The sequence below is a fragment of the Ammospiza nelsoni genome, chromosome 2 (assembly GCF_027579445.1).
Source record: "Ammospiza nelsoni isolate bAmmNel1 chromosome 2, bAmmNel1.pri, whole genome shotgun sequence".
Taxonomy (NCBI): Eukaryota; Metazoa; Chordata; class Aves; order Passeriformes; family Passerellidae; genus Ammospiza; species Ammospiza nelsoni.
The window spans coordinates 58,680,382-58,824,560 of record NC_080634.1 but is presented as its reverse complement, the minus strand read 5'-3'; positions in this window follow the sequence as shown (position 1 = coordinate 58,824,560).

Here is a 144,179-nt window from a genome sequence, read left to right as displayed (position 1 = left end):
CCCACTACAATAAATTATGGGAGAAAAGAGGCATACAGCAGCATTCCTTTTAGCAAGTGAGTTAAAGAGTGCACAGGCTAATGATGAACCACTTTCTATGGAGCCAATATCTGAGACTGAAAAAGCAGCCAGTCATTCCTTGTCTCTGCTGCAGTCTTGGAGGCTGTTATACGCAAACAGAAGCAGGGAACAAAAATCTCATTTAGGATGCAGCTAGCCTAAAACAGAAACCCATGAGAGACACTCTTGGATACAAGAGGCAGAAAAAGACAGCATCATGATGATGAAGACATTTCTACTCCTGCCTATTAAAGATTTAGTGCAAGAAGAGTTTATTGATGTGGAAACGTGGCCCCTGCCTTATTGTCCGAGCAGAGACTGGTTCTGCCAAGCATCTTCCTGTGTGCAGCTCTTTGCCACAGTTGCTAAAGCTATTGAGTCTTCTTTGTGTGGTCATGATTCTTCCCCAGAACCTGGAAGGACTGGAGTATTGAATTCTTATGGACTTATCTCAGTTCTCCTTTTTCTTCATCCCTGATTCAAACCCTACTACAGGCATACCATGAACTCACAAGCTTCCAATCCATGAAGGCAGGGAGAGGACCACAGTTAATTGTGGGAGGCAGACAATGATAACTGTAATGATACCTGTGTGCAGGACTCTGGGACCTTGCTGGAGCCAGAATAATCACGATGAAGGGCAAATCTGCCCTTGCCCACTGCAGCAGTATTTCTGGACTGAAAATGTGGAAGAGAAGCTGCTTTTTGAAATTTCACTCAGCTTGGCTAACAGCCCAATTCAGCAGACTTGGAAGATTTTCCATCATAATATTTCTCTGAAGTGAGCTGTAAGATTAAATGGCATAATGTGTGTTTGGCTCAAGAGATGAGAGTCTAAATTTTGAAGAATCTTTTCTTGTTTGTTATGGAACAAATCCCAAACTTATTTCTTAGAAGTCCAGGTACCCTGCTGATATGAGGCCCCATCTGAACATCTTGAGTATAGGGGGCAAGTTCTCTCCTGTGTGAATAATTGCTAACATTTCTAATCTCAGCTGTACCAATTACTGTGGCAGAAGTTATTTCACAATGGACAAGGCAGATCAACCTCCTGATCAGTCCTAGAAGGGCAGAGAGGACAAGGGGGATAAATATTGTGAAACTACTCCTTACTTACATGTCAGCCACCTGAGACTCCAGAAAAGGCTCCAGTGCTGAGAAAAATGAAGAGAAATAACCCAGGTATCTTGGGTTCTGATAGAAACACAGGAATGGGCAAGGTAGATTTTTTTGTACCCTATCCACTGTATATTTTTCTCCAGTTTGTGCAGTACGAAGTTACCAAGCACCTTGAGCAATAGACAATAGCACTAGACTGGTTTTGAAGCAGTAGCCATTTCTGATGTTCTTGATCCTGTCTTACCTCAACCAAATTGGTAGTAGTAGATTCAAGATTTTGAGTGATCAGTTTAATACGTATTCCACACTTCTGATAAGAAAACATTAAGGAGAAACTTGTAATCTGTGTATTTATGGTGGTTTTATTCTTCTTCCTGGGTAATGCCACTACCAGATTCAGCAACTCTGCAGACAATGCACAGAGATCTGAAGGATCTAGATGTTTCAGATCTACACACCAAGAGGTATTGTGTCAAACTTCAAGGCCTGAAAGCACCATCCCAAAATTTCAGAGCCATGAGACACGTACCAGAGGGTCTCAAATCTGAGGAAGGAGAAGGAGAGATTTCTAGGAGATGGCCAAAGAATGGAAATCCCATGGCTTTTCCTACTATGTGTTTAGGGGGCAACTGCAGCAGTTTGCATTTGTCGCAGAGCACCCCAAATGCACAGCACCTACAATGAAAAAACAGAACCTTTTCATGAGTTTTGAGAGACAGCGTTGGTTTTGGTGCTGTGCTGTAAAAGCTTGTGACCCTCATGCCTCTCAAAAGTCTACCTTGGATGCTGTGATGCTCTACCAGAGTTTTAGACTGGCTGTGGATGCTGTTAGAAGGCCCACTATGCAAAAGTGGATGCTTTTCTAAGGGATAGGGATAGTTGTAGTAGAATTCTCAAATTCTGAATATGCAGTTTCTACAAACCAGCTCAGTAAAATTTGAACTGTTTCCTGCTTCCTGCCTTGTTCATTGTGGGAAGCAGCATTTTAATTCTTATTTATTTTGTAGAGAGCAGAGATAACGATTTGAAATTGCTGTAGCATTTTTACTTTTGTTTGCAGATTGCAGATTTCATAGGTGTGGTTTGAGTTAGAGGAGATTTAAAATGTTCAGCTCTGAAGATTGATAATGAGCAAATGTTTTGTGGATGTTGTGGCTTGTGTTTTAAATTAGTGATCAGCTGTGATTAATCTGATTAGTCCTTTGGCTGGAGGAGTGTGAATTACCTTCCCGCAGGTATAGCTGCTTGGGAACTGAAATTGTGTTTTATGGACACAAGTTCAAAGTCCTCATGATGGGAGAATAAGTGCCAGCAAAAAATGAATAAAACTTGTGAAAACAAGAATATGAACTGTAAAATCACTACCAAAGAGAGTGTGTTTAAATACTGAAGTGAACAATCCCAGATAGTTTGGAGTGGAAATTTTGCTTTGTTTATAGAAAGCACAATATCTCCCATAAAAAAAAAAAGGAGGAGGATGGAGTAGCCAAAAATAGCTTTTCTTAGCCAAAAGCCAATCTGTCATGGCCTCTTGTTATTTGTTTAATGGTGTGCATTGCATTCTTCGTTGTCCACTATCAAGTATTAACTTTTAATTTTTTTCATCATACTGGATATAAACTGAGATGATACTATTTTCCAGTGGTGATGATGACAGAACTGTTCAAGCCTACCGCACTGGGAACTAGAGCTGGATTTTGAAGAATTCTCTGTGAGCTGGAATGGAAACCCTATGGTTTCATCAGTCTGTAGGAGGACATCTTAAAAGAGGCCAAACTCTACTCCATACTGATTAATAAAGAAATTACTCCTGAATGAAAACAAGCATGAGTACTTTTCCAAAAGAATATGGTGGTAGGATCAATATATGAAAGTCTTACATGGAAAATATTTTTACTGTGATCACAGAATTATTGGCAGAAAATGTGAAACATAGCAATGAAGTTGAAGGTCTCCAGTATCTCAGAAGAGACTGTTTTGTGCTTGAGAACATGCAGACAAGTCCAGGAAGAAAAATTCTTGGAACTAGAGGAAATCATGACACATACAGATTTTTCTGCTGTTTGAATAGAGGTGCCAACTCATTTGAATGCATATGCTCCCATCCATATTTTTATCACTTATTTGCATGCATAGGCACAGAGTTTCAGCTATGCATCTGTGTTTAAAAATGCACACAAGAGCCATGTATGACTGAGCATGTTTTTGTTAATATATATATATTATGCCAGCAAGTCAAATAGCAATAATATTTCTCCTGCTTGCTCATTCTTGGATGGCTCATTTACATATTTATGCAGCTCCTATTTTCTTTGTAAAATAAAGATCTATTAAATGATCTGCCTAGGCTTTCCCAAGGACACAAATCACTAAGCTTGTGATTTTTTTATTTTTGCAATTTGAGACATTCCTGAAAGTGAGGCTATGCAGTCATTCATTTGCTTTCAGCAAAAGCAGAGCAGATCAAGAATAAGCTCTTAATTGTGGTCAGCATTTATGTCAACACCATCCATAACAAAACAAAAATTGGTGAATATCAGCTTTTTTATATTTAAGATGTAGGGCTGACTTACTGTATTATCGTACTAAGTTGCTTAAGAGAAACAGAAATAGATTAGGATAGATTTTGGATTGGTGTGATTTGTTTATTAATTTTCTTTGAAACAACAGGCAGGTCATTGCTAAAGAAAAAAAAAAAGAAATGTAACTAATCAAAACAGACTGCAGCTTTCAATCAAAGTACGCTCACAGGATTCATTGCACAGTCACAGTCATGCAGTCGTGACCTATGTGCTCTTTCTATCTGCTTTGTGCTCAGCTACACTGTGCTTTATATAGATTGAAAGACCTACAGGGAAAGAGTTATAGCCTGGATTGTGGAGCAGCCTTTGTGGCGTGCCTCCAAAAGCAAAATGCATGTTTGCACCAACATCAGATTATGCCAAGAGGTGTAAATCCAGATCAGCTGTCAAAGGAAGGATGAACCCAAAATAGAAAATAAATTAGTGGCCTAGCATAAATCTTCCCACTTCAGCACTAGTGCTGGATAAAAATTCTGATGGGCAAAAAAGCTTTTCTGGGGAATCCTAGCATTTGAGCATGCACTTCGCAATCTGAAATGTTTTAGGGTTTCCTCCATTTTGAAAGAAGACATAACTGATTATTGCCCCGTGACTGGGGAACCAAGGATGGGATTTGCTCACACCCTAATAGCCCTCTTTAATGGAGAATTTTAGAGAAAGTCAGAGTTACACTAACCCTGAGTGAAAGGATCTCATGCTGCAGAGTGATGGAAAAAGGAGCAGTTAGTAGCTATGTCAAGGGAAATTCTGATTGCATGGAAATTGGGTTTTTTTCTTTCCCATTGAGGTCATTACTCAGCAAGGCAATGATATCTGCAGCCATGGAAATTTTAAATCTCAGCTAGACAAGGACTTCAGCTTCAGATCTGGCTTTGAAGTCAGCCCTGCTCTGAGTAGGGCTTTGGAGCTCCAGACTACATTAAATCATTCTGTCACTCTTTGACTTCAGACAGATGAAATACTGATATTTGCACTTTATTTAGTCACCAAGACCTCCTTTATAGTCAGGAGAGAAAAGCTGGGTGTGATTCATTTTCATACTATGCAATCTTCGTCTGACAGGTTGCAACACTGACTACAAAAGGTTTACCTAGCTCAGGTTTGTGCACCTACATGGCATCTAGATAAGACCAGATTTTATCTTCTGTGGAGATGTTTGGGCAGTGGGCATCCAGAACTCACAGGCTGCTTGACCTCTGAGGAACTTGATGGGATGTGGGAACCATGGAAGGCTTCAGCAGATGCTTGGTGAAACCCATATTCTCATTTATATATTCCAAATAGTTTTATTTCTATATCATTATAAATCTTGAAGGTCTCTGCAATGGTCCTTTTATTGAATGAATTCAACTAAAATAAATGTTCTAACAATTTGTGTGTGCTGGTGCATCCTTTGGGGAATTTCCAGTTTTATTCCAGTCTTATTCAAACAAAAGAAGCTTTAGAACAGAGTTGTCATTTTTACTTTAAATTTTATAATAAATTTTATTTTATTTGGAAACTTGCAGGGTCCAAATAAGGGTTGAATGCTGAAAATAGGTTTTTGAAGCTCTTTTATTCATATTGAATGAGAATATAGCTACACTACTCCTGTTGCACATCTGCAAGAAAGTGAAACTGAGAATAAGAAATATTTGCATCATAGTCCATTTATGAACCTGACTGATGAAGTAATAGCTAGTGCATCAGGGTCACCCTGCATTGTGCTGGTTGAAAAAAACACATTTGGAGATATATTTAAGTGCAGTGGAAGAAAAAGTAGAGTGTACCTAACAAATCCCATGCCAAAACTGTGACCTACAACTCTAAGCTCTGGAAGCTCCTCTAGAGGGGCTTTCTTATCAATGTGGTTGTGAAAAGTAAAGCAATTTTCTCAGCCAAGGGACACTGTGCCAAGAGGAGTCAGAGTCCTTTTGCTGCATTTCCTCCAAACTCCATTCTTACTCTGACAAATGGGGACTTGGCATTTGCCAAAACAAGGACAGTAACAGGCATTTTTTGTCAGCACATGGGAGCAAAGCCATTAAGTTTGGTTTTTTTCCTAGGAGGTACCAATATGTCTCCCGAAACTGTACACAGAGTTTTAATTAAGATGTGATGTTTAGTACCATCTTTCTGAGCCAGAACAGATGTTGCTCTCCAGCAAAAGGCTCTTCCAAGATGACTGGAGAATTCAGTGACATATGGGAATTAATGGGAATTTTGTGGTCAAATTTATCTCAGCATTGTTTTCCACAAGGATGTCTTGATTCCTGAGTGCAGTCTTTGGGGCTCTTTCACCACATAAGTCCAATGATATTACTAAAAGCAATAAAGCAATGACAAAACCACTTTCAAGGTGCTTAGAAACATTAGTGACTATAAATAACAACTAGGTAGTGAAAAAACATATTTATGCCACTAAGTGAACCCTCTTTCTCCTAGATGAAGAGACATTAACTTGCCCAAAGTGTGGGAACAATCTGGTGGGAGAAATGGGAATAGTCTTGACTAGTATTTGAGAGTGGGTGGATGCCAAGCCATGCACTTCCCACTGGTGGATGGGCTGAGAGCTCCATGAGAGGTCAAGGCACCAAGCTGTGCTGGGCTCTGTAATGTTTTCGCCCTAGATGGTGAGCCTGCACCAAAACCAGGCTCAGCCTGGCAGCCTCTGTGTTGGTAGGACCAGTGCCAGCTGTGATCTAAAAGCTGGGGATTGCTTCTGCCCAGTGCTGAGCCCCAGCTCCCCCATCCCAGCTGCCAGCAGGGCTCCCTGGTGTGCATTTGCCCTGGATGTGTGGGTTGGGATGTTCCAGAGCACAGGAAATACCGGCACACATGCACAACATACAGTGCATCCATGTCTTGGGAAGCCTGCTAAAATCAGGGAGAATTTGGCCTCTCCTCTGTATTGACTCCACACTGAAGAAGAGAACATTTTGTGGTACTAATAAGAACACAGCTAAGTTCCTTGGTCCTGAGGCAGACAAATGTCAAATGTGCACAACTAAAGGAGCACTTGCTTTGAAGGCAGATCAGCTGCAAAAAAAAATGAATTGGCTTTGCTTTCCATATCCTCCTACGCGTCCCCAGAATACTTGGTGTGGTTTGCAATTATGCCATCCTATTTCTGAGCATGTTTTCCTCTCTTTTGTACTGAAATAAAAAAAGTCCTCTTCATCAGGAGAAACAAGAGTCTTCATATGCTTCATGTGGGTAAAATCAAAACAGCAGGTATGACTGTTTTAGAGATACATGCATCTCTGTCACACGATAAAGAGGGGTTTTGTAAATAGCCCGGTGTTCCTGTATTGACATTTTCTCTGCAGGCAGCACTCCAGCTTTGTGCGGGCGCCTGGCACTTGCACACAGCTCTGCTCTGTTATGGAAAGCCAGGCATGCGTGAGCTGATCACTAGAGACAGGCAAGGAAAAGGGGGACCTCAGCAAAGATGAGTCACTTGGGGACAGGGAACACTGCATCTTTTGTGGAGTGGCGTTAAGAGGGAGAGGGGAGCGACAGTGATGCTTGCACGGCATCCCCATGGCCCCCCCCTGCTCCCCAAACCAGTGTCAGAAAAAGGCAGAAAAAGGGAGACCTGCTGGAGCACAACAAAACCGTGCAGCAGGAAAATGAAAGCCTTGGGGGGAAATATCACTCCCATGTATTTGTGGAATACAAGTCCCGGAGAGGAAGAGTGGGGGAAGTCACGCCGTTGCTGCTATGGAAACCAAATCCTCCCCATCACGGGGAGGAGATGTGCCAAGTCCTGGGCAGCCTGGCTGCTGCTCACATCATAAGCCAGACCCCCCCATTTCCCACCTCTTTGCTCTCTCCTAAGACCCTAACGGTTTTGAGGCTTTGTGTACAGAAATGAAGGGTTATGGAGCTGCAGTGGTGTTCAACCAACCGTCCTGGCAAAATATATTCAGGTCTTTCTTTGAGAAATGCCAGAGGCTTTCTAGTTATCTAGTTATTATTTGCCACTACAGGAATGTGCTGAGGTTTTTTGCTCCCCCCTTGACTCAGATTGAAAGGAGGATAAAAAAAAGGTTTAGAGGCATCACCTGTGATTCATGTCTGTCTCCATGGCTTTTTCCACTCCTGAGGCTGGATGAGAGATACTGGCTGGAGAATGAATTTTGGAGTGGGCTCCTGGGTGCCAGTAATGTAGCAGAGGAAAACATGGTTCCTACCCAGGTTATTTCTGATGCATCCATATCTGAGGAAATGACAACAGGATTTTACCAGTGAAGGCAAGGGGGAGTGAGAACCAAGGAAAAGAAAGCAAAAGAAAAATTGTGATAAAGACTGAACAGGCCTCTTGTTATCTTTTCTTGGTCTGTGCCTGTGCCAGGCTGCAGGGTATGAAGCGTGATTGCTCTCCAAGCCCTGGATAGAGAAATAACTTGCCATTTTACTTTTTTAAACAGCAGCTGTGCTCATGACAATGTGTGTTCATAGCAGTTTTGTATTCATCAGTTTTCTTATACCAGAGCCGGTGGTATGTTGCTGAGTGCGTTCCTGCAAATAGGAAAAGATGGCAGTCATATATATACTGCATTATCCTTACACAAGTCCTTCATTTCAGAGAAATCTCTTAAACAGGCTAATCTGCAAATATAAGTGAAGTAGAACCCATGGCATAAAATGATCATAGTTTAGACCCCTGTTTGGAAGGAATCTTGGTACCTGCTGGGATGACAACAAATATATGTGCTGAATTTCACAGGAGATGGAAGAACATTCTCTATAATAGGAATCCAAAAGTCAAGTACTGTGCGAGTGGCATAGGAAATTACTGGAAACTGGGAAGACACATCAGGGAGGTATGTCTACCTTATTCTTTTATTCTTTCCTTTGTATCCATAACTAACTGATGCTGGACAGCCTGAATGCAGATATTCTGGTAGTCTGACAGAGTTCCCTCGGTGAGGAGTAGTCCCATTGAGCCAAATAGCACCAGTTGTTAGCATATTATTGTGAATTACCAGCAAGTATTTACAGGATTTTGACTTTATTGAGGCTTACAGGATTTCTGCATTGTTGTAACTCTTTGAATATCAGGGAAGATAAGCCATGCTCATTGTGAATGCCAGCATCAACCCTGTCTCTGCTTGCTGCTACTGAAAGTTGCTGGGGGCACACCAGCCAGCTTGCAGTACATGCTGTAAGGCTGCAGCATATTTTAACCATGACTAAAGGAAAATAAAAAATAAAAAGAAAAATAGGAAAAAGGCATCTGAAAACAGAGAGACCTGGCTGAGTCCCAAGAGGAGGAGGAATTTCACTGGTCTAATGATCAGCATCTTCTTCAAAGACAGGAGCAAAAAGAATGTTAAGTATTTGTCCTATCTGCATTGTTCTCTGACAGGAGATTCACCCTCTGTTAGGAGCCCATTTTGGATACGGCAGAACTCCTGCAGGCCTCACTTCAATGATTTTCAGTGAAAGGTCAGAAGGAGGGAGGCACTGGTGCAGCTAATTCAGCAATTGTGCAGTACCAGCTCTTAGATTCTTGGGGTTTTATTCTGTATTAAAAATAAGATGCAGTTGTTTACTAGGGGATTGCTGAATGGCCTGTGTTCCCACGATACCTAGAGGAGGCTGACAATTATTCTCCCTGTGTTCTCCCTGGAGCTACTTTCTTTGCTGGCGGGGAGGAAATTGTTCATGTTTCATTTGCGCTGCCGTTGTTCCAGCTGCCAGAGCAGGAATGTTTGCCTGCCAGCCCGCATTGGTGGCAGCGGCTCTTCCTCAGACCTGCCATCTGTTAGCGTTATTCCTGATGTCATCTGCGTGATGGCAGCTCCTGGATGGATGTTCCCCTGTGCTAGGCACTGTTTCTCTGTGTCAGGAACAGCAGAGGGGCAAAACAGAGGCAGGTAGGGAGCTGGAGAGGGGCTATCTGTCACAATCCTCCTGGCAGGCTGGAACAGGGCCTTGAACTTCATTTTCCTGTTTCTGACTCCTCTTGGTCTCTTACTGAAATACCTCCTCAAGTATCCACTGTAAATAGCAGCTGCAGCACAACACAAGGGTCTGCAAGTCCCTGACTTAGAAAACATATAAACATCCTCATCCTGAATCCTTGTGTGATCTGGACAAATGAGGAAAAAAAACCAACGAAACAAAAAACCCAACAAAACGAAAAACAAAAGAACCTCAAACAAAGAAAGAAAACCAAAAAGAGGCCCCCCCCAAAAAAAAAGAAAAAAAAAAAAAAAGAGGAATTTTCCCTTCATTTCACTTGGTTCTTAGCCAATCTGTATTCTCTGTAACATGGGGTCTTCACTGCTCAGGAGAATATTTTTTTGTTGACTCCTTGGTTCCTGCAACAAACCCTTTTAGGCTGAGCTTAAGCCCCATCACGCTGAGCCCGTGTTCTGAGAAACGCAGCCCACTCCCGGCCGGCCAGCTCTTGGCAGCTCGGGCGGCTGAGGTCAGAAGCATCCTTGGAGCCCGGCTGCGCTGGAACCCCCGGCCCTAGCTAGCACCTGTCATTGTCCCTGAGCCTTCCTTTCCCGTTCCCTTTGTGTGGAGCCAGCAGGCTGCGGGCCGGCGGCAGCCCCGAGGAGCCTGCAGTGCCTGCAGTGCTGCAGTGCCGGGGCAGCCCCAGGAGCCTGCAGTGCTGCAGTGCCGGGGCAGCCCCAGGAGCCTGCAGTGCCTGCAGTGCCGGGGCAGCCCCAGGAGCCTGCAGTGCCTGCAGTGCCGGGGCAGCCCCAGGAGCCTGCAGTGCCGGCAGTGCCTGCAGTGTCGGGGCAGCCCCAGGAGCCGGCAGTGCTGCAGTGTCGGGGCAGCCCCAAGGAGCCTGCAGTGCTGCAGTGTCGGGGCAGCCCCAGGAGCCTGCAGTGCCGGCAGTGCCTGCAGTGCCGGTGCAGCCCCAGGAGCCTGCAGTGCTGCAGTGTCGGTGCAGCCCCAGGAGCCTGCAGTGCCTGCAGTGCCGGGGCAGCCCCAGGAGCCTGCAGTGCCTGCAGTGTCGGTGCAGCCCCAGGAGCCTGCAGTGCTGCAGTGCCGGTGCAGCCCCAGGAGCCTGCAGTGCTGCAGTGCCGGCCCCGCACCGCGCAGCGGCACCGTCCGCCCGGACACGGGGGCGCGACCGGCCGGGATCCGCACCGCGACCTGCTGGGAACAGCCGCAGGGCTGCTCTCAAAGGGAGGAAGGTGCCCCCCTGCCTCGGCCGGGCACGTAGGCTGCCAAAAAAGAGTATTTCTGCGAAATCTCAGCCCCCAAATCTCGGGGTTACCCGCACTAGTCTATCAAACAGCAGTGCTTGCATGACGGGTTTCTGTGAAGGGTGAATTGGTAACTAAAAATGCTGTTAAACCATCCAGGGTTGCATCCAAACACAGCAAGGAGTTTTTCATAATTTACAGCATTTGGATTGGTAGGAAGGGCTTGTTTGCTTTGGTTTTCCCCTCCTGTCTTGCTTTCAGTTTTGAGATTACATTTGTGCTTCCAGATGCTCATATGATGCAATATTAAAAAGTTTGACCAATGTTTTTCTTTTTTTTCCTTTTTTGTTTTTATGAAACTTAGCAGGAAAATTTTTCAACTTTAAATTAATCCAGTGTTTGTGTTTGCCATACTATGAACAATGTTCCTAGCAAGTGGTGTTATACAGGTCAATATCTAAATCATGTCTATTTTCACTTTCTGAAAATAATGAATTTTTTTTTTAACCTGGAAATCTGGATAGGATATTTAATGATTAGCTGTTATTTTTAAGCCAATTTAATAAGTCTTAAGGAGGATATAAAAATAAGCAGGCAAAAAAGAAACATTTCAAATCCTGTCAAACAGAAATCAGTTCTGCACTTTCCATTAATTCAGTTCCTTCAGGTTTTGACCGCACATCATCCCAGTAGCTCTCCCAGTCCTAATTTGAGCACTGCTGTGGCTGGTGTGGGACTACCTGGGGCTATGTAGGAAGCTCTGCCACGAGTCCCAGCCTCCACATCATGCAGACTAGGGACACATGCAGGATGCCACATCTCCTTTCTGGAGGAGACTGAGGTGACAAGGATGACTTCAGGGGTGCTCTACCATCTCACCCTGGTCATGATATGTGAGTCCTACTTCAGGAACTGGGAGTCTCCTACACTTAACAATTTCTGTGTGGCCAGTCTGTCTGCTTTGCCCGGCAGGGCCACTTCCCTCCTTCATCTTTCCCAGCCCAGAACTGAAATTTCTGTCTTTATTTATCTGTGTGTTTTGGAGTAGTCATTTGGACATGATTTGTTGCCATTTTGGAGATCAGGCTTGCTCCTGCAGCCTGATGTGTTTGCTCACCACTAGTGCATTTGGAAACAAAGGACTCTAAGAGCTTCAAGCAAGACAGTGTTTGCCAGCATTTAGATAATGAAATTGATTTAGTTTACATACATTTAGAGAAGATGCTTCTGTGGTTGACATCCTGTGGAATGTTTAGTTTTTGTTTGTCTGATGACTTAATGTATCACACACACACATACACAGAACCAGTAATCAAGAGCCTAAAGTCAGACACCAATGCCTGGAGGAGGGACTCAGCATCTGAGGAGACTCTCAAGTCCAGTTTCTCAAAGTTACACAGGGTACCTAAATCCCTACTGAAGTCAGTGTCCCTGTGTTATCTGTGTGGACCTTGCATGAAGTGCAATTGCAATGTTTTTATTGTCTTTGCTCTCTGTTTCAGCAAGTTCAAGGTAGACCACGCCAGGCTGGCCCCAGAAGTAAAGAGCTGAAAGGACACCCCATGGACATGTTTGGGAGTCCATGTCTGCACATCCCTGCTGTACAATAATGTCCATTGTTTCCTCTGTCTTTGGTGTTTTAAGAAAAAACCCAAACAAACCCACCCAAATAGAATGTGGCCTGCTTTCTCTCTCTTCTCAAGATCAGAGTCAAATTCTTGTAGTTCTGCCCTTCTTCTCTCAAAGGCCCTTTTCCCAAGACTCGTAGCACAACAAACAAAGCTTTTCTAAAGAAATACAGGCAGCAAAGTGTTCTTTTCCCAGTGCCATAATTTCACTGGCTTTGAATCCAGAAGAGCTACTCCTTGCCAAGCCTAAATGAGCTGTGTCAGCTTGGGTTTGGATGCTTGCCTTGGTCCCAGGCATTTTCTTCCACAGTAAACAGAGCACAGGTAAACAAAGCAGCTGCCAAGGGGAGCTACTGAGGGCTCTCCAAAATGTCCCGTCACCTCTTTGTGCAGGTTGCAGAGCCAGGTGGCCCATGGCAGCCAAGGCCAAGGCTGAGGTGATGGGGGCTGTGTTTGCACTTGGAAGAAGAGGCAGCCTCTCCTCCCACGGCCCTTCATGCCCCATGGAGCACGAAGGAGCAGCCATCCCCTACCACCCCTTTCTGTGGCAGGAACAGACCCAGCTGCAGTCCACTGTCAGAAAAGCCAAACGCAGCCTTGTCTAACTTTGATCAGCCTTGAACTTGACCTCTGAGTGGGGACATCCCCCTGTGATGCATCACACTGTCTCTGAAACAGCACTGTGCCTATCAACAACACTCATCTGCTGTGAATTGCTGGGTGGAGAATGAAAGCAGGGAAAGAAAAGTCAAAAGGATCTGCTGAGCAGCATAGATGCAGCTCCACAACACTTATTTTAGGGGAACAGCTGCCTTTTTCCCTGTGTGGGCTGAGCCATATAAACACAAGGACCAACTCTGTTGCATGCTGTGGTGCAGGTATGACAACAGCAACTGGCTGCAGAATTTTCACTTTACTTGGACCCCAGTGCAAGAGTTGGGGAGGGACAGCCAGCTGTGTTTACCCCAAGGCTCCCTGCCCTCCTCATGTTCCAGCTCTCTACAGGGAAACTGAGGGCTCACCTCCCACAACCAAGCAGCTTTCTGTGAATTGTGTCCATCCCTTCTGACCTCACAGTCAGCATTTTAAGGGCTTCTTCCCAGACAAAAATAGAGGGTGAGGGAATGACCTAGCTGTCTGTCCAAAATTACTTGGGAGAGTAAAAGCCCTTTGTGTGTACTGTGTTTTTTTAGGATATCTTTGCATTTGTGTTTCTATGATCACTGGAGGGGCCACTTGAGGCTGTATTAGGGACTATGCCAGCACTTCATGAAAAAGTTGGATGTGTCCTGAGGACCCTCCCAGGAGTTAATGACAAGTGATGCAAATTGATGAGAGCCTAGACAGTGTATCTAATAAAGCATACTGAAATGATCATTTGGCAGGGGTGTTATGTAAATAAAGTAAAACTTGGTTATTTCTGATTTCTGTGCAGTCATTTTTTCTTTCAGATATCACAACTGAGAAGGCAATTTGAGAGGGAGGAAGAGCTCATTTCTGCCACTGTGGCTGAAACCCAGCTGTAATAGCAGAAATGTTTTTCTGTCTTAAATTTTCGGGTTAGGACTTGCTATCTTCTCAAAATACAAATGCAAGTCATTGTGCTCACCTGGAATTGCAAAATCATGATAATTTTGGCTGAAAGTGACCTCACCAGGTCATCTAGTCCTGCCTGTTTCTCCAAGCAGCACCAAGCTATACCAGCTTGCTCAGGGTTATGTCCAGTCAAGTTCTGAGTATCTCCAAATGTGATACCTTTGGAGACAGCTCCTCTGGAGTTCTATGCCAATATTCTACCACCTGCAGAATCATCTTTTTTTTCCTGACACATAATCAGAACTAGCATGTTGCAGCATGCCTTCTTCCTAGTATTCTGCAGCTTTGAGAAGGAACTCCTCTCTATACCTTTCTCTTCAAGTGGTTGTAGTCAACTGTAGCAGTAATTTCCCCTCAACAAATCTCAGCCTTTTCTCATATGCTGAGTGCTCCAGCCCCCTGACCACCTTGGTTGTCCTTCTCTGGACTCCCCCTTGTACATCCCAAATTTGAGATATAACTGTAGGTGTAGTTTCACCAGTGTGTGAGCAAAGGGTAGCGCAGCAGACCCGCTGGCTATGCTTTTGTTGACAGATCCCAGTATGCAGCCATCTCTCTTTGTGGAAATGGCACACTGTTGGCTCGTATTAAACCTGCTCTCCACAGTATCACCCCAATCCTTCCCTGCAAAGTTGCTTTCTATCCAGCTGACAACCCAGCCCATACTGGGGCATGGAATGACTCTGTCCCAGATGCAGCACTTTGCCTTTTTTGAAGTTCATGGTTCTTGTCAGCTCGTATCTCCAGCCTGCTGTTTTCTTTCCAAACAATATTTCAACTCTCCCACTTATCAACTGTTCTCTCTAATTTGATATCATCCATGAATTTGCTGAGTGAGTTCTGTCCTATCATTTAAGTCATGGATGAAGACATTGAACAGATGGACACCATTGCTCCATGACCTGGATGCAGCCCATATTTCCTGCTGCTCATGACAGGCCTTTGAACCCAAAGGTCCAGCCAAATTTTACTGCAAATTACTGTCACTTTTGCAGTCAATGCCTGAACAACTAGCTGGAACTAACTTTTGGAGACTGAGTCCAAGATCTTTCAAAATCAACATCATCTCTTCTCCCATTGTCCCCTGAGCTGATCATCTGATCATAGAGGAAAACCAGGTAAGTGAGACATGATCTGTCCTCAGAAAATCCATGCTGGCTGATTCAGATCACCCTATTGTCCTCTGCGTGCCTGGAAATGTTCTCTGTTGTTGTTGTTATCTTATTGTATTTCATATTTCTGGAGTCCCATCTTAAAGTCCATACCTTCTTGCTGGTCCTATTATGCAGCTCCTCTCTGCAGCACAGTTCCTCATGGCTTCCATAGGGGCTCCTCCTGGGCTCTCGACCCAACCCCCCTTTTATCCCAGAGGCCTTCATGAGCTACAGCTGCTACCCAACCAAGGATCCCACAGCTGTAGCTCATCCAGAGCAACAGGACCCACCTATCTAATACATAGGACTCTCACTACATATATATATTCACAAGGACTCCTTTATAACAATACATATATTCAGGCCCCTACATTTCCCCCCATTTCTTTTAACAATTTCTCCATTACACAGTTACAATATCCATATCTGTCCCAGCTCTCAGGCTGCCACAGCTCTCGGCTGTCCTATCTTCCACTGTCCCAGCTCTCCGGCTGCCACAGCTCTCAGCTGTCCTATCTTCCACTGTCCCAGCTCTCCGGCTGCCACAGCTCTCGGCTGTCCGGGGGATTCCATACCTAATACATATATTCAGGCCCCTACATTTCCCCCCTTTTCTTTTAACAATTTCTCCATTACACAGTTACAATATCCATATCTGTCCCAGCTCTCAGGCTGCCACAGCTCTCGGCTGTCCGGGGGATTCCACACCTAATACATATATTCAGGCCCCTACACTCTGTGGCCTTTACAGGGACTGAAAGGTGAGAGGCATTGGCTTGTAGGGCAGAAGGTCTCACCTCTCACGGTCTTGCCTCTTCAAGAAGTCTCCTCCTTCTTGGTTTTCTTCAAGAACACATGTGTGACTTTGGCCTTTTTCAGTCATTGGGAATCTTGACTGATTACTGCAGCCTCTCAAGGACGACGGGGATTGCACTTGCAGTGACACTCACCACCTCTCTGAGCCCCATATTATTAATCACATCTTGTCCTATAGACTTATGCATGCCTGATTGATTTTGGTGATTACCTTTGTCAAAGGTTCTGCTGCCCCAACTTTGCCACATTCATTAATGCCATAGAATAAAACCAGAAACTGCTGCCTACCCACTCCAAACATTTTAGATATCTATCAGGAGCAAAAGTTTGATTGAAGACAGTAGTTGAGATTGTTTGAATTTTCCCTTCCCTTAACTGCTCTATGGTCCTGTCTCCATTTTTGTTAACTGATGTTCCTACTTTTTTTTTACCCCTAGCAAAACACAGAGAAAAAATTAAATGTCTCAGAATGTTGAACCTCTGTTTGAGTAAGGAGCCTCTCTGTCAGCTCCCCACTTTCTGTTGTGACATTCAGGTTCTCTGTCAAAGTGCCCACAACCATCACCGTCCTCTCGCCCTGAAGATCAAATAATTCTGATGACAGTAGGCTATCTTCAAATTACCATGTGATGATGACTGGAGACCAGGAGCAAATGGCTGCTGAAAACAAAGATATGCCTGGGAAAATCAATCTGTTGTGAGTTGTTAACAAACACATACACACACAAGACTACTTTGAACATTCAAAAAAATACATGCTACTTTCCTCAGAGTACAAGTGAGGTTGAACAGTTCTTAAATTCACAGAATAGGACTCAATAACACCATATGGTCTTGGCTAAAATTATTTTATATTGTAACAAAAGCAAAACCATCCCACAGAAAGCAAACCTTGAGCCAGTTATGTGAGTGCTGCTGAGGGATTGAGAGACCTGATTTTCTGACAGACCATAGGGCAAGTCACTTTGTCAAGATATCTTAGCTGTAAACTTTAATAGCTTTGAGAATTTGGACTTTAATTTCTTCACCTATTAACTTATGATGTTGGTAATAGCACCTCTGTGTTGTAAACTACCTGGATACTGTGCTACTGGTAATCGTATCAATATCACAGCATAAATTAAATAGAAATGGAATTGCTTTACTCCAGACTGCTTTACCACTGTCTAAATGCAACCCTTAAGTAGGTATTTTTGCTTATTTTTAATGCACTATTTCCTATTTTTAGGGTGGTTTTTTCCTTACGGTAACTATGGCCAGAAATGTCACACCTTAGAACTGGCTTCTTTAACTTTGAGGAAAATGGGACTTATCCTGCCACTTCCTAACTTTTTTTCACTGTAAGAACTACTCTGAGACTATCCTGTAGGATATGCTGTATTATCCTACTATCCATATAGGATAATACAGCATTTTAACACATGCCAGTGAAATATTATATTGTTTTATATCACAGCTCAATGTCCTGACTATACTTTACTATCAGGACCATAATGCTTTGTTTTGAAAATGAATTTCCAAAATTGTAGCTACAGTACTGTTGGCCATAGTTGGCTATTAGCCATAGCCATTGCTTGGCTTTTGAGCAGGATGGGAAGTGTGCAGGGAAGTAATTATTCCAAGTAAAAACTTTACTTTGTTGAAGAACAATTCCTATTGTAGAAGTGCATCTATTATTTCTACCATGCAATAATCACAGAATGCAAAAGGGATTGTGTGGGATAGATGGAGTAGGGAACCAGCAGTCAGAACTTCTGGCTTCTCTCCCTGGGTGTGACATCCCTCTCTTCAGCTCTAGCATGGGCAATGACTGTTTGCTTGTCTCCTTGGAGGGGTGTTTTTTGATTAGCTGTGGGTGATGTTCTTGCTGATCTGTGGAATCAGAGCTTGACAAAAAGCAGCCCTTTTTTTTTCTCTCTTTACCTGGGTCCTGTTTCAATCTTTGCAAAACTAAAGATCTGTCTTGCAGTGTGATTTGTGATCAAAAAAAGTGTGAACATTGCTTGATTAGACAAGTTGAAGAATTATTCCTGTTATTACAACATGGTTCAGAAGCCCCTCCCAAACCTAAATCCACTCCTAATATGGGGCTCCATGCTTCTGAGTGAAGAACACCAAGATTAATAAGGCATTCTAAAGTCTATTTTCTATTTTATATTCTCAGTTATTACTTCAGTGTAAACAGATTGCAGTGCTTTGCATGGGGAGGAGTGTGAGCTTCAAGAGCTGGTGAGCCATCAGAAAAGATAATTGGAGTTTCTGGCTGCAGAAACACACACAAACACACAAATCCCCACTGCAAACACAGTGCAGCCTGAGCTGCAGTTATGAGAGCCGTTGCTCCGTACTCATTTTCATTTCTAGCCAGTAAAATAATTCACTATGTCAATAGTACATGGGAGGCATGGATGCTAATTTACATTCCTTTGTAAAGGGTTTCAGATGATTATACTTCCCTCACAGCCAATCCTATGCTAATGAGAACTCTCTGATTCCAAAACACTGCCAGGATTAATGTTCATGGACTCTGCACCAGGGTAAATGACCTGTGGCATAGCTTTAATTAAGGAAGACAGACACATAATTAGAATAACAACAGCTTACTATCAATTTCTGCAGCAAGTCTCGGCCCCTGGGTGATACGTCATTTGTGTGCACTGCCTGCATGTGGGTGGACTACTACATGAAAGGCCCAAAAAAGAAAGCTTTGTCATTTCTAAATGGATATTACATAAGCTGCATCCTTTGTAGAATCCCTGAAGCAGCAGTTGCAGCTTATTATTGCAAGAAGAGGAACAGAAACTAGCGTTGCACAACAGAGACCAGTGAAGAGATTCATATGAACTGATCCCAGCACTTTTGGCCTGCCTTGATGAGCAGATATAGTAAAAGATATGGTGATATCTCAGTCTAACACCTGCAGCTCTCTGGAGAGAAGACTACACCTCAAAATATCTGGTTACCTGACCCCACTTCCCTCCTTCACACAGAGTACAGCGCATCTTGCAGTGACAGATCCCACCCTCAGGATTTTAGGCCGAGTTTTTACTTGTGAACTGTGGTGAGCAGGAACCTGCTTAGAAAAATAAGTCACCATTATCACTGTGCTTTGCAGATATAGCTTTGTATGAAGCTGATTGGCTCTAAACATGCTGGTGCTGTCAAATTTGTATATGGACCCTTCTCTGGCAGTGACTATCTTCCTGTTTTGGTGCTTGCATGGCACCATAGTCAGATATGCTTTTCGAACATTGCATGTGGACTCAAATTCTTTTGCAACATCAATTCTTTAAAACTGTGTTTTAGACCCCACAAGTCCCACATTTGGTACTGAAGCAGCTCCTCTCGTGACGTGACATGTCATGACTAAACCTCCTTCCAGTGTCTGTCCTAGTGACCCCAGACAGCTCTGCTGTTGTTCTGACCCTCACCTGGCTCAGGATATGCCTACTTCTCTGCCTTGACAGCCTGCCCAGCTATCCCATACAGTCACAAAGCAGAAGGAATCTCCAAGGGTCATCTAATCTTATCCCACAGCAGAATGCATAGTGATGGTACATGTCTAACGTCCTTGAAGAAATTATTATCTGTACTCTTTTTAGAGTCTATTGCACTGTTTCACTGTCCTTGGAATTAGAGAGCTTTTTCCTCGTGTTTCAGTGAAATCTTCATTGCTGCAAGTTAATTCTTGTCCTATCTAACACAAATACTGGAGGGAAGATTAATTCCTTTGTTTAGAGCAATCTTTCATGTGCTTGAAAAAGGTTACCCTGTCCCTTCACAAATGTTTGATCATTCTCATTGGTCTACTTGATGGCTCTAGAATTGATTAACATCTTTCCCAAAGTGGACTCTATCTGCTTTTGTCGCTTTTGACTTCATCTTTGAGTTTCCCTGGATTTTAGAATTTTTTTTTTTTGCCTATGCACACAGGAACTTGTAGACCTTACAGAAATAAAAAGGAATTTTGTTATAATTATATAACAGAAACAAGGACAAAAATAATTATAGAAGCCTCTTAGCTGTATAATGACACTTCAGTGAATAAGGTGATACAGAGATAAATGAAAGTAGTCAGCCTTTTCATATGATATCCAGATGAGTTACCTCACTGTCAAGTCTTTGAACCTTAAAAAAATAACATTTCAGAGATTTAGTTGCAACATGACACAAGACTGACTGGAGTTCTAATTAGTCTGGTGGACAAGAGACTTGTTCCTACAGAACAGGAAGCTAATTATTTTTGGTTATAATAAACTCTTCAGATTTCACTCGTAACATCTGCTCTTCAGCACTGGCACAAGCACAACACACAGACAATGAATAATTATATTAGCGCCACAATGTTACCAGAAGCGGGGTTTTATTCTAAAGTAAGGCTTCATTAGTCAACACTGTAATAAAGAACACAGAGTCAAGTGCAGTAAACTCAATTATGAGTTGTGTGACTGTGATTGCTTCATATAGAAATTCAGGGAGCCTGTAGTTGATTTTCCTGATCCTCTGTGATTTGGATAGTGTTTCTGCATGAGTAGGACAAATCTTTACTACAGAACCAGCCCAAATTCTCCATCTCTTCTTGTCTACCTAGCATGTAGAAACTGAAACTTTGCTACAATGTAGTGATGTAGGCTGACAAATAAGTTTTTTCTAAACAACATATTATTGTGTATGAGCTGCCCAGTATTTACTGCCTTGTGTCAGGGTGTGCCTCAGTTACTCCAAGGCACAATCAGCAATTTCTTGGTCTGAGAGAGTCTTGTGTGCAGTTATGGGTAAGAGAAGGCACCCAGAAGAGTACCACGGGTGATAGTGCCACCTCCTTGTTTGTACATATGTAATGGAAGTTAATATTAACTTACATGACTAGGCATGGATTACAGACAGAGCTCTGCTTTGACTTGGTTGAGTTCACCTCATTTCAGGCCACTTGGGTGGTGATAGTGTTGCTTTTTCTCTTGCAAAATGATAATTTCTCCAATGGTCACCTAGAGAGGACTCCTCGAGGAGTGGCTTCCAAAGGTTTGGACCAGCAGATTGCCGGTAACCTTCAAGCTTTGGATCTGTGGATCTGTGCCCCATACACTAAGAAGATAAACAATAGGCACTATTTCAATCTGCTCTGTTTGTGAGCCATCACCTCTAACCTTTTAGGACAAAAGTCTATGGAATGTGCCTCATACTCACATGCACAAATACTAGAGCATTGAGAGTAACAGAGCAAAGGCTGTTTGCCACAGCCAAGCTCACCCCTGCATCAGGCTGTATCAGATGTAAGTAGCTGCTCACCTGGTTAAGCAGAAGACAAAAACATGTCCACTGTTAATATGGGGAAGAATGTAAACACACCATTCACAGATCCTCACTTGGACAAGCACTCAAGGTTGTGCGCTTCTTCTTATACTGGAGCAAGCTGCCCTTCCCAAAATGAGGTTTGGGGTTTTCTTTACTGCAGTGTGTGTAGCTGCACCTCTCATCTCTTTGGGATTCCCCAGCTTTCATTTCTTTGCCTTCCTTGCTTTAGGCCATGTGCATGACTAACCTGTCCTTCCAGCTCAGAATTGTTAAACACAACCCCTCCCTGAAACCATCAGCTGCAGTCCTCAGACCTGCCAGGTCCTGTGTGTTTTAGCATGAAGCTCCCACCTGGCTCCCTCACCACCCACCTTTGCTTCATGCATTTCCAATGCAGAGTGGTGGTGTCTCTGCCACCCCGGGATGTGCCATGCTGGTGTCGGTATCGCTGCTCATGGGATCCTCTGATCTCCTGGCAGCTGGACTAGGAAAGGCAGCTTGCCCAGGCACTGTGCAGTGCCCCCATTGTTCCCTCTTCAAAGGAGCCCTCCTAGGGCGCATGTGATCCCCAGGAGCATTTGGAGCTCCTCATCATCCTGTGCTAGCAGGAGGAGATGGGCTGTGATGCCTTCTCAGCTTTCTGAAATTCAGATATATGACAAGTCACACTTTGAGGTGGGATTGGGTGGCAAGTTGATGGACAAGCACATTTAGGCACTTTGGTAGGCAGAGTTCACTGCCCCTGCAGCACTTGTAGACAGTGATAGCAATGCAGATGGAGGTTTGGGCAGGATATCTGAGTGTGAATCTCATTCATAGACACATGACCCTGCCAGCAGGCTCCTTTAGTGCTAATTTGTGGTGTGGGATAAATGATGTTCAGGGGGTAATTTAGAAGGTGCTGCTTGGTGAAAGAAGCTGTCTAATGAAGTAAAAAATTACCTTTACTGGGATACTTCTAGCAGATTGTATTTATTAGAGGTTCACTATGGGTCTGTGATATGCTTTACCTTGTGAGGATTAGAGAACAATTACTGCAGGTGAAAGACAGTACAAGTTCAATTTGTCTCAGCCTGCAGAAGTCTTTTACAATAGATAAGGTGAACAATGGCTTGGAAGTGCCTCTTTCCTTCCATTGACTATAATTTAGGAAGCAGAATCTGTTTGGCTCACATATGTATGCCAGAAGTTAATAAGCTAAATCCCATATTAAAAGCACAATAAGCAAACCTAAATCTAGGATATGGATGTTCCCTGTGTCTCCAGCTGCTGAATGAAGTGATCCTTGTGTTCTGTTTTATGAGTATAAATACAGATCCTTTTTCCAACATTGTTTTTTCAATCCGCTCTGAATTAGAGATCCATATCCCTTTATTTCTCCATCTCTGGCTTCCCCAGGCTGCCATGGAGCACTGTACCAGTGATCTGCTCTTCTTCCTTGTCTGTGATCTGTGAAAGCAGAAAGTCCCCACATGTGACAGTCACATTTCCCAAGCAAGTGACTCGCTCAGCCCCAAGCCAGCCAGGCAAAATTCTTGTTTTGCTCTGTTCCTCAGGAACTTGCTGTGAACAGGCAAAAACAAAGGGAAATGCCACGAGGCTACTACTCCCATGCCACAGAAAAGGCATCAAGGAAAACAGGTTCATGGCACCCATTTTGAAATACTCAAACTAAATGAAAAAGCCAAGTGTCATAGAAGTCTGGGTTGTTTGTATATCTCAGGGCCAGGACAGGGTCTATTTGTACACATCTGCCAAGGGTTTTCTGTTGGCCTCAGTTCCCAGGTCCCCATGGAAGCAATCCACTCATCCCAGCCCAAACTGATGTTAAACGTTACTGAATCGTGGCAGAAATGTCTCTACCCCATTTTGTCCTGGGGTGGATGGCCACCACAGGGGTTGAGAGGGGGAGAAAAAGCCCTTGAGCTTTTGCACTGCTCCTGCCACTGTCTCTTGCTCTCTGCCAGAGGAACAAAGCACTGAACTATTCTCACGTATACAAAGCGAAATGACTGACCTCCACCTCAATGATACACCTCCGTATTTCCCAAAGTTTGGCAATATGCTGTTTAGTCTGAATCAGGGAAGATTTTGGCCAAGCATAATTGCTTCACAGGATGCAGCAATGGCAGACAAGGAAAACACCTTATCAAAGGAGCGGGATAAGCTCTGCCAGTATAGATTGGATCGCCCTGATTTCACTGATTCACAACAGGATGAATTACCTATCACATCAGTAAGAAAATCACTTTCCCTTTCCCTGTAGAAGTAAATCTGATACTATGGTACACGTGTCAGGATTTGTGCTGAAATGGGACAGGAGAGGAATGTTGGACTTTGATTTGTGAATCAGCGTGGTGCCTTGTTTAAAACAGGCATTTTTTAGGAAACATACTGCTACATTTTCATCTACCCACAAACAGGAAAAAAATTAGAGCAAGAAAAAGAAGGATATCACAAAATCCATTGAGAGGAACATGCACAAAAAAAAAAAAAAAAAAAAAAAAAAAAAGAAAGCAACTGGAATTGATCCTTTTGATCCTTGTACCTATTTCCTAAGCATGACTATTCTGCTATTTCCCAAAGGCATCATTTCAACCATCCATCCAATCCAGAGAAATGTGATGGGAAGAATATAAATTTTTTTCCTACAAAGCTGGTGAAATGGAGTCACTTGGGCAGGTGGTTCTCAGGAGTAAAAGCCCCTGCAAAGTGGCAGCCAGCAGAAACCGATTTGAGGATGTGTGCTCTTGCCCTGAAATGGGCAAAATCCTTTCTTCCTCAGAAGAAGGCTCTCTTTATCTCAGTTGAGCTGGCCGTGATATAACTGATAAGGGAGTACCAAGCTGGAGATAAACTGGATGGAGGCTTCCTTAGTTTCTGTAACTACCAGGATATGTGAACATCCTTTGCCCCGCACTTCATCATGTAAAATAGTCTAAAGGACTCTGAAAACAGATAGGAACTCTGTCAAGCCAGAATGATGTTTTTTTCTCTTTCCTCCTTTCTGAAATAAATCTGTCCATACAGTAACAGGGCAACAAATAGACAGTCCTACTTTGTAAATCTGTTTTTTTTATTTTGTCTTCTCTTACAACATTGCATGAGAAACAATTGTGCTGCCATTCAGGATGGTAAGAGTGCTGCTGGGATTAGCTTTCACTCTAGCACGCTCCTGGTTTACCTCTTTCCTTGAAACAGGATACAGTGTCAAAATCATCTCTGTTTGAAGAACAAAGCACAGAGTGATAAGCAATTTATGTTACGAGTACTTTTGCAATGCTTTCTCATCCCAGTTCCCAGCATCCCCACATGACTCATTCCGCCTTCCTGCTGTGAGTGCTACTGGTCCTACATGTGAAATTAAACTCTGGAAAGCATTCACAGCAAGAGCAGTTTGCTCTTTGGGTTCAAGCTCTGCCTTCTGTTAGGAAGCATGCATTAATTGTTTGAAGGCTAACTGGTTTCACTTGCTAAACCTGCTCTTATTTATAAGCAAAGCTGCTCTTGCAAAATATGAATCATCAAAGCTCAGAGGCTGAAAGGGTAGATGGGGTTATCCTCTCCACTCCCTTGCCAGGACAAGCTCATACACAGCTGTCTGTTCTGTGTCTGGGGTAGCAAACATTTGAAGAAATAGGATATCCAGCATTTCTTTGGATACTTTTGGCTGAAGAAGCAAATGATGACTTCTGACACATTTCTCCTAATTCTTTCAGATCCTGTAGCATCTGTATACACAGAACTTAATATCATCCAAGAATAAATATGAAACTCACAAAGAGGAGGAAGCAAATGGCTCGAGCAGTAGCAGGTGCTGTGTTAGGTATAATAAAATTACTGAAAAAGTTATTTTTTCTGAAATCTACACTAACCTCTCATCCACTTAGCTCCCTCTCTCTGTTCCCTCTGCATCATTCACTGTAGTTTGTTACAATTAAATCAGAATTTTAGTTCCTGTGGTCTGTCCATGAACTTTTTTCTTTCTCTTAAATCAAATCTAACAGAGATCTCATTTTACTTGTGCTCTGATCATGTTCTTCTTTAAAAAAGACTGTCTCCATTTTTCGGTAGCACTAATGTGGGCTTCAATTTACTTTTTTCCTGCTCTGCTTTGGATGCACTGGATTCCCTCTCTTTCAAAACAGCTGATTTAATCTCTCCCCCTTCCCTGCTTGGGGCATCTGGGAGCAACTGGACTGACTTTATACTCCTCTTTGGTTTCATGCTTTTGCCTCATTTTCTGATGCTGGCTAGACAGACTGAGAGTGTCTTTTTTATTTTCTAGAGAGAGATCTTAGCATGGTGACAGCTTCAACGTTTGTGTGTGTTGTTGGTGTGATTTCTGATTTTTGTATTTTCCCCCCACTAGCTGTCAGTGTCAATCTTTTCCTTGTGCCAGAAATGTTCCTTTCCTCCTATGATTGTAGCTGTGATGTGTGTCATCATTTGCATACTGTTTAGGACTGTGTCACAGCTTCATTCTGGCTTGCTGTGAAACCTTAGTTATCCCATTTTGCTTTACAACTTCATTGAGCCAAGCTCCTATGCATAAATAGAGGTTTAAATACATGGCTCTATTTGGAGAAAACAAATGGCCTTAAGCATACCTTTAAATGTGCAGGTAGAAAAGCTCTGCAAAATCAAGACTATACACTGTAGTGACAATAAGTGATTTAAAACACATGGTCACAAGCCTCATTTCTATTTTTGCTCATAGCAACGCCCTTTCACAAGACAGGGTCACCACAAATTGGAATGTGCAATCCCTCATTCTAGCTTGAGCATAATCAGAAGGCTCAGAACAACAAAACCAACCTCAGACTTCCTGGGCAATAGGGAGGTACAAAGCAGCATTGGTGAGGCAGCACCAGGTGGAGTTTATTAAACTGTGACTTCTCACTGAGCTCTGGAGCAATCAAGTGCTCTTAGCAGGTTGACAGAGCCAGAGGGTTTTCTTTAACTGATTTTTTCCTGATTATTAAATCATAAATCTACTGACTGGGATCATAGAAAAGTGTACAAATTTCACCACAATGATTGCATCTTGGTTTGCAAGGGAAGGTCACCAATGGGTCTCACAGACAGAATTGCATTGCACAGGAATATCTGCTAATAAATGTAGGCTGAGAAAATTTTAAAGCAATTTACATTAAGAACAAAACCTGCCTACAGAAACACATGTATGCAGTAAATATATGCAAGCATATGTACAATTCTCATAATGCCTTGAGATGGCCAGTCTGTATCCTTTTGTTTAGGAGAACTGTAACTCATATTTTAAAAAGGATGATGTGTCCAATTTTGGCCATGCTGGATTCTAGAGCATCCTGCGGACATAGATGAATTAGTGTTTGATCTCATTCTGTTTTCTAGGTGACACTGGCAATCTGTGCTATGAATCCATGTGGTGCTTGGAGGGTCTCTCATTTCATTCATTTGCATTTCCCAGTAGCAGTTCTGGTTCAAGCTACAAACCTGCAGAGCAAACTGATTTGTAACCTAAAAAAATGCAGAACTGACAGCCCACAAAAGGGTCCCAGGAGGTGGTGAATATATTCTGAAGCCCTGAAATTAAAAGAAGAGCAAATAAATAAAATTAAAAAGCAAAAAAAAAAAATAGTATAAATGTTTAATTTATTTTAGTGCTGTCTTAAAATGGAGTTATGCTATGACTAAACCAAAACTCTTAGAATCAATTAGTTCCACAACAGGCTATACCATTTGTCTGCAACTTTTAAGGTTTGAAACACTGCCTGTATCCTGTAATGTACCGAAACAGAACCATGATATTAATTGGGAGATTGTGTATATGAACACACCTGGCCTGACCTTCCAGGTCCTCCCTCCTCTACAGAAGCAGCTAAAGGAGCTGCCTCAGGGGCTGGAGCCTGACCCAGCTGGCCGTGGTCACTTAGCTGTGCCCAGCCCTTGTACCAGTGCTCCAAGGGGCTCCCCATGTCTGCTCCTGGGATCTGCCCCCTCCTGCCAAGTGCTTCAAACTGCTCAGGTCCACAGTGCCAGTAATGTAGTACATCCTCATCCAATCACCAGGACAGATGGGAGTTTCAGCCCCTTGTTTGGCACTATTTGTTGTGACAATTTAATAAAACAATACTGTATTTTTATTTTTTTAATGCTTGTCTTAATGTAATGCTGAGCATAACTAAGAGAACCAAGACAGGAACTCAAATGAAAAGTTCAGAGGCTAAGAGTTGCTTTTAAGCCTTAGGAAATGCTGAAATGGAAACAAAGCAGGAATTGTCAGACATGTAGGAAATAATTTCTGCTTCTTATTCATTGAAGACATTGGAATTGTTCCAAAGAGGAGCCGGTCCATTAAACCTCCTAAGAGTGTCTGCACTGAGTCAAATCAAAAGCCCATCAAGACAATATCATGTCTTTAACAGTTATTGGTAGCAGCTACTGAAAAAGAATAAAAGAAAGAGGTCAGGGAAAGGGGATCTACCTAACCTCTAATAAAATCCATGCATTAGGGACTTCCAGACCTATTCTCCACCTTACCCTTTCAGGACCAATGTTCACAATCTTTTATTGACCTGTGAGTACTTTTGGTATTCCAAAAGTTTATGACGGTGAATTTATGGCAGTGAAAAATTTATGGCAGTGACTCTCCTTCCTGAATTATATTTTGTGTGAAAGAGTGTTCCTTTTAGTTTCCTTGAAATGTTCTGCCTGATCATTTAATTCAGTGTCCCCAGCTCCTCCCCTGCAGTGAGCAATTACACACTTTCTGACCTATCTGGAAAGCTGCAGGATTTTACATTCCATGTAATTTTCTTTTCCCTGCTGGAGAATCCCAGCCTATTTACTTTCCCCATAGACAGGGTAAGCTGGTCACCCCCTGGTCTCCACCTATGCCTTTCCTGTAGTTCTACTATAAGGCCCTCAAGAATATGAGAGGGTCCTGCCTCATCTGTAAAAAGTGCTTTCCACAGCAGTGCTGCCTTCTTCTAACATGGCTAATATTACAGACAGTGAGGAGGAAAGCACAGGCTGCAGAATTTCTGCAGGTTGAATTTATGCAAAGCGGTACATTTTCTGCATTGCACACTGGTAAAGAGATAATGTCACTCCACCAGTTCTAGCATCTATTTCTGGTTCCCACTGGCCATGCAGCAGCCCAGTGACATTGCATTGCCCAAGGCTGGACTGGGCAGGATTAACAGCAGGAGATACTTTAGTGAAAACCAAGCACCAGGAAAGCACTGATGTGTTTGGATTTGTTTTATAGCCTAAGATGCAAAGCAGGTAGGAATACCCTGGAGTGATTCCAGCTATACTGCACAGCGGCGCCCAAAGATATCAGCACTAAAGAGCCCTTTTATTTTCGGAGCCATGCCTCAGTAGTCAGGAGAACTTGTTCAGTGGGCCTGCAGCCAAAGGGCCCAACCGTCTGACTTTCCAAAGCTGATGTTTACTGTCTCTTGTATCACAAAGCTGCTGCCTGGAGAGCAGCTGGCTGGAGGTGTCTGGAACAATCCCAGCCACCGTTTCATAAGAAACTCTTTCTACGTCTCTGCTTCCCCACAAAGGCTCATATTTTATGATTGCTGGTGGGCAGGAGGCTGATGAAATGCATAGCTGATCTGAGAACATAAAAAGGCAACAGGCAAGATCTAAAAAATATACCAGTCGTGGTTAGGCCCTGTGAAATCAATAACACACATAGTCATTGTGCAAGGAGGAACAACAAACTCACTGCACCCTCCACCAGCTGGTTTCCTGTCTGTGGTGTAATGGGTGCGAGTCTGGGTGGTAAATTTACACTTTGCTAAAAGCCAGATTATAAATTTATTGTCCTCTCCTTTCGTCCCCCTCTTCTACGTGGTCTCCAGAGCTAAGACACTAATTGTACCAGATTCATTTTAACTACATATTTATTTTTAGAAAGCCTCAAATGTCACTTTCTTGTGCATGAGAACAAAGGTTTTTTTGAAACAGAATCCCCCCTTCAATCAGAAATGGGGTGAAATGCAGTAGTGTCAGCTTTGACACCTTGGAAATTGTGAACCCTGGTTCTCCCTTGGTGGTCCCTTTCAGTTTGGGTAGATGACTTCAGGAGTGGAACTGAATATGCTAGCACCGTTGTTCCCAGTCCCCATGCAGAAAAGTGGAATTTGAATCTCCCATGCTCTCCACCTGGCAGTCAAACTCCCTGGTAAAACGAAACTGAAAAACAATCCCTGTCACCATTACCCACATGCCTGCTACTGTCTCTATGTCACCTCCTTTGCCCGAGGCCAGGGGTCAGGGAATCCCCTGCAGTGCTGGAGACCTGCTATGTGGCCCTTTCACATCTGCTGATGGTCACAACCACTGTAGGTGCTTTAGAGTCCACCTTCACAGATCTGCCTGGGGATGAGTGCTGCAGCTGTCCCTTCTGTCCACAACATGTTGCTGACATTGCCCAGAGGTTGTGAGCGCTCAGGTGTATCTTGAGGCTGACCTGAAGGAAAGCAGATTGCAAGGGCAGTTTCAAAAATTGTGTTGTGAGTGAAAGGCCAGGTTGTGTTCCCCCGACTCTCCTCTGATGTTCACAGCCTATGCCAGCAAAAAATCAAAAAACATTGCTTAGGATCTGAGTCCAAGATATACAAAGGCCAGTTTACCCCAGCCAGTGTACTGAGGATGCTTTACCTTCCTATGGTTGGAATACTGAAATTCTCCCAAGCGACCAAGAGCCACAGATCACCACACACATCTCCTGAAGAGTCAACAGGAAGAGAGAGATAGGTGTCCCATTTGCTTTTCAACACATTGGGGTTTTGCAGATAAGAGACAGAGATGCTGGATTTTCTGGCTCATTTTCTTGACCGTGAAAGATGCAGAAGACCCAGCAGCCCTGCACCATCACAGGATGGAGATATTTATATGCAGTGTGCTCAGCTCAGAAAGGAGGTCTGAGCTGCCTGTGAGCCACCCTCACCTGCTGACCATCTTCCAGCAGATAAGAAATATATTTTAGTTTAAACAAGACCAGAGTCCCATTTTCTAGAAGAATTTCCTCAAAACTTTTCCAAATATGAGCAAATAGGTCAAATGAGGAAAACGCAAAGTTTTAGAAAAACTCCAACCTCCTCGGGCTACTTATTCAGCTACCTGAATATTGCAGTGCACTTCAATGGCAAGACAACTGTCTACAGGGCTGTTCCTTAGAGACAGCTATGGCAATGTTAATTTTGTAGGTTGTGGGGCAGCCTGTGTATGTGATTCATGACAGATCAGCTTATCTACTGAGAGCTTCTTTGAGAAGCTGGAAACCCATTCCAACTGATACATTCACTGGTGATGATAAATGTAAAGGGAAACCAAGTGCACTAATTTTTTTTTCCTTTTTGAGCAGTGTGTTTCACATAAAGGGACGTGAAGATGCTGTTTTGTAACCTGCTTTCCTCCCGAGGACAGAGAGTACAGTTGCATTTAGCTGAGTAAAGCATTGTCAGTGCACAGCCCAGAAGTCTCCAGCCACCCTGGCAAGCAGCCAGACAAAAAAGATTGCTCCATTTTCAGTCTCAAGTGTTATTGAAGTGTGACATATTAGAAAGAATGGTCTTGGATGGAAAATATACCTTGATCTATGACTCAGCTAACTGGATAACAGAAACCTCTCGCTCTGTCTTCTAATTTTTACAGTCTGGGAGAATCTCTGTTTCTGATAACATGGACCTCATCTCAGCAGTGAAATTGCTCTCTGAGCAGCCTTCCTAATTGCATCACATACAGCCTTCTGCTCCCTTTCACTGATAATCACCCAAGCACCTTGTGGCTAACAAGCAGATGCAGATTTTGCTTCTGTGGGAAGTGCCATTAAGGAAGTATTAACATACTTTGGCTTTCTGTTATATAATGAGGGGGTTTATCATCCTTTGTGTAAAGTTGACCATAGGCGCCTGCTTTTATTTTGTATTTCATTCCAGCCCACCCATCTGTTCTCCTTCTCTGCAGTGGAAGTAAAGAAGTAGGTTGGCATCTGATTAGCTAGGGCTTCACAGACAAGCACTGGCTCACCTCCAGTTCTAGGATTCTTGTTCCTGTGTACAACCTTCAGATGTGTTCAGTGCTATGCTATGCTATGCTCTGCTCTGTTCTGCTATGCCACACTGTGTTGTTCTGTTCTATTCTATTCTATTCTATTCTATTCTATTCTATTCTATTCTATTCTATTCTATTCTATTCTATTCTATTCTATTCTACTCTAATTTTATTGACCTTGTCTGGATTCCAGGTCAGGTGATGCATACTTCAGATGCTGTACATCAGCTATATCAGATGTCTGTAAATCAGGTACTCCATAAATGTGCCCACTATGGCAAAAAGCCTCTTCTTCTTTCCCACCACCTGACTAAGACCTCCTCTGGAGTGCTCCATGCCACTGAGGGGATGCAGGCTGAGTCCCTTCCAGCTGGTGTGCTGGTGATTCAGTGATTACAGGAGCAGCACCCATTGCCAACTGTTTTTGTGGATTAGATATGCAGGAATTGCCATGCCAGAACAGGCCACTGGTCCATCTAGTGGCTAATGTAAGGTTTTTTAGAGAAAGACATAAAAGGCTTACAATGAATCCAATTAGTCAATATTATACCAGTGGGGGATATTTCTCCCTGACCTCAGCTGGTTATCAGATTATGTACCCTGAAGCACGAGGATTGATAGTCCTTGTCATTTCAGTGCATCCAGAGCAGCTGCAGATGCTCTGCTTATTCCTATTTATGCTTAGGAACAAATTCAAGTCATATACAAGAATGTGCAACACCTCTACTGTTTCAGTGGTGCCAAAATAGCAGTGAATCAGATAAATTTATTGATTAAAGGCACATCTTTGAACATGGAAGAGTAATGTTAAGCTTTGATTTTTTTTTTTCCTACATGCTAGGAAATAAACCAGTTCCTACAGAAGAGTGTTGCTTTTACTGTGATATTCTTTAGCAGATTTTTTCAGTGTGGGCACAGCAATTTCAAAGAAAACAACAAAACCAAACAGCTGGCGTTTACCGAGGCAGACTTTACACAGGAGCAAGATCAATCTAAGGAAAGTAAACCTCAAGTGCCTTCTGTAATATTGATATGTACCTCAGATTTCAGTGGGTTTTAATGCATTTTTGATGAAGAAATGCTTTTTCAAAGCACAGCATGGCCCTTCAAAATATTGCCACAGTATTTTCTGCTGAATTCACCTGGCTCTAAAAGGTAACACAGTAGTGCTGAAGGTAGGTACAAAACCTCCCAAAATCCTGATATTTATTATGAATGTGACTTCCATTTGTGAGAAGGAAGCATTTATGTGAATGTCGGTGTGTGTTTGTGCATTTTTAGGTCTGACATCAACGTGGTCTGCTGTTTTGTATGAGAGGTTACTGAAAGCTGTACACAGGGACCAGTTTCTGATGAATTTAGCCAGTCCTCTTTGTGATGTTCAGGGTGACTCACTGGCTGGTGGGGAGAACATAATTCATCCTGCAGATTTCTTGTGGTTTTTACTATGATTATTGCTTTGAGTATTCACTGATTTACAGATTCATCTAGGGGCTTTTGGGAGAAGCACATGTACAACAGGTGTTGCTATTTTTGAAGAATTCCATTTGTGTAAGTTGCATAGTATGGTTTTGGCATTACTGACATACTGATTTTTTAAAAGGTAGAGAGGCAGCAAGAGAGGTGCTGTATGAATTAGAATATTAAGTGTTTGCTAAAGAAATTACCTCTTATGTAATTAATACTTAAACATTTGTTAATATCTGGTGAACACCTGCGCATACTATTCCTAAAAATAACATATAATTCCAGGAGAAACATTAGAGACTCATGTCTCTTTCCTATGATGTGGTACATTTGAAAATAAAACAGAAGTTTGGTGCTTGGAAGAATTCTGAAAGCTTTCCCAATTCATTATTTGCCCTTCTTTAATGCCTCTGGGTTCATTCCCTGATTTGTCATTGTGTTGCAATGCTTTTCTGCAGCTGTTCATGCAGGGTTTAAGCGACACATCGCATCCCAGGCCCCTTGCAGGGTTTCAGATGGCCAATTACACTTGTGCCAAGGGGATGCACAGAGGGAGTATTTTCATCAGCTGCCATCAGCACACAGGAGCAGAGTGTCCTCAGGATCCCCTTTCCTATGGGAGGAGGAGCAGAAGCTATTCCAGAGACCAGCACAGAGGCCAATCTTGTCCACTCAATCAATTTGAGCCCCCACCTCCCTCACTGGGGACCACCACCTTGGTCTCACCACCTGGTTTGTGTTGCCTCTCTGTGGAAAGCTGTGTGACAGAAAAGCTCAGGGTCTGGTGAGCACCTGGACTAGGACTTGTCTGGCACATGCCTCCAGATGAGGAGCTTGGAATTGTGCTCAGGTGCAGTAAGATAGGTACAACTGTAGAGTGTCTGAATTCAGCTCCTCTTCTGAATATCCATCTGTGGCAAAGTCTCTCCTTCTGCACTGCAAAGTAAGCTTAGAAGTTGGATTTAAAAAATAGTAACCCACCACAAAATACCTATGGGTAGAAGTAGGGCATTTTGGCTTGCAGGAGGTTTGGACACGCTTTCTACTGGTGTTATTCTGGGATAATAATCAATGTCTGGTTTGCCCTTCCAGACTATGACTCAGAAGCCTATCAGTCTACTCTAAAATTTGGATGAACAATCAAAATCTAGATTGAAAATCAAAGATGATGCAGGATGGCATCTATCTCCTCTTCACAGCATGCATCTTCATACGCTCTCTGAATATTCCAAAGTGTTTTGGCACTTATTATCCTGAAACGTTTGTTTCAGCTCTGGCAGTTAATGAAAACTCATCAAATGCAGTATTATACTGACATTTAGATGCATGCCTTCTCTATTAGTAGTTCTTCTCTATTCATTTCCATGAACATAAAAGTTGCAAAGTTGAGTCTTGGTTTCTGATTTATGTACTGCCTGTTCCTAGCACAAGGATTTTTGTAGAGGATGAACTGCAGCAAATAAATTCTGAGCAGACTGCCAGAACAGCTACTGAAGTGACCCCAGACAGAAATTTGTCCCACCATATCTGCTTAGAATTTTTGACTATTTACAAAGGAGTTGGCTGAAAAAGCCCTTTAGTTTGAGCATGTCTAGAGTTCAGTTTATTTTTTCCAGCTCAGGTCCTGCAGGACTCCTAAGGATTCCAGGCACCAGACAGCTGTGTTTAGCCTTGCCTGTTACAGTAACGTCAAGGAAACCTATCATAACTGGCAAGCCTTCTAAACACATGAGTGCTTATGGATTACAAAAGGAGAAAACGGGCAGATTAAAATAAACTGTTACCAGACAGAAAGACACCCACCCTCTTCCCCTATAACTTCTTTTAAAAAGCCCTGGGAATTTGCTTTGATCAGACTTTAAGGTGAGAGCAGATCTCCTGGAAGTTATCTTCAAGCTAACAAAATAGTGATAAGCAAGGGAGGAAATGGAGTCAAGATACGTCATGTTTGTTAAAAGACAAAAATCTGGTGATTGTGACAAACCCTGCTAAGATCTAGCAGAGAGGACATTGCAGAATGAGCCTCACTGGGACCTGAACAGGATTTCCATTCCTGCACTGCTGGTCTGTTTGTGTGGCTTTGGGATTTGAGCTTCTCTGGAGGACACACAGAGAGACTTAAAAATTCAGCCACCTCTGGCTGGCTTTCCCCTTGCTGGGATGGAGTCAAAGTATAGAATGCAAGTGAAAAACAAAGAAATGAGAAGCAAACTCCAAACCAACCAACCAAAAAACAACCCCACCCAACAAAAACCCACCCAAACCTCTCCCTCACTATTGGTCTCTATTGAGGAGTTGAGTCACTCAGTGATTTCAAAGCCAACACATGCTCATGTCCAGACTTCTTGAAACACCAGGAGAATGAGCTTCCTAAGGGAACATTTTATGTTATTATGGAAAAAAAATAATTTGGTCTGCTCAGTCAAAGCCACATTAGTATTCATCACTTTACCAGGCTGCTGTAAACCCATCCTCACTAGCCAGTGGACAGAGGGCTTGTGTTGAGCAGCTGGAAGAGCCTTATGAAATTGAGCCTTTAATTTTCATGGAAAGCTTCCAGGTTTAAAATGGAGTGAGTGAGATGAGAATTTTCAGTGAAAGAGCATGGTTCCATCAGCCTTCAGCCAACAAGAGATGGAAAGTCTCCCTGCCACAGCAGGAGCAGCCAGGTCTAAAAATGTTGCTAAGATGGGAGTCCCCACCATCCCTAAAAAGGTGTCCAGAGGAGATGGGATGCACCCTCTCTGTGGAGTACTTGTGCAAGAGAAGCACAAGTAATGTTTTTGACTCTTTGCTCAGTTTTGTATCCCTAAAATCTGTGTCTGGTTAAACAACTCAAGGAAAATGGCTCATTGCCTCTGCAGATGCCAAGGCTGTGGTGCAGATAAGCAGAGGACTCTACTGTGTTATTGGTCAGGGCTCCTCCACCCAGCAGTATTTAGAGTAAAGAAGCCCAACAGCACAAACAGGATTTGTGTGTGCAGTTATCTTGTTTGCCTGGATTTTTAATAGCAGCAAATTGCTTGACAGGACACTCAGAGGAAGGTGAAAACAGTCTTCCATCTGGAGTTTCTCTGCTGGTACAGGGTTTTAACCTGAGAGCCCAGAGTAACCTAAAGTCACATGGAGAAAAGGTCAGAAGTGGTTATGGCCATGAAAGAAACTGGGTGTTTGCAAGCTGCTCATCAGCAAGGACTTCTGCTTAGCACATGATTTCCACAGTGCAGTTTTGTTCCAGCTGTGATAGATATAATGCTTAGATAAGAACCACAAAGCACAGAGAGTAAAAGGATTTGCTATTCAAAGTTGTGGTGAACACACTAAGGACATGTCAGGATTTACCCTGGTGTACTCAGGGTAAAAAGGAGAGTAAATTCCAGGGAAAAGGAGTGTGCCTTGCACATCAACACAGAACATTTGTCTTTTATTTGCTGTTGACCTTTTCCTAAGACTGTTCTGAAACCATCTATAGTGTCAGGGAGACATTCCTGTAGCTAGTTTGCCATGTGTCCTGAGACGCACGATCCCTTTGGATGCAGTTGGTGTTCAGGGGATTACCTGGCCCTTTCAAAGCTTGATGTTCACTGGGTCTGACATCCCTCTGTAATTGTGAATTAATATGCTATTAGTCACTGCCAGTCTTGCTTTAAAATGTTTTCCTCAAATTCCATACAATATCTTGCAGCTTCTGGATCTTCAGATAAGGTGTAGAAGGGCATTTTAATGGTGTCATTTATGTACTCTTTGAATGTTACATCAGTCTTTGGCTTCATTTCCCCTGACTTGGCAGTAGGATTGTTTTGCTTTATTCCTGTTTTCTTCCAAGCCTTTACCAGGCACTGAGTCTGGGCTGTCAAGGAAGGTAGGAGAGGGAAATCACAGAGAATTGTCATAGTCCTTGGCATGCTGCACCTTGGCTCCATCACCACTTCGGAGCAGGAGTAAAAAGGCAGCACAAGCAGCACATGCACAAGAGGAAGCAGTGAAACAGGGCCCTTTGTTCAGCCAAGAACCACAGCTAAATTAGACAACAGTGCTCACTTTCCTTCCCAATCTGATGGCCTGCACAGACATCTCACAGCTCTTGGTTTTCCAGTTTTATGTTCCTCCTCACATTGCTGCTTCTTGCCCTTCAGACCTTCCTCTATCCCACCCCATCCCACCTCATCCCTGCCAACCAGCCCCAGGCAACTTACACAAGAGTTTTGGGGCCGATAGTTTCTCCCTGTCCAGGTGCAATGTGGCTGCTGTTCCCTCACCTTTCCTCGCCAGCCATCACACCCACATCCAACTGCAGCTAAGCAGTGCAGCACAAAGCCAGCAGATTTGCATACATCTGTGCAAACTTTCTGTGAGGTCTGAGTGGCTGAGTTTCACTTTGGGTTCCAGGCTGATGTGGAGCCAGACAGTGGTGGGCATCAGCAAATGTGCAGAAGGGATGTGTCTCGTTACTTCTGCTTGCCAGGCTGGGTATTCCACTGTTGGAAAATTCACTGTGTGCTTGTATTCAGAAGTTCCCTTTAGTGAGACTAAAATTATTGTCAAGACTTTGCTGCTTTTGGCACTGATACATGTGAGGGAAGTCTCTCGGATTGTTTAGTCTACAGAAGAAATACCAGTTTTGTACCAGTTTTCAAATAGGGTAAATATTGCAAACTAGGAAAAGGGCATGCTCTCCATGTCCTTGGACAATAAGGCAAAATGGAAGGGGCTGAAATTACCAATACAGAAATCTTGCTTGGGTACCAGGGAAAGCTTTCTCATGGTAAAGATGACAGTGCAGCCATGGAGCAGTTTATTAAAGAAAATTGTGTAGCTTTCATCAAGCTGCCAGAGCAGGAGGTGGCAAAAGTCCAGCACACAGATTAGATCGGTATCTGACTCTGCTGGAACAGGCAGATGGACCTGGTGACCTCTCAAGGTCTCTTCCAGGCCTGTTTTCTCTGACTTGTTTTCAATAAGCAGTACCAAGAAACTGCAATCAGCACAGTTTTGGAGGCTGTGTTAAGATGGGTAAGAGAGCACCTCTGCCTGGGGAACACAGAGAGTCAAGAGAGATGAGACAAAATGTGCCTGGGGGAGGAGGGAAGCAGAGAGAGGGAATCCAGGTTTCCTAAAGCTGCCTAGTGTAAAGGCAGTGGAGAGGAATCTTGCTTTTGGAGCCAACATCCACTGGTTGTCTGACCAGAGACAGGTCAGAAACTTTAAGCTTTTGTGTTGCCAGTGGGTCTGAAGTTTGGTGAATTTTATATTGCTTTCAAATACATTTCGTATTCTGCAATCTGTGTCAGAAGGCTACAAAACTTCACATTCTGCCTTTCAGAGACTCTGAAATATTTCAATTTCCTTATCAAATTCCCTGTCAAACAAGGTTTTGCTCAGATAGTCCCAGTGAGAGATTTCCAGGTGATGGTGTTCTGCAGAGGAGCCCAAGAGCTGAGGCAGAAATCAATCTGATTTGATGAAGTCATCAAATTCTCTCTGTCTTTCTTCCCTTTTCTCCATGGGTGATCAATTGGCTGCTCATCTGTGAGCTGAAATCCCACACCACTCAAGATACTGACTCACTGTGAAGAGGCTGCTGAAGAACCAGGCTGCAGCAGCAGCTGCAAAGCAACTGAGGCTGCTCCTTCAGCTTCCCCTGTGGAGATGAGAGCAATTAATAAATTAGGCAAAATAATATTTATATTAATAATTTGATCTTGATCTTTTAGTGCTCCCACTTGCTACCTGAGGGACTTCCACAGACCCAGCTGGAGCTGGCACTTGAGTTTGGAGCAAGGAAAGTGTCCAGCACTGGCCTGTGCTCAGAGGCAAGCACACCTATCCCTGGTCATTCCCTGACAGCAGGAGTGGCAGCTCCCAGAGTGATGTTATCTCCTGGAGATGGGGAATCTGCAGAGGGGGCTGGAAGGAAGTGTGAAGCAGAGTACCTGTCTTTGTTCTTTTAATTTCCACGTTCACCAGACAAGCAGTGCCACCCCTGAGCTCACCAGCAGAGAGTTTAAGGTAGCTCACACTGCTGGCTGCTTTGGAGAGCCTCAGCAGCATGGGCACTGGAGGCTGGAGCACATCACGCCAGGGGCTGCTCTGCTGGGCCAGCAGCAGCGGGGTGCAGGCAGGTCTCTGCTGGCAGGGCACAAGGAGCCCCTGCAGTCTGGCAGGTGGATGGGCTGTGCCAGCTTGACTGAGAGCCAGCAAACAAATCGGGCAGAGTCGAGGGTGTCTCCAGGCAGCTCAGCTCCTGCAGGTGTTGTTTTTATTTCCAACATCAGGGGAGCAACGCTGAGACCCTGCAGAGAGGCAGGGGAGAGGGCAGCTTGCCTTGTTCACTCTGATTTCTTGTGGAGACATCACAAGAGCTTTTTCCAGAACTGGATGCATTGCCTTCTGCAATGCAAAAGCCACCTAATTAAGGAGGCATAAAAAATTAAATTTTTACCCTATTTTTCTTTTTAGGAACTAATCTGACTCACTGTATTGACATGCATTCCTTACAGACCAGCTTATTTCTGTTTATCCAGTGCAGTGCACAGTCTTGCACTCTCTTCTGGCTGTGAAACCACAGCACCCAACTAGACTTTGGTGACTTCCCAATATCTCCACCAGCCTTCCTTCCTTCACAGGCTCACTGCTAGGAGCCCACTGCTCTTGGTCCAGCTGCTCTGCATTTATGTGGGGAAGTCCAGGACAGCTGTAACCTTCTCTTTCAGCAATGATTCATATTTCTGCTTTAGTGGGCAGTGGTGGCGTCTCTGGGGAGTGTCACAGTCTGCAGGAAGGCAAGGCATCCTCCAGTCTAGCTGCTGTTTGGGTATTTATTAGTGGCAATTATTAACAGGGAGAACTAAGGCCATCCTCTCCCCAGGGGGTCACTGGTGCTATTTAAAACAGCAGAACAACCAAACCAAACCAGGAGAAGAGTCTTAGGGATATCAGCTCTCAAACACAAAAACACAGCAATACTCAAACCTTTCAAATAACCTTCAGTTTCGTACATCAATGAAGATGTTTCAATGAAGAGCCACCCTTATAGAATTTCCCAAAGACCAAAAATCTCTGGTTACTTCCAGCATTAAAAGTTTTCTCTATGCTAAGGGGAGCTTGCAGATACAGCATCTTCAGGCTAAAAATTAATCTAGTTGGAAAGCCTTTAACCCACCATGAGCTGGAAGAAAAATTGGCTTCTGGGAAGCTGACAACAGGCTGTGCCCTAGAAGTTCCCAAAAGTAACTCTGTGCAGTTGACTGAAATGAGTCACCACAAAAGCCCGTGGGATTTGGAAATGGGAGCTGCTATCCGTAGAGTGAAACCTACATGTTTTGTGTAAATCTATCACCTCTGCTGCTCTCCTCAGCAAGGTCTTCACTGGAGTTCACTTCTGCATAGAACCCAGAGCCGATTGAATGTGGGCAGTCATGGCTACAGAAAATAAAGCGCTGAGTGCTTTGAATGGTTCCCACCTGAACACTGAGGGAAATGTGTGCAGCAGCCCGTGGGGTGAAACTGAACCCTGTGGCAGGTCTCAACAAACAGCATGTCAACCTGTAATTGCTTCAGACTGACCTGAACTGTGGCAGGGCTGTGCAGGGTAGCAGGGTCCCTGCAGATAAGCAGTGAGAGAGGGATGTTCATGTACAGCACCATCTGGCATAGCTGGAGCTGGCCCTAGCCATTTGTTACTCTGAAATAAACCCTAGGAAAATGTGGATCCCTCTGTGTTTCACTGATCTATCAGGAAAGATTGACAAACTAAGGGCATCTTGGCTAACAAAACAAAAAAATAGCCTCTGGGTCAATGGTGGGAGTGCTGAGGCCATTACTCTTGGATATAACTTCAGAAAGGTGGGGGGTTTTTTAAAGTGATGGAGGTAGCAATTTTCTTTTATTTTTTTATCCTTGTTACATGAATCTGAGAAATCATCTAAGCTTTAGCAACACCAATTTACAGATCCAGGCATTAATGATAATTATGATACAGTGATAGGAAAATTGAAGTTGTTGGGATGTGATCCAAATTCAGGCCTCCATGTAAGGCACAATCCACATTAATTGAGTCTAATTAAAGATGTTTACTTGGCTACAGAAGAAAGAGAAATTATAAGATGATAGTATTGACACAGATACTTCTAGAAGAAGCAGGGGGTAGGAATAGTTTAAGCTGGCATTCACTGCAGAGAAGGATCTGTTCTATCTCACCCTAAGTATTTGTCAGTGTTACTGCAGTGGTAATTTAGTCTTCTTGAGCAGTGTAAATAGAAGTTATTAAAATACAAAATGAATATTTATAAATAACATTTTCATAAACAGGCACAACGGATGCACATGCAAAAACTTGTTTGGGTGAAAACAAAGAGTAGCTGCAGCTGCTGGTACACGTGAGCAGCTGCTGGAATTTACCTTGAACACAAAAATGTTGATTTGCATAGTTAAATGTTGGCTTCAAGCAAGCACCTGGATTTGATGCAATTAATGGATCTGGTGGGTGCTGTTGCAATCACTCTAACACCCATGAGACATACCTACAAAGTAAATGAAAAGACTTAGTAGAGGGTTTTGTTCTGAGTAAGCCTTATGGCTTTATTTACCATCTCATTTTAAAGCTTTGCTGGCTTGTTTGGCCGTTTATCTAGGTCTTCAATAACCCACTGAATTCTGGATTCTTAGCTTTTTTGGTAATTAGGATTTGCAGTTCTAATTCCATTTATTTACAGGAACTAGGGTTTAAGGAGTGCTTGATGCAGGGTCTAATGAGGATAGAGAGGGTCAGCAGCCATATCATGTTGTTACTTCTTTGGGAAACACTGGGATTAAGGCAAGGCAGGACAGCCACATCTTCCACATCTTCCACTCTGATGCTTGCAGGAGACCTGACCAGCTGTTTATAAGTCTCAGGGTAGGAATAGAGTGTCTGACCAGGGACTGTGCTTCATCCTGGCCCTTCCCAAGCACCTAGATAGTTGGAATTAAACAAAGGCTTCATTTTTGTGATTTAAAGTGATGACTGTATGTGGAGGTGACAGACATGGAAAACACACACCAGGCTTTCTGAGGGAAGGACCTGGTTCTTCCTGCTACTTTGAGGCTCTGGAATGTGCTAGTTGAAATTAGTTTTCAAAAATCATGTTAAAGCACTGGATCCCCTCTTACAGCACATGGAAACCTTACTGCAGGTGGGCCTGTTAGCAGATCATATTCTGTAATTGCACCTGGATGGAAACCTGTCTGGAAAGCTCTTCAGAGTGGCTTTGACCACAGGGCCCATGGCCATGGGTCCTGGAGTGAAGTGCTGCAGCTGAGTGTTTGAAAATAAATTGCTACTGCTGCAATTATTATTGCTCCTTTATGGTTAAGACAGAGGTTCTCAGGCTCCACTTTGTGTCTGAGGAGAACAGACTTCAGCACAGAGACAAATACATCCTGGAAATATTGTCAAATCTATGCAGCTGCCTTGGAGTTCCAGTTTCTGTCCTGAATCTGTACCTAACTGTATCTCAGCACTTCATAGGCTCATAAAATGGCAGAATAATTCATACTGGAGGCTCAGAGCAGGCCAGGCAGGCACTGTTCCCCAGCTTCACAGCTCTGTGCTGAATGGCATCCAGCACTATCTCCTTGTGTTCCTGCCAAGAAGTCTCCTGGCAGCAGCAGCCAGGAGTGTCGGCCGCATCCAAACAAGTATCAACAGGATCTTGGTTTTCATAGTGTCTGTTTCAAAGCTAGATAACATCTTAACCCTTCAACTCATGTTGAAGTGATGTACATGTATGTGCAAGGGCTTTGTGTGGGGCCTCGAAGGACCCTGGAGCCTCCAGAGCAATGATGGAGGATGATGAGAGGTTGAAGGAACGCCCTGTGGCACTGTTCACAACTGCTCTGTAGTCTCCAGTCTCCATATCATAATGGGAGCACTCCACTAGCCCACATTCAACTCAGCCAGTGTAACCTTTAATTCACTGTAGCATGATGTAGCATGACAGTAACACCTACAGGCATTTAAAGGCTGGCAAGTGGCAGGGCAGTCTTTAATTTTACTTTACAGAATCATCATGTTAATGCCTGGCTCCTGGTGTTCACCACCTCTGCTTACAGACCTTTTTTACCAGGTTCCCCTTAGACATTCAGGCCAAAATCAATGTGAGTACTCCTTCTGTCCTCTCCCCTTCCCTCAGCACCTTCCAAGAGAAGAGTGGTTGACCTCTCAGCCTTCTGTGCCTGCCTGTGCCATTGAAGGTGTGACACTGCTGCAGCTTCCTTTGCGCACCAAGTCCTTGCTGCCTCCAAGTGCAGAGACTTCTCTGACAGCCACAGCAAGGGAGCCACAAAGCATGCTAGCTACACATCTTAAGCATGATGACTCAGCACTGCAGGTGTGAGGAATAGGAACCAGGAGAGTCTTCCCAGAGAGGTCAGGGAATTGGCTAGAACCTACTGTTGTAGTCCAGCAAAAAAGCAAAGTTCATCAGGAAGTATTAACTTCTGCAAAGCCAGAGGATTTGAGGCTGTGATGGAGTTCCATCATAGTTCCATCCAACAGAAAACATAGCTTTCTGTTTTCTTCATCTCTCTTATGATCCAGTAGATCCAAGACTATTTTCTCCCCTCTTTCTCTCAAAAGAAATAAAGGTTTATTTGCTCCGCTCAATTATCTTCATTGCTCATCATGCTTAATATTCCTATTTTGCCCCAGTCAGGAGACAAACAGTGTGGGAAATTTCTCAGAAGCAGCACTGAGCTTTAACAAGTTGTTCTCTGGAATGTGTACGAGAAGTTTTGAAGGACAAAAACTAGTAGTAGTAGTAGTGGTAGAAAGAGATGAAAAATAGTAATAAGAAAAATCTCAATCTCACAGAAATTATTTTTAAAATTCTTAAAACAAAGGGACCTTCTGAGGCACAAGGGAGCCAAGAGCTGAAAATGGATTGACATTTCTGTGTTTCTTTTTTGACATTGCTAGGGTTGATTAAGTGATAATGAGGCCAGAGAGAGCACCAAGAGTCACTGCTTCATCCTACTGCTTCACCCCCTCAGGACTTGTCACCATTGAATAAAGGACAGAAATGATGTTAGAAATGCCTGCAGTTTTGAGAATGTGTAAATTAAGAAGCTTTTTCATGCTTTATGGCTGATTCGAGGAAAATCAAATTTCCAGCTTAATTCCCACCCCCATCCCCAAAATTTAAGGGGATCGGGTTACATGCTCTTTACCAGTAGGATCTGCAATCCTCAGAGCTGGTGTGTGGACTTTAGTTGTGTTTACATTTCTGTAGACTTAATACAGGAGGTACACAAACATTGCCCACACACAGAGTGCAAAGTAAGGACAAATACCAGCTCTCCCCAAAGACAGACACTGAATAATCCAATAATAACTATTACATAAAGTATTTTTCAACCTCCCTCCTTCTCCACAGCTGAGATTTCCAGTCCTAGGGGGAATGCACATTTTAACTTTTTTTTGTTGTTGTTGTTCTGATTCAGTAAAATAATTTTTTTTTGTAAGTATGCCACAAAAATCTCCCTATCCCAAACCACTAAAGACATGTCCCTGACTGGAGAAGTATGTACTATAGGAAAGTTTTGAATATGCATTTGAAAATTCCCTAATTGATTGACTAGATTCCCAAGTGAATTTAATTATATCTCTTATTACTTAATTATAGATTCTTTCATGAGGTTTTTAATATATTCTAATTTTGTGAAGTTTTTTGTGCAAAACTATTTTTTATTTAGAATACAAATTATTCTGTAGTGAAAATATTATAACATGTTTAGAGTGTAAATAAACTATGACTGAATAATACCCCTTACATTCTAGAAGTTAGTGTCTCCCATTGATTTGCAAAGAAATTATTTATTGCACAGCTCAGGGAAAGATGAGCTCTGAGCACAGCACCTACAGGGATTTTAAGTTCTTATTTAATTAGAATATGACTTAGGTGCATGTATATGAATTATGTGAGTGTATCTCATAGCAGCCGTTTCCAATTTCCTACCATTCAATTGCTACCATTGCCCATACAGCTTAGATAATGTCATAAGATCCTAGGCAATTTTTATCCTGGCTTTTTCAGTTAAACTCTATGAAAAAAAAAAAAAATTAATTGGTTTTCTCTCTTTACCTTCTGGGAAAGAAGAACATGGAATGGCAAACAGGGCAGAGTATGGGCATGACCTAACTACAGGCCTGATAAAATTTGAGCAAAAGCTTGATGGAATTGGTTAATGTATTTACCTGACTCTATTTATTCCCATTCCTGGAAACATTCAAGGTCAGGTTGGATGGCGTTCTGAGCAACCTGGCCTACTGGAAGTCTCATTGCAGGGACATTGGACTAGAAGACCTTTAAAAGGTCCCTTCCAACCAAAACCATTTTATGATTCATTCTATTAAAAAGTGTGGTAAATTCACTACTCATTAAATTTACTTTTTTTTTTATTCATGGTTGATTATCAACCCTGTAGCACCTTGCATTCCAACACCAAAAGGTTAAGCTCATTTCCTGTTCCCCTTCTGAAATGACCATAGGCTAGTACTGAAGCCTTCCCATGTGTCTTGAATTGCAAGTTATCCCCAGGAGGAAACAGAGTTAATGCAGACCATATTTAAAGACTTTGTACCTACAGTGTACCTAACTATACAATACTTCTATTAGACCATGCCAAAAATTGTGAAGAGCCTGACTCCTCTTTATCCCTGGCTTCCCACTAATTTTGAATCATCAGTTTTCAATGACCAGCTTCAAGCTGGTCTCATTGCCCATGAACAGCTGGAGTAGAAATCACATGATTTCTGGTGGTCTGGGCCCAACAGTGAGTTTTCTTAGAGTTAGTGGGGAAACACAGGTACATCTGCAGTGCTTTGGTTCATCCTGTCCTGCCTGCATTCCCATTCCCTTGCTCTCAATATGTCTCGTTCCCTGAATTACAAGTGCAAAACACAGCAGGGTGGATGCTGCAGGTACATTCCTTCCAATGCAGAGGAGATGAGTTGTGTGGCCACTGCTGCCTGTATTGTTTGGAGTCCTTTTGCTTGAGAGGTTGTCTGATTCCATCTCTCATGCATCAGGCAGGACAAGAGCCTGTAAGTGCCCTGAATCCTGTTTTCTGCTGGATGGAGCCCCACCAGGCTAGCAGGGTTCCTCAGAGGCAAGGAGAGGCATGGCACCTTAGGAGCCTCCTAAAATGTTGTGTCTCAGCTACCAAATGGTATGCACAGCATCTGGTGCCACCGATTTCCTTCTTTAGCCATGCCAAGGACAGGGCTTGCAACTCAACAGGCCATCAGGAGGCATTTTCATTTAATTCCCCAGCTCTTTTCAGTTGTGCACTTGAGTGTTCAGCTGTTACCATGCTGAAATGTGAAAAACTTAGCCAAGAGGCACCTTCAGCTATAGGAGCTGTTGGCTCACTCCTGGGAGAGGCAGGACTGCATAATTTATCTCATGTTTCTTCTGTGTAAGAAGAGCATATTTTCAAAATCAGAACTCAAAATAGGTTTGTGGTGAGAGTGCTGAGATTCCTGAGATAGCTCTGTGCCAGTGCCCTGGCTGTCTGTCTGTCTGTCTGATAAACCCTGCTGAAGCTGCTCTTGGCACCCTCCGACCGCCTGGCAAGTGGGTATATTCCTCTCAATGGAGCGATTTTCCAGTACCAGAGCTGAACTGGAAAGTGAACCTGGAGGCACAACTCATTGGGCTAGCACCTGTGGAATGTGAAAGGAATCCAGACACTTAATTCCTGGGTAGCTCTCTGGAAAATCCCTGCCTTGCTGCTCTCAGTAGCTTTAGCATGCAAGCCTGAGCAGCTGGCATTGCCAATGGGCGGGCGCCTGAACAGCTGGGAGAGGGCACACTCATGGGACATTTCTCTTTGCAAATGCTTTGTCCCACAGCAGAGAGGCTGCTTCAGGTAGCTGCTATTTTCCTGGCAAATCTGTGATTAAGGCCAGTGATCTTAGTAATTATGAAAAAATAATAATGAAAAAGGAGACATATGTCTGATGAAATCCTCTGTAAAGAAAATCCTGGCCATTTTAGCAGGCATGAAATGCTGGGCTGAGATGACTCCTGTTGGTAGCCCACAAAGGAGGCAAAAGGCACACAGCTCTGTAAACATTTGTCCCTCTAACCTTGTCAAGTGAGACCCCTTCTACAACTCACAGGGATCCCCCAAAAGGTAGTGCACCCCACCTCATCATAGTGTCTAGGAGCAGCAGAGTGAACCAATCTCTACAGGGCCCTGTCTTAGGGGGGAACATGGCAGAGCCAACACCTGACTTAAACTGACGATATTTCAGTGAGAGGAACCCACCCTCCATTGTACATAAACATTTAGCTCACGTGGCTGAAGCATATGGACTGTTGTGTTTATAAGTTCAGTACTCACTATGCACCTAATAAGGCAGGTCTAGTTAAAATATACAGAGTAAAAAAGGGATATTTTTCCTTGTGTCACCACCCCTCTCCAGCATGACTGCAAACACCACAAATATCACTACATACAAGTAGCTCAAGTGGCCCCAAGATGTCTTGGATTTACTCTCACCTCCAGCTAGAGTATTAAATCAGCAGCTGTGCCTCTGAAGTGAAGGTCAGCCATCACTCAGAAAGTTCCTGATGGGGTGTCATTGGCTTCTAAATCAACAGCTTCCTTAAAGAAAAAAACTCTTTTTTAGGAACAAACAGCTCCCTTGTCAGCAGATCCCTGGCCAGCCCACAGGCAGATGCTAATGACTTCCAACAGGGAGAAGGGTCAAACTTAAAAATCCCATAAATCTCCTGAGCTAGATGAGACCAGTCTCATCATAGTTGAGAATGGTATCAACCATTAAGACCCTGAAATAGTGATTACTGTCATGTTTAGCACTGGTAATGAGAAATATCTGTTGAATCTGTTTACATTTCTTTGTATAAAGCATTCTTGTCAGTGTGCGTGTTGCAGGAAATTACTTACTCGGTGAGTAAATTGCAGTATGAGGTTGGAGTATGACTTCCCCAGGTGGGAATGCATTTTACCCTGACAAAGGTTAATGACTTGCTGGCAGTTCAGCCAGGTCATTATCAGCGATATCTGTTTGCTGCCAAGCTGGGAAAGGATGGCCCCTGCCCACCAAAAAAGCCATCAGCATCCTTAGACAGCTGAAGGCAGACACTAGCCTTGGGGCAGCAGTGTGGAAAATGTTCCCCGAATAAATTAATACCAATAATCCCGGGAGTGGAAGTGACTTAAAGAGAAGCCTGAGGTCCACAAGGAAGGGGAAGTAGAAGAACTGAGGTTTTCTGTCAGGAAAGAGTATTAAAGACATGAATCTTAGGTAAAAAGTAGGTCCTTAGATACGGCTCATTAGGTGAGAGTGAAAGAAGTTCTTGGAGCTGATTGGCTGATAAGCAAATAAGTGCTTGTGCTTTTGTCTTCTTCCCCCGTCTCCAGGTCCTTTCAGCGTGTTGTTTGCATTTAGGCTCTGTAAATAGGCACAAGTGTCTGCTATGTATTAAACTGGTGTTAAGGATGAGGAGAATGTGTCTGAGGCACCTGGCAAACAGCAAAGCTATTCCCTGTTGCATGGCTGTTGCAATCCTTAACCATATGCAGTGCCCCAGCTGTGTGCTGAGTTCATTTCTGTGGGCATTTAGCTGCAAAAAGAGGTGTTTTCCACACAACTGTGGGGTTGTATATTTAGGAACGAGGAGGAGGATCTACCTGGACTTTTCTAGCGACCTGTGTTAGCTGGGAAAGGATATAATGCTCCAGCAAAATAGTAGGAGAGTGTTCACATCCCCAGGGTTTTAGCAACAGGCACATGTTAACAGATAATATTGCATTTCAAGTAACAGGACTCCAATGAAATGAGTAAACTGGCGGAAGTTTAGGATCAGATGATTTTCTTTCCCTATAGGAATTTTACTTACAAGAATCCTGCATGTTGCCGTGGTTTAGCTCATCACGTGTATGTCAACATCTTTAAGGTTGGCATGATTTCCCAAGTCTGGAAGGATGTCTCTAAGTGAAGGGCTCTCATTTGCAGACATAAAGAGTGCATGCAGCTCTCAGGGAAATGCCTCTGAAAAAATTCAGCTGTTCATACCTGTACTGTGAGTTTGTCCATGCACACAGGACAGTGTTACAGTGATCCCAGCCAGCCAAAACTTCGAACTAATCCTAGTTCCTTTCCTGCTCTTTTGTCAGGGACACATCAGCACATATTGGTGAAGGTGTCCCACATGATGTGACCACTGACACCCAGGTGGTGGCTCTGGCTGGGATGGGGTTAACATTCCCCTGGGAATGCTGTGCCTTGCACTTGTACCCAGGAGGGAGCTGGTAACACACCACATGTTGAGCAGCACCCACACAGCACCAAAGCTGTCTTTTCAACACCCCCATGGGCTGGTAGAAATTCCATAGGAATATTCCATAGGAATATTCCATACCATATGGCATTGTGCTTAGCAATAAAAGGTAACAGAAAATGGGTTGGGGGGATGATTCATTGCTGAGGCATTTGTCTTCTGAAGCAGCCACTTTGCACACTGGATTCCTACTTCGCAGGAAGTGTCTGGATATTGCCTGATGATTGGAAGTAGAGCAAATGTGTCCTTTGCTTTTGCTTCTGCATGTAAGCTTTGCTTGCTTTTTTTTTTTTTTTTTTTCATTTTACTGCCTTTATCTTGCCCCATGAGTATTTTCATCTTATTTTCTCCTGGTGTCCTGCTGAGGAGGGGGAGTGAGAGAGCAGCAGGGTGTGCATTTGGCATCCAGGCAAGGTCAGCCCACCACACCAGCTATGGTACATTTGGTCCCAGATGACTGAGTGTGGTTTTTTGTCATATTCCCACATGACTAACTGGGAAAAGTCTGTGTTCAGAAAGACAACTTACAGTTCTTTAAAAATTAAAACAAATGTATGAGGGAGAGAGTACTTCCATCCCGTGTTCAGTGGAGCAAGACTGTCTCTATAGGATTGTATTACACACTGGCTTCTTCTCCTCATGACAAGATGAGTAGCCACTTGTGCTAGTAAGGCTGCCAGAGAAATGATGTGAGTGGGAGCCATCCTCTCCTGCAGACCTGTTCTTGTGACCCCATGGGACTTCTCGAGCACCCACCTATGCCCATGTGTATTTGCCCTGACCAAAAATATGAAGAACATAATGGGATTCATGTTCAGTTCAGTTAAACTGAAACGATATAAATCTAATACTGTCATTGGCAGTATTTAGCACAGTGACCTGAAAACCCAATCCAAATTAATCACTGTTTTACATGTTGTTTTGGATTTATTTTTTCATTTTATATATCAGCTTCTTCAAACCAGATGAATTGTTATGTGATTAAGGGACCTGCTCAGAGATAAGAGATGACAAATTTGCCAACGCCATAGATTGATGTGCAATTAACTGAGTAATTTTAGCACCTTAGTGCAGCAGGTCTTTTATTTAAAGAGATGATATTTTCCCCTTCCTTCTGTGGAGGGAGTTACATAGAATGCAGCAAACACCTGAAATGATCTTCAATGATTTCAGCTGCTATAAAACCCACACTATTAATGGAGCCTCAAAATTTTGTCCCAATGGAAGCAAGGACTTATTAAAAAATAACATTAAGGAGAGCATGTCCCAGGTTCTAAGATGTATTTAAGGCCTATATTAAAGACTCCATTAAATTCCTATTGATATTATTGGTGATTTTCCTTTTCACTCAGTGGGATTGACTCCATATACCTCATACTCTTTCAGCTATTATTCGCAGGCTGGAGGAGTTTCTGCTCTTTCCTCTTTGCCACAAATATGTAGCTGGAGCTTGTGAGATCCTTGGCTGCCTGGCAGGCCTTCAAAATAAGGCAGACAAACTGGAGGAGTGTGGCTTCTTTCTCACCTTTCTTATGTAGCCTTTCCTGTTTGTATTTCCATGGCAGAGCCACTGATGGTTACTGATTCTTTTCTCCAGTACAGCAGTCCTTGCAAACACTGAAAGCTGTCAGCTACCTCTGCCTGTGCATCTGCAGTGGTGAAACTCACCCTAAACTTTCTGGTGCCTCTTCCACTCCCTAGAGCTTTAGTGATTTGTGGGTGCTCATGGAGAGAAAAACACTAAACAGCGCTTTGAAGATATGGTTTCAAACTCATATCTCTAAAAAGTAACTGGCAGCAGAAACACTAAGGTAATTCAGCTCTGAACTCACTCCTCAGGTGTCTGCCTTGCTGTGGTGCAGTAGCCATTGTAACACGTACAGCCTTGGAGTGACTAAGTGGGTGTGAGAGTGTCTGTGGCTCCTGGGCACCTGTTGGTTTCACTGTCAGAACCAGAAAAGGCTTATTAACAGACATGATGCAGTCCATTTATTTTAGTCAAGGATTTTCAGCCATGCAATTTGATTTGCCTGTGGGTGACAGGTTATACTGGACAGTTCCTTATTCAGCCTCAGTTTTCTAATGCTGTAGATCACAACCTTATCTTGCTTGTTCCAGAGCCCTCCTCCCAGTTCACCCTCCTACACCAGCATACAGTTGCTTTATTTTTAGATAATTAACCTTTTCTTTTGCCAGCAGTAGATAAAGTGCAGGGCTTCATAACTGATGTGCTGTTGTCTCTGACTTCTCCACACCCCTGTGGAGGCTTTCAATCATCGTTAGAGCTGGAGTCTCAGTCTGAATCCATGACACAGTGCTGTCTTATTATTTACCCTGAGTGGAAATGCAGCAGAGATCGATGAAATGAATGATTATTATTACCCAGAACCGACTGGAATTGAGATGCTGAACGATGCACCCAAATGAATTTTTAAAAAGGCAGAGGTGCACAGAGGCTGTGCAACACCAAGTATCACTCAAAAACACAGCTCTTCTTAAGAGGTGAACATCTGACTGCAACTGGATTTTCAGAGCCCAGTTAGCAGAAAAATATGAGATTTTACTGACTAAAAAATTTCTCACGAGGCCATATTTATAAAAGCAGCACGTAAATATTGAAATAAAAGGCAGCGCCCAAGTCTTCAAGTAAAGCCAAGAAGAAAAGCAGTGTCGTACGAAAGTCCTGTACCACAAGCCTAATTTCAACAATCAGGCCTTGGAAATCAGTTTATTGGATACTGGCTGAATGGAACTTTTATCCTGGGGTGCAGGGGTTTTTAATCTTAAGATCATTGAGGGGTTTGCCTTTTATGAGAGCTGTACATAGAATGTGATTCAGGACTGCACATTGTTGTTTCTTTTTACTTGTGAACACTTGGAAAGTCAGCGTGACCTGGGATTGCATCTGATTTTTCTAGGAAATGGGATTCTGTACTGTATCTGTACTATATCAGAGTCTGACATTGCAGGTGCACCCTAATATAGTGTGCAGATATAATAAAATCTGCTGCATGCTGTGATCCCTTAATTTAAATTAATCTGCACTTTGATTAGAAGTAAGAATCACATGCAGAAGAGAGGAAAGGAAATCATTTACTTTCTTCAGCCACAGATGGAAATTCACAGGGTTTCTTCAGATTCCTTTCCAAACCCATCATCATTCCCAGTCCTCGGGACAAAAACATGATTTTACTGCAGTGGTCAGGACTCACAAGCTCAGTTTACTGAAAAATAAAGGTGAGATTGTCAGACCAATTGCTTGATGCCCAAGAGATTTAAGTGCAGTCTTTGTTTCCACTGTGAATGGTCATTCCCTAATGTAGGAAAGAGAGAGAAGACTGTTCACTGGGCTGACCCAATAATGCAGCTGAGCCCTCACACCTCACCCCTAAAACTCAAATGCTCTTTACTCTTTGCCATGCCTCTGCAGAGCACCAGCTGTGACCTGGTGAAGCTGTCAGGTGGAAAAGCAAGGAACTGTGTGATCTGTTCTCCATCACCTCCAGGTCTCTCCACCATCTCCAGGTCTCTCTATCTTCTTACCCCCTCCCTGCACCAGCCCTGTATCAGCAACAACACACAAGGGCAGGGAGCACCCAGGCAAGTGAGAAGGGAGACAGAGGGTCTTGCCCCAGCCCTGCTCTGCACAGCCTGTCTGGACTTTTATTGAGCCATCCAGAGGCCTGCCTGCCCACAATGAGTAATTGCATTTTGTTGTGGCTGTTATAAAGTACATTGGAAACATGTGTGTCTAGAAGGGCACACTAAACTCCTGCATCTCAGTTGCTGTGCATTTTTTCTGCCCTGTTTTAGTTCGATTTATCAGGACAAAGGAGACATTTCAATGAGGAGCTCTGGCTCCCTTGTGTTTCTCTGTTTTCTTCAATGGGCTTCAGGAATGTGTATCAGTGTCAGAGCAAACACAGGGCTTATAGGTTCACAGGGACTATTTTGTTCTGGTTAATCATCCCAAATGGCAGCCCCGGGTAGCATCCCCTCCCTTTAGGACATTTCCAAGTGACTTGTGAAAAGTAGGTTCATCTCTAGGGGAGCATTTGATGTCAGGGCAATACCTAATGAGGAATGTCTGTCTTTCTCAGCAGTGCTTTGTGGATATTCTATCTGTCAGAGTCACATTCCCATATCTATTCATGGGACAAGTTTTGTGCATTGCCCAGGGCTCCTGGCTCCCTATCTGAATGGGTAATCTCTTGGTTATTGCCAGTGACACTTAGGACCTGGTTCTATATAAAGCACCTGGGAGCTACCTGAAGTTTTGCAGGATCAGGCCCTGGGTTTATGGACAGGTCCCATTTTGCCTTTGTTTGGCTCCTCTTTGTGCAGCCCTGAAATCAGGAGCTGATCAAGGAAAGAAGCCAGATATGTCAGGTTTCATTATGTCCTCAGTTCCTGATAAAGGTTGAGGATTGAGCAGCCAGTTCTCACAGTTTCCAGCTTTAATCAGCTGTTGTGCACAAAGCAGTGTTTAAAATGTTGCTTACACTTTCCCCTGCAAATAAAGGAAGTCTGTGCCTCTGACAGAAGGTATAAAGTATTATGTTTATTCAGTGAAAGATAGCAATCATGAACGTTAGGCTGGGTTTAAAAGCCTTGGACTTTAAGGGAAATTGACTTCAGTTTAATAGGAAAGAAGGGGAGAGGTGGAGGGGGTGAGAGGAACAAGAAGGAAATTTCAAACAAAAGTGTTCCAAAACCCCGTGAATAGGAGTTTAATTTTGCCCGTTAAGCTTAAACAACTTTCCATTAACATTCCTTATTGAGTACTGTAAATGGAAAAAGCAAATAAACATTAGTCTGTGGCCTGATGAGTCGTCAGTGATGCTGCTCACATGAGTTTTTTTCCTCTGTCAATGAAAGGGAAGGTGCCAGCAGCACCACTGCTTGCCAGCTTGGTCAGACTCTGAGCTGCATCTCTGTGCAGAGCAGGCAAGACAAAAAGCCTTGTTTCACCTCCATGCTCCCTAGAGTGGGGAGTGGTGTGGGGGCTTATGAAGTGCACCCTAATGGCTGCCAAAGGAAAGCCTTCTGCCATCACATCCCACATTACCTTCCCTGAGCTGATCATGTTCTATTTTGCAAAGTCAGGAGGGTTTTCTGGAACCCACCATTTTCAGCTTCACAGATAAGCAAGGACATCTCTTTCATTACCAGTCTCTCTTTCTCTGTCTTGTGTTTGGCTCTTCCTCCTCTTCCCGGGTTCAAAATACATGAACATCAGTTATATCCCCTTTCAAGACTTCACACTATAAATCCCCTAGATCGTTCTTACAGAAAAGTCTTTTCATTGCACTCAGGTCTATAGCATGACTCAACAGACTCATATCACCAAGTACTTTACCCACTTTCTCCTAGATACTTGTACTTTTCATCTCATCTGGGAATTTGCCCTACCACTGACGTTGCCTTCTCTATTGCTGCATCTTTCTTTGCCTTGCTTTCCTTGCCATTGCTGTAGCTTCCTCTGCTTTGTTTTCCTCTTGCAGCCTGCACAAATTGATGTGTAGGAGAGACACTTTCAGTCTTGCCCTTTCACCTCTTAGTTTAAATTTCTTCTTATCAGCGGCAACATTCAAAGGCAAGCAAAAGAGACTTTCTTATGCAGAAAACGATTTTAAGGACATCCTGAACCTGTTTCAGTCTTCTCCAGACTTCTGACATAAAAATATAGGGGTATGAATGTATTTATCTTCATGAGCAAAAGGTGACAAAACTCGCTATATATTTATTGGAAAGTTAGAGCTTGATTCAATTGCTTAAGTGTAGCTGTCTGATCCTATTTATGACACCAGAGGTCATCTAAGACACCTTCACTAGGCCTGGAGATACAACAGAAGAGCACCACACCTTTCTGGAAAAGCGTCTCAAACACAGGTGTGCTCCTCAGGGGCGTCTGGAGGCCTGTGCTTGGCTGGCAGAGTCAGGGCAAGGAGCACAGAGCTGCTCAAGGCACCCACACCTGACTCCCAAACAGCTCTGCAGACGCTGCTGACAGTGGAGCCCGGTGCTAATAGCCACAGGAGCTGCTGGCAGAGGCAGGAGCTCTGACACACAGTTCCCATGCATGCATCCAAATACCTTGTCCCTTGGCTGAATGTCAGTGTTTGTGCTTAACTCAGGTTGCAGGGCTCTGAGGGGGCAGTGCAGAGCATCCATTAACTGGGTAAGGAATTTCTGCTCCTGGAATCAAATGCTTTCAGTGAGATTGTATTTCAGTGGAGGAGTGAATGAGCAGAGGAGGAAGACAATAAAAAAAAAAAAAAAACAGGAATGGAGGAGTTGTATGGGATCTTGGCTTATAAAACAGGTGTCCATGGCAAATATTTGTGGAGGGGTGGCTGATGAGTCAGTGACCTTTCAGTTAAAAGGCAGTATAAGCAAAGAAAAGCTGCTAAGTAAGATTTTTTTATGATTTATTTAAAAGAAAGAGGCCTTGACAGACTGAAGGAGCTAATTATCAAAGACAGCTAATCTCACAATTTGAATGTGCATGCGAGTTTCAATCAACTGTAGAAAACACCTTAAACTTCTGTTCCAAGAAAGAAGAGAAAAAAACCAGCAGAGAAGGACAACTATCATAACTGGATGAATAATCCAAGCTGAAGAATCCTAGAAACAATTTTCCAGGAAACAGAGAGAGAGAAATAGGAAAATGAAAGCAAAGAAATTATCTTAACAGTTACATTATCTTAACAGAGGTAAAAGGAAGTGAAAAAGCAAACCCCAAGTGAACTTAAGACTTCAAAGGTTGTGAGAAAGGATGACACCTTCACTGGTTATACAAAAAAATAGAGAAGTAAGAAAGTTGAGCATTATGGAGTGAATATTAAAGATACTGTAACTTTGCTTCCAAAACCTAGGTAAAGGTGTTGCCTCTGTTTTCAAGCATTTGGGGAGAAAGGCAGTGGTTAATGCAAATGAGGTTAACTACATGGAGCTCAGGGGTTTATGAATTCATGAATGGATAACCTCCATCACTTGGCTTTGAAAGAACCAGCAAACAGCACCAGCTTTGGTAGCAAAGTTTTAAAATAAAACTCACAGTTTAGGGGTGATGTTACAGAAATAGAGAACAGCAAAGGTAATATCCATGTTTTAGAAATGTGAAAAATGTGACATGGAAAAACACAGGCTTGTTCATCTGATCTCAACCAACCACAAGTCCTTAGAATGAAATAAAAGAATGTGGATAACAGGCAAATGAAGAAATGCAGCACACTAGACTTAAGTGACCTTTCCTTGGTAGGACAATTAATTTTCTGAGACAAAGAAAATTAAGTGAATCATGCCTGTCTACACTTAAGTGAAGCATGTGAAAGGGGGCTACATAGGCAATTGTTAGGTGAGTTGGAGAAGGGGATTAACAGAAGAAATGTTACAGAGAACTGGCAAAACTTGGTTCATAAATGAATTTAACATTGAAAGTCAAGGCATTATAAAGGAGGCTCTCTCTGGTGATTTAATATATATATATTTAATATATATAAAGGAGGCTGGTGATTTAAGAATTTCTTGCTAAAGCAGAGAGAAATCAGCATCTGAATAAAAAAGGATGTGATTCAAGGTTCAATTAACTAAAGAGCTTTTCTGAAGAAAATTACTGAAAGGCCAGCTGACTAGAAGGCAACTACAGCAAACAAGCCATGAGAAAGACAAATGCAATCTTAAACATATCAGTATATCCAACAAACCCAGGAAAGCAAGTATGCACTTTTAGAAGACATTTTGAAATTTTAGGTGCAATATCCCAATTAGGTACAACTAGGTTTTATTTGGTTAGGGTTTCTGTAGGCGTGTTTTTAGCTTAGTTAGAGCAGGTGACCAGGATGCTTTGGAGCATGTTAGATTTGTTTATTCAGCCAGTGGTGGTTTCTCTCACTCCAGTTTTCTTCATGTGACTCAGAGTGTCTCCTTCACATATCCCAGCAAGTCCTGCCAGCACTGCCTGGCACAAGCCTGTGACCTTTGTGCCACCTCTGCTTTCTGCATGATTTTATGTCCCAGATACCAACTGTGGCTCTTCTGGGAAACAGTAAATCAGAACTCTGGACTGACACACGTCTCTGTAACTGCAATTAAAGTTATTTTTAAAACATCCCTGCCTCTCCTACACACGGCATTTGGGGGGAGTGCAGATTACAGTGCATCTGAGGCACAGTAATGGCAGTGGGCTGGGCTGGTTCCCACTCAGGCTTTTGCCCTTCTACTGTTGTCTTGCTCACCCACCATGTCCTGATTCAGCACTGCAAGAAAAAACATCTGCTTTGGCTGGCTTTGCAGACTGTTTGACCTGATGATACAGGGTAATAAAACCATCCTAAAACCTTTGCTACTCAAGGTTAGTGTGTGAATTTGTGCTAGCTGTTCCTGAGTAACTCCACAGAAGAGAAAAACAAAATATGTTTTTGTCTCAACCTTAAATTGAGACTCTTGAGATCAAACCAGAAATAGCTATGAAATCACTACAGATAAAAATTAATGGCTGGCACAAGTTTTGGTGCAAATGACAGATTTATCTGCAGGCTTTTCTGGTACATCAGACTTCTTAAAACAAAAAGCATTAGAATAGAAGTCAAGAGCAAAATTCAGCAAAATTTATCTACAAAAACACAGGCTCTACCTGAGAAACAGAGCCTTCTGGAAGCCGTGATGACCTCTGCAAATAAGGAGAGCTGAAAAAGTAAGTCTTGCCTGTATAAACAGGCAGGTGATAAGTAAGGAACATGGTTCACCCCTGTGAAAGCATATCTGGTGCTGGTAGTCACAACTTCAGCATCGGTTTCATAAGGGAGGAGACAATAAGGAAAGGCAATAAAAAATTACTCATGGGCTGGGAAAAAAATGCCTGCAAATGTGAGGTTGAAATTTTATCAAAGAAAGGGCTGGGAAGTGACTGTACTAGAGTAGGCAATTATGTGGGATCAGTAAAAGATGCTTCTATCTAGTTGCAACATGAGATGGGAAGAGATACTTGAGAGAAGCACAGATTCCTGACCCCATTGCCAGCATATATGGGTGAACTGGCATATATGGTACACAGGTGGCACAACTACATAATCTAATGGTTCTTCTTAATCCCAAATTCTGTGAATCTTTGAATCAAAAAGCAAAGGCCTTTTCCCATTCAGGATTCCCACCCCTCACCAGATGATAGACCAAAAGTCCTCTGAAAGCCTTTCCACTGGTTTCAGGGGCTGCAGGCCAGGGCCACAACACAGCAATGACACACTTCTCTTTAGAGAAATCTCTAACAGTAGTGGCCTAAGAAATGTCTATGTTTCCAGGGAAGTGAAATTAAGACTTTTAAAGACAGATCAGTGCTGTCTTTTTGACCCACAAAGACTCAGGAAACCTCACCCAAACAACCCTTACAGATCCTGGGTGGCATGCTGAGGTGCTGCTGACACGACTCTGAGCGTCTCTGAGGGAATTAGCCCTTCACATTAATTTTCTGGCAGGCAGCTTAGGACCAATCTCTTCTATATATTACCTTTGATCTGCAATTTTATTTATCTTGCCAGGGCTTAGCTCACTGCATTGCCATATCCTCAGGTAAAAACCATGTGAGCTCCATTGTGCTGCACAGCTAGAGGGATGAGCTTCTCCTCTCGACCCTTGCACAAAGCTCGAAGGTTAAAGCGGTTTTGAGCTCCTCACTGGGACTGACTAGCTAATTATCAAGTTCAATTTCATGCACTGTTTTTATCCGTTTAGCTCCTAATGAAAGGCTTTGATGCTGCATTTAACAGAAAAATTCCAGTTTATGCTCACCAGCTTTTCAAATCTCCTTTGCCACAAGGGGAGAAGTGCACTTTTTTTCAGGAGGCTGAGACCTCTCTGCTGAGCTGTTAAATTCACTGTTAGGTGCTATAGCAGCAAGAGTACATTGTGTTTTTCACCATAAGGGCTTTAAACTAGCCAGGTTCTACTTACAAATGTGCTACAGAAAAGGACAAGGATGAGGAAAGACCCAGGCGCAGATTTCTCTGTCCAAGTGCTCCTGCATGGTGGCACATGAGAGATGGGCAAGGGAGCACAGTCCCTGCTGTGGTCACTGGTGGGAGATTTCAGTGGAGGTTGCTCTTCTGGAGGTCTCTCTCTCTCCACTGTCATTGTGGTTTTAAGTGACATGGAAAATTTAGGCCATTGGATCAGGTGATAAAATTGGTAAACCATCCAAGGACAAGAACAGCAGTTGCAGTCTGATGCTTTCTGATTCCATAAATCACACCTGAATTTCACCAGATTTGCTTCTTTGAAGAGTATCTTCTTAGGACCATGTGTAGGACAGCACAGGATTAAACACATGTTTAATCCTAAATGCATAGTTCCCTGGGTGCATCAAGGGGAGGAAACTGATTTCCTGCAGTGCTCCAGTAGATCTGGCCAAGAAAGATTATGTGTAACCTCTGTCTGGCAGTGATCACTTTCCAGGCTTGTGACCCTGATTTTCCTCAATTATGTCATCAGGATAATTATTTTTCCCCCATTCTGCCTGAAGACACATTTCAGTTCCAATCTGTCCCAGCGGAAACAGCTCAGCTTGATCTGGCAAAAAACAGCCTGAAGATTTCATTACACTGAATGTTTAACTTTGACACTGAGTATCTGAATGAACCCTTTCTTTCTTTTTATGTCTTCAACCATAATGGAACCTCCCAAGTACCATCTTCCTCTACCTGCACAGCACTGCAGAAAGAACTCTTGCCAACTACAACAGCTGATGTTGGGAAAATCTCCATGTGATTTCATAAAAGCAGTATGGAGGGACAGAGACTTTCTTGCTATTCCCAGGAAAAGATTCCTGGGTGCATCTGGAGACTAAGATGTCCAAATGGTAGAGTGGGATGAAGTTAGACTTGGAGAGGCTTGGAGCCAGGTTGTGTCTGCACATATGGCACACAATGATATCTTCTCTCTGCTGGGTGCTTCTTTGCAGGGGGTTCCTCCCAAGGAAACTTCAAATAGAAAGGATGAACAGTTTGGGCCTTTTTTGTCCTTGGCTGCAGAAAAGAAAATGGCCAAGCAGCATAGACAGCTCAAGGCCTCTGGGCTTTCTTGTTTTTTGAACTAAACCACCAGACTTCAGTAAAACCTCCTGTTTCAGCATCATTTCAAAGCCAGAGTAAGAATCCTAGGGTTTACCTATGATCTAACTGCTCAGAAGAGCAATTTTGTTTCCCTTAAAATTCAGGCTAAGGAGTTTCAAGCCTCCAAAGAATTTACTTAAGCCTTGTCAGGTTCTGAAAAAATGACTTTAATAAAGGTAAAAAATCTCTACTAAAGTGACTGCTCATCCTGGAGAGGTGTTTACTAGGGCAACTAAAAGCATAGGCATAACAGCCTTGGGTGGTAGTCCCTTGAAACCCCATGGAGCCCCATTCCCCTCCCAGGTGACTAACCCTGTTTGAAAGTCTACTGCATCCTCATTTTCTGTGTATGCTACTGGGGAATAAAGGACAAAGGAGAGGCAGAGTGTGCAAAGAACTGCTCCTGAAGATAAACTGCAGTCAGTCTGGCACAGCCCACCTCCCAGGCAGACCCACAGCAAGGGTTAATGAAATCAGAGTGGATCACAACACTCCTCTGGAGTGCCTGTGCTCTGCCGTGCAGCAGCTGTGCCTCGTGAAGGGAAGGCTTGAAGCTTTAACTGCAGCAAGAAAACCTTCCCTACAAAGAAAACACACAAGGAAAAAGGTGAGAGCTTACAGTCTGACACCAGAGACTTTAAGCCATGTCTCAGTAAGGCAGGCAGCTTGTCTGGCCAGCGTGCTATTCAGAGGTGATATCAAGTATTGATTTATTTCCAAGAAAACTTAATTACATTGTTCAAAGTCTTGAAAAAGAAAGAAGGTCTTGGAGTTTTCCGCAATTCAACACCAGGCAACTGATAACAAAACCCATCAGTGATTTTGAACTGTTTTAATACACTTCTTGATAAGTTTCTTAGAAAAAAAAAAAAACAAAACAAAACAAGAAAAAAACAAAACAGGAGACAATCATCAACAGATATGCTCTTTTAATCTAACTAACCATTGCAGCATGCTGGCAGCAGCTTGTTCCATTACCTCGTCACATTGTCGAGGCTTTATGCTTCACTTATCTGAACAGATGAGCAGACAACCTCTATTTCCAGAGCATCCTTTGGATTTTTTTGGTGTTCCGAATTAGTGATGCAAATCTAATTTTGCCAAAACAGGCCTATACTTCATTACTGAAGGAGCACTTTCTATGTGGATTAACAAGGCTGCATTGTGTCACTGTCTGATGTCAGGTGCAGAAATGCCCAATTTATCAGAATATTAAATGGCAGAGCCTGTTGTGGTTTTTCTGTAGGTTTCAATGTACAGAGTGTACATTTGCAGTTTCTGCAGCTGAATTCCCTTCATCAAACATTTCATTACCTTGGCAAAGTGAAGGGAAATAGCAACTTAAATACTTCAGGAATATGCTGCTTATACATTAACTCATGAACTGTAGCCATAGGAATCAGACAAGCACCACAGCGTATCTTTTGTTTAATAGAAAACCAAACCAGAACAAAATATATTCCTGTTGAGTCTGGGATGTCACTCCTGACAGAAATGAGTGTGAGGGACAAGGAATGATGTTGGTAAAGAATTCAGTATTTTTATACTGGGGTACCTGAGAGCATGCCTGAGGCGTGTGCTCCCACTCTGTGCTGAAATAAAGCACGGCTATGTGCCACCAACCCCCGCCAGGCTCCGGTGTCCCCAGTGGGTGTGCGGGCTGGGCAAAAGCTCTGACAGTCTGAAAAGTCTCTCATGTGCACTTCCAAGGGAATGTGATCCCACAGTATCCCCCATGCTATTCCACTGGGCAATTTAAACACAGACCAGGTTTTCTTTCTGACTGAGTAAAATCTGAGTGACCTTGTAGAATTGTTTCTTCTTTAATGGATGGACTATCTTACATAAATCAGTGTGGGGAATTTTTATCTATTTAGCAAAGTATTTGTAATGGAACCAACATTGGAAATTACAGACGTAATTCTGTAGAATTCCAATAGAAGGAAGCACCTAGGAGCACAGGAGCAATCTTCAGGGTCTTCCAAGCCAACATATCATTCCTTGTGACACTGTCCATTTGCAGTGAAATTGCCGAAGAGAAAACTAAATTGCAAAATATCTCTATGCAGCAGGGATAATGCATAATCCCTTTAGCACAGGGTCACTAGGAACAGGGTATAGGGCTATTGAGGCTTCAGAAGTTCTATTTTATCTTGAAAAGCCTCTGCCTCAGAGGAATCATTGCATGGAAACTCTGTACCTCTGAAAACAGAAAATGCTCCCAAATTCACCTGGAAAGCCTCTGTCATTGTTAGTATTTTAGCTGTGGCAAACAGGGAATGGTTGCCAGCAATCAGCTGAGCAGGTGCCCCACCAGATGAAAGAGCTGGCTGGGATGGTGACCTCTGATTTTGTGGCTCATGTGCTGCAAAGCTCTGCTGTGCTCAGGACTGATATACCTGCATGGGAAAGAACACTGCCATGGGCTGCTGTGTGCAAACCCAGAGCTGTTATGCAAGACTTAAATTTCCAGAGAACAGTAAACTCCAGTGAACTGTGTATCTTCTCTGTCTGTTGTTGTTTATGTGCCTATTGATTTATCTATCCATCCATCCACCCAAAAGTAAGTCACAGCTAGAGACTTCTCAAATGCTGTACGAGTGTTTCCATGTTCCTACTTCCATTCTCCCAGGAGTTATTTTTCTGGCAGTTCACAGAACTCTTTGTCAGTATCTATTAAGTAAAAAACTTAATTGTGCAGAACTGGTAGTTATTTGCTGATTGAACTCTGTCTACTGGTCACAAAGATTGCCAAAAATCACCAGCAACTTACTTTTGGGATAAAAATTGAAACATAAACTGTGTATTTTTTATTACACTGAAAGAAATGTCATTGCATTTTCAAAATGTACCTTCATTTGTACTGCTAATCACCCATTTAACCAAAGGGGAGAGCTATTGCATCAAACCATATGGGGGTTTGAACAACTGGAAGAAAAGAGTCTTCTTATTAGTGAAATAATGGGAGTAGGTAGAGTTCAAGTTGTTTGTTTGTTTAGAGTGCCCTACAGCAGATTCTATAGGCATGCAAGGAACAGAGACCATCCTCAAAGACAGTTGAATCTCACTTTAAATCCCCTTGAAGTTCCTTCTCAATGCAGAAACATTTGAGCATCCCAGCAAGTCCTGTCTGTGCCAGTGAGCTTTGAAGACCTGACCTTGAGGGTCCTTGGCCCAGACTGGTAGACACATATAACTCTCACTGAAATGGACTAAACAGGGGTTACTGAGGTGATGAAGAGTCAGTTCCTCATTTTTACTGTCTAACTCAAAAAGGTATGGGGACATAAAACTGGGGCACTATCAATTGTAAATCATTATGTGAGATCAGCACTGAAGGCCAAATCTAAGGCAGGCAGATCTAATGATGCATCACTCAAAGGGAGCAGGCAACAAAATGTTCCTGATCTTTGAAGATACTATATGCTCATACACTTGCATAAAAATTGTCTCAAAGGGGATGCAATTATTTTAATGATATCCCTAAGCTGGATCTGGGCAGGTGCAAGTGGTAACTTGTACTTCTGCAAGTGCTTCGGACCTTACAAAATAATACATTTTTGAAATTTGTGATTTTACTGAGAACATTAACTCAGCTGGCATCCTGAATGATCAAGCCAGAGTAGAATAAAATCTAGTGACTTTGGAGATCAAAAGAAGCAGTCAGCAATTTTTGCTTGAAGAAAGGAGCCCAAGGAAAGACAGAATGTCTTTTTCTGGATCTGGAGGTTTTCTTGTTGAGTGCTGTTTTGAGGGTTTTTTGGTGGGTTTGGGGTTTTTGTTTGTTTGTTTTTGTGGTTTTTGTTTGTTTGTTTGTTTGTTTTGCTGTTTTGTTGGTTGGGGGGGTTGTTTAGTTTTGTTTTGTTTTCTTTGTTTGGGTTTTTTTGTATTTTTGGTTTTTTTGTTTTGTGGGTTTTTTTCTGGTGACTAAATTGCAATTGATCCTTATCCAGGTTTAATCTATGTGTGTGATTTTCCTCAAGGCCATTTTGTATTATACAGACCTGAGTAAGTGTGCCCTGGCTCCTCTTATTTCTTGCACATGGTGTGCTTTCCATTTGTACCTATCCTGGGCAGAAGTACAAGATTACTCAAGCAGCAGCACAGTTTTTCTTCATTCAGCTGGTTCTAAGTGTAAATGCCTGAATGAAATTAAACATAATTAAACATAAAATTAGAGAAGAGTTAAGCCATAGATCACATTTTGTTCTCAGTCTTCAAGCTCTGAAAAATAAAAAGAAATTATGTTTTCTGAAACCATGACTCTTATCTCAAGATTAATTTCTATGTTCCCTTCCTTCCTCCCCTGCAGCCTTTTGGGCACAGCTGCCTGAAATTTTTCTTATCTCTCTTCCTAAAATGGACCATATCTCCTTCCCACCACCTCTTTCTCACAAGCATTTGTACAGCCGTTCCTTTCCACGGCAGGAAGCCTGAGACGGGTCTGCTCTCGTGATGATTGTCAGAAGAATCAAGTTGTTTAATTTCTGCTTTGCATTCCCTGCTGAGCCTGCTTTGACAGTCTCCTGAGGCTCCTCCCAACTTGAGCAGTTCTCTGAGACAAGCCCTGAGACACTGACCCTAGGATCACCTCCCCGGTTGTCTGCAATCGTGCTCCAGCATTAACCAAAAACGCACATCAGAGCATCGCACACACAAAGTGCAGGCAGAGGTACGGCTGCCTAAAATCTCTGTGGAAAGGCACAAGTGGCAGAGAGAAATGCTGCCCAGCCCCTTGATCTTGTCAGTTCTTTACACACAGTGAGAGCTGCCTGCACTGCACATCTGGGACAGCTGCAAGGTGGAAAGACAGACAGGACTTCTCTGAAGCCAGCTACGTGTGGGATTTTATTGCGGTACAAAAATCTGGGAGTTGCACTGGGCACTGCAGCATGCGTGCTAGAGAAATCCACTTGTAAACACACTCACAATGCCCCTGCATCCAAAGCAGGCAGGAACATGTGCACTGAAACCACTTATGCTGTGGAAAGGAAAGGAACACAAACAAACAGCCCCAGGGCTTGCTTGCGTATGGTCTAGAAGCAGACTTCCTGTGAGATAAAGAAAGCTGCTGGGGTTTATGGTTTGATCCTGACCTGCTCATAACTCCAGGTTCCCAGGAACTTTAAGAGGGATTTGCAGAAAAGACTGACTCCTCTGCCATCACCCAGGTGCACAATTTTGCATTATGTTAATTACTGCATTTGGCACATTTTAGAGGTTTTTCAGACTTCACTTCTGCTGATGATATATACACTAAGTCAGAAGTGGGAGGGCCCCAAATTAGCTAAGTGCTTCCCTTCACTTGAGGATGACCCATTGTTCTTACTCCTGTGAGAAAACACAACAATCTATAGAAGACTGAGAAATAAGGTTCTATCAAGTCATATTTCTCAAATCCTTTGGAGCTCCTGTTAAGCTTTGAAACTTAGAAGCCTATTTAAAGTAATTCCATTTCACCCATTGCTAATTTTATTTATGCTGAAATACTTTCAAATAATATTTAACCAGTGTGCAAGCAAGAGATGTGCAGATGGTAGGTAGGTAGGTAGGTAGGTAGGTAGGTAGGTAGGTAGGTAGGTAGGCAGGCAGAAGGATAATCTATGACCCAGAGAAAGCTGTAAGCCAGTTTTACTAGTTATAAAAGATGCTCTTTGTGTTTCAATCTTTGACACTTTAAATCCCAGTTAACATATATGATGATTTAGCCCATAAACCAATTCTGCCCTGAGACAATGCATTTCCTTGATTAAAAGGTTTCTTAATTTCGTTTGATTCTTAAAGGGAATATTTAATGTATCATATAACAGTAAAACTCTTTTTTTACAGACATTTAAAAAACTGGTTTTTTACTGACATCCAGAACTGTGTCAAACCAAGGTTGCACTGGCAATCCTGTATCTGCTTCACAGAAACCACATTTCTCCTTTTTACACTGGATTTTTAGAAAGTAATAAAAAAATATTGGAAATGTGAACAAATAAAAATATTCAAGCCTTTCTTGGAAAAATGAAAGGAGTTTTTAAGTAGCTGGACATACTTTCAGGTATATGGATGTATGCCATTATATCACAGAAATGGGGATATGGAGCACTGGGAGGGATCTCAAGAATTTTCTGGCTGGAGCATACCTACACAGTGCAACATTTATCACTGAAGATATATAAAACCATGTCTAGGATGTTCAGGAAGGCAGCTCATCTATTTCTTGAGATAAACCTATCCATACAGATGGTTGCAAAAAAGCCATGCTGAAGACAATGCTGAAAAAATAGGCAACATGACAGATAGAAGGAGTGTAGGAAAGGTGGTGAGAAACCAGAAAGAATAGCTCTGGGATCTTGATGTGAATCAGGAATGTCTATGTGATAAGAGGAAGATAAAACGCCACAGTAACTATCTTGTCCATGGCACTCACCCAAAAATCTCTTGGGAGAGATTTTTTTAAGAGCTGGTCTCTAACCAGTTCTTAGAAAACCCAGTGAAGGTGACCAGTGTAGTGCTTTAGTGTTTTTCTTTCCAGTGCCTTTCCTGCTGATGCCTTATTTCTCAGGGCTTGCTGTAGAAAAATGTGAGGCTGGGCACTCAAACTCAAATCAGGATTCCTCTACCAGCTCTTCCTGGATTTCACCAATTTCCTGGCTGTGCTCATTCATCTGCGAGCCACTGAGTGCAGGTGGTTTGGCCTCTGTGCAGTGACAGGAACTCAAGTCTCCTGTCCTGCCCACATCATGGTCATGTCCTGCTGTCCTGTGCAGGGGTTCTGCCTGTGCAACAGGGACCAGACCAGTGACAAGCTCCATGAAGTCTTTGTCATAGGTGTGCCACAGCAGCAGCAACATCAGTGGGTGCTTCAGACAACTCCTGGAATGTCACCTTTGGTCTCAGAAAGCTGTGAGAGGTGATACATGTCCACGTGAAGGGACAGTATGGATCACTGTAAAGACAGATAAAGCAGGAGGTCACAGTGATCAGTCAAATAGGATACACCTATTTTCTAACCACTATGTCTTCCTCATTCTGTTCTTTCATTTACAAACTTCTGATTTCCTCTTCCGTTGTTTTAGTAAACATCTATGTCCATATTTAGTTTAAGCACTTAATAGTGCCTTTTTCTTCCTTTATAGAAAACTGGATTGATATCCAAGCCTAACTGAGGGGTTTTCCTGAATCTATTTTCTTTTAGTGACTTCTAAATATAAACCTCAGTCCCACTTCCTCCCTTGTATTCCCTTTTCAATCTTCAACTCTGATGTTTTCAGTAATTCCTATTTTTTCCCCTCTTAACATTTTGACTTGCATTTATGCATACTGAACTGCAGTCCACTACCTTTTGCAGACTGTGTAGCACTAATTTATGAGCCGTAAGCTGGAAACTGCTGCTGTACCATCTTCTCTCTGTTCCAGTAACAGCAAAATTTAATGCTTTTGCACCTGAGATTGTGTGTCTAACAAAACACTATGGGAGCAGAGGTTGTCAGAAATTGCCTGAGGAGCCCAGTAATCATATAGAACAGTCTTTTTTTAAAAAAAAACAAGAAGGGAAAAAAGCTGTTTCTGATCAGTTTTGGTGCTGTGAAGGTGTTCCCCAGTTGATGCTGTGCACCCACATTTCACCCAGGCCCACATGTTTTCAAAAAGCCCCATTCATAGAAACCTAGGGATGGGAATGCAGAGGTCAGCACAGTGCTCCTTGGGATGGAGAGAGTCAGCAGCAGCTCTGTCCATGACTCAGCCTGCTGGAAATGACAGCCAGGCTCTTGCTTTGTCCTTCCCGTGACACAGCAATCTCAGAGGCAATCTTGGAGGAAAAGTCAGCATCATTCACAAGCCCACGTTCTCTGCGCCCATCCTCAAGTGGCTGGCAGAGATGAGATTGCTTGGCTCAGCAGCTGCCTGGTTTTTCCTGCCAAGTGGAAATGGACCCAATCACTTTCATGCAGGCAAGCTTTACCTTGGCTATGTTCCTTTAAATCAAAGCATTTGCAGTTCAGTAAGAGCAAGTATAAAGTATAAGTACAATGAAAGCCCAGAGTTCCTTTCAATATGGAAATGTTTCCCAAAATCACTCAAATTATATTTCATAAGAAGAAATCCATAGTTCCATGAAATTTATAGATGCATTATAGACAAAGAAGAATATTGCAGTTTAGTTGATTTAGTGTTGATCCTTTGGGCGTCACTCAGCAGAGTAAAGGAGGAATGTGATTGGAAGTACACTGGAGGGGATTCAGGAGTATGCTGGCAGCACCAAGTTTCATCCAATTTGAGGGGATTTTCACTCTGCTTGGATACTGTAACTAACTGGGTTTACTATCGAATTACATTTCTCTGGATCTCCTGTAAATCTCAGAGGTAATGAAAATAAATGCAAACATAGTGACTTTTGCCTCGCTGCGCTCCCATTAAGCCTTCAGCTACTCTGACATAATTTGTTTCTCTTTTACCGTTTCTGTTTTTACGGGCTGTGCATGGAGCCCAAAGCTTCCACACGGCAGGAGGACGCACACGGAAAGAGCCCCTTGGGGAGCAGTGCAAACAGTGCCTCTGGGTGGATTTCAAACAAACCCTTTTGTCTGGCACCAGTTACCGGGTCTGTGGGGCTGACCTCAGTGTTAGGAGGGCTCTGGGAGTTTGGAGTGGCCCTTGGTCAACGCCTGGCATTTGAAACCAGGTCACCCCACCTCGGAGGCACAAGAGGTTTGTGTGTCCTGTCTGCTGGGCACAGGAGGCAGCGCTGGCACCAGCAGGTTACACAGCAGGTGTTGCTGGCCCATGTAACATAAACTGGCAGTAAAGAGAAGTGGCAGTCTGGGTGACTCTTCCTGCCCATTGTGGTGGATGCATTCAGGAAAAACAAAATAGAAGAAGCCATTTCTTGTTCTCATGGATTGGATGCCTTACCCTCCATTAGGCACCAGAAGGAGAGAGCCAAAGGAGTCTAATCCTGGTGATTGCTCACAGCCAGGCTTGCTTAATGTAGCGTGCAAAAACCTTGCAAAAACCCACCCTGGAGCCTGTCGCAGAGGTATTGGTAAGCAGACACTTGAAAAGGCTGGGTGCTTGTTAATGTTTAACAAGCATGTCCTCATCTGACTCAGTGGTGTTGAGCTTTGTTTATCTAATCCCTAAATTCTCCAAGAGAAAAAAACTCTCTTTATTAGCCTATGACAAATAAGTAAAGTGGAGGACCTGGAAGAATCTTGCTGAATTTTCTGTGTCATAGTAAAGCAGCCTCTTCCACGCAGCCTTCCCTTTATGAGATGAAGCAATATTTTAGACTGATTTAAGCAAATCTTATTCCCTCTAACATGATGGTGAAAGACGTAATGTTTGTCCGTCCTGGGGTTTGCAAATGGATTTGAGAGCTGTCTTCAAATTACCATTTCTGCCAGACTCATCTGCAGTAGAACTCAGGAGCAAGTGAGGAGGCACTGTTTTGAGCCAGAATTAGTTTAATTTTAGACAGGCTCTCATAGTTTAAATCTAAGGCCAAACCATGCCTAAATGGAATATAGCTGTGGGAAATGTGTAGGTTTTCTAGCAACTTTTCAAAAATCAGACATCTATCCTATGGAAAATATAGGTTTATCCCTGAAAATAATCCTTGTGGAATTCTGTGGGTTCATTGTCCCAGTTTAGGCATTAGGGCAAAGGTTCTTTCAATAGGGAATTACACCAAAATCCTGATGTGGCTGACCAAGGAGTTGCTTTCAAACAGAATTAAACAAAGGGTCTCACCCAAGTCTATGGGAATAGGATCCAGTGTCATATTAAGGGCCCAGATTTCAGAGTTTGTCAAAGTCTTCATGGCTCAGGCAGAGTGAGGGCCACCGCTGCTCACAGCTCTGCTTCATAAAATCCATGTCAAAAGTGGGACCACAAGAGGTTTTGCTTGGGAGCAGTGTGGGCTGCAGGACACATTCCCAGGTGAAGCAGGATGGAGCTCCAGTCAGAGGGAGAATCCCCCATTCCTGACATCTGCTCTAACGGGGTTTATGAGAACCGTAGCACTTAATGAAGCTGCGAGTGCTATTTTTAGACTATGGCATGAGTAATTCTGCCAGGTTTCTGTGATTCAGAACAGTCATTTCGTTAAAAGCCCATGCCTGGTTTTACAATCTCACTACCCATCCATGCTTCAACCAGCGGTTTTGATTTTGTCTTCCTATTCTGACTTTCACCTCTTCTAGTTGCCATGGTGATGGCAACACAAACATCTCCAAAGGATGAGCTACTTCCCTTGGAAGAAGAGCATCTCACTGTGCACATCAGGACTGCAGAAATGTTTCATGCAATCTTGACCACATGGTAAACTTCTTTGGTGGGTCATAAAGCACAAATCACCATCTGGGTCCAAGGTCATGTCAGTTCCATTGAGGGAACATTTTATTTTATTCTTTTCCATTCTAAGGACTATATTATGTTTCTTACTGAGGCCAAATCAGGGGTATAACTTATGAAGAGTATCTGGCAATCGAAAGAACTATTTATAGACTAATCAGAATATTTACTGCCAGAAGAAGCTTCTCCTCAGATTCAGATCTAAATCAGCTTAATTGTATGATTTCAGAGACATGTTTCAGCTCTTTATCCTCCAGATCATGGCATTTTTCACATAGAAGGTTGAACAAACAGCCCCTCAGCCCCTCAAACAACACCTCAGCCCCTCCACTGAGAACTTATAGTTGTCAGCACACACCACAATTGCAATTCTACATCTGATGAAACTGGGAGAAACTGTGCAAATAACTTGATAGAATGTATGTAGGAGATGAGTGCCAGAAGCTGGAAAGGGCCTGTCCATGGACTGCATGGTGCCTGCTCCCATGTTTGGATTGCTTGAACTCAACCCTTCAGCAAACGTAGTGGTGGTCTCCCAAGCAGCTTGAACATGATCAACAAGGATCTTGCAATGTTCCTGCCTTGGAACAGCACCTCAGTGCTGGATGTTTGGTACAGGATGGTGCGTAGCAACCATCCCACCTCTGAATCTTTCCAGGGTTAAAACGTCTCAGTGCTTGGGGGTGGGCTTATTCTGAGCTGCTGAATTACTTTCCTGTGGGAGGGAGTTGTTGGACCACAGTTGGACCTTAGGAAAAAAAATGTTTGTTGCAAATAAATATTCAGGTTAGAGTCAGAAAAATCCTTCCAACACAAAGATGGGCAACCTTGTCCATTGTAATCTAGAGACAAACACAGGATGGTATCCCTTCTCTTTTTCAGCATGCAAAGAGTTAAAGCAATATACTTTCAAATGTCCCTAGCTTCAGGCTCACCTCCTCCCACTCCTCGTCCCTGCTCTATATTCTGGAACTGTAACTGGTGACGAAGATTCGAAAGGAAAAAAGGAAGGGCAATATTATTCACATTTGGAAAATGTAAGAATAAATGTTGTTCCCTTGGGAAATCACTTGAGTGACACAATGGAAAAAAGCCCCGGGGGCATGTCTTCCTGCACCATCTGCCTCCACACCCAGTGCAAAGGCCCCTGGGCTTCCAATGGAATTAAGTCTACATTTCATGTTGCACAAGCAGTACACATCTTGAAGAGATCTTTCTGAGCCATGAATATGTCCCAAATCAGCTGGTGCTGCTCAACATAGAGAGTTAAGCTCACACTGTGCCAAATTTTGCAGCAAATGTTCTTCATCTATCTTTGCAATTCTGAGATTTATAATTTTGTCATAAATTCTAAAAAAAAAAAAACAAACCACAAAACCCTAATAAGTGAATTTTTTTGGATATAATCTCAAAGATAGGAAACATTCTTGGATATATATATATATATATATATATATATATATATATATATATATATATATACAACCATAATCCAAATATTACTAATATATTTACCATCTGTATTACTTTGAGGCACATATACAGGGTAAAAAGAAACATGCTACTCAAAGGTTTTAAGTATTCTGAGAATAACTCCAAGAAGGTTTCAATTTGGTACCGAAGTGCTTGTAAACTTCCTTATGTATTTGTGAAAATGGTGGTTAGAAGGAGGCTTTTTTAAATTTACTTGGCAAAAATTTTAATAGCAGCAGCTGTCCAAACATTCTGCAAGACACCCTTACACAAATATACAACACCTACTGAGAGAACTGAACTTTTGGATTGGTATTTTATTTACAAGCAAATCCAGTTGCTCATGTACTTCCATCACATACTGCCTTTTACAGATGGTTGTGTGGGGTTTTTTGTTTTAAAGAGTTTTTGGGGTTTCTAACTCCTATGGTATCTAGATCTGTTCAGGAGCTTTTGCATCTCTATGAGTCTTCCAGAACAGAGAGGATCTTTATTTAATCAGTGCTTGAAAAAGATCTTGTGACATGCTGGATGTAAATGAGTTGTCACTTATATTCTGCTCTTCCCACTGACGCTGGGACATATTGAAGCAAGTCAGACCATCACCATCTCAGCAGTACTGGAGTATCCAGGCTGGCTAGAAAGGGCTCCAGACTGTTCTGAGAATTTGGCTCTGAGAATCAGCTAGTTTTGACACATAGAGCTGATTAAAATAATTTCTTCTGATATTCGTATTTCTATCTCTCACACAAATTCTGGATTTGGCAGAATTTCTCTCAGGTCTGAAACTTTCATCTCAGTAAGGTGAATGAACCTGATGGGAACACTTTGCAGCTCCACGGGTAAGCAATGACTAACAACTGCTGTACTGCAAATAAGCACCATGCAAAATCCCTGCTGCCACTCTGGTGCTGTTAGTGGCCCCTTAAATTCTTCCAACTTCTTTACTAACCAGTCACACCATACATAGTCTTTACGTCTTATTTGGACCATGCAAAGTTTTTCCTATTTAACCATATCACACAATCTCTGTGCTGGTCTACTCCAGGCACTTATTAATTTCTGTACTCAGGAATCTTTCAGAGCTGAGAAGTTCTGCAGACAAGACTGAGAGCCAGGTGGCTACCCTGGGAGTTTTAAAGATCTTCTGGGTAGAAAAGGCCAGGGTGGGTAATTGGGACTGTGGGTAAATGGTAAGTGGGACTGTGTCCTTTCACAGATGAGGCCTCTTAGGTTTCCATGGTGTGACCCTTTGGCAGCAGCTCTGGCAATTTCGCTCTCATTTGGAAGTCCTTGTGACTGCCAGCTGGAAATGCTCTGTGTCTCACAGTTCCTTGTACAATGGCCTGGGGAGTCACCCAAGTTCTTTTTTTAGGAGGTCTGACTGGTGAAAGCTACTCCTGTGCATACATAAGGAGGGCCCATGCTCAGGCCCCTCCTAGGAAAACCAAGGAGAGAGGTGAGAGACTCTGGTTCCTGGAAAATTGTAATATGAAAATAACCATTTTTTGAGGGGCTTCACTGAATCAGCAGAACCACATACAACTATTCCAATAGCCACTAGAAGAATACTGCTTTAGGAATAATGGGGGAAAAAATAAACAGGGAAAGGGGGAAGCAGAAATACTTCAAGAAAAAGCAGGAAGAGAACAAAGCAGTGAACTCTGGAAAGATAAGAGGAAGCAAATGAGCCAGAGTCATACAAACATCAGTTTTAGTCTGTTGCTTAGAAACTGAGAATGCATCTGCTCTACTCCCAGTAGACCTAAGTGGTGGTTTTCCCAGAAGGTATGAAAGCACAGAACAAAGCAGCATTCGGTTTAAAAGTCAATTTTTTGAAAGAATTAAAATTAAGGCATTGAAATTGTCTACCAAAAAGTATTTTGCCACCACATCCACTGTCTTCCTTACATGAAGGCAAGAGCAGTCTGAAGACCATCAAGTAGTCAGCTTAGTGGCATCTGAGCATGGACTAAACAGAGTATTCACCTACTTTTCTTATCTATGGAGCTGAGAGTAAACATTTCCACAGAATTAAAAAGATACATAGATTAGACATCCTCGTGTGTTCCCTCTCATGTGTCCTGGTATCTCCTCCCAGCCGTGTATCAGCTCAGACTCAGAGAATGGCACAGAGGTAACCATAGTGATATGTGCTTTAAAATGGTTATAGTCATGATAGACTTAACAACTTAGAACAAACAGTTGCATAAGTCTGGCCTAACCCTAATGAAATCCTCCCAAGTCTGGCAACCTAAAAATAGAAAGATTAAAAAAAAAAAAAAGAAGAAAATAAACCCCCCATCCACCTACTCAAAACCAGTTTTGCCTTAAAAAAAGGAGAATTTGTGCTCTACAGTTAGATCTAAATTCCATCTCCACAGGAGACAGGGCTTTTGTGTCACAAGTTCATTGTTATATTTTTAGACCCAGACATTGAAAGGTGGGGCCTGAATATAAACCTCATTGTACTTTGCCAGCAAACAGGAAGCAAATGATACCTCATGGAGGTCAAGCTCGACTCAAGTTCTCTGTAAGCCTGGGATCTGTTAGTTCATTTGTTTGTTTTGGTTTTCCCAGACACTATAGTTTTCTCATTACCTCCCTTCCCAGGAAGTTTTTAGTAGCTCTTCATGTGCCTATTATGGTGGTCCCAGTGTAGAGGGTTTTAAAGGCTTCAAGTGACTTTCAGGAAGAGCATCAATGGTGGGTTAAATAACCGCAGTGGGTTAAATAGCCACTCTGCTAATTTAACTTGGGTCTTCTGCCACTGCAAGCCTGAAGCCATCTTTTGTGGGTCAAGATGTCAGTACCCACAGCTGCACTTCGCTTTGGAGAAAGGTGTTGGCACACCTGTCAGCACTTGTGTTATAATAGGACAGAGTTATAATAGGTACAGAGACAAAAAGGAGAGATCGTGTCTGGATCTGGAGCTTGTGTGCAGGACTCCCGAGCACATACTGGCAGTACATCCTGGCTATCTAGGGAGCTGTGTTTATGAGCAGATAGTGTGTTTTCCTGTGCTCTTAGGAACCCATCAGTCTCCTCTCCTTCCACTTCCCGGCTCCATTTATACATTTCTTATGTCTAAGCATCCAAGAGGACCTTCCACTTCCCATGTGTGAAAAAAACCATCATAATGAGGTGTTGATATGTTTGGAACGCTATCTGCTGCTATAATAGACATTATTAACAGCGATAGATCATTTTCCACACCCACATAGATAATAGCGTCTCTCTTGGGACAGCTGACAATCTAATTGTGGCGGAACACAGGGAGGCCTGAAGCACATTTCATTAGTAGTTATTGACTGGGCTAGTCTGTCTTGTCCTTCAGGGGAAAAAAAAATTACAAAAAACACCTGACAGGAAAAAGGAAAAGCCTGTGCAGTACTTTTTGAAAATCAGCACAGACATAATTAAGGTTAACAATGCAGCAGCAAGTCAGTGCAGCCGGTCGGCATTCTCTTGTTCACCCTGCACGACAACATATTTTCCCCAGGAGACGTTTTGTGAGGTGCAAAAGTTCACCTGCAGTCTGGTAATTCACTTTGAGCTGGGACTGTGATCACTTAATGGATTCTTCTGTGCTGGCTGCTATGGTAACTGCTGCATCATGCTCTCTGTAGGCTTGTTTTCGGAGGACAGTGTAAACTGTGAGAGCAAATCTCAGATGGGTTTGTTACTGGAATCAAAATCCCAGGGCAGATTTGCAAGTCTACACACAGTCTTGGCCCACAGTGCTCTCCTTTTATGGGCATGTTTGCTCATTTGGCTTAATAATAAACCCAGTCCTTCTGCATTGTGTGCTCAAAAACACTTCTTAGAATCAAAGTCTTTTGGGTTTGGTCTGGATTGGAAGCACGTGTGAGATGTGTTAAAAAAAAAATTATAAAGGCACTGAAAACATCCTAAATGATGAGACAAAAAGAGCAGTGATTGGGTTAAAACATTGAGCCCACCTCACTCAAAGGCTGCAGAAGCAGTACCCTCTCCAAAAATGAGCAAAGAAATATCCTTACGATCTGGGGAAAAGAGCTAACTCATTTTAACCAAATGTAACCAAAGCAGGGGTGAATATGAACAGTCTGGAGCAATGTTCAGAGACCTAGGAGTGGAGATTTCTGATCCATGTCCTTGGTACAAGCTTCACCATGAAAGGTGACATGCCATCCCCTGATCTGTTTGCAGAAGAGGGGCAAGGCTGGGTGTCAGGTCCAGGACAGGATGGAGGATTGCAGCGAATGAGAAGAAGTAAAGTACAGTGGGAAAGAAAAGGAAAAAGGGACAAGAGAAAGCCAAGAGGCAGCAAACTGAAGTGGCTTCCAGGGATCTGCTAGAAGCTGGCAAACATGTTACTCCAGAAGGATGAGTGGGTGTGGGTTTAGGCCGGGCTGTGGGTGGCACACAGGATAGAGGCACTAGCAGAGGATACAGCTTCATATCTAGGCAGCAAGCAGACCTGGAGCTAGAAGGAGCCTTAAGACATCAAGAAGGTTATTCCTCTACCCACAGCAGGACCCTCCCTGTCAGGATCATTCATCACAGATGCATGCCTGACCAGTTCTTAAAGGTCTCCAGCAGCAGATGCTCCAGGACTTTCCCAGATCTTGCAGAGTTTCACCCTCTTCATTAACATGTTTATCTCAGAGATAGTGTCTAACCTTCCCACTCTTTCCCAGATGGATGAGAAGGTGAGCTTGATCATATCTTCTTTTCAGCAGTATTTGAAGAAGATTTGGTCTATTTGTCTGCATTTTTCTCTAAGATTTCTTAGAGTGTAATGCTGAAGTATTCCAGCTTACCAGTGAGCTTCAGAAGGATCTTCTCATGCATGCTATACTTGCCTCAGATTTCAGTGCCATACCATCTTTTTTGTAACAATATAAAGTTCCTGACCCACAGTCTGATTCTGATCTACCATTACATTCATACATTCCTCTTTGAAACTGCTACCAACTCATTTTCCCCAGCTGTATAATCATACAGTTGATTATTTTAGCCTGAGGACAGTACCTTTTGTACCTGCTGAATACCATTTGGATTTTCCTTTCCAACCATTTCTCAATTTGTTAGGGTAATTCTGAATGTTAACTCCTTCCTTCAAAGTATTTCCCATTACTTTGATCTCCAAATTCACTGATTGTCCCTTTTAGTCTCTCAATCTATTCTGTTAATGAAAGTACTGAACAGACATAATTCAAGACTGATTCTTGAAAAGCCAAATCGAATCTTCTCATTTTAACATGGGTCTTCTTCCTGTAAAAGTGCAGCAGATGAGATAGGAGAATAAAAAAGTGTGGTTAGGTCAATTAGGGTGAAAAAAATTTGGTGGGGGCATAGAGTTAAGTAATATGGAAATGGCTTATTGAGATATTAGTCCCTAAAGCCATTAAGGTAAGACACAGAAGTGAATGAAAGGACTAAATCAAACAGGCTGAAAGTCGAGACAGCCATAACTGAACTGGTGGGTTCCCAAAGCATTCGATCAAATCAGTGCATCAAAACAATTTTTTTTTTTAAATCAATATGGCAACCAACAAAATACAGAAATTATACATGGTGGTTGTTCAATCAGCCAAAAGGAAAACACTGTTTATGGGTACGTAGAGAGGTGTTTGTGGGCTAGCCCTACAGCCACATCAGCCAGTCTGAGAAGGGTAAAGTGCTGAGGCAGCAGTTCATGCAAGGCTGGGTTGTACTGTTCTCTGGGGCCTGCACCTGCAAAACACTCTAGTCACATCCACATCCTTGGATAAGCCCAAGGAGAAAGGAGCGTGGTATGAGTAAATATCCAACACAGTGAAACACAGAGCAGGAGACTGAATGGCTGAAAGTCATCTGATATTAGCCATCAGCAAGGAAATTATGGAGAGCTGCATATCTCCCTACTGCTGCATCTCTGAAACCTGCCATGTGTGAAATCAAGGTTGACAAAACAGGATCCATCTGCATAGCCCCAAGGAGGACAAGCAATGGAGAAGGAGGGAGGTATATCTCACATGCTGCCCTCCCTTGCTGCCCCCTTTCCAGCTGTGGCTGTCAGACACTGAGTCTGCTGTGGGTTTGCCAAGCTGCAGTATCTGGGATGCCCTGACTGTCCTCATCATGTGGCAGGAGCTATTTTGGCCATGCAATGACTTCTGAGGTGGTAAGAGCAGCCCAGTGTGAGTGGGAGGGTTGCAGGACTGGCAGGGGTGGACCACCGTGATGAGGTTTTCCTGGTCCTGGTGTGCGCCACCACATCTGTCACTGTGAGGGTGTAATGACAGGTCACCAGGCAGGCATTAAGGCCATGGGTGGGGAAATGACCATTCCAGTGTTCCCAGTAACATGCACCTGCTCCTGACTGTCCCAAAATATGCCATACCTCAGCAAGGACAAACCTCAGTCACTTGCAGTTGGCCCAAGGTCACAGTCACTGATGGTGATTCACATGCTGAGCTCCTCTTGCTCACCATACATGTGAGTCTGGATCTGATGTATATTACCCAAAATAGGAATTCCTTTTTAGCAACGTGGTTTTCTCTGGAGTCACGTTTGGGCCTCACAGCTCAGCTCCTGAGAGAGCAGGTTCACACTCCTTGGAGGCACAGAGCTCCTCTTCCTCAGCCTACAGGCACTGCAAACATCCCAGGAAGCTTTCAGCCACGCAGAGCAGACAAGCTGTGATAACACTCTCTTCCCATCTATTTTGCCAATTAGCAACTCTTCCCAGATGCCACCAGCAATGGTTTTGCTCCCTCTATGGAAGTTCTTCTGGTGGGGCACAGGGTGAAACCTACCTGAGCTTGGTCTGCAGCTGCAGGAGAGTCTGTGCTTGCATGAGTTGCACTCAGGGGAGAGGCACAAGAAAATGACACTGAGCAGGCACCTTCTGTGGCAGTGAAAGACATCACTCTAGCATTGCAGTCCTCCAGGGACTCTACTGCTTTACATCCTTCCAAATTAACCCATGGAAAGGGACCCCTCTGCTCAGTTTATGCTGGCAACTGGTTGTCACCAAAAAGAAACCCCACCCCTGTTATTTCAGAGACCTTGAACTTTCTATCATCCACTGCCCTCCAAAACAAGAGCATATATAATTTTGCAAACAAACAAAGCCCAGGCTTCTTCAGCCTCTGCTTTATGCTTTTATGTATGAATTATACCTCAAGGTACCCAAACGAGACATAAATTAGTCTAGGGCATCTATTTTCCAAGGTACCTGAGCAGAGTTTTTTGCAAGAGATATATGAGTCTGAAGCTGTCTGTTATTTCCTGTGAAATATCTCCCCTGTCTGACAGGGCTGACTGCTGCACTTCTTATTTCCTTTACACATACAGACAAAAATAATGGCAGCTCATGGCCACCCACACTTTGAGCTCAGTGTACTGATCTCCACAGTTTCCTCCCAAGTCCCTGCCAGAAAGGCAGCTCAGCTGACTGCAGGCAGTTCTCATTAATCTCCCCTATCTAAACAAGATGCGGAATGGAAAATTGCAAGGCAGGAAAGCCAGCAAATTGCACCAAAGCAACGTTTTGGGAAACCTTAGCAAGGCTCTTTTTGCAGCACACCCCCACTGATGAGCAGTTGTTTCTGAGGAGTTGCTTTTTACCAGCCTAAAGCACACAAATTTGCATGCCTGTAAGGACATTTGGAACATCTCTGGAAGGGCGCTTCCTTCCTTCCGTGTACCCACTGCTTTTTGCCAGAGTTTCCACTGCATTCAGGACATTAATTAGCTGACTGGGGGCACTGTCCCTTCTTATTTCTGCCCTTTTAAAATTGTTTGTGTTTCAGAGGAGCTGATAAAAGGCAACAGTGGCAATGCTGTAAGAGAAACTATGGCGCTGCCGCCACGCTTCCTAATGCCTCCTTTGGCTGCCCTTGTGTTTAAAAACACAGCAAGAGGGACGGGAGGGCCTGTTTTCCTCTCCATTCCTCCTAGCCAACACTGCTATGGGGAAAGCCTCTGTCTCTGCCGGCTGTTTGGCTGGATCATTTCCCTGTTTGCATAGCTCATGGGTGAGATAACATAGGCAGAAGCTTGTTGTGGCTGCTGCATGGCACAGGCAGTCTGGAGAGCAGGCTGGGCTTCTGGCCTGGAGGAGGTGGAGGAGCACCTGGTGGCAGGTACCCCTGGCATGGCCATGTTCCGTTGTGTCCCATGAAAAGGGGGAAACTTTATGGAGAACAAAGCCATTTCATGGGATCACGGGGTAATAGGAGATATTGGCAAAGACCCCTGCTCAGAGCAGGATCAACTGCAGCAGGTTTCTCAGGGGTGTGTCAAGTCAGATTTTCAATATCCCCAAAGCTGGAAAGACCACAATCCCTCTGTACAACCTGTGTCAGGTTTCAACCACCTTCATAGTGAGAAAGTTTATTCACAAGAGTTTCCTGTATTTTAATTTGTGTCCATTTCTTCTTGTCCTGTCACTGGGCACCACTGAGAACAGGCTGGTCCTGTCGTCTTTGCTCCACTGTCAGGTGTTTATGCATATGGATACAACCCACCTTAGCCTTCTCTCCTTCAGGCTGAGCAGTCCTGGCTCTTTCAGCCTCTCCATGTATGAGAGGTGCTGCAGTCCCACCATCAGCTTTGTGGCCCTTCATGAGACATTGCTGATGGGGATGCCAGTGACTGCCAGTGCAGAGTTCTGTATTGTGCCTTCTCACCAGCTCCTCTTGTGCTGTAAGCACTCTGTCAGGCTGGAGGAGCCCAGCTGAAAATTGCTCACGTGCTGATGTCTGTAAGGAAGATCTCCCAGCCCGTGCGCATGACGCCTCCCTGACAACCTGCCAGAGTTGGATCACTCCACTTGCTTTTTGTTTTCCTTTCTCTGCCAAACTCGCAGACTCAGCAGCCACAGAAATATAGCCTCCAAGGCATGAAGTTGGTTTTTTGGTAAAGACACAGAAATCAGTGTTTGGGTTTTTTTTTTTTGTTTTGGCAAGTGAAATTGCCCATTGCTCATATCCCCTACTACCTGTCTCCACTAGCAGTATAAAGAAAAGGGAGCTGACTCTTTGTGTGCTTAGAAACTCATTTCTTTTCTGAGCTTAAACATTGCAGTTGTTGAGACCTGTAGGACAGATAGTCTTTGTAAATGACTTGGAAACAAGTGGGGCAATTTATTGCTTTATTTAAATAGCAATAACACTGATTTTTTTAAATTTTTTTTTTTTAGGTTGAAGTTTCTGCAGAGCATTAGCCTCTACTCAGTGTTAACCTAAAAAAAAAATCTGTGATGGTATGACATAATGGGATACATGCAATATATTATAATTCTAGATAGATAGATTGTTATGTACTTGAACACACACATACATACACACACTATGAAGTCTAGCAACCAAAATACAGGGGGGTTTTCCCTTGAGATATTCCTGTTAGAGGCACCCAGAGCAGCTTCTTCCTGCCTTTTATTAAATGAAATTACCAAAACAGATTTCTGGGGTTCTTGCCATTACAGAATAATGGTCATGTACCAGGAACAGCTTAAGGATCTTCCGGCTTTCCTGAAAGCCACATCTGCATGGATTGCAACAGTATCCATAAGTGCAGGTGTGCTGGGATAGGTGTGCAATGGGACTGCATGTTGCTGAAAATCTGAACAAAGACAAATCAGACTGATTTACTAAAAGGATGTAACTTTGTGGCATTTCAAAGTTTTCAGGCAAAAAAAGGGGTTGGTAGTTTGGTAAATAGTATTGAAGCCCTGTAAAACCATAGTAAATTTTCCCAAGCTTAGCAGGAAGAGGGAAACCAAAACAGTTAATTCAAATAGAAAGTAAATTCCTTATTAGTCAATCTTTCTGTTGGGAAAGAAAATTATTATATAGACCTGGCCAGGGACAAACACATATTCCATCAGAGAAATTTCTGTGGGCAGACACCCACAAACATACAGTGAGAAGGGGCAGATGAAGAGACCACCGTGGCTGCTGGACAGAGTACAGCCCACTGCTCTGCAGCCGTGAGCTGCTTCTCCAGCTCAGCTGAAGTTACAGCATTTCCAAAATCCACGTAATGCACTGAAGAGTTATTAAGCTGGAGCAGACCAAACAGCAGTGGGTGTGACAGCTGTGTGGTAAGTGCTTGACTCAGATGTCTACCACAGAACTTTAGTTTCTCATATATTTCTGTCCTCAGTGAAGACAACAAGCAAGGCTGGAACTTATTGGTCAAGGGCTCAGCATGAGGATGTGTCAGGATGACTAAACACTTGTCCCGACTGCGGCACCAATCCCTGACTAATCTCTCTGTGCCTGAGGTTTTAGTCTTTCCAATTGCTTTGTTCTTGGGAATTGCTCACAGCAGGAGAAGAGTAATATTTTTTCTGGAATAATTCCCCTGGCCTTCAGTTGATCCAAGACTCAGTTAAATGTGTTGTAAGTGATATAGCAATAAAAAAACATGAGGAGAAGCAGGAAGTTGGTTAAATTTGCTACAAACAGCTATTGTCGGCAGCCTGTGTGCACTGACAGGACACAGCACAGCTTCTGGCAGGGCAGATTGGATGCGTCCTCTCATTCCGCAGATCCAGGTCAATGAGTCTTGCAGCATAAAGTGGCACACACGTTTGGTTGTTTTCAGGAACTATATCTCAGCTGTGATACTGGGAATGCTCAGATGACTGCACTATTATGTGGGGCCATAAAAACAAAGATCATCAAGAAGAAGTCCAAAGATCTTGGAGACAGAGTGAAGCACAGCACAAAATCACTCTTGGATGTCCTGCTGCTTATAGACTCTGTCCATTCAAGCGTGGCAAAAACTCTCTTTCTGGGACAACTGTTGTTCTTTAAGCTCTCTGGTATAACTTGGATTCAATAATTAATTTCACTTATTGATATAGCTGTTTAGATTAGTTTAAAATCTGGGGATTTTTCAGACTCCTTTTGGTATAGCAGCTCCCTACTCAGTAATGTGTAGTTGGAAACTTCCAGCTAAATAGGCTCTGAGCTTTTACTGTCATTTAAGGAATGTTTTGCACAGAAGCAGCAACAGAATTTGGTCCCTATTCTGCAGTATGAAGGTTTGTTAGCTGTTGCTACCAAAGCTGTGGCAGCAGGAAAAAATGCATAAATGCAAGCCTTGTTTTTCTTGTGGGTAGATATGTGTTCAATAAAGCGTGACCCAAATTTAGCTGTTAAAGTACACAAGCTAAGTACCCTAAAATAACTAAACCTCATTCTATTTCAGACCAAAAGAAAGGCTTTTGAGCAAAATAAAAAGTCAGTCTTTCCAAATGGAAACGGTCTTAAGAAAATATGTGATCACTATCTATAAATATTGTTTGTCTGTGGTTTTGGATTATCACTGCTATAATAACTCTACTAATAAACTTTATTTTATGTTGTAAACTCTGGTGTCAATCTGAATCTTGAGTTGAGATGCAGATTGTGCAGTGAGTGGAATGTTTCCTAACAGAGAATGTCTCATAACGAACTAATGCCTATTAGTAACAGCAGTTACTGATTTAACCACATGATTAGCTGCCATCTGTGAGGAACTACCTTTCAATAAGTAACTAGAAGGAGGATTAAAACCTTTGTCTGTGGTTTGTTTTGCTGTTATGCTCTAAAGGTTTTTGATTCTCCTCCCGCCTTATAAACATCAGCTAAAACAAGTCTCACTCTGACACTTATTTCTTTGGAATGCCTTTCAGTACATAATACTGAAAGTGATGGGGTTAAAAATCAGCCATTGTTAGGGGGACCTATTATGCTGACTTTGTTCTTAAAAATCCTTTGATATTCTTAATGAGATGTGAAAACGCACTAAAATAAGAAACAAAACTGTTCTGAATATATCTGCAGGTCCCCCTAGATTCTTCTTGTAATATTGAAATGCAAAGAAGACACTGAGTCTGGGACATCAGACACCATTATCTTCCTCTCTTATGCAAGAAAATGGTTTCAGGGCATGTTCATAAGGAGATAGCCATTATACACCTAAAGTGAACCTAGCTTGGTGTTTGGGAAATTTAAGCTGTCATTAGAGACTGAAGCTCAAGCCAATATCAGGTTTCAGCAATCTTCTGACACAGGCCACAAAGGAAACTGCTGTGAGTGAGTTTTGTCTGGATCTATATGCTAGGCTATACAATAGGGATGGCAAAGATGCAATGCCAATAATGTATCCAGGAAAAGAGTATCCCTGTGACACAAGAGATGCTTCTACTCGAGCCTGCAGGCCTGTTCTATCTGCCTTTTCAGTAACTTGTAGCCTAAGCTGTGTCAGGCACAAGCAGAACTTCCCTCTTGCTTGAAACAAAGAACATTTCTGTCTGAAAACCAATCCGCTCTTGATTTGGAAATTGCCAGTGATGGAAGAATAAGCCACAAGACTGGATAAATGTTTCCAATGGTTAATTATCTCTGTTGTTATAAAACATTCCTTACTTCTGGTCTGAATTTGCCCAGCTGCCACTTTCAATCATTGCATCTCATTATAGTGCTATTAACAATGTTAAAAAATCCATTTGCTCTTTTCTCTTATACATGTAGGCTTTCACAGGCAGGATTCAATTTGTTCATCTTTAGCTGCCAAGCCCTCAATCTACAATCTAAATTAAGCTGGTAGGTCCCTTTGCACTCAGTGCAGTGAGATGGCCATCCCTTATCCTCACTCCTTGCTGCCAGTAGGCGTGTCTACTATATGTGACATAGCTGGGCATTCATTCACCTTCTCTCTGCTCCTGTTTGACATTGTATGTGGCCTCTGTGCCCCTGTGTGACTCTTGCTCTGACTCCTCCATGTCTGGCCATGCACAGAACAGAGGTTTTGTACAGGTGATGTCCCTGATGGGGCTTTTATATCTCCAGGTTCTTGTCCAGCCTCCTTGAAATCCCAGATATGTTTGCCAGTGACCTGATTTCTGTGGCTTGCCCACTCAATGTTTCATAGAATCTTAAAATTATAGAATAGTTTGGGTTGGAAGCGACCTTAAAGATCACTCAGTTCCAACTCCCCTGCCATGGGCAGGGACACCTTCCACTCCACCAGGTTGCTCCATCCAAAGTCTCATCCAACCTGGCTTTGAACGCTGCCAAGGATGGAGCACCCACAGCTTCTCTGGACAACCTGTGCAGGTATCTCACCACTCTCAGTGTAAAGAATTTTTCCCTAATATCTAATCTAAACCTGCCCTCTTTCAGTTTGAATCCATTCCCCTCTGTCCTGTTTCTACAAGCCCTTGTAAAAAATCCTCCTCCATCTTTCTTGCAGGCTGCCTTCAGGTACTAGAAGGCTCCAATCAGGTCACCCTTAATCCTTCTCTTTTCCAGGCTGAACAAATCTATTTCTCTCAGCCATGGAGACATGATGCATCTCTCAAAACCCTTTGGCCCTCCTCTGGAGTTTTCCAAACAGGTCAATGTCTCTTTTACACTGTGGACTCTAGAGCTGGATGCAGGTTGATGAAGAAAGCTAATCTGCCAAATTTCAGGGCAAGCATCCCATTCCAAAAAAGGTGGCTGAACTTCTTCCTCTTGAGGAATGAATCATGATTTTCTGTAGTAGAGTCCTCAGCCCCACAGCTCCCCAAGACTCTAATTTTCCAAGAACATCAAGAACCACTGGAAGAATTTCCTTCTCTTTCCATCTCACTGTGGCGAGTCCAGCATCCAAAACACCTCCACAGCCTGCTTCTCTTCTTAAGGAGAGAGGGGGATGTTTTCTACACTTCCATCTCAAGATTTCTTACTGATCTGAGAGGGAAAGAGTGCTCTCTTTCCTTGATTCCATCAATAGGAACCATGCCAGTTTAATATCACTCTGGCAGATTCAGAACAATGGAACCATACCAAGTCACTAAGCCAGGGAATATCAAAAATAAGGATCTGAATGACCAGGAAATAACATGTGTGTCCAGCTCAGAGTAGCACATTTTTGCTTTTGCAGAAATTAAAGTTTAAAAGCTGAAAACAACAAATTGAGTAATTCAGTGTTGATTACTTGAATGTTTCCACCATCTGTATTCTTAGACTGATATGAACCATTTGTACTTTTAGTGTCAGAGATATAGCAGATACTGGAGCAAAAAAAAAATTCTTTATGTAGGGAATAATCTCCCCAGGAACTTTTTAAAAGATTAGCTGAGGTTTGAGTCTTTGTGAGTAAACAGACTGGGGTCTGGGCAACACTGGAGCAGTAACATCATGCTTCACCCAGTGCCTAATGGCAAAGAATTCCACTGCAGCAGCAATGTGGCCATGAAGACCACACTGCTGCACAGTGCTGCTCTTTACAGAGAAATTCCCCCTGAACCAGTGAGTGTGTCTGTGTTTATGTGTGTGTGATCACAGGCACAGCCCACGATGGATATCACATTAACAGAGTACTTTCACCACTGCTCACAGAAGCACAGATGTGCCAAAAGCTGTGATCCAGAGGGAACACGTCAAAGTCTGAGTGAGAACAGTTAATCCTTCACATTTATCCCATCTTTTCCACTGCGTTTGCCTGCAGGAATGTTGCCTATCACCAGCTGTGGCAGGGTGTGTAGGTGAAACTGAGCTGGGGGATCTCAGAGCACCACAAGCCCCTCCATGAAAGCTACTGCACTGTGATGGTAACACCCTGCAGCTGACATTAGCCCGGTCTGGATTTGCATTGTAGTCAGAGGCTACGTTCAGATGGCTTCATTTGTGACAAATCTGCATTCATCTCCACCAAACAAATGTCACAGTCTCTGCTCCAATGCCCACAAGTGCAGCATCCTCCTGGGTGGTGTCATAGTGTGGTGGCAGGTCCTTGACCGGGTTAAAATAGATCACTTAGATTACTCCGAGGTGTAAGACCATAAAGTCTAACAAAACTGAGATTTAGGAAGATTTTTGGGGCAAAAGTTGAATATTACCTAAATTACTTCTACTTGATCTTCATGTTTTGATACTGCAAGGGCAGAGCGTTTCCTTCTTCACTCATGGAGATCTGAGTTATGGGCCTCTGCCTTCCTCACAAGGATGTTTATTCTTTGTATTTCTCTGGAGATGGAATAAGATTTTTAAAATTTGTAAATAATTTAGGCAGATAACTGACATCCACTTAATGTAATTCTCCAGGAAGCATTCAAAAAAGTCCCAGTCAGAGGTTTTAGGAGAAATTTCTTTCTGTGCTAGAAAACCTTTATACAGCTACTGCCAGTACTACTGTGGAAATAACAACACTGTAAGATTTCAAAATCATGTTTATAAGCTGGAGCTGCAACCCAGTGATTCACCAGCACTGTTGTTATGGTTAATTTTCCTGGAAAAGTACATTATTGCAACAAGTTTTCTCTTTTTATTTTCCTTTTTTTTTTTTTTAAGTGATCAGAGTCTTTGTTTCATTGTCTGTTTGTTTTTACTGCTGGATCTCAGTTTGGCACAGGGATCCTTGTATCTAAAAAGGGTTTTAAAAACCATCAGCATTTTGAAACATATACAAATTGCCAAGGGATTTTATTTTTGGCTTTTTGAGTAATGCTGTGTTTTTCTACTTTTTAGCAGCAATGAGCAATCCACCCTCTCAAATAGCAGAGTTTTTCAGTGATGTTTCAACTTTTTGTGGCTGTGGTCCACTCTTTTATAGTGTGGGAAATGCCCTGCCTCTGAACTGTGTGAGTGATACGTCATGCTCTCTGCAAGTCTGCTTTTGAACAGAAAGGAGTAAACACCTCCGAGGTTCTGAGGATGTGTTTTTAAACTGTGTCCAGGGCTTGCAGAGATTGAGATAACGATAACTGAGGAGTCAGGAGAGAGAAAACACCAGGTCACAGAGTTGCCGAGGACAGGGCAAGAGGAGCAACTTGAACTAACAGCATAAAATGGAGCAAAGGAAAATTACAGCTTGATTGCCCAGAAGCTGCCAGACTGCCAGCTGAGCCTCATGAGGAAGATGGTGTGAGTCCCAGAGGATAAGCCATAAACATGAGCCTGGACAAAGCACTGAAAAGTTTGTTCCTTGCTGGCAACCCTTCTGCTATGTGATGGAAATAGTACAGGTGGCCTAAGATGTCTCAAAAGTCATCTGTGAGGCATCTCTAAAGGCAGATCATGAGCTCAAGGTGGTGGCCTCCAGCTCTTCTTGTTATTGTAGCCTTCTCATGCTTTCCTGACCCTGCTCCTGCTGCTAATTCCTCCACTCCCTTCCTGCTCTCCCCTCTTTTACAGCTCTCTAGTTCATTGTGGCTCCCTACAAGCAGATTGATAGCGTGGTGACAGTCTGGGTTATCTCAGTACACAAGGTATCAAGATCACTCATATCACCATCACTGAATGACACTGGCTGTCACAGACCTGCATCACCTGCAGCTTGTAGAGATGGCCACAGCTCAGCTCAAGGTTTTCCCAAGAGAAAATGGGTCTGGATGTTTGAAGCAGGGCCCTGCCCCCCTGGGATGGATAAGACACAAGGGTGCAGCATGCTCATGTGCTCCTCTCTGCATGCATGTGGGCCTGTGCTCATGGAACACAGGCCAGAAATTTCAGTGTTGTGGTGGATGTTTTCAGACAGCCATCAGAAGGCTGGTCCAACATGACAGGAACATTAGGAAAGCTTGGAATGAAGCAAAGTACAGGATAAACATCCTCCTTTTCCATAAAGAACAAGGAAGGAACAGACAGAAGCATTTTAAGAGTGGCATCAAATTATTCTCACCCAAAAGAAATCTCTCTGGGTCAGATGTGTCTGAGCAGATTAAGACACCTACATTTAGGCATCCTAAGTGTCTCAGCAACTGCAGGAATAATAAGCACATCTAAAGGTGGACTTGTCATCTGTAGGCAGACATTTCAAATGTGCTGTGTATTCCTTTGCATTGACTTAATGGGGATCCAAATGATTGGCTGAGATGTAAATAGTTGTTTTGTAGACGTGCAGGGGCAGGTGACATGGATGCTGCCTCCATGCCTTGACGTGCCCTGCTCTCCCTCTTTACCAGGCCTGTAGGCAGCAAATCTTCACACCAATCCCACCTCAATAGTTTAATTTCCCTTTGCCTTTCAGTCCATTTTTGATTCATGCCTGGACTTTGTGTCTTCTTCCTTGACACTCCCTATACACAGAACATTCCTTCAGCTGAGGTTTGACAAACATCCTTATTCTTAAAACAGCCCAGACCCACCCTGGGCATTGTTTGCTCAGCCCTGCAGTGCGCTGCTAGCACTGCCAAGGGAGGATCTCCTCTTGCTCCTATTGCACCAGCTTCTGATTTCAAGGAGGTGCTGTATCCCACAGACATTACAATAAATTTGCCTCTCTAAAATTTGGCAGGTCAACTCATTTCCTTGAACAGACTGGAAGATGGGGGAAAAGCAAAAGAAGACATGGGAACTGTCCCTTGGCTGTCAGCAGGTAAATGACTCCTGCCAAACTGGGGAAATAAATTGCTCTCTGTGGCCACTGGAGGTTGGAGGAGAAGCAATGTACTTGAATTACAGTGAGAGTTAGCTGTTAGGGAAAGATTTCTGAAGGAAAAGGTTGTGGGGATCTGCAGTACATTATCTAGATGGGACACACCCTCTTACAGCTGATTTTAAGATCAAGTTTGAGAAACGTGTCACACTGCAGTCACAGGCAGAGAGCAGAGTCAAGGGTTACATGGCTGTTCATGACCTGTTTTCCAGAAGCAGATAAATATCCCAATGTGATGTACCACAGAACAGGAATCTCAGCACATCCTGGGGCACGACAGTGGCAGAGGGGGAAGGTTAGCAATTGGTGAGGTGGTTTTGTAGCCCTGGGGAATGTTGCTGTTGGGGTCATGGCCCTGTTTGATTTTTCATGAAGTTGCTTAATTCTGCATAGCACACACGGAGAACTGCTGAGGTTAACAAGAGTTGAAGTTCAGGAGAGGGTACAGAGTGGGTAAAAAGGTAAAAAGCCCTTCAGATGTGGTTGTTACTTCTACTTATTGCTCCAAGGGATCTAGAAAATGCAGATCTGAGAGGTGATTTTCTCATTTGGAGAAGTTTTCTAAGTATTCTCTTTGTAGTTATAAGTTGCACCCCATTCCTGTAGGTCAAAGAGCTGCCATTTGAATAGGCTTGCATGTAGATGGAGAAATATCTGGTTTGACCTGGGAAAACCAGGTTTAAGGTTAGCACAGGAGGTGAGAAGCTACCAGAGTTGCAGTAGAAGTTACAGCGCTGAGGCAGAATGGTTCCCTGTGGACAGAGCTGGAAGATAAGGTGAGTGCTGTCTCACAACCTGTTTCCAACTTCCAGTCCAAGAACCACTGCAAGCAGCAGCTTTTCTCATGTTTTTTCCTGTTTCCTCAGCCTCATGCTAATTCTTAGGTAGGTTCAAGTGCTCGGTCAGGCCCTGATATCCCTCCTGACCAGAGCTGAGCATCAAAAGCAAATTATATTTGCAGCTCTTCTATTGAGTTCTGCAGTCTACCCCAAGCACCATATTGCAGTAGCTACGTGGTAGCAGTACCAAAGCCACGTGGACTATATCAGATTTATCTCCAGACTTCCATTACAGACATACAGATATAGATAGTCTTAACATGGCCCCACACAATGCTCTCATCAGTTCTCTTCAATTTCCTCTGTGCCACTGTCCTTTCCCAAAGAAGATTTAATGAATTCCTTGACAATAGGAATTTGATAACATGAAGAAAAGAAATATTTTCCATTCCCATTTTCCTCAGAGACCTCCAAGACCTGTTAGATGTCTAGCCTGTGGGACAGACACATAAGAGACATCTCATACTCAAAACCCGGGAACCATTTTGAATATATCCTAACTCCCTTCTAACTCAGTTTCTTTTAATGGAAACCCCTCTGCTGAGTCACATCCTAGTGATGAGCAGGGGTTTGGCTGAGGGACACGACTGAAAACATGAAAGGACACCGACCCAGCAAGCATGCTTGAGCTGTCTCTACACTTGCTTTGGCTTCCTGTCAGGTGGTCATTATGCAGCATTTTGCTCTTAAGGTAGGTGCCCAGTTGCTCAACTTCATCCTGCTATAAGGTCCCATCTGGCCTGTCCATTTCTGCAAGCCAAGGGTAGGATCCTGGCACTGTTCCAGAGGGGTGTCCTCTCTGGAGGCAAAGCTGTGCTGCTCATGTGTGTCCAGTGATGTGTGATGCCCCTGACACGCGTGGCTGGGCAGGGAGTCAGACTGGAGTCAGACTGTCACATGCCGTCGCTGTCCCTGTGGTGGCTGGCACAGAGTGCGCCAAGCCATGCTGCCACCTCCTGAGCCTCAGAACGTGACATGGGAGTACCACTGACTGTGTTGTCCTGCCACATAACCACACTGTGGAGGGCAAGCTGCTGCACTGAGGGGGGAAAAAACATCTCAGGACTGGCTGAAATAATGGGGAGGGAGACATGCCCTAGGCTGGACTGTTAATTTGTTCTTTTGCATTTGGGCATAGACATCACTGGATGGGCCCAGTCAAGCTCATCCATATAAAACAATCCACCCAACCTCCTTAGGGACTGTAAAGATGCCAGGGACACCCTCCTTCACATCACTTCTTCTTAGGTATCATCTCCTGCACAGTGGTCTGACGACAAATACATAGAAGTGGGGTTTGTTTCTACCCTGTGCAAAGTCAAGACCACCTTAGCCCAAACTCATGGACTTGGGAAGGTTCCAGCACTGCTGTAACCCTCCAGTCAGTCCTTCCAGGACTGGCAGCAGAAAGCCCTCTGAGAAGGGGGCGTGAAGGAGCCTCAGGAGAGGTGGAAAGAGGGAGGGACTAGCAAGGGAATTGGCTGAGCGAGGCAAGTCAGGTGAGGCGGTGAATGAATGTGTCATTACCTGAGTAAACACAAGACAACAGCCCGTGTGGTTGCCCTTCCCAGCAGGAGTCTGTGCCCACACAGTATACGTGGATTGCTGCTGGGGATGAATCCCCTCCCAGGACCCAGCAGATGAGTCACCTTTGACTCAGGTCTTTGCAGTCCTCCTTACTCCCTGCTCAAATGCTACTGGATAGAGGAGGCAAAATATGAATGACTCCAGTACATTTGTGACTGCTAGTCTTGCTGTACACTGTAAAAATTTCACAGGGGTATTTTTTTCTGGACAGACTTGCCTGCTGGTTGCACACATTGAGCTGTAAATCCGGTCTTTCACAGGAAAAACAGCATCTATTTATAAGCATCCCATTAGGCAAGAACATGCTTCATTTTTTGTGGGGAGACCATTCTCCTGCCCACATGTTGAGGTATCTTGGAAGCAGTATGTAGCTCTTTGAGGACCTATTATTAATTTGAATTTATTGAGTGCTGGCAGACATGCATGGTGCTTTATGGTCACATAAGGGAACCCTTGTGGCTGAAACGTTTCAAGAGAAAATTCTCATGGAAAGGTGGAAGCCCTCTTGGCTTAAGGAGCTTGAAAGACTCTATTCTGGTTTTTGAAATGTTGGCCTCAGAAGCACTCTGCAAAAAAATACTGATAAACACCAACAGGAGTAAGCAGGGGCTTTCTCCTCTGCAATCACATAGCCAACATTTGCTACACTGATTCTGGTCTGCCTGAGCTGTCTGAGGAACACAAAAATGCTGGGTACACAGAAATAAAATTTGGTTTCTTCTTGCCTATATAGCCATGAGAAGACTTTATATTTCTCTTTCTGAAGCCAATGTGTAGATTTAATGTTTTCTTTGTTCTCCCATCAGTCTGTCCTGCCAAAGGGATGACAACTCCTGTAAGTCTGTGGCTGCTAAAATAGGTGTAGTAATAAAGAAGAAGCATATTCCCAAAATATTTTATTTTAAATTATTTTTCTGTCACTCTGTTTCAGCAGGGATGAGCCAGAAGTCAGTTAATAGATGGACACTCATAAAATTCTGAGTCTGGGCTTAACACTACAGAGTAGTAAACCATACAGACTGACACAAAATAACTAATTTCTTCTGTAAAACAAAACTGAGTGTTCTACATGGGTAGATATGTCTGGGTTTTCTGGCTATCTATTTATGAGACATTTTTGCATCTTCCCAAAATAAATTCTCATCAAACTCTTTACCTCACGAAGAAAGCTTTGAAATACTTACAATAGCTAAATTGTTGTAAAGGCAAAGAGCAAACAAGCATGCTCCATTCTTGCAGTAGATGGGAGGAGGCAGGAGAGTCAAAAGGGCCCCCCACACACATGCTCTTTAAAACTAGTGAGTCAACAACATGTGGGGTGGAGTTTGGAAACCATCCTGCTAACCTTTTCCAGGTCCTGGAGCTTGGTGAAGGTGACAATGATTAAAACAAGAATCTGTTATGTTTGGGGAGGTGACATGGCAAACCATTGTAGTTGTTTTTTCTTTCCCCTCCCACAGGTTAGATTACACTGTAGAGAAAGAATTTACCCGAAGGCAGATAATGCTTAAACTATTTAGAAATAATTAATAGACATTAGAGTCATTGCATACTGCAGAAAACTGTGTCCTGAAAGACTGCACAATAACTTGCTTTGTTACAGTAAAGGATGTTTGTTTAGGCTTAGTTGGTGCTTCCGACTACCTAATTACCAAGAAATGAGGTAGCTGTGCTCTTAAGGACTTCAGAAACACACACTGATGAATGCAACACAGGCCACATAATTTTCACAAAAACATGCAAATAAATTGGCAAATTAGTTTTGCAGGTGGGAGCAGTGGGTCTGTTTGCTTCTTTGAACGTCTCTCATGTTTTCCAAAAGATCAATATAGCATTGTATTTCATCCACAGAATCTATTCCTTCCTTTGATAACATCATGCATTGAAATAGAACCTTAGGGACAGCTGATGCCCCTGCTCAGAACACACCAGAGGGCCATGGACAGCAACAGGACCCTCCCTTACCACTCATGGGTAAGCACCATTCCTCTTTAGGACTGGTGGCAGCAGGAGGAAATTCTTTCCAAACACCAAGTCCCCAAGGCAGTCCCATAAAACACAAAAAGTCATAGAATCATTATGATAATGATTATCATATAATCAATATAATTATATGGCTGGAAAACACCTCCAATATCATTGAGTTCAACCATTAACCCCAAGTTCCACATCCACACACCTTTTGAACACTTGCAGGGAAGGTGATCCCACCACTTCCCTGAACATCTTGACCATCCTTTCAGTGAAGAACTTTTTCCTACTACTCAATCTCAACTTCCCCTGATGCAACTTGAAGTCTTTTCCTCTCACTTGTTACATGGGAGGAGATCAACTCCCTGGCTCCACCCTCCTTTCGGGCAGTAGTAGACAGTGGTAAGGTCCCACCCTGAGTCTCCTTTTCTCCAGGCTAAACAACCCCAGCTCCCTCAGCCGCTCCTCATATGATTTATGCTCCAGACCCTTTCCTAGCTTTGTTGCCTTTTAGACACCAGCACCTCAGTGACTTCTCGTAGCGAGGGGCCCAGAACTGGAGACAGAATATGAGGTCCAGTCTGACCCATGCCAAGCATAGGGGGAGAGTCCCATCTCCTCATGCTCATTTTGGCTGCCCATTCTCCCAGGGCATGAGAAGTGCTGCTGCTTGGCTGCTGGAAACCCTTGCACCCCAGGGACAGCGCAGCTGGCAGAAAGAGAAGCTGAACAAGTCCCAGTTCCTTTGCTCGTTAAACAGCACCATGGGGGAGGAAGGGGATACATCCGCTCCTGAGGTTTTGTAGAGGAGGTTGGGAAACATCCCTTTTTCCCCTGAGATTCCTTGCAGCTGCAGTTGCCTTTTAGACACCAGCACCTCAGTGATTTCTCGTAGCGAGGGGCCCAGAACTGGAGACAGAATATGAGGTCCAGTCTGACCCATGCCAAGCATAGGGGGAGAGTCCCATCTCCTCATGCTCATTTTGGCTGCCCATTCTCCCAGGGCAGTCCCAGGGCAGGTTGCAGCCCAACCATGTCCCACACTGGCAGCACAGCACAGCCCAGCCCAGCCCAGCCCAGCCCAGCCCAGCCCAGCCCAGCCCAGCCCAGCCGAGCCTTTCTGTCGGTGCCGCTTCCTACCTCATGCTGCTCACAGCTCTGGCACACAAGCCTTGGTTTGGCTCAGAATGGGAAAGGTCTGTCCCACTGAGCTGGGATGTAAACAGGAGCTTAGCCTTACAGCAGCTGTAAGCCAGCTTTCTGGATTTGCTCCTGTTGTTTGCCAAATACTCTCTATTCACGGGAAGATGATGAAAAACATTTAGGTGAGTTTGTGGCTGTCTAGCTCCCAGCAAGCTGTAAATATTAGGGAAGGGAGAAAACCCAACCCCCAAACCCAAAAACCTGGACAACTTACAAACCTTCTCTAAATAGAGGCTTGGTCTAATTCCTCTAGTTGGCGGGAGCAGAGCTTACCATTTCCCAGACAATCACTTAAGTGCATGTAGCCACTTTAACTGCTATGCCTGTTATTGTGCTGCGTTCCTGCCGGCCTGGTTGACATGGAGCAATGAAATTACCCAGGTCTGACATTACAGACCCAGACACTGAAGCCAGAGAATGAATGTAAAAGGCAATAAATACCCTGCTAATCTCTCCAGCAACACAGAAGCAATAGCAGCAGCACTTTGCTCCAGAAAACTCAAGATGGTGTTAATTAAGGCTTTTTTTTCATTCTTAGAGTTCACCTCATACCAATTTTTTGAATATACACATATATTTGTGTCCAAATTATTCATACTGCTAAAGTAGGAGCCCAACTTTTTCCCAAAACCCCAGGACTGCATTTGCCTGTGACTCTGACAGGTCACTTAACACCTATCTGTTACTGAAGTCCCCATCTATGAAATAAGGTTGACACACTGTACTGAATTCTCACCAATGGAGCCTCTCAGCACCTCTTCTTACTGAGCTGCTTTTAGGAGTGTAGCTATGCTCAGATGGCTTTCATGGCAAAGATTGCCATCCTTGTGGCTGAGGCCCAGGTCCTTCTCTTGTGCCCTTGGAGCCCTCAGACATTCTCCTTTCCCATCCTTCTGCAGGGCAGGGCAGGAGCCTGGACTAAAAACCTGCCTGGCCAAGGAAGCAGTTGGGGTGCCCACTGTCTGCTGCTCATCTAGAGCAGGCTTGCTTGTGTGTGACCCAATGTGGCCTCAGACTGCCTGCCACTCTGGCCCTCCTACACCAACATCTTTCCCTCTTACAGAACTTTTGGAAATGGAAAACAAAGGTTCAGGCTGTCTGGAATCCACACATGGGAGCACAGCAGGATGACATCTATAAATATCAAAAAAGTAATGGCATCATTTAGCTTTCAGGGGAAGGCTTATTTATCTCTGAAAAGATTCGGAGATAAATAAGGGTTTCCATGCAGAGCAGAGCAATGGAGTAGATATAAAGCCTTGACAGGAAACTTTTTATACACAAAATAAGATTGTAAATTTCTGGTGTAAAGCTATGGATTCCATCCATGAGACAGTAAACTGGATGGTTCTGGTTTACATTCACTAGAGATTTTCCCTTTACAGCCATTTGGACTTGTGATGCTGGTAAAAGAAAGTAAGGGAGAGCGGCACGCCCCATCCCCAAAAGGACCAGCTGGTGTCTGGAGGCATGGCAGGAGACCCCAGACTGGAAAAGAGCCTGGCTTGCCATCCCAGAAGCTGCACCCATGACAAAGCACAGCACCTGGGAGAAGGGAGTGATGGCTCTGTGCAGCCTGGCTGTACTGTGAGAGCTGCTTTCGGCACTGCTGCTAGTTCTGGATGGCAAAATAAAGAGCAGGATCAAGAAAAAGCTTAAATTCACTGAGCCTGAGGCTGGAGTTGGCATCCTGGTGTCTGCAGGCATGCCAGGCATGCAGAGGGTCATCAGCTCTGAGCTGGAGAATGGTCTGGGCTATGATTAACTAGCAGAGCAGATGCACCCTTGTCCCTGGAACAGTGATGCCAGATATTCCATGGAGATGCATAAAGCTGGTAAATAACCTTCAGGATACAGAGCTTGATTCTCATCCCACTTTCTGCGCTCTGTTAGCAGTAGGACACACCTCCTGGAAGCCCAGTGACTTAGAAAGTGTCCCAAGACTATGAAGAATCTGTCCCCACCCTGCACCAACAGAAAGGCACTGAATGTATGACAGCAACCACTGGGTTTCTCAGACAGAGAGGGGAACCCCTGTCACGAGAATATAAGAGGAATGTCAGGCCAGCTGTCCTTGTAAAAATTAAGCAGACAACAGATTGACCAGTGCCTACTGGAAATCCCCAGAAGTTAGACTCCAAGAAGTTAATTGCAAGCATCCCCTGCCCCTTCTCTAATACCACTTCAATTTGCATTAAGTAGCATCTCATGTCACTGAGGTCAATGAAGCAATCCCTGTGTTTGGGACCAAAACAAAACAAAACAAACCACAAATAAAACAAACAAACAAAAAGCACCCTCAGCCCCCAAAGAAACCAGCCAAACCTCAAAACAAAACAACAACCAAAATACCCCAAACAAATCAAAACCCTAAACAAAACAAAGCAGAAAAGGAAAAGAAAAAGAACAATCCCAAACAGTGATTCTCCATGGGGCAACAGAAGGGATGTGAGAAACATCATTACAGTTTTTGGATGCAGGTTGAGTTAGATAAAGCTCTAGGTGTTTCTGCTGAGCCATGCTGGCATTGAGGGCTCTGCAGCAGGAGAGCAGATGTGCTCCAGCTGAGACAGTCTGGAGTCATGGCAGGTGGATTCTCTGTGATTGACTCCTTGGGTAGGTAGAAAAGACAGGGAGACAAAGGCAGAGAGAAGAAGGGATCCTGCAGGTGTTAGCTAATCATATAAAGAAAGGACATGCTCTGGTCTCCTTCCCAGGACATGTTCAGTGTTGTCACTTAAAAAGAACCTGGAATGCAAGTCCAGTGGACATTTACAGTTGTTGTAAAGACACTCACAGGTCTACTTTGACTCAGAGCTGAACATACACACGAGGAGTTAATAAGACACATTCGCTGTCCTGAAGAAGTTTTGGTCCAAATGCACATGTCAGGGTAAGGATGGGAAGAGAAATGAAGGTCAGACAAGCCTTGTGCCCACTCAGGCCATGGAGGGGGTACACTCAGAGGAGAAGGGATTCCTGTTGCTCTCAGGCTGGTGCACAGTTACAGCCTGCACCACTTTGATGGGAAAACTCTATTGGTGAAGTAATGTCTGGCCTCTGAACTCCTTGGAAACTGATGATGAGTCTGGAGTCATCATGGAGTTTTGTCCAGGTAATTTTAGTTATGTGTTTAGTGGGGAAAAAATGGGTGTAGGTAAACTTGTTAACGGAGTGTTTCTATCGAGTTAAAATTATACATCTATAGACCACCATGGTCACCCATTGCTGCTGCACCCACTCAAAAAAAGTGACTTGAGGCTTACAAGGCTCCTTCAATTTAGTGATGGTTTAGCAGCCCTGAATTACACTGTGGAAAGCGAAAGACCAGAGGAAAAGTCACACTTTGTAAAAGCCATTCTAAGGAAAGCAGATTCCATATCAATTCATTCTGCACTCTGCGTTAGCTCCCCAGGCCCTTGGTGGTCCTACATCCCTTCTCCAGTTCAGAGTAAAAGTGACATTTTCCCTCTTATCCTGTGCTGCAGTTAAGCTCAGCAGAGATTAGGGACCTGCTTATGCAGGTGCAAGCCAGAGCAGTACCAGGGGAGTGCCTTGGGTCTTGGCAATGCTGAGATTTGCTCCATTGTGCAAATGGGTTCCCAGTACACAGCAGGCTTCCCACTCCTTATTCAGGCATGGCTTGTCCTGGGCTGACCTGGATGCAGCAAGCGAGAAAAATAACGGACGGAGCCTTGCTAAATCCTGGGCTCTCTTTGAACTGCCAGCCCAGCCTCCTCTGTACCAGCATGTTCCATTGAGAGGATGTGGACAAATATATCTGTGCTGAGGAGTGGCAGAGGCTGCAGTCTGCATTTAGAAATGCTGAGCAGTGTGTTTTTCTAAGCTCGCTAATTAGTATGGGCCTGAAACTAACAGCTGTGTTTAACTGACAAGGCAATATGCCCTTCACCCATCCCTTGAGATGTCAGGAGAATTATTCCTTTCAAAAAGCGTGCCTGTTAACTCGTTCCTCTCTATCCCCTTTGATCTTTTCAGTATAAGCCTCTCCCTCTGCACTTCATTTCTCCCTGTGGAGGAGACCATGAAAGCAAACCATGCTGATTTGCAAATGGCTCCTCCTCCCGTGCCTGCTGGCCTGCATGGCTGTGTCTCCTGTGCCAGGGACCTTGGTCTCGTGTCAGGAGCTGGGGAAAAGACAGCACTGCCATCATCACAAAGTGTCATGACTGGTGCAATCCCAAAAAGATGCTGTTAGAGGAACTGAACTGCTGCAGATGCCTCTGTCCTTCTCCAGTGCAGTGAGGAGATCAGGAAGACATAATGATTCAGCAGGCACAAATTTCCTCCCAGGTTATTCCACTGGGCTCTGGATAAAACTAAAAATCAATGACCTGGCCTTTAAATGGGAAGGAGGATAGAGTTTTCTGAGAAACCTCCTTATGATCCAAGTACTGTGCAACCCTAGCGCAATATACACCCATATGTCCAGATACTTGTGATTTTTCCCCACACCAAGATTCTTGTTATTACTTGATGAAACCAGAGTCTAAAGTGGGAAATAAACAAAAGGAAATAGTGGGAAAGAAACAAAAGGAATATAGTAATAAATAGACACTGATGTTTAGGGCCAAATCTTGACCTCAGTTTGAAGGGCTCTGTATAACAATAGGAAACGTATGTGGATATCTGCAGTTGCATACAGTCTTGGGTATATCCAAGAATTGAGAAGTTAATTGCCACACTGGCAAATGCTGCACTTCTCAGTGTTAGTATGAGTTGTGAATGTGGACTTGCACAGGAGTCAGAGGAAGTTTTCAGTGTTTAGGTTGCCCTTGAGATACAAGAGGCATAATTTTGCAAGATAAATGTTTATCTTTTGCATTTCCAGAAATATGCTTGAAGAGACTCTCTTCCCTCCCACAAGGGTTTGTTTGGCACTTGAAGAGACTCGCTTGCTTTGCATTTCCAAGTACAGATGCCTCTAGTTTGGCTTGCACATCCAGGCAATGGGCTAACAGTAGCTGTATTCCGGAAGTGCTGAGCACTTCTCCACATTATTTACAGTTACTGCAGGATGCAGATCTTTAGGTCTTCACAAGGTCGAGTCACCCAGACTTAAAACACTGCAGCATGGAATTACAGTCCTATTTTGAGCCACCAACATTTTTGTTCATTTTGTTTCAAGCCAGCAATTGTCTGCAGTATCATACCAAATTAAAAAAAAAATAAAAAGAAAAAAAGAAAAAAAGAGGCAGAAAAATGTAAGGGAGTTAAAGAGGTTTGGCTGTGATTAACATTGCTAAGCATTGTGCAGCAAAAGGAGATGGCTTCAGGGACAAGTGACCCTTGTGACAGACTTCCCAAGTCACAGGATGTCAATGTTTTTTGAAGGCACCTACTATGTATTGCAAAGGACTGATGTGAAAAAGTGCATGCTGTCCCTAGACTAAATAAGAGTCCCTCTGTTTCCAAACTAGAAAAGACAGAAAGAAAGACTGAAAGGAAGGGAGAGAGAGAAAAAGCATGTCACAGATGAAAGCACGTCCTCAAAGGTCAGGGCAAAGTGTCCTTCCTTCAGCAAATGCTCTGGCGTAACTTCATAATGAAATAATCCTGCTATCTGATACTGCCTGAGAAATAAACAGTGTTTTTATAAAGTTCTTGCCCATTTCACAGCACTTCCCTGTGACACTGTAATAAAGTAGGTTGCAGCAAGTATCCTGCATGCCATGCCTCCAAATGTACCAGTTAATTACTGAGCCCTTTAAACCTACTAACAAGACAAGCCTTGTTCTTTCAACCTATTGCTTTTTGCCAAAAAAGAAAAAAAAAGAAAAAATTAAAAAAAAAAGTCATTGGGCAAATAAATCTTTCCAGAGAAAACAGATTTGTTTCCAAATCAGTCAACTGTGCTGAACTGGAAAGGAAGAAATGTTATTTTTTCCAGGATGAAAGCAAAACAAGATCTCTCCCTGTTTATCCTGTCTCACCCTTTTCTAAAGGAGGTCAGTTTAATTTCTTCATTACTTTTTCCTGCTGTCTTATTTATCTTGAAGTCTTCTAGTCTTTTTCAATTCCACTGTCAAAGCCCAGCCTAGTTGGTCCAACACAGGAGTGCACTGTGCTTTGCTCTTCACAGCCATGTGAAGATCCTGAATAGAGCTGGGTGAACTGTAATCACCCAGACATTCTCCTTTCTTACTTACTTTCTCCATGCTCCTGAAAAAACCCATAAATCTCAAGCATTTATTGTTGACTTAGTTTCCTTTTAGCATCTTATTCATTACAGATGCTCCAAAGCCTGTGAAAATAATCACAAATTCAGTCTGCCCCAGCCCTATGTGTTGTGCTATGATGAAATACAAATCTTTGTACCATAAGCACCTTCTAATACTGGTGCCTGGGACTGAGTTTGGAAGGAAGGAATGTCAGTACAAATACAAAACAATATATTAAGCCTGAGGAAAGAGCTTTGCTACCCTTAAAATCAGTAGTGTTTGATCTTTAACTCAGAAGGAGCCTAGGGCAACTCTTGGGGAGGGGGGGAGACTACATTTCAGCTCCAGTCAGCAGAGACCATCATATTTGCCTGTGCCAGCCCAGCTAGAATACAAGTGGTGTTTTGCATGCCACAGAGTTAAATGCAGAACTGATGTACATATCTTTGAATAGCCATGGTCTGTAAGAGAGGGTCATTAGATCAGGTTGATCTCCCAGATGACACCTTAAGGAAAGAAAAATGCATCCTGCTGAATTCTCCTCTAAGTGTTCTCATTGTGCTGGGTTGGTTACACCAGTTTAACCTCTTCTGCAGTCACGTACACTCCCCTGGGTTTGGAGCATCAGCAGAACAGCCTGAAGGGAGGTATATGCTACCTGCCTTACACAGGTCTGGCAGTGAAAGGCTCTGACACAGGATCAAGTGCCCAAGCCTTATCTGCAGCCCCTTCTGCCTTGTGTTACCTCACTGCTGCCTCGGGCGCTGCGCATGCAGACTGCACACCAGGAGCGGGGCTTGGGAAGGGATGACTCAGACACCGTACCCTGACCAGGTGCCTGCACCCCAAATGTGTCTGGGCAAGTCCAGAGGCAAACCAGGTCCATGCAGTGCACACACTGGAGAAGCTGGGAGAGCCACAAAGGCTCTTGGTGAAACCCTCCAGTGGTATCTTGAACTCACAGGTGAATTCAGTTCTCAGCTTGGTCTCTACACAGCTCTGGTCACAGCCCTGTGGTACTATGAAATGTGCTACTTTTAAAACTACAGGATGTGATAGATGGCAATGTCTACAGGATTCCATGGCTTTGCTAGCAAAATGAGCAGCAATTTCACATCTTTTTTTTGCAACTCTAGTTTAAGTGCCAACATTAGGTTCCGCAGTCCTTTCAAAACAAACCAGTGCTCCTTCAAAGCACTCTTTGATCTCTAGTCAGATTCTATCTATTGTTCCAGAGCTGCTACTGGATTTATTTTACCATGTTGTTCTTCATTTGCCCAGACACTAAAAGATTAGTTATGAATTTTGCTCTTTCCCAATTTTTGGTGGCCCAGAATGCAGACCTTCCTACACCCACTGTTTGATCAGAAATGCTTTCCATCTTTCAGTGTTTGTTCCTTTAAAAGGTGATGCAGGGCTTTCTGAAGTTACCTGGGTACTCCTGCTGGAGTGAGAACTTTTCAGGATGTAGTCAACTGCTTATTTCCAAGGGAAATGTCATCCCAGGAAGCACAAGTACTCTTTCTTGAAGTCTTCATTTCCCAAGGTGCAACACCTCTGTCAGAGAGAATTTTCTACACACAGATTTCTCTGGCACACAGGTTTCTACTAAAATTAATTGTCTTGGTTGTACTTTCCCTAAACTGGATTCTGAGATGAGAACTGATCCCATAATACCAAAGCCATTCAGAAAATGCTACCTAACTCATCTGAACTCAGGCACCCACTGCTGTGATGCATAGACTGTTGTTAAATGTCAACTGACCCATTCTGCTGACTATCACGGGAATGTATCCACACTCCATCATCAGTGTTTTCAGTTCTCTGGCTCCCTGAGACCTCTGGGGTTTGTCATTTTGAATTATTGTTAATATAAAAGAAACTATTTCCACAAAAGCAAATGGAGTGGCTGTGAAAATTGTCACACTCTCATTGAAGTCAACAGGAGTTACCTGAGTGGGAGCAGATGGCACCTGCTTTTTCTTTACAACCAGTGTTTATTCATTCCCTCTAGGTGCCTCTAAAAGCTTTACACTGCCAACCTTTCTCTAGATAGATGTAACCGAGCCTGCATGAAAGCAGCATTTGCCAGCTGGGCTTCCAAGAAATTACAGTGCACAAATAATTACTCTAGAGGAGAACAGCCTTGGCAGCAACTACCTAAGTACTGGAGAAATGCAAGTAGTCAAAGGGCAAGGCTTTGGAGAGCACTGCCGCAAACTATCTGGTGGAGTGTGTTAGAGAGACATTCAGCAAATGTGACTGAGGCCTCTGATTCCCTGCCAGCTGCCAGGTTTGGAATTACAGCCATAGCAATTAGCCATGATTACTTCCTGATGTTGTTAAGTACAGTGCAAAGATCACCAGTTGTAGTAGTTTCTTTTTGTGATATTTAAGTGGGGTGCTAGAGAGGAGTATCAGATCTCAGGTCTGAAGACTAGGGATGCATTGGCAGATGTGCCCAGGGAAGAGACAGGAGGATCAATATTTACTGTTTATGCTTATCAGGTCCCCCTCTAGACATGCAATATCTGTTAAAACATTATTGAATGGATAAATAAAGATAATAACCCTAAGTAGTGCTGAAGAGGTTACAAAGTCATCCCGTGACTGTAGTAGTCCAGCCAGTTGCCCTGTAGTTTGACCATAACCTATTCCCTTATCAAAAGCATGAATAAAAGATCTATTTTGTTGCACAACCAAAAGCAGTAAATGTTAATAAATTATTGGGCTTTACTTAGAATTTCTGTCCACCTTTGGAAGGGCACTGGTTAAGACTGCTAAGATCTCACAGACAAAATTGATGAGCAAGTGTCAAAACTATATGATCTGTATAAGATCTGTATGAGCACCCTTCATATCAGGTTATCAAAAACATGTTTCCATCTATGTTTCCATGTTTCCTTTGGGGATCATACCAAAAACTGGGAGAGAGCACCTCTCTAGGCAGCTTGGGATACTGGTTGCTAATTACAACATCAGTAGTAACCTACGCAATATTGTTATTTGAAGCAGGCGTAAACAAAATATTCTAAGCTCTCTACACCTTAATTTTGTGTTTCAGGTTTACAATTTCAGTGAGTATAGGATGAGGGCTATTCACTCTGCTGTGTAACACCATCATAAACAGTCTTTTTCCTCTTCATTTAAATACTCCCATACTTCTACCTCATATCCTCAAGGCTTTTCTGTAGACTGGGAAGTAAAGATAGTGAAGATAGGGTCTGTGTGGAAAGATGAATCAGTTCAGCAGACCATGTTGGAAGACTTACTTATCCCTGTTGACATCAAAACCTGTTGAAATGCCAAAGTGTTCTCCCAGAGACACCGTGACTCCAGTCAGCCTTGTTTGCAAAGTCTGAATTGAGGTGTTTGAGCCCCAGCTGTTGTGGTCTGTAAAAACAGTCAAAGCACACAGAATCACTATTTTTAAGACCCTGCAAAAAAAGTACCATCAGTAAAAATCCAAAGTTTTCTTGAGTACCTTGGCTGCTGGACACCTGCTGTGCAGGAGGTGTGATATAGAGCTGCTCAGTTACAGGTGATCACAGGAGGCAGAATCCTTGTTTACCTTCCCCAACAGAACAGATGTGACTTACAATCAGACTTTGGCTAAACAATTAGGAAAGAGCATTTTTGCCAGATTAAATGAATGCTCATGGAAACCAACCGTGGCAGACATTAATTCAGTTAAACATTTGAACTAATCCTCTCTGAAATTTTTTTGGTACTTTTTATTCAGCTTTAATTGTTTCATGAACGCACAACAGTTTAAACAGGGCCTTAGAACCTATGTCAAGCCCATACAGTTCATTTGATACAATTTAATTTGACCACTTGAGAGGCATAAACATTCTTAGCATGTAAATTAAAGGTGTCTCTGGAAGGCATTCAGCTTTTTTACTAAATGTTAAGAAGTAGACAGAAGCCAAACAGAGGACTGTTGTACAGAGTCAGTAATCTGATATTCTGCTATCATAACCATGAAGTTCTTTTTCACAGTAAAAACACCTAAGACTTGAGATTCCAGGATGAGGTGATTTTTTAAATATGAAAGAGTAGATGCTTTGTTTTTCCATAATTGGCAGGAAAAAGTCTTGCTGAAGTTTGCGAAAGTTTCACTTACGCAAGATTTGGAGTTATACTGCTCCCTTACAGGACACAACCTTGTGAGTTATTGTTCCCAATGTTACTAAAAACTGTGCATGATAGTGTAAGGTTAGCGAGTACAGAGCAACCTGTTTGATTTTCTGTGTCTTCTCTGGAGACAGGAGAAATCAGTGGATAAAAATTATATAGAAGATATTCTCTTAGCTCAAGTAGGAACATTTTAACTCTACACCAAGATGAAGGCTCGAATTTTCATTAAGTTAAATTGAACAAAAAGGCTTCAAAGACTTGTCTGCATCTGTATTGTTCCGGAAATAAAGATAATCCTATGACTTCCCAGCAAAGTTTGTTGTAATGAAAGTGTGGCCATGCACAGCTCAGGGAAAAACCTTGTGCACACACTAGGAGGTACAGAGCAGCCTTTGCAAGGATAGCAATGCCTTCAGGGTCCTGATTTCCTCTTGGTCTGTCCCTGCTAACCAGCGTAGCTGGAGAGATACATCTGGTTCTGAAAATCCCAGTCACCTGCAAAGCAGAGGTGCCAAAAAGCATTGACACCTATAAGGCATAAAGGCCACTGTGGGCCAGCCTCACAGGGATTTCTGGATCTGCTTAGGAGAAGCAGCTGGGAAGGTGAACAAAATGCACTTTGTACATTTGGCCTCTGGTAGGTTTGGGTACAGGAGAAGTGAGACACATGTAGGGGTGCTTCAGCCTCAGGCAAAGTGATTAGTGAGGATATCTAGGGGCAATTAGACTTCTGGTTTAAATGCTCAGCACGGGCTGAAAGACAGGATGAATCTTGTTTCCAGAGTTCACAAAAATACCTAATTAGGCCAGTGGTTACCACTTTGATTTATTATGCAAAGAGAAAAGGGAAAAAAAGGAAATAATAATAATCTGCTTTCTGAGCTACTTTAAGTAAAAATGAAAGGACATTTGTCAGTCAGGCATTTGGAGAGCAAACTCAGCACACTGTTGAAAACTGGGAGATGAAAGTGTTTGGAAATTGTGTCCATCAACTTAGCTGCTGTTTTCTTCTTAAGACCTTTTCTTTCCTGCTCTGGAGCAATTTGTGACTTACATTTTGCTACCAATAAACACCAAATGAGTGGTAGAATCACAGTTTGTCCACAGAAATGGCTGTGGATATGCTCCAACATGGTCCAGACTTCCTAGAAGTTTATCTAAACAAACAGCTATATCTTGATGTAGCTTCTCATCCCCAGATTAGAGTCTCCATTTTCTACCCAGACATATTCTATTTTTCTGTAGGTCTGGATGGGTGGATTTCTATCCCTGAGTAGGGGAAAGATGAAGGGTAATGTGCACTTATCTACTTTGGCCAAGGGAAGAGCAGGAGTGGTGCCCTTCAAGGATAGGTACAGGGTGGATTGCATAGAGAGGTGGAGCTCAGGGAGCTGCAGAATAGGAAGGCTGACTTTGAGGGTCTGGGACAGCCAAGGTTAGAGGGGCAGGTGGAAAGAGTAGGAAGTGAATGGAAGAACAAAGTTACAGTGGTTTGGGAGGCAGTGATACAGCAGAGGTAGGATGGAGCAAACTCTGAGATAAATGCTGAAGACACATTAGAAAGGGTAGGTGGGGATGAGAACGGCAGGTCAGGAATTTACAGGCTGGGACTGGAGGATAAGGGAGAGAAAAAACATAATGGTCTGGTGTCTCAGTGGGAAAATGCCAAGGACAAAGAAATCACAAGGTAGCTCTCTCCTTCCCCACCTTTAATAGGAATTATTTTTATGAGAATGACGTGATTGTATAGGATCTCTTTGTCCACTCCAAACCCATGAGAAAATCTGCCCACTACAGTCTCTTTTTGCCTTGACCCTTGTGTTAATTTAATTACTTTTAATTAAAGTATTTTAATTTTCAAAGGGCTTTTAGGAGAGCAGTACTACCAGTGACCTATGGGAACAAGAAGAGTATCTGGAGGTATTTATCAGTCCAAGGTGGGCCTGCTCTACAGACACCTCTGAGACTGCAGGGAACATACAGTGCTTGCTGCTGCTAATTGCAAACTCACTCAGCAGCAAAAGCTCAGTTCAGGCTGCAAAAACTCAAATGAGAGCTTGAGCATCTGGAACACCTTGCAGCGCAGGGGTATCTCTCTTTTAATGCTGTTTCAGATCCCTGGGGGTACCCAAGAGGTCTGGTCAGTGTGACAAATACCACAGAGATCTTAAATGCAACATATCCCTTTGGAAGAAAGAGGTGAAAGACATACAGGACATGTTTTGGCATCTCAGATAGCACTAGATGCCTCTGCATGAGTAAGCTGTGCTCGTATTTTCTATAACATTCCATTCTCTACTGCTAAAGAAGAGAAGGCAAGGGCCACTGCCAAGGCAAAGCAGCACAAACTGACTCCTGCCCCTTCTTTAGGGCTTGTGCTCTCCTTTCTAGGCTGCTTGGTCTAAGATCTCATCTGAACAACATGTAGTTTTCCTGTGATTCTGAGAGAAAAATGCTTCTTTCTGTTTGTTGTCTTTTCCAGTGGGAAGCGTGTGAAATACACTGACAGCTGTGCCTCACTCACCTAAGGGATGTTTTTCCAGAATGCTCACAAAGACACATCACAGCCTGGGGGTGTGCTATTAGAGCGTGAGTGTGAGGACACAAAGCCTCTTGGGCATGGTAGAGGACTGTTTTGGGTAGATGGAGCCAAACCTGGAGCATTCCGACCTATCCTGCATTTGGGAGAGCTCCATGGGATTTCTTTTCAGAGCAATAAGTATTCGGGATCAGCATGTGCATGACCTTTGGTCAGCTGATACAGACCACTGCTAACATCTGATGACATTTCAGGTCTGAAATGAATCACTGCCATTGCTGTCCAGTTTTCTTACTGCAGTCAGTCCCACTGAACAAACACTTGGTTGTTTGGCTAATAGGGTAGCAAAAAAATAGAAAAGAAAAGCAAAAGTGGTTGCTTAAGAAGCACTGCTTTTTGAGGCCTTGGGATTTCCATTGCTTTTGCTGGTCAGCAAAAGCTGCTGAGCAGAGCCAGCCGACTGTGCCCCCCTGTGCTGTGCTGTGGGTTTGGGTTGGAGCGTGTTCCCTCACATCCATAACCCGGCCGTGAGAACGAGCTGCTCTGCCCTGCAAACCCCGCCCAGCCCGCCTCCCAGAGCTGCATGTAGCTCTTGGCCTGCTCTCATTTTGGCACCACTTCCACTGCAGGCCTCAGTTTAATGCAATTATTAAATCTAAGATGAATACTCTGTAGGATACTGCCATCGAATCCTAGGCTACAGGTCTGGGTCTCAAGAGATGGTGTTGCCAGTCCCCATGCCAGAGAGTCAAACATACCCCATGCTACCCAAAGTGATGTTTATCCAACTTGCTCCCAAAGCCTCCAGCCTCAGAAGGAGCTCTGGTAGCTCTGTAAGTGCCAGACCCACAGCAATGGCACAGTGAGCCACAGTGTTCCCTGTGCTCACAAGCTGCTGCTCTGGGAATCAGGAGAACTAGGCATTGCTTCCCAATGCGCTTTATGATCTAACACCTGGTGACCCTTACAGACTTCTCAAACTTAGGAAAGAAGAAATGATAACATTGACTTCACCATGACAAACCACTTGTATAAAAAGCATTTTTCATAAAGATCTACAGACTAAAAAATTCCTATTACCAGCATCTAACAGTGTTAACAATTTAAAATAGTCACTAGTATTAAACTCACATAACAACTAATTTAAATGTCCTTGGAATACAAAGCCTCATATAACTGTTTTGTTTTGTTTTGTTTTGTTTTGTTTTGTTTTGTTTTTTTTGTTTTTTTTTTGTTTTGTGGAAGGGAAATTTTAGGGGACTGGTCCCCTTTCTCTGACTTCCCTAAGATTTTGGCTGCAAGTTGCTGGATGGCAAGGGAGGCAAATTTCTGCTCTTTAGTGTATTGTTTTTACTCCATCTCTAAAGGACTTCAGCAGGAAAGCAAATAATTCTTTCTCATAATCAGCTTACTTAATTCCCTGTCTGATGGACAGTCTGCAGCCAGCTGTCTCCAGGTAAGAACCAATGAGCATGGTGAGAGCACAGGGTCATCATACACACAGTCTTTCTGACCTGGAATTTTTTCATGGTCCTGGGGATCTTTAAGGTGTTTTTAGAAAGAAGACTTCAAATGCATTCCTGACTCCTTCTTTTTCAGAGAAAGCCACAATTACATGGGCAGAGAGTATATAGTGAAGGTTTTTGACTGCCAGGCACTGGAGAGAAGATCTGCAGGAACACTTTTGTTTGTGTAGCTTGGGTTATTTAATCTGGAGTGTCCTTTGACTCAACTGCCCTGTCCTCCTCTCCACCAGTGTGCACAGAAGAATGGGGCTCTGGGGAGGACTTCCACTTCCCCCACACAAGAATTTTGCCTCTGACATGTATGAGGAGTAGGAGCAGGACTGCAGCAATAAATAAATACCAAAGTGATTAAAAACAAATGTGTGAAACATTATTAATGATACACTGGAGAGAATGGAAGTGTACTATGCCAGAAACACCATCAGGAACAGAACAGATATCAAGGGCTACACAGTCTGATGTTAAAACAGCTGAAGGGGACAAAGCAGTGATTTACTGTGCAACATCTGAGCCTGCAGCTGGCTGGTTCAGGGTTGATTAGGAGTTGCTTTTAGAAATAGCAGGTCAGGTCAGATCCGGGTCTGTGCAGGTAACCTACCTCTGTCAACAGGAACTGCCATGTTTTGCCTTGTTCTCAATATTCAGCATGCCCCCTGCCCTTCTTCCATCATGTTTTCTATCCTTACAGCTCTTGGAGAAGTTTTGACAATTTGCAGACCATATGCCCTTGCTTTGAGAGCGTTTCTGGATAGACAGCTGGACTGTCTGGGTGCCCAGCAAAGCCCTCTATTGTGCAAGAGTTTGGTGATACAGGGGGCTCTCCTTTCTGTAATTTTTCCCATTTTTCCACTGATACATTTGAAGTGCAACCACCACATATGCAGTGCTTTACTCCAGTAAGTAATTATGTGACAGCTCCTGTTCTGAGCACTCATGCAACCACGTGCAGACAGAGAAGGAAACAAGTCATTTGCATACAGAGCAAATATTTTGTCATCACCTGCTGTTCATCCTAATGAGATTTTGTCAGACTCATTAGAATGATTCCACGCTTCTTAATACCCACTGGGATTGCTTTATTATTTGATGGAGTCAACAGTTGGCATATGCCACAGTGTCTCTGCATTCAGGTCTCTTGAAACCTCTGAAGGCAGCTAAACAAAGGCAGTGAATAACCAGTTTTGTTTCCTTCTTTCTCCCAGGATGTCTTAATGCTGACACCAGTGACTCATGAGCACCACAGTTAAAGGGATCTCTTTATCAGCCCGCTCCCACTGGCTTCTGGAGACAGTAGGCATCTTTTCACTGGGGACTGTCTTCTCTCTGCGTGACTGAAAGCAAGGACCCTGAACCCTCCCTGCAGAGGACTTGCGAAGATTTCTGGTTTTCTGTTTCCCCTGTTGGTTTCAAAAATCTTTTTTCAAAAATCATGGGTGGTGTTTTTTTCTCTCCTCTTACTCTATCACAAAACTACATAAACAACAGGAAGGAGACCTATTAAGAAATTACAGAAGATTTGGGCATGGCCCAATTCCACATGATCCTTTTTGTGTGTAAGCTTTCCATACAAGTTGGGGATCATGGATTAGCTCACTTGGTTAGAACTGTGTTATTAGAACATAATGCTAATAATGCCAAGATTAAGGGTTCAGTCCCTGTATCAGACCACTCACTTCGGAGCTGGACTCAATGATCCGTGTAAGTCCTTTCCAACTTGGAATATGAAATTAGCATGCTAGGAATTGCAGTAAAAACAACCCAAAAAATAGAGATTAATGCTTTTTCTCTATTCTCACAACTGTAACCTGAGGTGTTCCAATGGGATTAGTGGGGTATAATTGGTTTGGGTGTTACTTATCGTGGAGTAAAAACCAAAAATCCTGAAGTGTGATATTGAAGTTGACAGTGTCACTTTAAACAAATTCACTCAAGATGATTTTTGCTTTGGGAGTTTCCCTTTACAAACAGACTTTGCCAGGAGCCAGAGTAAACACTATGTTAATCTTAGATCAGCCTTTAATTTTCCTACTTCCTTTCCCTTCCCCTTTCCTTTCTATTTCCTTCTAAGACAGCAATATTATCGACAATTTAAATCAGACATGTCCATAGCTGAACAACAAAATCACCAACTGAGGACAATGAGAATAACAATAAACTCAACATAGTAATTATTTTCCCATCACACAAGCAATTACAAAAGCCAAGAAAGAACAACTGAGTGCTCTTAACCTGATATTGATCATTTAATTTTCTCAAGCCATGTAATATTAAGCAGGCTAATGCTCCTACAGGGAACCCTGGCAACAATTAAGCATAGCTATGAAAAAGTCAGACTCATTGCAGGCTTGAGCAAGGGGGATCACTCACTGTTTGTGCCCATGGTAGCAATTATGAGCAATGGAAATAGTGAAATGAAAGGCAGATTAATACGTGGGCACAAGTTCAGCATTTCAGAGAGGGCTGTATCTGGCCAGGTTTGTGTTAACGTGGCACACTCTGTTTCCCTGGCGTTCCCCTTTGGTCAATGGTTGCCACAGGCTGGCTGGAGGTGTGGCTCGTGTCTGCAAGGTGAGGAGAGAGCTTGGCAAGAGGCTGCTCGTGAGCATTGTGACGCACGAGCTCCACATTCACGCTGTGTGCTGAGACACCATCACAGCCTAACACAGGAGGAGCCAAGTTGGAGCTTTTTGCTCTTGGGCTGGCTCTAACTTGAATCATCTGTTGTTCATTCCACAGAGCATGAGCCTCTCTTTAGACTTTGAAGTTTGCTTGCCAAAACAGAGGTTCTGGTTGTCTTGAGCATCCTACCTAGTGTCTAACTGCTTCTCCTAGATACTACTGATAGTTCCAAATCATGTTTGCCAGCCTATGTGAATACTTGAAATATGAGAGAATACCTCAAAAGAAAATTGATACCTGTGTTGATGCGACTGGGCTGCACCCCAGCATTTGGTTCCATGTGCAGCTTTCAGATGCTGCTGGCTGCCCTGTCTGGGTTTCAGCTGGCCACACTGGGAGCCCAGGCACCTGGCTCATCTGGAGACACCGAGGGTGTGCTGTGTCTTCTGAAACCCTGGAGCTGTCCTGCAGTGCAGTGGTTGGCCTCTGGCTGCCTCTCCAGGCAGACATGTGCCACATCTGCCAGACCAGCCTGAGCACCTCGGCTGTCTCACAGCATCTCAGGTAGCTCACGGGGCTGCATGCTGGCCCCTTAACTGAGCTCATGGAGCTCCTATCAACTGCTTCCAAACAGGGAGACCTTCCAGTGCTGCCCTCGAGATTTAAACCATGAGCAAAGGAAAAGCCTGCTTATGAGAGCAAACTCAGAATTGTGCTTAATTTTGAGCACAAAAACACCCACAAGGAGTCACCATGGGAGGAGAAAGAATGGTGAACAGACACTGTGGGGTGAGGTTTTCTTCTCCATGCTTTCATGGTGGGTGCAGTAGCAGTTCCTCAGAGGCATTCTTTCTGTAAGGATCCTGTCAGATACAGAGGAAACACCAAATTGTAACCATATGTGGGGGCCCTGCACAATGCAATCCCATTCCAACTCCATTAATTTTAGTTTCTGTTATTTCATGTTGTACCACTTAAATGTCTCTTGGCAAATTATCATCAAAGTCCTGCACAAATTAGTAAAACATTGAATTTTTCCTTTCCTGATTCATGTCAAGGAAGAAAGTTCTGATTTAGACAGGTTAAGAAACTCCACCTTAAGCCTTCCACCAGTTCTGCAGGACTTTAAAGAGAGTTCAAAATGTTTGAATGGGTGTGCTTTTGTTTCCATTTCCTGAGGGAAGCTGGAGTAATTTATGTTTGCAGCATTTCTGACCATCACCAATCCCTCTAGCCAGTGAAGGGAAAGAGGGAGAAAAAGGATATGTCAGAAAAGTACCAGATAATCAGACATTCTCTCTAGTGAAGGATCATAAGTGAAAGATACATTGATTCTAATGTTGTATGGTGTTATAAGAAGCAAGCACAGAATATTCTGGCCCTTCATTTTCTTATTATTATTTCTTTCATTTTTGTTTTATTTTCCTTTTATTTTTCCTAGTTTCCATATAAATCCCATCTTACAAAACTCCATGGTTTTCATGATAACCAAAAATCAAAGAAGGCAGAAGAATAAGAGTTGTTAGTGACATAAAACATGGGCAGACATAGAAAATCCTGCCCATGTATAATCTGTCTGTGTGCAAAAAAAGAAAAAATAAATAAATAAAAAGGAGGGGGAGAAGCACAAAAGCTCAAATTGATTTTTTTTCCTTTAAATTAGAATTTTACTTATTTTTAAAATGAGCCTATTTAAAGTTGTGATGAATACATGTTAAAGCCAGGATTTACAACATTTCATAATACAATTTGAGTTATATGGAAAGAAATTTATTTTGTACTAAGCACTCTAAGTTGAATTACCAATTTTGAGGAAAGGTAGAAAACTCTGAATTTGTGAAAGTCATGGACTAAGCAGAATTCATGTGTCTGCTCAACTAGTTTTTGAAACAAAACTGTTTGCTTTGTTTATTCAGCTCAAGTGTCCTCCATAGTATATGTGGTATTGCAACGAGGACATTTTGTATAATAATAATAATAATAATAGTAAAAGCTGCTAGGCAGAGGGTGTCTTCTAGAAGAAGACACACCTCAAAACATATGGCACCAGCCACTTGGGCAGCTGTGCAGGGAAACAGGCTGGGTTTATGAGCTTAAGCTCACTTCTGTGCAAACAGGACCATCCACCTCCTGAACCTTACCTGACCTCCAAATCCCAAAGCTGCCTTCACATGACCCTGCACCTGAACCCATCAGCTGTGCTGTGTGAGCCAGCTCAGGTCTGCACCCAGGGCACAGCTCATCTGCGCCCAGATAAACTCACCTCGGGCCTTGGGCAGATGGACAAAGCTAGGTCTGCCATCTTAGTCGCTTTAGGCTGAGAATATCTGAGAGTTGGAGATCCAGGAGGACTTTTTTTCCCACTTCTAGACTCTGGGGCCAGAGGATCAGCTGTAGTCATCTAAAATCTTGAAAACCTAAGCAATCAGATCAATTCAACTGCATCATTTTCACAAATGCATCCTTGTAAAATAAGTGTATGTCACTTTTTATTTAATTCCACTTTCTGTAGGAGTAGAGTTCAACATAAACACAATAATAACAACAACAACAGAAAAAGATGAGTGGATCATTTACCATTTCCTGCTCTGAAAAAACCTATTAAAGCTATGTTTCCAAACAAACATATACCATTTAAATCAGGGGCCTCCCATGCTGTGTATCCTCTAGGACCTCTTCTACTCCTGGCTAACATTAACAAAAAGAACAGAATGTAGTTTAAAGCAGTCACATCTTATTTAAGAGATGCAGTTTAGTATTTACCAAGCAATCAGAATTTATTCTCCTTAAAGAAAAGAAAAAAAATATGAATTCAAAACAAGATTAAAAGAGCTGCTATAGACCAAGGTTCCTTGCTTGATGATTCAAAACATGCTCACTTTTGTACATCTTGTCCTAAGCTATTAATTCTGAAAGCTATCCACATAGGTTCAGTCAAAGGATTCCTTAATTACACTTCCTGCCTTATTCTGAGCCACAGATAGTCTTGTCAGTCTTGAACATCTTTATTATCCATCCTTCTCAGCCTGCTTCTTGCAGAAAACTACCTCCATCCAATGTGACATTTCAGGAAAGAAGGCTCCATACAGGCTCCTTATTGACCAGCAAGTCAATACTCTCCACATCCCAGGTCAACCCCTTCTACACAATAGAGTCAGAGGAAAGTCTTTAATGGAAATCTCCATTGTCATTCTTGCTTTCTGTTTTTTCTAGGAAAAAAAAAAAAAGGCCAAAACATAAGGTCATCCATGCTTTCCTCCAGAAGAGACAAGAAGAGACATTAAACCTCCACCTAAAGCTTATCATTATTTAATTGTTGCTTTATGCAAGCAAGTCTCTCAATATAACCCAGTATCTGATCTTGCTCTACCTTGAACATGACAAAAGCCCTTGAGAAGGCCTGGTTCTATCTCCATCTCAATCCTGCAAGATCCTGGACATCTTCCAGTTCAGCATCTAACTGGCATGTGAAACAGAAACAGTGCCTAGTGACAGTGATGGATGGTCTGCTCTAGGCTGTTGCCTGCATTCTCACTGCTGGATATCCCTACAGTATTTGATTGCATAAACCCTGAAATCCTTTTGTCCACATTAAGGATGTTCGGTCAGCACTATGAGATCTAAATAATCTCTACAGAGGAAACTGGCAAACTAGTGTCCAGTGTAAGCAGAGGGTGTGCAGAGAAAGTCCACCTGTTGAATGAGACTCACTGCTCTCTCATGACTATGGCAATATGGAATTATTTGAAGTAAACTAACTATTAAAAACGAAATAAAATTGTCCCTTTTTCTACCCCCTACCACCATGTCAAGGGGCAAGGAGAGCTCTTGAACCAGAGATCTCCCTCAAAATCTGTGCTGTATTTGCAAACGCATCTGAGGTCTATCGTCATGTGAGTCCACACCCTGACAATTGCCTGAAGGCTGGGGAGATATTTTTTAGGAGGGGAGAACAAAGAAGCAAACAGAAAGCAACCCCTTCCCTTTCTGCATGTAATGCTTTTTTGCCTGCTTATCATCAATAGATTTTGGAGCCTTGAAAAGCAGCATGAAAGAGATGGGTCCTTTCTGCATGTCAGGCCTGCCTCTCTGCAGCTGTGAGGGCTGTGGTCTGCCCTCACAGTGCCCCTGGCAGAGGGGGCTATGATTGAGTGAAGTCTCATGCAAGGACATCATCTTCCCTTAAAAGGTTTGAAAAAAGCATCCTGACCCCTGCATGTGCCCTTGAAAACCAGGGAAGGGGCAGGAAGAGATGGTAAAATCAGAGCAGGAGAAGGAATCTGACTTGAATTGGAGTTGATGGGGTTTTTTCATACCCAGAACATTTTGTTGGTTTGTTGGTAGCTTTAGGCAGCCACTTTAATAAAAAAATAGTCAGAGTTTAGGGAAGACACAGAGAAAGAGGTGCATGTGTGTGCATGCTTTTAGCAATGCCATTGCTGACAAACTGAGGCTGGATAAAGTACACTTCTTGCTTGGGGGGGATCTAACTGTACACCTTTTGCTACTGCAGAAAGAAAATGCAAAATATATTTACAAAGCCACAATAAAAACATGTTGATGTATCAGGGGGCCTTTTTTGGCACTTAAACCCTGAGAATCTGCCTGCAAACCCCTTTGGTAACTTCTGCATTGAAGGTTCCCATATGAGTTACCTCAGTTAACATTGGAAGGGGTTTAGGATAAAAAAATCCCAGTTGCAACCCCAGCTTAAACCTGCCTGTGTAAATTGGTCCTGGGTCCCAATGCAGGTGTGTCAGGTATATTTTTGTGCTTCTGGGCTTGGACCAGCCAAACACCTCTGTTCTAGAAGTCATGTGCCTGTCTTTCTCACCCACTCCTCCACCCCACCGATTTCTTTCATGATCATTTCTCCAGCCCATCTCTTCAGGGTGTTCTCAGTAGGGAGAGGGGAGTGAACATCTAATCCCTGGTTGTTGAGTCAGGTTTGTGGGAAGGCCTTTTATTCCAGGAGAAATTCAGGAAGCCTGTGTGAAGGAAAACAGTTTGCTGTGATTGGAAAGTGGGCAACAAAACAAAAAGGCAGAGGCTTTCTGGGTAAAGTTTCCCCAGGGAATTGCTGCAAGCCACAGTCCCACTATGAAGATGCTTTTCATTTACAATCACAGAGTTATTCAGGTTGCCAAATCCACCGCTAAACCATGTCCCCAAGTGCCACATCTACAGTTTCTCTAGGTACCAGTGTGTGTGCTTCTGGTCTTGATAGAGTAAACAATAATCAGGTTGTATTTTACTTCACCCACAATGTATTTCTAGAGCATATTTCTGCCATTAACAAGTGGCAGAAGTGCAAGGAGCATGAACACATCTCAACATACATGCAGGAAAGGTTCATCCAGCATCCCAGTCATCGAGCTGCCTGCTGGCAGGAAAAAGTCATCAGCGCCAGAAACTTTAAATTTTCTTTCCCAGAGTAAAACCAAAAACATTGCTCCAGTGACACACTGTCCTCTTCTGCTTGTGCAGGCAACTTAAGGCTGGGGCTGGTAACTGCAGCCTGTGTGCCAAAGCCTCTTGATGGGTGATGCAGCTGGCAGGACTTGGATAGGATCCTTCCCCTCAAAAGCTGCAAAAACAAGACTGGTTTACTTTGGGTCTTTAGGTCTGTTTTAGCATTTGATAGAACACATGGCATTATAGTCAGGAGAGTCTGCCTCTCCCCCCGAGGCGCTGCCCAAGGAGTAGACAATAACAAGCAGCATTGATTTATTGCTGCAGAGGAGGTAGAGAAAAAGGAATGTAATAAATGCTGAGGAGATGAGAAATGCACCCATTCCCTCACCCCCTACACACTCACAGGCACTCTGGAGAGGGAGAGGAGGTTATCTGCCATGAACCAGCACATTGCCGAAATTCTAATGAAACAAGAGTCAAAGCAGGTAGAAGGTGGTAGAAATGCTGAGCCTGATGCCCATTTATCATCTTCAAATGCTGAACCCAAATTGGAGAGGAATGTCAAGAGAAGGGCACCCTTATTATTTGCAAAAATATTTTGTAAGAAAAATAGAGCTAGCTATTTCCTATGTGTAATTAGAATAAATAAGCTTTATTCCAAAACAAATCAAACACCCTCTTTGAAGGAATACTAATGAGCTTGGCAGAACAGGAACACAAATGTTAGAAAACACTAATTTAAAATTACCTTTGATACCTTAATGCATCTCCCATACATACAAGAATTATGCAGACATGGTTTGGGTTGTCTGATCAGGCAGTATTTTCCCACACAGCTCCTTCCCTCAGTACACAAATTAGACCCACTTTGTGGCTATGGCAGCACCTCTTCTTCATGTTATTCCAAAAGCTAGAAGGGAATAAGGTATAGGACTGTGGGACACAAAAAAAAAGTACAAATTTACATCCTTGGATATCTATTCCAGAGAGTTGGGAAATACTGTTCATCTTGGTTTCTCATAGGTGGGTCCTAATTGTGTCCTTTTACTTTCCAGGTGCCTACCTTCCAAGCCCAGTGGTTTGGTGTGCAGAAATGCTGAGCTCCCAGTCTCAGCTGAGACAGGCAGAGAGAAGCTTCAGTGATTCACACCCTCGTGTCGTGCAGTAAGTGCTCTGAGAAATCAAGCCCCGGTGGGTTCAGGCTTGGCAGCTGCACTGCTGACTTAGATGCCCATTTGCCAAATGACAGTATCATGATATCTCATCACAGAAAAGTTCTGCTAAAATGAACCAGCTAATGGCTGGGGAGCTCTTGTTCTGCAGTGGCAAGCACTATAGAAAATCCCATGAAGAAAATATTTCAGGATTCAAAGAGCATGGTATAAATCAGGAATATAGTGGGAAATAACAGATTGAAATAGGTGCTTGCCAGCTGAGACATGTTTTTCTAGTGCACAGGATGAGGCTCAAGGACTTTGAATACATGAAGAAACCCCAAGTATGTGTGCGCAATTAAAGACAAAATTAAAGGGAGTTAAGTACTGTTGCATGACATCCACATGACTTATCAGCAGGGTAAACACCATGATGTTGAGATTTGCCAAGGCAGCTAAAAGACCACACCTGTGGGGTGAGAGCCGGCTCTTACACTATGTGGGAGATAAAACATGCTGTCAGCAGTGGTTTCACACATAAACACTGACAGCAGTGGACTGGTGAAATTTAGGAACCAGCCCAGTCCAGGCTATAGACTAGTGTTTTCTCTTGGGTGCAAAACTTTAAATGGTTACTCTTGTACTTTCTGCCTCACACTCTAGCAGTTGGCTCACTGCAAACTTTCCTCAGTCTCAACAATTCAGTCCAGTTCTGTAAAGTCTGGTGTTTGGCCCATTCTCCCACTTTAAATCATGGTATACTGCCTGTGTCAGCCCACCTCACCCAGGCCCTCCATCACTCTTCCCACAGTAACCATCAATTTGAGTTGTGCCCATAGAGTCCAATTCTGTTTTGGTCAAGGTCTGTTTTCCTTTCTCTCATACAATTATCTTTTCATTTACAGAGCACTGGAGAGTTTCAAAGGATAAGTCATATCATTTTTTTACAAACCAATCTTTTCCCTCTATCTAAGTCTTGGCCATGAGGAACAATTACACAAAGTTTTTCTCTCTATCTAAAGTAATTCAGCCTCAGGCAAACACCTGGACTGGAAAACTTTACTCCCAGTGGTCAAATTTTGGCAACAATGTAAATGACTGGTAAATGAGAAATCTTAATAAAATGCAAAACTGTCAGAGCCACCTGTAAAAACCTTGAACTCTGGACAGAGCTCAGCTGCTTTAGTGTCCCCAGCCTCAGATGTCTGTCCTGGCCATGTGTTGTGCATTTCAGCTCAGAGCTGGGTACGCACCAGCCCCCCATTTAGCTCTGTCACCCTTGTTTCCATCAAAAGGAAAGCTGCAGGGTAACCTGGATGACTGTAGGGCCAGGACCTCCCCAGCTCTGTTTCCTGAGCTGGGTAGGTATGAACCCCAAGAGATGCTCCTGAGCCCTTGAGAGACCTCCTGACATGTCCCTGTGAGGACAGTGATGGAACCATGGACTTTTATCTTCAGAGGCAGGCAGGAGGTGGTCCCTCAATCCCTCGGGACCTGCTACCCTAACAGGGGTACTTGGTGGTGACCAACATGGTCAGCAGGGTCTTGCTGTAGGGTGTGAAACCATTCCCCTCCATTTCTGACAATGTGAACACCCAGCCTTCGGCACACCCTGTTACACGCTAATGTAACATTAAACATTAACTGGAAATAAGTTAAGGTCTCCAGCTCTTTCTCCTTACTGTGGACCTACTCTCTGGCCTTGGGCAAAATGCTAAATTTTTCTGGGAACCAATTTCCTCAGCTAATAAAGTCTGTGGTTGGATGCAATGATCAATTTATTAATGTTTGTGTAGCATGGGAACGTCCTTGAGGGGAAGGCTCGGGGGAGAGCAGCATTGTTACTCTTATCTCCTCCAAGTCAGTATCTAACACATCTGCTCAGCCTGACTCAGTCCCCCATCTAGCCTTTTGCCCACTGGAAAGTATAGCAGAGTTTCTGCAGTACAATGAAGCATTGGAAATAAACCGAGACAGGGATTTATAGCTGCACTTTCTTGCAATGTGTTATAATAGCCAGCATTATTTAATCACAGAAACATGATCTGGCCACAGCTAACTAGCTTTGCTCAGGTGTGCTTGCAAATTTAATTTGAGTTCCTCTACCTTGTGCAGAAGTTGAATGCAGGCTAATGTGTGTGCTGGAAAAATAACAAATTGTATTATGGTATAGAACAGGAGACCTTTCGGTTCCACAATAAAATAATGCAATTCAATGCATGCAGTATTTATATAGCACCATTCAGAAATATATTTTAAATCTTTTTACAAACCACTCACATGCTATACTACAGCCAACATGTCAAATCCTATTAAAGAGAAGAAAGCCATTGTAAAAACAAGTCTTCAATATACATTTAAACAAAGCATTCATTGGGAGAGGAGCCCACTAACAATTGGAACTATATAGTTATTATTAATACAGGTCCTGATAAAAAACTGAATCCATGGCATAAAATATTTATCCAGTATGTTCTCAGCATAAACAACAGTATAGTGGGTTTTATTTTAAAAAGTGTCCTGAATGGCAGGATGGATGGGTTTGGATGCCCTTTTCCACTTGCATTATCCCAGCAAATGAAAAAGGAAGAAAAGGAGGGAAAAGAAGGTGAAACAGAGGCAAAAGGTGTGACAAGCCCAATTCCTCTCCCTCATTCTGCTGCCCATGTGTTCTCCATGGTATCCAGTGCCTGATGCTTGCTGCTCACTCCATTGTGTTCCCTCACCCACCCACTGACACATTGCCATTGGTCACCCACATTGCTTTAAGCATTTCCACCCCCCCTGCACTGAAAGCTTTTGCAAGGCAGCTGAGGGACCAACCACTGTAATGGGTCATGTGGTAGGAGGAAGCACATTTTGAGCCATGCACGTCCCTCTGCATCAGCTCTGGGGTCTGACAAAGCCCTCACAGCCGCCTGGCTGTGGTCCCTGAGCAGGGCAGAGGTCCCTGCTCCTGGGGACAGAGGGTGACTGCTGATATGGGGCTTTGGCTGAGAGAGGCACAGGCTGCTTGGCTGCTGCATGATGTAGCTTCTACACTTCTGCCTTGGCAATGCACCTGTGGCAGGAAGCATGGGAGAAAACCAGTAAGAAACCACTGTATTGGGAATGTACTGTTCGGTAGTACAAACAGCTGTGAAGAAAGGACAAAAAACTGCTCTTGAAGTCTCATCCTGGCTTGGTTGTAGGCAGCCTTGCTGCTGCCTTCAGAAATATTTTTACAGTTCAAAATGACTAGAGAGTATCTGTGTTGGATTTATCATAATAACATAAGAGCATGTGCCAAAGTAGTATGTCTAGCCCTGGAAACAGAAACGACCTAGCTTTTCATCAACAAAGAAGTTGGAGAATAGTATACAAATATTAAGTATTACTGACTTCTTTTCAGATGCACCTTATGAGTAAAACTGAATGCTGGTTCTCTTGGGTTCCTGGAAAACCTTATCTCTAAATTGTAATGTCAAATTAATATGGTAAAGAATTTATAACTTGTGCTTCTTAGAGGTTGTTTAACAGCTTGGTTGCTTGCCAGCAGTGCTTTGTCATTCACTACTTCCCACTGGCATTATCTTAAAACTAATACCAACAGCCAGTTGTTCCAAAGAGCTTAACTGAAATGTGCAATACTGGGAGACACAGCCAACACACCAGTTCCCACTTCATGTGCATTTATAATTACACAAGAAGTGGTGCTTATTGTACAGTCAGCTCTGAGATGACTCACCTTCTCTCACTCTGCCATGCCATGCTGACTTTTACACAGATCGTCTATCTGCATGGATAGCCAGACTCATCCTCTCTAACTGAGCTTTTTGGCTGGGATCCTTAAATTACAGCCTGTCTTTGCTTTAGGCTCTTCCTACAGTCAGAGGAGGGGAACATGCACCTCACGAAGGCGGTTCTGCTCCTTGGTGGGCTGAATCATTGCCGGAAGGCTGCACCCCCTCCCTGTTGCTCCATTGACGGGGGAAGGAGCCCCAGGCAGGGCTGGCAAGCCTGATGTGTGCCTGCCCCAACCAGCCCTCCCTGCTGCTGCCAGTGGGCTGAGAGGAGCCTTGGAAGGTGTGAAAGCCTTACTGACGCTTGTCGGCGGTGACTCGACTGCTGGCTTGGGCAATCCAGTTAAATAAATAAATGTACACAGCCAAGCCCAAGATGACTTAGGTGGCAGCCCCACTCTGAATTGAAGAGGTGCCCCACCAAGCCCTGGAAGCTGCAGTCAGGCTTTCCCAGCTTGCAGTGGCTGAACTTGCACAGTCAGTGCAAATCACACAGCCCCTGACCTCATGCAGGGCTCTCCCCAGGCTGTTTCCAGACAAAGCCCTCATTTCACCTCTCCTTCCATCACAGCACTTTGCTTTTGCTTGTTTCCCAAGTGCTTACCATGTCCCTGCTGCCTGTTTCCTCAGCTGCTGCCTCACACATGCTTCCTCCAGTGTTCTGTGGGTACACCCTCTCCCTCAAGCATTTCTCTCCTGCATTGCTGCTGCTCTTTCCCACCAAGCACGATTTCACCCCTGAGTTTCAGACAGTACTCCAGACATTCACCAGACTCCAATTCTTTGGGGTCACGTCCTGCAGAAAGCATCCACTGCCTCCAGGGACCTCAAGTCCCTTCCTCAGTCATGGGGAAGATGAGAATTAATCACAGAGCTGCAGCACTGGCTTTTGGCTCCAGCCACAAACCAGCCTATGGTCGGGGAAAGAGAGTGGAGCAGCCCAAGGGTGTTACAGATATTTTCATGGAGTAATGGCTCCCCAGTACCTTGGTACATGGAGTTACCTTCTCTAAGCCTGCTAAGCATCTTATCTGCACTGTTCCGCCATCCTGTGTCTTTTGGGTGTGAGATAGAAATCATTTTCCTTAACTTTAAATGTTTCTGAAATTAAATAACTTTTAGGCAGGAAGTCTCTGCTAGTTTGTGTGAAGTTACAGACACAGACTAAGGGGTTTCTTGAGTGGGTGTGCAGGCTTCTTGGCAGGAGGCATAAGATCCTAAAATGGCAGCCGGATTGTGGAGTAACATGGCAAGTGTGCTGGTCCACAGGGTGTAGGATACTGCAGGCATGTGACAGCCCAGTCCCCTGGACTTGGGATGCAACAGCGGATGGGATGCAACATCCTGGGATGCAACAGGTCCTTTCCACAGCAACAACAAACCAAACTATGTATTTTCCACCCCAATCTTTACTCCTCATGCCTGCCATCAAGCCTAGAACAACCCAGATACTCTATAAGCAATCTCCTGTCCACATTAGAATAACTTTATGGTCCCAGCATTATTTCCCCCTTCTGGTCTGGGCAAAAAATGAAGAGCAGAATTTTTACCTCTGGCCTAAGAGACTAGAGTCAGACTTTTCATCCTTGCGTAAGCATCGACTACTGTAACTATACACCATGAGGGAGTTATTGCATTTACAGAGAATGAACTCAAGGCTCAGCGTTTAAGGAGCATTGCTCACAGAACTACAAAGAGCTCTGCATGGCCTATTAATAGATTTGGTCATGGCCCAGTGCAGCTGGACGCCCACTGAGCAGGACAGTATGTTCTAATGGTGTTTAGTTGGCTGATTACCACATCAACTTATTTTTTTACCCCCACGTTACTACTTCATTTCCCTCCTACTGTTTCATGCTGCTGATTGATCCAGAGATGTGGGTAGAAGAAAGAAATGTATTTATATTACAGCATAACTGATCTATATTGCCAAGTTAAAGGTCTGTAATTGAGCAGGGCTGCAAACAGAGGGCAGGTGTATTACACAGCTGCTTCATCTCTGTTGTTTTGCTCCCGTGAGGAGCAAAGCAGTGTATGTGGGTGGGTTGGGGAGTGGGAAGGAGCAGGTCAAAGCACTGTTTGTGTGACATACCAATGACAACCAGTCAACTCTTGCACCTGCGTGCCAGCCTTGGGCTGTCAGAAGCATCAGAGACTGAAAAAAAATTCCAAAATATAACAATTTCTGCTCTAGTAGGGCATGTATGTGTGCATAACAGCACCTCAACAGAGAAAAAGTTCCTCTAGTCCAAAACACAGCACAACATGGAAGATCCTCATTACCCTGATTTATCAGAAATATATATGTTGTTCTCCCTCACCTCCAAACTAGCTTTCCAGGCTTGGAAGGGGTCTCTGTACCTGTGAAGGCCAGCCTTGCCCAGCCCATGCAGAGTTGAAAACCCCAGTGTCACCATGGCAGGGCTGTGGAGCTCAGGCTGAGGTGGCTTGGTTGTTGGTGATAAAAACAGAATAAAAGTCCAGTCTTGTGAGCAGTGTGGGGCACACAGTTCACTCACAAGGTAGGCCAATGGTTTGTGCTTTTTTGGGTCCATTCCTTGCATGGGCAGAGCCAATAAATCAGAATCACTGAACAGCCTGAGTTGGAAGGGACTCAAAAGGATCATTGAGTCCAACTCTTAAGGGGATAGTCCATATAGGGATCTAATATCCTGAGCTGGGAATATCTCCCAGTTCAGAGGAGCACCCAGGGTCACAGAGAGTGATGCTCTGTGAGCTGTGTCTGGCTCATGTTTGGTGGTGCAGGCTCTGTAACTTTCCTTGGTGCGTCAGAACCCTTTTGCAAGAACCTCTGACTCAGCTGTGAATCTTACTGTCAAAATCCTTGTACAGGATGTTATCCTTAGGAAAACAGAGGTTTAGTTTGGTCCCAAAATGGATATATTTGAATCCACACACCTGGAGTCTTCTGACAGCAGCACTCATGGTGCAAAAAGCTGCAGAGCTGCCAGATCCAGCAGTTACCTTCTTAACCACTTCTTACAAGTGCTGAATAGCATCACTGTTATTTTGAAGGTGACATTTTGAAGAACAGCTCCAAGCTCCTTTTGCCTTTTCAGAGCTGAAGGAATAGCTAGAGCAAGAGAGCCACGGAAGCCAGAGCAGCAGCAGCAATGAATGGTGCAGCTGAGGTGCTGCAGCAGCAGAAGCACCAAGTCTCGCAGCGAGCATCTGGCTCTGGGATAACACCATTAACAAAGCAAGAAAGCACAGAGCAGAGCTCTGTGGCAAGTTCCAGGCATGGGAGCCAGGATGTGGCAACTTCATGAGTTAGCCCTGCTGTGATAACTCCACAGATGCATGCTCCTCCCCTAAGATAAACCTAAGTTTGTCAGTGCACATGGAATAAGCTGCCTCAAATTTTCCATGGAGTAATATTTCGGAGACCAGGCAGTCATGCTGGGAACTGTTGCCGTTCTAGAAGGTCACACCCAAGTTTGCCACAAGGTCACTTTTTCATATTGCCAAGCCTACACAGGGGAGAGTAGCCAACCCAAATCGATGGAGGAATGCAAACAGAGCATCTCAGCCTGGTGTCCTCATAGTCACCTCAGCATAACCCTGTGGGTGAAGAGTGGATGAGAAAGGAAAAAAAAAGGCAGAAGGAGAGAAAGTTCTGTGAAGCAGAAAGGGGAAGGCATTTGGGCTTTTCTCAGTTGTTGCATGGCGCTTTCTTTTTAAGATAATTATTTTTAAAATACAGCTCTGCAGCATGAGATAAATGTCCTGTTGTTCCTGTGGGATATTTAAAAGTGACTCATTGAATATTTCAATAGCAATGTATTGTTCTAGAGATGGAAGGCTTGACAGTGAAAAAGAGACTTCACTAAAAATAAGGAGCGGGTGGCAGTGTGTCTGAAAATTCTGCTCTACAGCCCAGTAGGCATCTTGAAACTCAGCTGTATATCTGTTTTTAAAAGTTTGGCTTTATTTAGTGGTATAAGTTGGCAGTGGCCTCTTGATTTCCACTGAAGTAGACTGGTTGATACTGGAGAAGGAATGAATTTCATTATGTGTGCTAAAAAGAAAAAAAAAAGAAAAAAGAAAAACCTGGAGGTTTTGATGTGGAAAATGACTTCTCCCTGACGTTAAGAAATACCGTAACACTGCCCCTCCCTATAATTCCTGTACCAAGACCACACTTTGTATTTCAGGTATAGCATGATGTCTGGAAAGATGAAGTTCAGAGACTTCAAGAAGTGATGAATTCGTCATACGCCCTCAGGACTTATTTCAATGCTTAATTAATTGCTGTTAAGATGTGCACCTTATTGCTAGCTGAAACATGGTTATCTTCAGCCTCCAGCCATGGGATCTTGTTATGTGTCGCCTGGTAGATTAAAGAGTCTCTACAATAAAAATCTATGCAAAAAATTCACTTGTTACAGAATAAAAATTGGGTGAGGCATATCAAATTGCAGGTTTATAGGTCACAGGAAGGTTTTTGGATAATTTTGTGCTGATTGCTTGTAACAAATGCTGACACCACATTTAGAAAAGAATGATAGTTCTTCTCAGTAATTAGGGAAGCCTGAAGGGCCTGAATATGAGTATGGTTTCAGATGGACTGTAAGCCTTAAATTTGAAGGATAGTTTCCAGCACTATATTTTTCTTGAATGGTTCATCTGGGTTTCTTATCTTTTTTGCCAGGTGAGTCACTTCCAGTGAAAAGTACAATTGTTACAAAGAGCTCAAGAAGAATAAACAAAAGACATGGGATTGTTCTCCTCTCCCTAAGTGAGCTAAAATCACAGCCTTTGCCTGGTCAGGGTTCGGACGCATTTGGAACATATTCACTCCTCACACTCTGCATTCTTCTTGCAAATATTACATAATTATGGAGACATAGCCCTAAGTGGAAAAGGCTGTTTACACAAGCACATACAGCATACAGAAAATAATACTTTTGACATGCCTGCCTTAGAGATATTTAACAACTTAATTTCTTTTTATTTCACTTGAGGTCTGTCCTAGCACGCTAGTAGCTGGGCTCTAAATTGCTGCCTTACAGGGATTTCCAAGAGCATTGTGATTTTTATTATTGTTTGCTGAATCTCCTCCAGTTTACAGATGTCTCTTTTGTACTGAGGCACCCTTGTCAAACCACCATGTAAGGAAAATCAGTAACGAGGTAGTGGCTGTGCAGTATAACACTTTTCAATTCCTGATGCAGGGAAAAGGAACGCCAAGGAATAGGATGTGTGACACTGAGCACTGTGAAGCCTCCAACAGCCAGAAAACATCACACAATAATTGAATGGTTTGGGTTGGAAGGGGCCTTAAAGGTCATCTGGCTCCAACCCCCTGCCATGGGCAGGGACACCTTCCACTAGACCGCATTGCTCAGAGCCCCATCCAACCTGGCCTTGAACACTTCCAGGGATGGGGCATCCACAGCTTCTCTGGTCAGCCTGTTCCAGTGTCTCACCATGCTCACAGTAAAGAATTGCTTCCTAATATCTAATATAAACCTGCCCTCTTTTCCCTTTAAGGCCATTCCCCCTTGTCCCATCAGTACAAACCACAGCAAAAAATCCCTGTCCTGTAGCCCCCTTTAGGGACTGGAAGGTGCCATAAGGTGTCCCTGGGGCCTTCTCTTCTTTGAACAGCCCTGATCATCTCAGCTTGTCTTCACAGGAGAGGTTCTCCAGCCCTCTGATCATATTCATGGCCCCTTCCGGACTCACACCACCAGATCCACAACCTGTTAGGCCCCCCAGAGCTGGATGCAGCACTCCAGGTGGCATTTCACAAGAACAGAGCAGAGGGGCGGAATCCCATCCCTCACACTCCTTGGGATGCAGCCCAGGACGTGGTTGCCCTTCTGGGCTGCAAGTGTACATCGCCAGGCCATGCCCAGATTTTCAGCAGCTAACACCCCCAAGACTTTCTCCTTGAGGTTGCTCTCAAAGAAGAGGTACCTCAAAGCCTACCAGTCTCCTTCAAACAGGGCACGCAATAAGCTCTGCCCCCCATGTGGAGGAAACTGGATTCTCATCCCCCGTCACCTCAGAAGCATCTCCACAGCCTTCAATGCAATCCTAAGCACCACAGTCTGAATTTGGGGCTGATGTCTCTCTGACATGCTCACTGACCTCTGTGCAAAAAGGCAAGGCTCGCAGAGCTGCCAAGAGAGAGAGCAGGCGGGCCAGGAAATGACGGTGCCCTAGCAGGGGAGTCCCTGCCCTGGGAAAAGAGGAGTGCCAGGGCCGACTTATACATGTTGCATCATTAGATAAAACAAATAAGTAGTGTTTAAAGTAAGGAGGGGAGCTGGTTGGACTCAAGCATTGGCATGCTGCCTCAGGTTTTGTGGATACACTGCAGGGTGTTTTTCAACCTGAGCCTCTTCCTACCCTTAAAATGGGGACATACTTTTCTTGTATGTAGCAAAACAAGGCTCAAGTGGGAATACTTCAACCAGGTGCATGAAGCCCAGGAAGTGCCTACAAGACATTCCCAGTGGCTAGAAGTCAAGCAAAAGAGGGAGGACACCTGCATAGATGGACAAGGAACTGCTGTCCAAACCCAGACATAAGCAGGAGATATGTCAGGTGGAAGCAGGAACCACCCAATATCAGGATATTGTTAGAGTATGCAGAAATGCAAGTAGGAAGCCCAAGGTTCATTTGGAATTGAACCTTGCTAAGCATGTCCAGGATAAGAAGGTCTTCTTCAGATACCTCAATAACAAGAGGAATTCTAAGGAAAATATGTGTCCTCTGCTGAAAGGAACAGGGACCCTTGAAACACAGGTTGCAGAGAAGGCTGAGATACTACATGTCTTTTTTTGTTTCAGTCTTCACTGCCAGGCAAACCCTCAGGAACCTCTGACCCAGTGGACCAGAGAGGAAGTCTGGTCCCTTCCATCCTTATATGTTCCATGATTCTGCTGAACTTCTGGCATTTGCTCAGGCAGGATGAGCTGTTCTGTCCCAAAAGATCATTCCAGGTGACACTATAGGATGTGCTCCATAGCTGGCAAATGGCCAGGGTATATCTCTGGTAGTCATGTCCTCAGGTACCTTATAGGAGACGTACTCTTGAAAAGAAAATCTAATTATATGTTAAAAACACCAGTTGGGTCTTTTGGCCTAGCAAAATTATCTCTTTGGCTGCATACTGATTTTCTATTGGAAGGCACAAGAGCAAGGAAAAGAGAAAAGACAATTCTGTGAGGATCAGTGTGAGAAGAAGCTGATGCATGGACTAACCTGCAAAGACTATCTTTGAGAAGACACTTTAATTTACATAGAATGTACTTGTCAAGCTGCTCTCAATACTATGGACACCATCTGTAAAAGGTCCATATCACAGACAAGTCTCTGAAGACAACACAGTTGTCTTTTCTCAATATTTTTTTCTCTCAGAATTCATGTATTAGTATATGTCAGATTTCCAGGACTGTACTCCTCAACACAGAGGAAAGAGGACATGTTAACATACAATTTGAGTGCTATTGAAAAGGAGATTTGTGAAACCTGCATTGGCTTTTGTTGGAACATTGACCTCCCTCTAATGGGGTCACTGCATACTTAGAATTGTTCAGGTTCATCCTCATCTGTCCTTAAACCCTGTTCATGAGCTCTGAACCTCCTGAATTTGTGAAGCCAAGGCTGCAAATCCCAGGAGAATGGGCACTGCTAGTTTCCAAGCCAGCAGAGACTGCTGAGGAATTGCAGTTTTTGTGGTGCAGGTTAAACATGCATTCATCAGGAGCTTTGAGATCACCCACTGATAATGGTAAGAAATCACCTACGTGATCATGTGAAGTGACAGAAACCCCTCTCTCTTCCTTTCTTCCCCTTCCCATACAATGTACATGACTTTATTTGAAACTGAAAATATAGCAGGTACATGAGAAGGAGGATTCATCTTTTCTGAACATCACCACAACCATGAAAACCTGCCAGCCTCTTACATGAAAAAAAGTTTTGGCCAGAATGGGAAACTATCCCCAAGCATGCTATTTTTAATGAAGACACCAGGAGTGGTATGCCATGCCTGTGCAGAAAAAGCCATATTATTATCTGAGCCCTTTGCAGCCAGCCAGATTTGGGAAGAAGAATGTATCAGCACAGCAGGGACTCTGCAGCAACTCCATGCCTGTTCTGTTGCATGGTCCATAATGTGCACACCTAACCAGGTGGTGTTAGCATTTGGGCAGTGGGCATGCAAGGGAGGTGGTGTTCACCCTTTCAGTCTCTCCCATATGCACAGACATCTATTAGCTCTGCCTCTGTTTAAAAAAAGAAGGCTCAATAAACGCAGAAACAGACAAATTGCTGCTGAAGAAAAACATGGAGAGACACCAGCAAGGGGCATGTAAAACATCTGAAGAATTACTCCCTCAGGAGAAGAAAACTTGTGATGACGCACTACTCAAGACTACAGTCCAGGCTGTTTTTTAAGGCTTTTGAATTCCTTTCTCCCTTCCTGACCCTTTATGAACAGATCAGGGCCTTCTTTGCAAGTGTCATGGGAGGATGTGTGTGTCCCCCTTGGCTATCTGCTTGCAGCTTCTAACAGCAGGCTTCTCACACTTGTGCTAAGTGGGATTTAATGATATGTCAACAAGTGTGCCCAATTAAAGGAGAAGATAACCCATTAAGTGGTATTCTTTCAGAACAGATAACCTGCAATTTGAAAGCAATATGCTGTTTAAAAAACAGGGTAGTTTGTTTACAATTCATGTCAGGTTAATAAGGTTCTTATGTCCTAGATGACCAGGACATCCACAACAAACCTTACCTGGCTTATCTAATTTCTTTGTTATTGTGTCTGTGTAATTAGGCAGAGAAACAATCATGCTAGGGGAAAGCATCCTGACTCATCAAATATCACATATCCCCTTGTTTCTTTCACCCTGAGAGTCTGTAGGTTTTTGAAAGACACAGCACTGCTTGAGTCACTGACATTCATTTTCAGTGCTCAGGTCAGTTCATGATCTCCACCAGAAACTCCTGATCGATGGGATTGCCTGGTCTCTGTTTGGTTTCCAGAGAAAAAGGGCAAGAGGGGATTATGACATACGGCTTCCCACATGTAAGAGAGTTAGCTCATTTTCCCCAGCAGTGAATAAGGGGCCACCAGTATATTCAGATGAACTGTGCACTCCTGTTTATTCCCTTCTTGGACAGATTTGATCATCCTATACCACGTCCTGCCAGCTGAGAGAGGTGTAACCTGAAGGAAATGCTGATGGCATCTCTATAGGTGTGTGATACCTAAGGTTATTAGCAAGCATAAAATAACTGGAGCTCGAGCCCCATCCTGCTGAAGTACGAAGGAAAGCTTACTCATGACTCAATATGGAAAGTGGAAGCATAAGCTCTCCCTTGACAGTCACAAGATCAGAATCACTGTCAGCAGAATGAAAACTTATTGTTTAGGGCAACATATTGCACCAAAAGAAGGGGACAAATCAGCTGAAGGCAGATGCTGAACCACCCTGACCCCCTCTTCCCTCCTTACTCATCGGGGCGTGTGCTCCCGCAGACACAGGGCGGTGTGGGTGTGGGCACACGGGGAAAGTTGACACGCTGTGCATGGGACGGCGTTCCAAGGTCCATCACGTAAATGCTGCTCTGCTCCCCGTGACGTTTCGGCTGAGCCAGACATCACTGCTTCCACCATGTCCCCTGGGAGCTGCCCTTGCAGCCTGCTAGCATTACAAAGGTTATTCAGTTTATGTTTTGCTTTGTTCAATTTAATCTAATTGCTCTTAGCCATGAAAGTCCTTTAACCACACTAAACAATTCCTCTTCCTCACTGGAGTTTACACCCATCAAATACTTGTAGATAGTTATCGTGCTTCCTTTAGTCATTGTTTAGCCAAGAAATACAAGTCTAATCCAACTTCTGCTGGTGTAACGCTGAGCTAGGGAGGAATAAAGCCTGCCTAATGCAGAACATAAGGTGGGCTACTTCAGCATAAAGCTTTTTAAGAACTTCCCTCTGGCAGATAATTCACAGTTGGCCTCAAAAGAGGCATTACTAGTCAGGAGGAGGGCAAGTCAAGAGGAGCTAAAAGATGATCAGATTTAGGGCTTTGTCAGTCAGGTTTTAGTGATTGGGATGATACAGGACAGATTTGAGTATTCCTCAAAGCTGAGTCCTTCCCAGCCCAGACCAGTGTTGGGAGTGGGTTAACCATCTGCAAACCATGGTGACACATGCTGGCCCATGCTGATCCATTGCCTGGAAGAATGCAAGCTGGACTGTGTCTGTAATTGAAAAGACAGAGTATGAATGAATGTGAGAGAGTGTCCAGGCTCCTCCCTGACCATTTTCAGTCTTCCAGTGCACACCGAGTACACAGTACACTCTGCCTGGTTTAAGCCCTGGCTGAGCAGAGGGCTCACAGAAGGCCTGAGATGGGCACAACATTCAGTCCCTGCTCTTGGGCACACTTGCCCCTGCAGCTCTGGGGACTGGAGTTCAGGGCACTGGTCTGGAGGGCACAGTCTGCCCTCTGTCACTGAATTCATGTACCCATAAGACATCGTACCATTTTTGTTTCTTGCCCATGTTCTCACCTCATCTTCTCTCTCTTTGTTTTTTGTTTTTTGTTTTTTGGTTTTTTTTTTGCATTAATTTCCACCCTCTGCATTGCTCCTAATGCATTTAAAATTATCACTTTATGGAAATTCAGGATTAATCTTTGCAATACTAGGAACAGCACAAGACTTCAGAAACAGGAGAGACACCATTAACTGGTTCCAGGACTGTCTGGAGCAATGTAGAAGAATCTCTTTTACCAGGTGAACAACCCTTTGGCCATGTGCATCAGTGCTCTGGCATTTCATGCTAGGAAAATTAAGTTTAACTGGAATTGTCATATTTGAACTTCCCCACCCACTGAGGTACATGGTCATTGGCACCCTCAAAGTAAACACCTGCTCCCTCCCTACACAGCATACCTTTCCTCTTTTGCCAGGCCACAGCGGGAGCCAGCTTGGTCCTGCTTTGCACTGTGCACTTTCTGGATGGGTGCAGCAGCCAGCCCTGCACCACTCCTGGGCCATCTGTTCTGCTGGCAGCAACCAAAACCTACAGCACTACTGCCATTTCCAGCAGCAACTGATTTCTCCTCTGGTCTTCTGGACAGCACCACGAAAAGCAATGCTTCCAGCAGCAAACTAGAGTGTGAATATGTCAAATAGCTTCCTTGCAGTCTTTCTCAGCCACAGCTGGGCATGCCTTATGGACATAATGTCATATTTCAAGATGCACAGAGTGCTGGTTTAGTGCTGGTGCGTTTAGCCAGGCTTGGTCTCTCATCCTGGTGCCTACTAGGACCAAAGCCTGGAATGAGCTATGCTTATAGCTATACCTGAAGGTTATTTCAAAGCTAACCAACTTGCTTTCCAAAGGTTTGGAAAGTCACAGGTGTGGCTCTGGATTTGTCCTGAGTGGCCTTCATGTCTCTCTATGTGTGCCTGGCCTCTTCTATCCACCACATTCCTTCCTTGGCTTGCTAGGGCAGCTCAGCCCCAAAAAGCCGTCAATTGTGTTTGGCTTATTTTAGCCCCCATAAATTCAAGCTGTTTATTACACATGACTTCATATTTGTCTCAAATGGTTCTATATTTGTCTGGATATTCTTTTCCCTTCGTGCTCCTTAATAGTTTCCCCAAACTTTTTCCTGACTTGTATTTTTTTTGGGCATGGCTGTTTTAGGAATAGGAAGAAAAAGGAATAGTTTGTTCTGACTACAGATGTACTGGCTTATCCAGACCTAATTTTGGTAGGAGTCAGCCAACACAAGGTGTCTGAGCCAGCACTTTACATGATGTCTGCTGATTTTTCTCCAGAGAGTCATTTTTCTAGGTGGTGTGCTGGAAGTTCTTCCCCTGCCCAGAGGACACACACAGGTTTGCAGTATAAAGGGGAGATAGAAGATGCCTACTCTGCACCAATCCTCTTCCTGCAGAGCCAAGGAAGAGTCCCTTTTTTCCTTGCTTTTATTCAGAAAAATTTTCCTGGAAACTTGGGAGGCATTTGTCTTGGTCATAACCACATTGTACACACTGGAGAGCTCCTAATAATGTAAATCCATTAGGCTTAAACGATAAAAGCAGAAAATAACATCATAAGACAGATGAAAAAGAGACTGGCTATTATGGGTTAGATCTATATTTAGCACCTTGGACTCAAAAGCACTGTAGAATCATGGAAATTAAAAACAGACCAGAGCATCCACTCCATGCAAATGCAAGAGGTATGGGAAAAGGCAGAACAAACTGTTCTTGCTTTCTCCAGAATCCCTCAAAGACAAAGAGAACCAGGAGTGGGGGCAAGGGGAATGGTAAGCACTAAGTCCAAACTGAAGGGAGATCTTGGGAGGCAAAAAGAGATCAAAGATGACCCACTCAGTTGTGAGTGCTGGGAGGGACACCTAGGACACAGCAGCCCTGCTCACTGCTCTGTCTCCTGGGCATATGGTGAGAAAACAGTATGTTATTTATAACTCACAATAACCAGCCTGTTATCATCTATTCGTATCAAACAATGCTGAGGAAGGAACTGTACAAATTAAAAGCACAATATTCTTTAATTACAATAATTATAATAATAATAATGTGGGGACACTCTGCCTCCCTTACATAATATACCAGCCAAGGTAATACAAGGAACTCAGTCTGGTCAGTTCCTCCATATCATAACCTCCAGATGCCTCTACTTAAAAGGAAATATGTCAGAAACCTGCCTCCTTTAGCAGCATGGTAACCCCTACATGATGCCAGCCATGCACTCAGGACATGCACTCAGGACAGACCAGGGGCACTGCCGAGCCCACCTCTGAAGCAGCAGGAGCAGCTCTGTGTGGTGTAGGTGGGACTTTGGGGACACCCTGTCCTTCTTGCCCACAGAGACAACCTTTCCCTCGGTACCTGTTCGGCAGCTGGTGAACTGGAGAAATTGGATTGGCCAGTGAGGGGGATTTCTCCACTGCATGAGTCCTGGATGCATCTCCAGAAGGTTTCCCTCTCCACTCTGCTCAAAGGGCAGCAGCTGGAAGGCTCCTGCACTGGTGCTGCTCCCACCTTGCCACAGCTGTCTTAGCTCTCCACTGACCAGAAGCAATGCAGCAACCTCTTTGTAGAGGAATGATGCCCGGGATAATCAGACCAGACAAAACTATCTCAAATGAACATTTTTAAAGAGTTTGAAATCACCAAAGAGTCATGAATGATTAAATGAGACTTGGACAAAATGGAGAAAACATAAAACCCCGAGCTGTATTTTTGCTAGTATCTCTAAGCAGGATAAATTCCACCAATTAATTAGTAGCCTTCTATTTCTCTGTCTGACTTTAGTGATGCTCCTTTTGCCTAAGACAAGAAAAGCCCTCTCCCTCCTCACTCTCCTTCTAGAAGTTTATCCCATTAACTACCATCACAGTGCAATGAAGTTATGCCTATGTAAAGGAAAACATCTGAACTTCTACAAGAAATCTCATTCACCAGAAGTTCTTAAAGCCTGCACAAATGGAGAAAGAAAGGAAAAAAAACTCTTGTGGGTGGCAATGGTGGGTATCCACATTCCCATGCTTAAACTCAAGGGTGATCATTTGGTTTAGCTGTGCATTGTACTTTGCAAAGCTCTTCCACTCTTTCCACTGGTTAATTGGAAATTTTAAGTCTCAAGCAATTTAGGCTGCTCTATACTTAAGTCAAAAAATGACAAGGAAGTAAACATGCTTCTGGGATGACCTATTACTATTTAAAACAGGGGTGGGGATGGAAAGTGAAGTTTATATGCCCTTGGGATGCAGACAAACATTGAGGGCAATAACAATGGCATCTGCTGATGGTTTGGGGTCATGGGCTGTAAACTGCTTGTCTGTACAGAGAGAATTCCTAGGGGCAAGGCTTCATGTATAGCTCAGGGTGCATTTCTTGGCAGAGAGCATGTGAAAAGGGTGTTTGTGGTCACGTTTGGCTTGCCCTGTACTAAAACATATGTATGTACATAAAATTACAGTTTGTTGAAGAGAAAAAAAAACCAAGCAGGTCACCCAGCTGATGCACCTGTGACACTGTGCCTGACAGCACAACAGAGCCTGCATTGATCACCCTTCTCTGAATGGCTTGCACTTTCTTCATCACACAGGTGCATCTACTAAAAAGGTGGGTGTTTAAATGGTTCCCACTGGTTTTCTTATTTAAAATACTATTTCTTCCAACACCAACGCCTCCTTCATTCTTTCCCAAGCACTCACCACATCTTCCTTACCACTGCCTAGCGTCCCCCCAGTAGTCATGGCCTAATAGAGATTCTCCTGCGATCACTTCTGCTGAAGCAGAGACTCAGTAAAGTTGAAAGGTTTGGGGTGACCTCTCCCAGTGTGGTGTCCGACAGCAGATGGGACAGAAACCACAGCAACAGGATGAGATGAGGACTTTTCTTACTCTCTCACCTTTTCACCCCTCATCTTCCAGGGGATTTTTCCCTGTTAGCTCAATTAGCACCAGACTGGAGAACTGGTCCAGATTAAAAAACAGGACGAGGGGGGAGGGTTTTGGCAGATGTTCCTTAAGCCAGATCAGTTCCTCAGTTCAATTCAGTGTTGTGCAAAGTGTGCCAGGGAGCTCGGGGACTGCAGTGCCACACATGGGGACAGGGACAAGGGCAGGTTTTATATGTCAGGAACACCTTGGGTCAGCATGGATACTGGAAACTTTATCTCATGAAGTGGCATTATGTATTTAGGCACCAGGAAGGAGAGGTGACAGTGATTGCTTGGACGTGCCTTTGGCTCCCACAAATTAGATTTTAACAATTAACAAGGTAATTTAAAGCCACCTTGAAGAAAAACTAAAAGTACTGGAAGAGATTTGAGAAATACCAGCTGCATTGCAGGTATGCTGAGATAGCAGGCTGCAGTTGCTTTTCTCCAGCCTTGTTCCTTCAGGAGCAAAAGTCTTCCAACAGTACTTCTAGGAAAATAACATGTAGGAAGGTCTGTGTTGGTTTTGGATGGGATAGTTCATTTCTTCTAGTAGCTGCTGTGGGGCTACGGTTTGGATCTGACCTAAACAGTGCTGATAATACAGAGATGTTTTTGTTACGGGTGAGCAGGGCTGACACTGAGTCGGGGCCTTTTCTGCCTCCCACTCCAGCCCACAAACAAGAGGGCTGGGGGTGCACAGGAAGTTGTGAGAGGGCAGAGCAGGGACAGCTGACCCCAGCTGACCAAAGGAATATCCCAGACCATATGGCATCGTGCTCAGCACATATAGCTGGGGGAAGGAGACAGGGAGGGGTGCTTGGACTAATGGTGTCTGCCTTCCCAAGTTACCATTACACATGTGGAGCCCTGCTTTCCTGGGGATGGCTGAACACCTGCCTGACCACGGGAAGTGGTGAATGGATTCCTTGTTCCTCTTTCCTGGTGTGTGGCTCTTGTTTTACCTGTAAACTGTCTTTATCTCAACACACAACCTCTCCCACTTTGACTCTTCTGATTCTCTTCCCTATCCCAGTGAGGAGAGAGTGAATGACTGGCTGTGTGGGGCTTAGTTTTCAACTAGAGTTAAACCACAATGAGATCCTAGCAAGTACCAAGAGAGAAAAGGAGGTAAAAATAAGAATGTTTTGCTTTGAACTATCAACTATCTTTGATAGCACTGTTTCAGCTTTTATTTTTTTTCACCTGGAGTGTAGTTTAAGCTGTGTCCTCAGCTGGCCTGCTTGTGTACCAATTATAAGGCACAATTACTGTCATCAAATGTTATGGCTCCAAAGCAAATTAATTTTATCCATTCATCATATTGAAGAATATCTCAAGCTATGAGGTTTCTGGTTTTCATTACACAGGCCTTTTTTTTTAATTGTGCAACCGAGAAGGCAAAATTCAAAATCTGTAGGCAAGAAAATGTCACATTTTCATGGAAAAGGAAGGATGATGTATGTATTTTATACCGTTCATTAACACCAGAGATCCAAAGAAACTGTTGAGCATAAAAATATTCAATGTCTATGAATAAACAACAGTAATGATTTAGATTTAGATGATTTAGAAACTCTTCCATCGTAGTCCTCATGTCCCACTGCTGCCCAAGGCACAGTTCATGCCCAGGAGTTTGCTTGTGTGGGGGAGATCCCAGCTGGGTCAGATTTTCTGGAAGCCTGATGAACAGCTTTCTGCACAAAGCTGAATCACAGCTTTCCGTATTAAACCTGAAAGCCAAGGATAAAATCTCATCCAGTTTTTGAGACAGCTGTTTGATAAGAGAATGGGTTCTGCCCTGATGCAAACAGAGCTCAGCAGCTCCACTGAAAGCGCTGGCCAGCAGCGCTGTCCCTCATTAAGCCTTGCTAATTATATTAGCTGCCTCTCAGCTGCTGCGTGGGCAGTGGCCAGGAAAGGGATAGTGACAGAAGCGATTCCGAGGAGGACTCTCTAAATGCACTGACACATGTAATCCTGCCTTGCCAAGGGGAACAGACCAAGTGGCCTTTGGGGTCCTTTTCTCACATTTTGTAGCCCTGGCCAGACTCCCTGAGCCACCTAATGGACATTGCAGCAGAAGTTGCTGCCAGCTCCAGGTGGCAAAAGCCACCTTGCTGAGCTGGCACCAGCTGACAGCAGGGGCCTGCCTGTACTGAGCTGTGGACACCCTGCCCTGGGAGCTCTTGGTGCACATATCCTGAGGGGTACCCCGAGCATCCTGCTCCTTAGTGCCATTGTGAGCTGTCCTTGCATCTGCCCTGTGGGGGTTGGCTGGTGAGGCTGGGCCTGGGCAGGAATGCAGAGTGATGATGGTGTGGTTATTCTGAAGCTGGACTGCTGATGTAGGATGCACCACACAGCAACAGAGGCCAGGTGAGCAGTGCTTCCTCTGGGCCAGCAGGAACCCTGAGCCTCTACGGAACTCACATGTGCCAGCTCAGCCACCCTGGCAGGCATCCAGCCAGAGCCATGGTGTGATTCCTTCTACCAGCACTTGGCATCACACTGCAGTGTCCCTGCCTCTCCCCATGCCTGCAGCAAATGAAGCAGCTGACGGCAGAAGAGAGAAAGAAAGCCCCACATCAAAGGCATCCTGATTACAGCAGAGCCATCTCCCAGGATGTGGTACCAAGTTCCTGCCATGGCTGAGCCAGAGAAGGTCTCCCACATTCCAGGAAGGACCCCCTGATAGGGAGGTGAGACATGAGTTGACCAGAGTGAGGAGAACTGTGGTCTGGGCTCAGGCTTAGCAACAGAGACTGCTGCTTGAGCAGCAATGCATGTCCAGACCTTTTCTCTGTCTGCTTGGAAGAGGCAGCAAAAGGCCCCCAAGAGAGCATGGCCACTGGAGTCTCAGCTCAACATTATGGCAGGGAGAAATTTATTGGTGCACAAAGGGTGTCTAACTACTACACTAATTGAAAATTACTTTAGGGGAATATAGGTCAGCAGAGCATAATCTGTCCTGCAGTTTGGCCAGGATACTATGTTGGTACCTTGGCCACAAATGCTGCCAGGAGAGGTTCGTGGATTGTGCATGGTTAAAATAGAGGATTGTGTTACATCCTGAATACACAGGAGCAGTGCTAGCAGCCAGAGTTAATAGCCAGAGCCAGATGCTTGCCCACCTCCCACTCCTTCTCCCCAGAAAACAGGATGCCTTTCTTGTCTGCTCCTTGCTGTTCCCAGCACCAGCTGATGAGGCGTCTCCTTCTCCCCCGGCTGGTACAAAACAGGCGTCCATCTTCCAGGAAAGGCACAAATCTTCTTTGACAAGCAGTGATATTAACAGGGATTAGGGAATGCAAGAGCCACTGCCAGAACTGAACAAAGGATGCAGCCCAGGCTGCCTGGCCCTGGAAGCTTTTTAAACAAGATTAAAGGTTACACTGAGGACAGGGCTGTATTTTCAACCCACCCTGAAGCCACCCGTTTGTTCACCCACTCACTCAGAGCCAGGATTCCTGAGCAACTGTCAGCCTCTGATGGGGGGCTCACACCAGCAGCCATCCTGACCTCAGGAATGGGGTGCAGTGATGGAAAGGGAGCACTGTGGCTGACAAGGCAGCTAAGTGAAGGCATCACCCCTGCTGGCTTGTATTGCTTCCCAAGCTTAGATGGCATCATGGCACAAGACATTCTCCTATCAGAGTTTCCTTGGTGTGGGGATGACAGGCAGGCCTTGCCTTCAAACCCCATGGAACCTTCTTTGTCAGGCAAAGGTTTTGCATTCTCTCACAAGCAGTGAGTTTGGTAATTTGCAGAGAGCATCCATCCCTACCTCCTCATCTCCACTCATGTCTTCTTGCACCAAGTCCCCACTGCATACCCAAGGCAAGGTCTGGACCTGCACAGGCAGTAAACAAAAGCACCTGCAAATAATAAAATCCCATGTCAGTGGAATTGTGGTTTCCAGTGTTTTACCAAGATTATTTTCTAGATGCATTCAAAATATTTTTTTTCTTATATTTGATCTCTTTTACTCTTAAAAGGCCCTCAGGAACATTTGACATTTGTTTGTGGGATGAGAAGTGGTAGATTGAACTCTAGCAGCAGCTGCTGTCTGAGTAGCAGGACCACACTTGGGGCTTGGACATACATTTCTGACACTTGATACTGAAGTTTCAATGTCTTGAAGTCATGTGTGTGTTAACATAGCCACAAGACCACATTCAAAGATTCAGAAAAAGCAAACTCTACAGCTTGTGCATAGAGTAGAATAATCACTCTGACTAGTGCAGATAAACTCTTTAAAATGGCCAGTTTTCACAGCCATTTCAGCTATGGCAAAGTAGGTCCTGACACAGGGCTTAGAATTTCCATGGTGAGCTGAGGGAACATTCAGGCTGAGCTTTCTTCACCACAGCTGGGCTGCTGCTGGCACCGTAGCCAAACTGGGTGCAGTGCAAAGTCTGTGTACACCAAGGGGTGTGTGTGTGAGTGCACACATTCTTGCATGTGTGGCAGCAATCCTGTGTGTGTTTTAAAGTGCCACCCCATCCATATGATATGCTGGACGACGAAAACATTTACACATGAAGTTACACGCTGACTCTTGTCTGGATTGGAAGCCAGTTACACCCAGCCTTGGGTTTCATGCGGTTTTAAATGAAGGTTTTCTTCCTCATCCTTAGAAGCACCTCCATAGTCAAACAGGAAAGAGGAGAGGGAAAGAAAACACACAAAACCAGGGATGATTCAAGGCACCCACCAAACCAGCTGTCTCTGGTTACTAGGTGTCTGTTAGCCTGTATCAGTCCTATGTGGACAGCCATTAAGTACATGTGTAAATAATCACAACTGCTGAGCCCCTTATGGGTTTTAGCAAGAAAAATTGCCTTTGTGAAATTGCCACAGGATGTGCCTTATTCTCTGGTCTGTACTCATTATTCTCTTGTATAAAAATTTCATTTACGTAGTCAGAAACAATGCCATGAGATCTAGGCCAGAAACCGCACACCATAACTAACCAGGAAGAAAAGCCAAAGCAAATATTCCTGGGCTCTGCAGTACACAGTACACACTGGGTAATTACCCACCCAAAATATTCAGAGGATAACGAATACAGTATTAAAAGGAGATAATGTCAGGATTGGTCTGTGAGCCGTTCAGCAGCCAAATGCTAAAGTAACAAATCAGGATTTTGAATCAGTTGCTGGGGGGTCTGTTCAGTGCCTGGGGGCTCTGGGTCCTCCCCACTGCTGGAGCCTGCCACAGGGCTGGGGGTGCCAGAGCAGAACACCCTTCCCTCCAGCTCTGAACAACCACCCTGCCCATCTCAGCCCAGCCTGCAATGCACAGAGCTCTCCAAAGGCAGTGCTGAGGACAGTAGCTGCCCTGGGAACCCCAGGCTGTCACCCTGCATACAAACAGCGCCTGGGCTGGTGCCAGCCACGGAGCACTGGCCCCGCTCCCATGTGTGTGTGGACTGACTTCCTCCAATGCAGTACATTTGGTCCCTCCTCAGGATGCTGAAATAAATAAGGTCACTTGCACAAACACACCCTGTTTATCTTCCTCGCTGCCACCAGCTCTCACCCTCTCCAAGTACGATTGCTATGTCCCCACTCACGTACCCTGCTCCAACACCCTTACTCTGATCTCCCTCCTTGCTAAACAACGCTGGTTTTGTATTGCAGTCAAAATGAATTCCAAGAAGTGGTCCTGCAGCTGGTAAGAGATGAAATGTTATGATGACTTAAAGGCTTAGGAGAGGGCAAGAGTCAAGTGGATTACCCTCCTCATATAGCTCACAGGTTTTCTATTAGGAAAATCCCCCTCCAGTTGTCAAGAAGGCAAGTTAGAGAGATCACACACACAGTTTCTTCTCAAGACACCACCTCCCACCTCCTCCCTCTGTCCCTATCTCCCACTGACCTACACCAGTTAAAACGTCTGAGTGGCTTACTTCAGAGCAGGTTGCAATTTCTAACTCCAGTGCTCCTCCCTGGACTCTGGGTGCCAGCTGTGGTCTGAATGAATAAATAATCATGTAAGCAGACACCTTTAGGTCTGGATTACTTTTGAGAAGAGAGGTGCAAAGGCATTTCTCTAAGATACACACTAAGGTGAATGGAAAAGACATGATCTAGACACTGTCTTCCACGGTTCAGTGCTTTTAACTAATTTATTAGCCCACTAACAGATTAACTGTTCATTAAAAAAAAAAAAAAAAAACTCACAGAAACAAACACAAACGAACAAAAATCCCCAAACCCAAATCATAGATCTTTATTACTCCAATGCATCTCAGCATTGATATCTCAGCATCCCAATACAAAATTTTCACTGCCCGTCCTTCCATTTTCAAATCATATTTCCTCCAATTTTGTGGCAAATTTTTCCTCAATTCTGATGTGAAATCCTGGATAGCTGTGCCAAAGCCACTGCCACTACCATAGATGTGAGCTGATTTGGTCTCCCAAGCACGTGATCTGCCAATGTAGAGAAGCTTATCCAATAAAGCAGTGTGATGATTTGTATTTAACCCTCCAGAATAGCCCGTCAGGCATCCTGTAGCAAAGGGAGAGGAGAAGAAACCCTTTCATGACAGCAAAAGATAATTTTTCTCCTGACGCAGGCAGGAATTTAATATTGTACATCAATCAGGGGCTACAAACAGGCCAGATCTGCTCTCAGAATGTTTACACTGATATAATTGAAGAAATCTTCCAGCTCAGCTTACTCTTATAACAGACCTGGCATGTGCAGCTTTTGTTTACCTACAAACTTTCTGGTAAGAAATATGTTGGGAAGAGGCTTTGTTTGCTGTGGTTTGCTTTTACAGTGCTCTGCTGTTATCTGTTTTGCTAGTATACAGAGGAAAACTTGCTTGCAATCTGGCATGGCCCCATTTCTCAGTTTTCCTCTTCCAGCAGAAATTTTGAACTCAGCCAGTTCATGGTTATTCCCGATTTTCCCAGCTTCCCTTGTTATTGCTCAGGGCTGCAGCTTGGCCCTAGTCTCTGAGAGAAACTCATGCCTTAAAACAGGAGTGTGAGCTAGGATTCATCTATCTCCACCATCTATCTCCATATGATCTCTGGAGGAAAAAAAGCAGGGTTAAGCTATAAGACTTCATCAAGAACCACCTCAGTGAGACAGCTTCACTGCAGGTGAAATACCCCTGAAATGGGTGGAATTG